The 144,179-nt window shown below is 36.7% G+C and overlaps 1 protein-coding gene, 1 long non-coding RNA gene and 1 pseudogene across 3 annotated transcripts; all 3 read right to left on the reverse strand.

The window, feature by feature from the left end:
- Positions 1-19,001: 19,001 nt before the first annotated feature.
- LOC101439711 (uncharacterized) lies at positions 19,002-80,649 on the reverse strand. 2 transcript variants are annotated; one of them, XR_002797142.2, is made up of 4 exons: positions 80,539-80,649; positions 56,695-57,447; positions 55,132-55,210; positions 19,002-23,141 (listed from the first exon to the last, which is right to left on the reverse strand). It is a non-coding gene; the product is annotated as an uncharacterized lncRNA (long non-coding RNA). The 2 variants fall into 2 exon arrangements; XR_188261.3 differs by having other exon boundaries at positions 55,128-55,210.
- A 17,883-nt stretch (positions 80,650-98,532) lies between these two features.
- Positions 98,533-98,898, reverse strand: LOC101439990 (replication protein A 14 kDa subunit pseudogene; annotated as a pseudogene).
- An 11,983-nt stretch (positions 98,899-110,881) lies between these two features.
- LOC101442467 (olfactory receptor 2T11-like) lies at positions 110,882-111,787 on the reverse strand. Its single transcript, XM_004460174.2, has one exon. The coding sequence runs from the start codon at positions 111,785-111,787 to the stop codon at positions 110,882-110,884; it is 906 nt and encodes a 301-aa protein (XP_004460231.2).
- Between the last annotated feature and the right edge of the window lie 32,392 nt (positions 111,788-144,179).

Consider the following 144,179-nt stretch of genomic DNA (forward strand, 5'->3'; position numbering starts at 1 on the left):
TAATTACTTTATATTTATGGTACATTTGTTAAGACTGATGCACAAATATTGAACCCTAGCCACTAACCATGGTTAATAATTTACATAATAGTGTACATTCTGGCCATACACATAAATTTTCATGAAATTTAACATGGCCATATCCATCATAACAAAATCATGTAGAATACTTCCATCACTCCCAAAATGCCCCCTGTCCTGTCTCTTCCACTCCTCCCTCCCCACCCCACCCCCCAGGACCCACAGCAATCACCAGACTTCACTCCTTGAAGGACAAGATTCATAATTACCTGCAACAACATTGAGAGCTTGACACACAGGTCTGCCCTCCCCTACTAGGCACTATCCATGCATTTGAGAGACTCCTGCCCCTCTATTTGAGAACATTATAGGCCTCCCCAGGATGGGAGTCCACAACTTGCCTCTCATTATGTGGGTCTCCATCCACTGATACAACACACTATGACAAGAAGAACACACACACACTCCCTAGAAGCCTGCACCCTGTTTTGAATGCCCCCATATTTAATACCATAATCCAGTAACCCTCAGATGCCATATTGCCAAGAGTATTCCAAGCATTGTAGTTTCAACCATGTCCCTGCCAATCTCCTTTGTTCACATGCTCCCTTTGCCATCCCTCCCTCCAGTTCCATGGAAAGTCCAACCCTCACTCTCCACCCTATCCCTCTGACAAACCAACACCGCTCAACCCTATAGTATCACTGCACCACTGTCATGCTCCTCCTCTACACAATTACACATTTCCACCCTATAGATTTTGCTCATATGGGCATTGACTCATAACCTTCACTGCAATTTTGATCTGAACTCCCCTAATAACTAACTAATGATGTGGGATGGTTTTTCATATGCTATTTGGCCATTTGTATTTCCTTCTCAAAGAAATGTATATTCAAGCTGTTAGTCCATTTATTAATTGGGTAGCGTGTCTCTTTTCATTGCATCATACACTCTCTTTACATATTATGTATATCAAACCCTTGTCAAATATTTTGTCCTGTTGAAGAGGCTGCCACTTCACTTTCTTGAAAAAGTCATTTTAAGTAAAAAAGTTTTTAAGTTTGAGTAGGTCCAATTTATCTGTTGCTGTTTTTTTTTTTTTTTGTTGTTGTTGTTCATTGCATATGCTTTCTGTGTAAGATTTAGGAAAATACTGCCTTTCATAAGATGTTAAGTTGTTTCCCTATACTCTCTTCTGTGTTTTTTTAAAAAGAAGCTTTAGATTATATAAATTTTAAATAAAAATATTGGGGGTTCCTCTATGTCCCACCCCCTTTTCCTACCACATTCTTCCCATTGACTGTAGAAGACCGACCCGAGGGTATCGGGAATGAAAGACAAAGAAAGATTGGGTTCAGGGGATCTGCGAGCATTGAAGCCTCAAGCTCATCAGACAAGTTTATTAATTTCAGCGGCTTCTTTATATACCTCAAGCAATTGTGAGAACCAGCAACTATTATAGCTAACTATTCCCATTAACTCATTCTAAATAACACAGTGCACAGTGGATAAGAAAGTCACTAAAGCCTAAGATGTTCTATTGTGTTATTGAAACAAGTATACTCATAAATCTTGTTGCCTAGGTTACTTGAGATATCAAGTCTGGGTGCTGCTGGAATGTTGTGTTTCACAGAGAGATTAGCCATCTGCCCGTACATCTCCAGGGACAGCATGACCCAGTGGTCAGAAAGTAACTTGCTACCATGGAAACAGCATGCCTTTGTTTCCCACAATTGACAACATTCTTCATTGTGGTGGTACATTTATTACAATTGATGAACACATATCAAAGCATTGCTACTGTGTACTATAGTTTAAATTATAATTTGCAATCTATCTGACACAATTTTGTAGGTTGTAACAAAATATATAATGATCTGTATCTGGCATTGCAATGTCATAAAGGACAACTATAATGTCCTGAAAATGCCCCCATATTACGACTATTCTTCCATCACCCTCCCCTCAGAAATTTTGGTTGACACTGCATTTATATCAATGATGAGTTCTTCCATTGGCAGAATAATAAGTCTGTAATAGAATAATACTTCTTTTAGTTTTATGGTTGTAAATTTTATATTTACATCTTTGATTCATTTTGAGTTAATTTTTACATAGGGTGTGAGTTGTCCTCATTCTTTGTTTGGCTGTGGATATCCATTTCTCCCAATAAAATTTGCTGAACACACCATTCAGACCAATGATGTTCAAAAGACTATCTGATATAAATATTCTGTCGACAATTTCTTTCAGCACTTAAAATATTTCATCCAATTTCTTCTTGCCTCCATTGTTTCTTTTGAGAAATCAGTGGTTATTTTTACTGGGGCACCCTTAAATGTAACATTTTAATATACTCTTACGTTCATAGAATTCTTTCCTTGTCTTTGGTATTTGACAGTTTGACTACCATGTATCTGGGCATGGTTCTTTTTGAGTTTATCTTCTTTGGGTCTTGTTACACTTCTTTAATGGGTGCATTCATGCATTTCATTAAATTTTGGAAATTCTCTGCCTTTATTTCTTTTAATATTCCTTCTGCACCTTTCTCCCTTTATTCTCTTTCTGTGGGTTCCATAATACAAATATTATCTATTTGATGGTGTCCTACCAGTCTCTGTATTCACAGTTTATTTTTATGTTTTCTTTCTTCACAGCCTGAAATAAATTTTTATCTCATTTGTCTAAAGTCTAATCTTCTTTGTGAAGAATTTTCTTATGTCTTTGTAAAGGCCTGTTTCTTTATTTGTCTTGAAAATTTTTGTTTCATAGTGTACATTTTAATTTTTCAATGTTATAACTCTTATTTACTTCTTGTCATATGTGGTATTTATGTGTGTATTCTTTAACTGGTATGTCATTGTTTTACTTGTGTGGCAGGAACTAACAAATTAAACTAAAAAAAAAAAAAAAAACAACCACCATTCAATCCCTGTACAAATTGTCTCTCTGTTAGCTGGTCCACTTTATTCAGGGTTTAGCCCTCTTATAAATTATAATAGCCAGGGATGAAATATGAGATCTTATCCATCTTCTCTGAGACTGAACCATTTTCTAGTCTTGCATTACTGGCCTTAATAAATCTGCCAGTATCAGGAATATGAATGCTCAGTTTACTCCCAATGAAATAGCCTCACCATTGTTTTACTGAATTTCTTAAATCTGGTAATTCTTTTCACTGGACCTCTTTGATTTCATTGTTTCCTACAATACTTCAGCAGAGGAAGTTCTTTCTGCCTTCAGGGATACCTGAAAGTAATATCCTGGTTCATTCTTTCACACTAAAACTTGTTAGAAATGCAATAACGTGGCGGCACTGCAGTACATGCTCAGGGGATACTCTTCTCTGCACTCGACATAGTCAGGGATCCACAGTAGGAATGCAAGTCAGGACAATGTTGCCCCACTTATGGGGTGGGGATGAGCCAGAAATGACACCACAATTTTCTCCTACTGTCTTTAAGTTGCATTTTCACAATATATCATTCCTCCAGTTACCGTATCTCTTGAAAATTTACTAGCGTTTTTGGGAATATCGTTTTGCCAGTTTTTTTCTTCTATTTGTTAAAATAGACAAAGTTTCTGCAAAGGTAGGTGAGTCTTGACTGTCTTATACTCCCATTTTTATCAACCAGAAGTCCTCCTTGTAGCAAGTTTAGATTTAAGTCTAACTGATATTTGTATAGTCACCCCAACTCCCTTTTTGTTGCTATTTTTATGGAATATATTTTTCATTTCCTTCTCTTTCAACTTATTTGTATCTTATATATATATATATATATATATAATTTGATATTTTTAACCCATTCACTCAATCTTTGCCTTCAAGTTGGAGATCTTAATGAGTTTATATTAAATGTAATTACTGATAATGGAGAACTTTTTATGCCATTTGGCTATTCAAGTAGTGTGAGCCTTATACTTTTCTTTTCCCTTATTTATTCCCACATTTATGGTTAGGTGACCTTTTTTAGCAAACCATATCAAACCGTTTCTAATTATATTTCTTATATATAGGGTTTCTTCTTTTGTGTCCAATTTGCTTCACTCAACATAATGTCCTCCTAGTTCATCCATGTTGTCATATGTTTCACAGCTTCATATCTTCTTACCACTGCATAATATTCCAATGTGTCTATGCAAAAGAATTCATTTATCTATTATTGGTTTATGAACTCATGTTCATGTGCTGCTTACTAAATTTGGTGAGATTTAATAATACTGCTAAACATCAATGTGCAAATGTCTATTCCTGTCATTGCTCTTAGTTCTTCTGGGTATATACCTAGTAGTGGTATTGTCACATCCCATGTCAAGTCTATAATCAACTTCTTAGGAATGGCCAAACATTACTCTGTAGTTTCCATAACATTTTACTTCTCACTAAAAGTGAAATGCTCTCCTAATTCTCCACATCCTCTCTAGCAATTGTAATTTCCTGACTCTTTAGTAATGGCCAGTCTAACAGGTGTGAAATGATCTCATTGTAGTTTTGATTTTGCATTTCCCTAAAATCTAGTGATGTTGAACAGTTTTTCATGTGTAAATTTTTGCCATTTGTATTTTTTCTTTAGAAAATTGTCTTTTCAAATCTTTTGCCCTTGTTTTAATGGAGTAGTTTGTCTTTTTATTGTTTTGTTGCATGATCTCTTTATATATCATGGATATTAAACCCTTACCAGATATATGATTGCCAATTACTTTCTCCAATAGAGTTGGCTGCCACTGCTGGGTATATACCCAGCAGAACTGAAAACAAGAACACAAACCGATATATGTACACCAATGTTCATAGCAGCATTGTTCACTATTGCCAAAAGTTGGAATCAACCCAAATGCCCATCAACAGATGAGTGGATCCTTTTGATACTTTTGACAAAGTCCTTTGATATGTAAAAGTTTAATTTTGAGGAGGTGGTGTGTATCTTTTTTCTTCTTTTTATGATCTTGCTTTGGGTGCAAGGTTTAAGAAGCTACCACTTATCACAGATTTTGAAGATGTTTTCCTGCATTTTCTCTTAGGAGTTTCATGCTTTTTGCTTTTATATTTAGGTCCTTCTTATCTATTTTCAGTTAATTTGTGTATAAGCTGTGAGATAGGGGTCCTCTAACTTTCTTTTGGTTATGGCTATCCAGTTCTCTGAAAAATTTATCTCAGAAAGAAATTGATGCAGTAAGATTCTCACCACTATAATCATTTTCCAAAATGTAAACCCACTAAAGCATTCACAAGAAATAATGACGATTATATGCTGCTTCTACTGACCATACAAAAAGGTAAATAATATTGAAGTTCTAAAGAATTGAAAATTAAGGAAAATCCTTTATTGGTTTTCTGAGGATTGGTATTATATTTAATATTTATATTTCTGAGGATTGGTATTAAATTAGATCTTGTTTTCAGCATAAATATCTAATGATCTTGCTTGACCATAGCAGTTACAAATGGAAAACTAGATTACTGTACACAGAAATGCACACTCAATGGGGAGAGCATAATGAATAATCCCATGTTACGGTCTTCTTAAAATGTAAATCAAATTTTCTGTAGAATAACCAGCTTTTTCTAATGCAGATTAGTCTTTGAATGAACCAGAAGGAGGAAGCAGACACTACTCTTCTGCAAACCCATTACCTAGAAGAATGACTCCTACAACCCCCTCTCTAGAAGATCTTTGTCAATGATGTACTTCAATCTTCCAAGGTATAATGAATTTTCAAATGACCATTCTGTTCTGAGCGAGCCACTTTAAGAGAGGAATTCCACATTGAAGTCTGTAGAACTAGGCTCAAACAGGCTACAAATTCAGGTTGTCAGAAGGATCTAAGTGTCAAACTATCACACGCATATCCTCTGTTTGCTTTTCACTTGGATGTATTTTCATTCATGGAAAAAATCAGAGTGTATTTTGCTCTTCATTAATTACATCCTTCTAATTATGGCCATCTCAGTACCAACTTTCTAGAAACTTGTATAATCAGGGTGTTAGGCAAATCCTTAAACCTAGATTATTCCTCAAATACAATCTGTTTTTTTCTAAGCGTGCTGGTTCCTACACTCCAAGGCAGAGGAAATTACAGGTAGTGTTCTGAATTTGCATTTCAGTACATGTTTCCTCACTTACTCACAAAATTTATTTTCCAATAAGAAAATGTCTATGAATGTTTTGTGATGAAATGTGGTATAAAGTTGGCAAAGAAATGGAGGGACAAAAATAATCTGTTAGCAAGAGAACAGGAGAGGTAGAATTGTTTTCTATTCAGACACTGTTTACTTGGCCTCCCTGGAATGCTCTCTTTCTTGTTCCTACCTACATTTTTAAATAAAATTTTATTAAAGTTTAAAGTACATATATGAGCAATACGTGTTTAATAAAAGTTGTGAACTTACAAAAAACATGCACATCATCATACAGATTCCTAACTTCACTCTGCCACCACCTTGCATTGTTGTGAAATATTTGTCACAAACCATGAAAAACATTGTCAAAATAATACTACTAAATATAACCCATGTCATAAATCTGGTGTATTTTCCACAACCCACATGATTATTAACACCTCGTGTTTGTATTATATATTTGTTATAGTTCATGAGAGAACATGAACAAGTATAACTGGACTGCAATTCTGGTTACTGCAATTCATCTTCCACCACAATATTCCCTGTGTTACACAGTTCCATGCTTTGTACAACCCATTCAAATTGTATACTCAGTGATTCTCATTTTGGTCACAGAGTTGTCCTGTCATGACATTGGTCAATTTTAGAATGTTTTCAATATTCCAAAAGAAAAAATATCAAGCCTTCTGCTGTACCTTAGAATTGATATTAATATCTTACTTGACATTGCTGTAAAAATATTAAGATATTAATTTTAACTATCTTCTATAAGTGTGGAATTTTCCCATCTATCAATATATTCTTAACAATTTATAAAGAAGAGCCTTCTTATATTTATGCTATTAACAACAATCTTCATCCACTGAAATCACTGTTATGTAGACCTTATATTATTCTCTATCTTACTTTTAGTTGATATTTACATCCACAGACTGTCTTTTTTAGCCACATGATTTCAAATCTGCAGTGTTAATTATACTCACTAAAACGTGTTACCATCAACTCTATTTATTTCCTCACTTTTATGATAAAACATACAAAAATTCTATATACCTTAAGAATCAGTTTCCTTTCTCAACCCACATTCTATCTGTAAATAGCTTATACTCTAGATTAACTTCATGGGTTTACTCATTGTATTTAGTTCATATTAGTGAGACCATACAACATTTGCCATTTTGTGCCAGGCTTATTTCACCCAACATAATATCCTCAAGGGTCATCAATTTTGCACAGTTGCATCCCAATTTCATTTCTATTTACAGCTGAATAATTTCCTATTGTATGTATATAACAAATTTTGTTTTTCTAATCATCCATTGATGGACTCAAAGGAAACATTTTACTCAATGGTGAAAGACTGGAAACTTTTCCTCTGAGTTTGGGAACAAGACAAGAATGCTTACTGTCACCACTGTTATTCAATATTTTGTTAGGAATTCTAGCTACAGCAAGTAGGCAAAGCAAAGAAATGTGCTGCCGAAATCCACTCATCAGTGAGTCATGTAAATTCACTTGTAAAATATGTCCAGGATGACTTTTCTTCATCAATTAGCATATCAGGAAAATGCAATTAAGTTATACTTCTACAGGATATAAATGAATTCTTGTCATACATAAAAGTACATAAATATTTCAATAAATTTACTTAATTAGAAAAATAAAGGATACTGAATTCTGTAAAATACCTTTTCTTCATTGATAGCAATGATCATATATTTTCTCCTCTGTTTTGTTAATATGGTTTATTAAATTAACTGATTTCTCTATGTTGAGCTATCCTTTAGTCCCTGGCAGGAAACCTTGTTGATTAAGGTGTATAATTCACTTATTGTGTAGTTGGATTCAATTTTCAAATATTGCCTTGAGATTTTTGCATCTGAATTCATTGGAGGATTGGTAGTAATTTTCCATTCTTGTAGCATCTTTATGTTGCTCTCTATTAGGATGATATTGACTTCACAGAAACAGGTAAGATTCCCAACTTTTGAATTTTTTGGAAGAGTTTGAGTATGATTATTATTTATTTTCAGAATGATTTGTAGAATTCACCAGTGAAACCATCTGGTCCTGGGCTTTTCATTTTTGGGAGATTTTTGAGGATTGATTCAATCTCATTACAGCGATTAGTCTGGTGATTTCTTCTACTTCTTTTGTCAGTGGAGGTTGTTTGTGTCCAGAAATTCGTTCATTACATCAAAGTGGTCCAATTTATTCACTTACGATTTTTCACAGTAGTGTATTATGATCCTTTTTTATTTCTCTAAGTATAGTTGTGATGTCCCCTTTCTCGTTTGATTTTATTTATGAACTTTATCTCTCTTTTTTGCTAATCTAGCCATGGGTTTGTCAATTTTGTAAACCTTCTGAAAACCAGTTTTGGGGTTTGTGAATTTTTGCTCTTGTTTTTTTTTTTTAATTATTCTTAATTTCATTTAATTCAGCTCTATGTTTTTCCATTTATTTCCTGCTGCTTGCTTTGGAAATCATTTGCACTTGCTTTTCTTTTTCATCCTGATGTGAAATTAAGTCTTGGATTTTAGCTTTTACTTCTTTTTAAATGTAGGCATATAGTGACATTTCCTTCTCAGTACTCTTTTCATGGAATCCCATGTTAGGGTATGTAGTATTCTCATTTCCATTTGTCTTGAGATATATACTGATGTTTTTACTTTTTCTCCCATTATTGTCTTCCAGGTTTATTCATTTGTGGTCAGAGAAAGATCTTTGCATAATTTCAATTTTCCTGTATTCATTGAGACTTTACTAGGGCCTAAATTTGATTCTCCCTGGAGAATAGTCCATGGACTTCAACAAGAATATATGTCCTACTCTTTGGGCTGCATGCAATGTTCTGCATATGTCCATTAGTTCCCTTTAAGTATTATTTAAGATCTCTCTTTCTTTATTGATCCTATTTCTATATGTTTTGTCTATTGCTGAGAGTTGTTTATTGAAGTCCCCCATATGAGTGTGGAGGCATCTCTTTTTCCACTATTTTTTTAAGGTACTGAGGTTGGGTATTGAATCCCAGACCTTGTATGTGGGAAGCCAGTGCTCAACCACTGAGCCCCATCAGCTCCGCTGAGTTGGTTTACTCATTTGTTTTTTTATTTATTTTTGTATGTGTTATGTCACTGTCAGCACCTGTATCTATTTTTTTTTTGCATTTTTTAATTTTAAAGAAGCTTTAGATTACATAAATATCACATAAAATTATAGGGGATTTCCATATGCTCCACTACCTTCCTCTCACACTCTTTCTTACATATGTGGGAAGGAGACACTCAACTGCTTGAGCCACATCCACTCCCTCTCCACTAAGTTTTGCCAGTGTTTGCCTCAAGTATTTTAGGATAACTTGTTTAGGTGCAATTTTTTTTTGTTCTTTCTTCATATCTTGCCACTTTTCTTAATAAATATTGTTTTTGTCTATTACAACAGTTTTACATTTTAATCTATTTTGTCTGATATTAATAAATTTACCCTGGCTCCTTTTTGGTTACTTCTTTTTAAAACCATTTTTCACATTTTAACTTTCAATCTTTTTGGTTCATTGAGTTTAAGGTGATTCTCTTATAAACAGTTTATAGGGGAATTATATTTTTTATCCATTCTGCCAATCTATATCTCTTAAGTGTGGAGTTATTCCAGTAGCATTGCATGTTATAATGTAAATGAAGTACTTAATTCAAAGTTTATCTTTATGCTTATATATGTCATAGCTATTTTTCTTTCTTTTTAATCTTTCATTTATACTTATTAATAATTTTCCTTTCTACACTGTCCTTCAAAGCTCTTCTTTCTTTCCTTTCAACATGTAGAACTCACTTTAGTATTTCTTGAAAGATAGTACTCTCTTTGAATTCTCTCAACTTCTGTCAGTCTATGAATATTTTACTCCCCTGCTTTTTTTGAAGTTATATTTTGCTGAATACATAATTTTTGGCTTGCTGCTTTTCTCTTTTAACATCTTCATTATATCTGGCCACAGACTTATCATCTCTATGATTTCATTGAATAATCAGCTCTTAAGTATATTAAGCATGACTTACATCTCATTAATATGTGTCTCAAAGTAGACCCATTAAGATTTATTCTATTTGAATTACACTGTGCTTCCTGGAAATGCACAACTATGTCTCTCATAAGAGTTGGAAAATTTTTGGCAATTAATTCTTCAAACACTTATTATGCCATTTTTCTCCTTCTCTTTTTCCTCTGGTACATTACCAATATGTATGTTTGTGCATTTCATTCTGTTATTCAATTCCTTAAGTCCCAGCCAAATTTTCCCCCATTTTTCTATCTGTGTGATTTGAGATGTCCTATCTTCTAATTTGCTAATTCTTTCTTATACTTGCTCAAAACTTTGTTGTATGCATCCGATGTATTTTAAATTTATTCTATTGTGCATTTCATTTGCATAAGATCTCTCATTTTTATTTATGTTTACCTTTTGTTGTGTATGTTCACCTTCTGTCTTCTTAAAATTCTATATCTCTTTAGCCATACTTTCCTTCAATTCCTTGAATTGGTTTAGAAGTATTGTATACTTATTACTGATTAGTTTTCTTAAATCATGTGTCTCTTCAAGAATTTTGTTTTGTTAACTTTGGCTGTGCCATCTCTTCTTGTTTTTTAGTATAGCTAGTAATTATTGGCTGATATCTAGGCTTTGGATTATGTTGGGGAGTTACTCTGATAGTCTATCTCTCAATGGCCTAGTTGTTTTATTTCATGGATCTTCCTATATTTTTGACTCAAATTATTTTATTATTTAAAACTGCCCAGCCTAAGTTATCAAAATAAGGACAAGGACCCACTAATGGGATGCAGATCAGATCAAGTGTCCTGAGACTTGAGAGACACACGAATATTTTTTCCTTCCTCCATTTTCCCAGGCTGCCAACAGATTATTTTCTTCAAAGAACTTTTCCATAAAGGTGTCTCTTTCAAACTCTACGTGCCTATGATTCTGTTCTTGCCAGAACTGATATGGAAAGTAGCCTCTGATGACCAAACTCACTGAAGAGAAACCACTCTCTGCCCTTCACCACATTCTCCCTCCTCAAAGGGAGAAAGATATCTTTTCTTCTCTCTGTTGGTTGCAATTAGGCAGAGGGTTTACACAGTCTGTTTGTCTTGAGGTTAGACTATCAGCACTATTATTGGCTGCTGGGTCTGGTAACTCATAGCTTTTTTAAAGTTTCTTTGTCTCTTTTTCACTTCCCCTTCTGGAAGATGGACAGCAGTTTCCTTGTCTAAAAATTTGTGAAGGAGTTACATTGGATAACTCTTTCTTTTCTCTCCATTGTTTTGTAAAGAAGTTGAGCCATGTCTACATATTCCAATATAAATTTCCTGGAACATGCTCACATTGTGATCAATGATCAAATTAATTGTGATTCCAATTCTTTCAAATTTCTTGATATTATATTTATAGCCCAAGGTATATTCCATGTTGATCATAATAACAAGACTGCAAGCAAAATAATACTTTGCTTTTGTTTGAGGTAGATATCTATAGAAGTCAATTAGATCCTATTTGTTGATTGTGTTGCTGAGATTTTTACCTCCTTAATTGTTTTATATTCATTTGTTCTAAAATTGCTGAGAATGGCATGTTGAATCACCAACCTCTAATTGTGAATTGGTGTTTTATTAGTCAGCCAAAGGGGTGCTGATGCAAAATACCAGAAATTGGTTTTTATAAAGGGTATTTATTTGGGGTAGGAGCATAGAGATACCAGGCCATAAACCATAAGTTACTTCCTCACCAAAGTCTATTTTCATGTGTTTGAGCAAGATGGCTGCTAGTGCCTATGAGAGTTCAGACATCCTGTGTTCCTCTGCACTCAGCTCCTCTGCTTTCTCCATAAGCTCAGTTGTAGACTATGAGGCTCTCTAGACTTTGCCTCTCTCCACAAGGTCAGCTGTAGTCTATCAGGTGAATGGCTCTGTCTCTCTCCCTGGAGATTCTGCCATGTATAAGGAGCATGCCTATTCTTCTGTGCTCTTCTTCTGACTCAGGTCCTCTCTTCCCAGGGCTTGCTTATCTTTCCTCCATGTGCTTACTTCCTGGGGCTCTAGTTTAAGACTTCAGCATCAAACTCCAACATCAAAACTCCAACATCAGAAAATCCCCCAACTCTGTCCTTTGCTATCCTTTTATCTCTGAGTCCTGTCACCATTATATGATATTAATTTTTCCTCTAGAAATTTTCTTTGTTCCACAGTCCATAAGATATTTATATACAATATTGCTTTTATTAATATTTTCCTGTTAAATATTTCCATTATTTTCATACTGCATATTTCATTGCAATTGAAATGTCATGTAAACTTCATGATGCTGTGATATTTTTGATCTACTCTCCTAATCTCTGCACTTTAATTGATGCACTTACATCACTTAAATTGAAATTTATTAACACTGTAGAGTTTAAGCCTGTTATTTTATTACACTGTGTTTGTTTCTTCTTTTATCATTCATACATTTCTCTTTTCTTAACATTTTCTGTGTTCTTTGAAATATTTTTTTTTCAGTATTTTATCTTGATTTAATCATAGAGTTGGAAATACCATGCCTTGAAATGTTGCTTTTTTCTATGTATTACTATATATACACTTACATTATTGTCTATGGATATTTACTTTTCTGTATTGAATGACATTTAGAAAACTTACTTTCATTTAGGTTTCTGTATGCTTCCTATGTTCAATATAAAATTTTCTTTAATATTTCCTCTATATTCATTAATTACCACATCATATGGTGTTGTGATTATGACTCTAACCATCAAATATAATTTAAGGAACTCATGAGGAACAGCTAGCATATTATATTAACCCATATTTTCATCCATAATGATGCTCATTTTTTCTCTTTGAACATTTCAAGCCTTACTCTGTTAGCATCTCCTTTCTGTTTTAAAGTTTCCCTACTCCTATTTTTAGTCATGTTACTTAGCAATAAAATTTCATAGTTCTAATTTTTCTGAAAATTATTTTATTTTTCCTTTATTCCTGAGGTATATTTTCACTAGATAAAGAATCTAAATGTCAGCTGTCTTCCTTCAGTACTTGAAAAATGTTGTGCCATATCATATCCTCATGGTCCCCTCAGTTATAAATTAAAGAATTCTGTCATTTCAATCTGTATCCCTCTACAAGTATACATCATTTCTATGGCTTCTTTCAAGATTTTTAAAATTTGATTTTCAGAAGTTTAATTTTTATATGTCTTCTTAAAGAGTATTTTTGTGGTTTCCCTAATTAATGTCCACTAAGCATCTTGGAGCTCTTGAGGTTTATAGCAAACAGACATTTATCATTGAATCTTTCCAAATATAATTTCAGTCCTATACATTCTCATTCTCATTTCCTTTGTGACTTTGATGATATGTATATAAGATCTTTGTCTTGACCTCAGACTTATGAGGTGATAAAAATATTTCATTCTATTTTCCATGATATTTAGATTGAGTAAATTCTATTGATATCTCCTCCAGTATACTGATTCAGTCTTCCATAATCTTGATTTTACTACTAAGCCCATCTTGTTAAATTATTATTTCATTTGTTTTTGTCAGTTCCATATTTATATAGCTTATTTATAACTTCCATTTCTTTGATGAGGTTTTCCTTATCTTCATTTTTTTTTCCCCAGAGAATGCTTAAATGTCTTGTGAGATATTTTAAAGATGGCTGCTTCAAAATTCTCACCAGTTAATTGCAACATCTGATTCATGAAAACTGTCTTGTTATCTCCAGATTTTCTTATAAGTCCCTCGCTTAGCCCCACTGCTACCAGAGAGGAGACAGGGAATCAGAGTGTCATCTAACTCTCTCACCAATGGATTGCATTGTTTATGCTGGTTGATGTTGGACCTCAGCTGCACACTGTCTCTTTGGACTTATGTGTTAGAGTGATAGGAATGCTGACTAGCAAACACCTCCTGCTGTGTTGTTGCTGGGTGTGGTAAGAATTCAGCATCCCATTGAGAATCTCTGACTCCAGGAGGGAGAAGCGTGGGGAGAGTAGTGATTAATCATGTTTTACAGAAACTTTCCCAGTCTCCTCATCTTGAATGAGGGTGTGGGATCACACTTACCCACTGTGCCCAGCTAATATGGGGAGGAGGCAGTGTTTGAAACCTAAGTGGTGACTAGCTTCTTCTTGTATGGACTCATTACTTTCTTGTTGCTATGTGGTGGTGGTGGCTCCAGATGCCTTGATCTTCACTAAAATTACTCTGGAGAGAAAATCCAAGAGTGCTTCATGCACCCTAAGGGGGGAATGGCTTTCAAACCACTGATCAGTCCCACCGATACTACTGCCTGCTTCTGTCAGCGGGGAGAGGGGGAAAAAGTTACCTTCTCTGAAACCACAGAGAAGACTAGAACAATTTCACTTCACAGAGGGACCAAGTTTATAAGAATGCTCTTTATGGTTATTTCTCAAGTCCCAGAAGCACAGCATATGTGTGTGTATATATATATATATATATACTTAGCCACTCAGATACTTCACATTAGTAACGTTATGGAAAAGACTGAGCAAAAGCTGTTATGGGAGGAATCATCAAATGGATGCCTTTGAAATTTCATCCTATGATGCTGATGATAGAGAAGTAATACTGCAACTTATGTTAATTTTTCAATGATTGGACTGTAAATGATAAGAATCAGAGCTCGAACAAATCCCCAATGATTTTATCTTTCTCCCCCAAAATCAAATGAATTGTGGAATATAATTGTGGATGGTTAAATAGTTATCCCAGTGGAAGCCCATAATGTAGTAACTTTGCCAGATGTAATATATTTGCTGGAAGAAATCACACATATTTAAAAACGCAGTATATAATTTTATTTTGATGGATATGTTCCATTAATAATCATTAAAGATGAATAAATCTTTCATTAAATGTGGAAATAGAGAAACACAAAATTACTGAATTACCCCACAGATATTCTGTTCTCTCTCACAAAAATGTCTGCAGGTACTTTTATCATCTTGCCACTCCACATAAACCCACATTTTTCCTCTATAGGTGATAACATGTTAGTTGGATCTAATGATTAAGTAAAATAAACCCCCCAGGGACATCAAGTTAACATATATTTGTGCCAAAATGTGGGAAATAAACTCCACAGAACTTTAAAGTCCAGTAAATTCGGTGCAGGTTTTAGGTTACCAATAGGTCAGATTGTGCAGAAATAATCATTATAAGTTGTAAAAATTATTGTCCATTGTTTCATTTACTCATAGGAAAAAGGGAAAGTGCATGGTTGTGTGTTTTGGATTTTACAGGAAACATATACAATGCCTGGAAATACTGCTCAAGGACCATCTTGATTCATCACAAGGAAATCCCATAGATTTCAGTGAATTTCTGTTGTTGCGCATTCTATAAGGCAAACTGTCTTACCATTGACTAAAAGGTTTCACAAATCCAGTGGATCCAAAAGAGTCCATAATGATAAGAATGCTTGACAGAGCCTCTGGCAGAGTCACTGTGAAAATACCCAGGTTTCTAGAACAAAGAAAGGTCACCTTTGGCAGAGAGCTCCTTGCTCTTGAAATATCAGTACTATTCACTCCTAGTAGACCTGAGCACCTAATCATTGGAAATCAAGAGATCATATGCAATAACCATCCATCCTGCTGGATTCTCACATTCACATTCTCACATTCTCACATTCTCACATTCACAAAGTCATGTTTTCTGGCCAGCAGAATAGTAATGAATGGGAAAATGGAAGTGATCCATCTGAATTAAGCCCAGGAGACTTCCAGAATTAAATGTTCAGACTCCTATGTCATATGATGCTGCATAACTCACTCAGCCCCCACCATAAAACCTGGACTGGTATATATGATCAACTGATGAAGAAAGACAACTTGGACATGTTTCACAAATGAATTTACATGACTCACTGGTTTAAGTGAAAAAGTCAATTTCTGTAGCACTGCATCTTTACTCTTTTGTGGCTAAAAGTACCTGGAAATTGTCTTCTGATTCATGAAAGCTTCATGTTCTCCTAATACCATGCTAATTTATAATATGCCTAGCATAAAGCTTTCCTCAGAGCCTTTCCTACATCTTTTCTTGAGCTGTATAGGAAGGAATTCAACTCATGTATAAGAATGATTTACAATACAGAGTGCCTCATCTTGTTCTGAGGTGTGCAAAACACTGTGAATCATATAGTTGAACATGGTTGGACCAAAGCAGAAAAACACAGCCATCAGATGAGAAGAGCAGGTAGTGAGAGCTTTGTTCCTCCCATTGAAAGAATTTACATAGAGAATATTAAGAAACAAGAGAGCATATGAGAAGATAGGGTCGAAGAATATAAGGGAAATAAAATTTCCATTACTAAAAATATTTTCTCATTTAAAAAAGCATCCTCACCTGAGAACTGGATGATTACCTGTTTTTCACAGAGGAAAAGGTAGACTTCTTTTGAGTCACTGTTGAGAACATGAGTGATAGAAATTGTATTAACTTGTTTATTTATTTTCATTATCTTTTTTAAAAAGATTTATTTTTATTCATTTCTCTTCCTTCCTCCCCCCGCCCCGCCCCAGTTGTCTGTTCTCTGTGTCTATTTGCTGCATTTTCTTCTTTTTGTCTGCTTCTGTTGTTGTCAGCAGGATGGGAATCTGTGTTTCTTTTTTTGTTGTTGTTGCATCATCTTGCTGTGTCAGCTCTCCTTGTGTGCAGTGCCATTCCTGGGCAGGCTGCACTTTCTTTCGCTCTGGGCAGCTCTATTTACGGGGCACACTCCTTGCACATGGGGCTCCCCTATGTGGGGCATCCCTGTATGGCAGGGCACTCCTTGCATGCATCAGCACTGCACATGGACCAGCTCCACACGGGTCAAGTAGGCCCTGGGTTTGAACCGCGGACCTCCCATGTGGTATACGGATGCCCTATCCCCTGGGTCAAATCTTTTTAAAGATATATTGATCATGCAAATGCTATATTAAAAAATATAAGTGGTTGATGTATACCTCACCCCACACACACCCACTCCTCCCACATCAACAACTTCTTTCATTAGTGTGGAACATTTATTGCATTTGATGAGTACATTTTGGAGCATTGTTACACAGCATGGAGTATAGTTTACATTGTAGTTTATACTCTTTCCTAGGCCATTCAGTGGGTTATGGCAGGATGTATAATGTCCTGCATCTGTCCCTGAAATATCATGGAGGAAAACTCCAAGTCTTGAAAATGCCCCAAATGCCTCTTGTTCCCCCTCCTTGCCTTCAGCAACTCCCATGGTCACTATCTCCAGATAAATGATATAATTTCTTCCATTGCTAGAATCACAATAATTCTATAATAAAGTACCAATAAGTCTACTCTATTCCATACTTTATTCCTCAATATTGAGGACCCTGGGGTGATGATGTCCACTAAACCTCTAAATTAAGAGGCTGGCTTAGATCCCACATGGCTAATGAATGGAATTCTTCTGCTTGCAGCTGTATATTCTCTCAGTTCCCAGGTGTGGTGGTTGACCATCCACACCTCCCTCTTAGCTGACCTGGGTAAGTCCAATGAACCAGAGAGCAGGTGTTGCAACACTGCTGAGGCTCAGCAACCAGCTGGCACATAGAGAGTCCAGAGATTCAAATCTCCTGAGCATAAACCAACCCTATCACAGGTTCATTTACATATATTATGTATGATATATGATATATTATGCATGATACAGATGAGGCATGTGTAGAGCGGTCATATCTGAGTCCAACTCCATCAGACTCAGGAGTACAAATTTCAATGTAGGGCCCACTGACAAGGCACTAACTCCAGAGCCATCTGTCATGACTAATACTATGTGGGTTTCTCTGTGGACCTCAGGAGCACCACTACCTGGGGTTGTATCTTCTTTGACTGTCTCTGAGATCCTGCTGAGATGTGCAGAAGTGATACCCCTCTGATGACCTCCTGACACATTTTGAAGTCTCTTAGCCATATACTCATTTGTCTTTACCATTTCCCCCTTTTATTCAAGGTCTTTTTTAGTTGCATCTCCAGCTGATGACTGTTAGTAATCCCTCAGTGCCAGGGAAGTCCATCCCTGGGAGTCATGTCCTATACTAGGAGTAAGGTAATGCATTTGCATGCTGAGTTTGGCTTAGAGTGGCCACATTTTAGCAGCATGGAAACCTTCAGAAGGTAACTATTAGGCCACTTACTGCTCTAGCACTAGTTGAAATATCAAGTACACAGGCTCATAATCATAGTCATTGGTATCAAGGGGCATAATTGGACCTTTCTTCTTCACTTGTCTTTGCCCTTGTACTTGGGGAATGGTTGCTGTTCCATTGGGTAGTGTGAGAGTTTCCTGGAATGGGAACTCAGCACTTCCTCAGTTGTCATGTGAAACTCTACCCCCTATGTCAATACCCAATGAACATATGAATATATCTAAATATCCTATATACATTCCCTGCAGAACTCCCTCCCACCCATGCATCCCCCATAAATGATACTCCACATCACTTCTCCTCCTCAGCCATAGTTGAACCCTTCTGTGCTCCAAAATTTCTTCAAAAATGAAGACTAATATATTGTCCTATTCAATTAATAGGAAAATGAAATAGTAATGATAAGTTTAAAGATTAGAAATAGAATAAATAATAATTTAGAAAAGTTCAATTAAAGTAAAAAGTAAATTGAGTTATTAAAAATGAAAAATATCATATAAATTTTTTTTGGCATTTTGACTTTCATCACTGTAATAGGTGTTGCCCTGTATGTTCAGTGGCAAGGCAATCTCTTCCATTTCTTCCTCAGTGTCTACATCCTTTTTTATAAATTATGTCTTCAAAAAACTTTTATCTTTTTTTCCAGTTGCTCCACATGTTTTACATCATTTATTTTTGTCCTTTTTTAAATTCATTTTTTAAAAATATTACATTAAAAAAAATGAGGTCCCCACGTCCCCCCATGCCCCCCAAAAAACTTTTATATCACCATAAAGTCACATATATATATAGAATATAGGGAACTCCCATATACCCAACACCAAACCCTTTTCCCTCTTCCCCGGCAATGATCTTTTTACATAACCATCACTACCCTAGTCCAAGATACAATGAATCTCTACAGGCAAACTTCATCATTTATAAAGAACACATACTTCAAAGAGTTACAAAATTCCTCATATCAGTCCTAGGCCATTAGTATGAGCAGAATACACACACTGTCAACAAGGGTAAAATGGAAATAAATTTGCATCCCCCATCCAAATTATGAAATTTCTTATGTACCTGACAAAAATTTATTTAGGATCTTGGGTACAATCATGGAGAGGATGGAAATGTCCATGAAGGAAAGCTGGCTAAGCAGGAATTTCATGGAGCTATGAAGCCAGGTCTCCAGTGAGAGAGGGATGACCAGGATGATATTTTCTGTGATGACAACAGCATAGATAAGGAGGAAAGTACAGATGAGGAAACCAACATGCCTTTTAACTGAAAGCATTTAAAGCAGGTTAAATCCAATGATGGAAGTTTTATTTTCTTTCTCTACATTGTGTAAAGAACTAAAAGAAGTGAAAGTGAATAATATATTGGTTCACTGTAAGGGAATTTAATTTATCAGCAAAACTGAATTTTGGATATTAAACTTATGATACAATTAACTTCCACAATTCTATATAATTTTGACTCTTCCTTAGAAATATACTAAAAATAATATTGGAATATTTCAATAAGTACATTTACAAATGACAATATAATTTTTATTAATATAGGTTTCTAGCACATAAGATGAGAATTGAGAGGGGTCCTCATTCATAATATATGTAGAATTTCTATTAACTTGACCGTAAAATCATGGAAATGAATAGAGTTTATGGTAGCACGTTATAGTGAGTATAACTAACACACTTGCTGTATAAATGGGATTGTATCAGAAAGGGGTAGACTAAAGAAGTAAATACAAACTGAAAGAAAGATGGAGAAAAATTTAGGGACTGAATAACATAGTGAACTTGAAAGTGGATGAGGATTGTGGTTAATAATACAAATACAAGTGTGTTTTTCTATGACCTTGAACAAATGTATCTCACTATTACAAGGTGGGAAGAATATAATGATGCATGGGAAAATACAATTAATGTAACTTAAGAACTCTAGTTATGGTTATTGTAATATTCTTGCTTCGATGGCAAAGACGGTACTATGCCAGTGCTAAGTGTCAATAAGAGGGGGCATGGGATTTTTTTTCTTTTGGGCAAAGGAAAATATTCAAAGGTTTACTGTTTGATGACTGTACAGCTCTGTGGGGAAACTGAAGGTCACTGAGTGTACACTTTGATAGAATATAGAAGACAGGTCTATATAACGCAGGGAACCATGTGGTACAAGATAGACTGTGGTTAACTGTATATATATATATATATATAAGAGAGAGTTCTCTCAAAACGATAATAAATATACAATTTTAATATATTGTGTTAACAATGCAGGGTTTATGGAAACAATATACCAAGTGTATGTTATGGGTGGTCATATTCTTTCATAATCTGTAACAGATATTCCAAAATAATGTCTGGTGTACTGGAGGGGTGATGTGTGGGAATTCTGCACATCATGCATGATTGCTTTGTAAGCTTACAACTTCTCTAATAAAAAATTACTTTAATGAATGATTATATCCAAAGCCAGCTTTCTACATGTACAAATCAAGGCATAAAATTCATATGATGAATCATCAGGAATTTTGATATTTATGTATTTCAGGTTTTTAGGTTTAACTTAAAATCCAATGTGCTAACACAAAAACATTGTAATGCATCACAGTCATGTTTTGCAAAGTATAATCAGTCTGCCTCATTATCAACCAATTTAACAATACTTTCTCCTTGTCTAGAACAATTTGGAAGCATAATGATTGTTTGATTTTCCTTGTTCAATATCTGGGCTAGTAATCAGCAAAATTTAAATTCAGAGATTCTGGGATGGTTTTTTGTATGAGGCTAGTCCTCTGCACTTGGATAGATATGCCCAGATGGACAGCTCTCAGGATGCAATTGACCTGTGATGCTGATTGGTATGAAGATGTGACAAGAGCAATGCAGGGATTTGTCTTGAGTACTGAAAACCAAATCCACCCCAAATGATACCACCACGAAAACAATTCATTACAATCAATGGAATTGCCTTGCCTGGTAATTCGATGAAGATAATGAGGATTGAGAGGTTAACTGTGATATCCCCAACTGATCTTGAATTTATCTGTTTGCTCCTATATTGAAAAACAAATGTATTTTCTAATATGTTATTGGAGTTCCTGTTGAAAGGCACTTTGTCTTTTATCTGTTTACAAAAAGCACTAAGCAACTCTTCCAGCATTGTCAAAACAATTTTAGAATGCATTTTTTTAAAAACACAATGTAATCCTTTTATTATTTCATCATTCTGGCAACACTTCGGCCCCAAGTCCTGTCAAAATCAGAAACAAAAGGAAAGTCTATCTTATTTTTATTTTCCATTTTTACTTAGTATTGAGTGACCACATGTGATACTCAGAGCACTGATCAAGTTATTGTGAGATGGGAATTTTAGTAAGATAAGGTCTTTTTGTGACAACTTAGGTTTTGTGGCCAAAATTGAAACAAAGTCTGCTTACTTATTATTCTGACATAAAGCAGAAACAAATCAGTTTTCAGTATGCTTCTCTTTTTCTATATGCCCATGCCTATAATCTGAATATACCTTTATATCCATGCTTCCAATGCCTTTTGTGCATATGACCTATCAGAATCAAAGTCAGAGGTTATCCAAGAAAGAATCTCTGGCCCTTTTACCTAGAAAATAACATAAAGGTTTTTAAGTCCTCAAAGCTGATGCATTTTCAGAAGACCAAGTTGCCTGTGTTTCAGAGAGTCAACAGAAGAATAAATTGAGATACAGTTGTTCAGGATTAGAAAAATGATATTTTGAGGGCTTTGGACTTTACTTATTCAAGAATGGGAAGGGAGAGGTGATTGTAGAGTGGGGTCATGGGGTGAATCAATGTGATCTCATGCTATGGAGGACTATTCAGAAACCTGTGAAACCAGGCAAATTTTCTCATATACAGCAGATGTTTGACTGATTCATTTATAAAAAAGCAAAGATGAAAGTTATGCTGAAAGAATGTCATGAATTCTGTAGTGAGAAGAATCCCTGATAATTTTTTGGAACATTATATTTATTTTAGTTTCCTAAGCTCCTCAAGCAAATACCATGAAATGGGTCAGGTTATTAAGTGGGAATATATTTATTTGTCCATGGCTTGAGGCTGGGAACCACCCAAATCAAGGTATCATCAAAGTGAATCTTTGCTCCTGTATACTGTGGCATTCTAGGTCTGACTGCTGGCAATCTGGTTCTTAGATTGTTATGTGGTAAGGTAAGACAGATGGAAGCCTCTCCTGATTTCCCCATCATCTTCCAAGTTTCATTGAAATTCAGGTTTTTACTTCCCTGGGTTTATCCATCTGTCTGAATTTCACTCTGCTAATTTGGATTAAGAACTATCCAGATTGGACTGAACCACACCTTACGTGAAGTAACTTCATCAATAGTTCCTACTTACAGTGAGTTCACACCCAGAGTAGTGTATTAGATACATGCTTTTCTATACATATAATTGTAAAACACAAAAACATACATAAATAGTTCTTATAATGTAGTTATTAGTGGATCTCTTGAATCCTGTTTTGATAATGCAGGCTGTGATTCTTCATCATAGGAAGGAGTACAGTGCTCAAAGTTTTCATGTTATCTGCTGTACTATATCTCACATTCCATGGTCCTAGCATTCATTAATCAGTAGAGAACTTGGCTATTTAGAGGAGAAGTGAATAGAATTCCTTGAATGAAATCAGGGAATTGCTGTTCCAGAGGAGTGTCCTCTTGAAATTCTATACCATTTCTTCAATTGCCTTGAGTTTGTTTCATCAGATTTCACTTTTTCTGTAAAATATATAGAAAATAACTATCAGTCACTTTTAATGGATCTTTTAAGAATAGAATTCTCTTCCTCCAGTACAGCACCAGCATGTTAAAATAACTATGCTGTATTTGTAGTTGTGCATCTTATATTTTCTATCCAGTTTTCTCTTTCAGGATGGTAAATGTATTCCTTCATAAACAACTAATAAAAGGAAAAATTCCACTTACTGGGAAATCTGTAGGATGGTAAAAACTGAAGAAGTATTCCACAAACACTGATCAAAGAAAGAAAAATATACCAACAAATAAGTAGGAAATATACCTACTCAAAGTGCATGTCCAGACCTCTCTTTTCATTGTGTGCAGTGGAAGAGTCACAGAGAGGTAACAAGGGCTGAAGACATCATGCCATGGATTCAGACCATAGAAAACTTCACAGCAGCAATTTAGAACCTTTTGTATATTTAGGAACAGAAAAGCAAATCCTGGGGGAGGTGGGGCAAGATGGCATCTGAGTGAGTGCACCTCATAATCTCTCCTGCAAAGAAGTGGCTGAGTAGGGTCAGAGTCCTGTTGGACCAGGCTGTTTTGGGTGCTTGCAGGGCAGGAGGTGTCTGGATGTTGATTTGGTGAGACAGTGACAGAAAATATTCTTGCAAGAGGTAGAATTTTAGGTCTCTTACATGGAGGTTAAAAGTTATGGGCAGGACCCTTCCCCCTAAGGCTGGTGGCCTGGCTGCAGTGATCCCTGAAATCTTTGTTGTGTTGAGGTGTTCCCAAACACTGAGCAGATTGTTTTGGGGGCTTGCAGGGCAGGAGGTGTCTGGATGTCAATTTGGTGAGACAGTGACAGAAGAGATTCTTGTGAGAGGTGGAATTTTGAGTTTCTGACACAGAGGTCAGAAGCTGTGGGTGGGACCCCTCCCCCAAGGACTGGTGGCCCGGCCACAGCAATCCCTGAAAAATTTGTTGTGCTGCAGAGTTCCCAAACCCCGTGTAAACCAGATGTGTGGTTCCCAGGTCTGTATCCCCTAAACCCTGTTAGCCAATGCTCCACAGACTCACACACCTTGAGTCTGCAATATCACAGATTTCCCATTCTTGAATCCACCATGCCCTGAAGTCCATCTGAGGTCCTTGATTACCCTAGCCCTCCATGGTTATTATTATTATTTTTTTCTTTTGCTTTTCTTCTTGAGCTTAGAGGAGTGTACCAGCTGACTTGGGGAGAGTCTGGGAAGAAAGGAGAGGTGAATCTGCCAGGGAAGCCCAATTTACCTAAACGTCCTGGGATAGGAAATGTGGCCTGGTAGGAGGTGGAGTCAGAAAATCACTTAGACCTCCCCTAGCACATGTAAGGGGGAGGGACTGTAGGAGGTGCTATTCAAGTTTCCAATATCATATTTGGAGTTTCTGGTGAGGTGTAGGTGCTCTCATGCTGGAAATAAAGAGTCATTGTCTTCTGTGTTGAGTTGGTTAAACAAAGACCTACTTGAATCTCCTACCAGAACTCTCAGGCAGTTTTCCTGCTGCCCTGGGAGAGAGAGAAGTGAGGAAGGGAGAAAGGGGGATGGTCAGATCCCTAAGCATTTTATTTACTGCAAAGAGGATTCCTAGCTTGAAATGATGGTTTTTGTTTGGTTTTTTTTGTGTGTGTGTGTGTCGTGGTTGCTAATATTGCATTGTCTCCTGGTCTTTTCTCCCATTTTATCCGCAAAGGTCCTTTTTCATTTATTTAGTTTTTTTTTCTCTTTTTTTTCTTGCTTGTACCCCCCCCTTTTCTTTGCTTCCCTTTTTTCTCTTCTCTTTTTTTCCCCAATCTTTTTCTTCTTTTTCATTTTATTTTCTTTATATAATAGGTGCTGTAGGGAGCACTTCACACTTGCTGTGTTTCCTCATCCTCCATTTCCTCTTTTCTGTGTGTATTCATTTTGGCCACCTACACTATCCCCTTTCCCCCACATCTTTCTGTCCTCCATCATGTACTGTTTGTCTTACATTCCAACTCCCTTGCTTTGGCCCCCAAATTGTCTGACTTTTTATTTCTAATACCTTTGTTATGTTTTCTCTTTTTTATCCAGTCTTGATATTATTGTCTTTCTTTTCTCTTTCCCTCTCTCATGAAAACACTGGCCTTTTAATTCACACTATATTCCTCCCCATATTCAGTCGACTGTCTCATTATAGGTACTCTACTTACTGCTATAACACTACACAACTTACATGTGTCTAATATTCACTCTCCTAGATTTCACATTGTTGCTCTGTTAATATTTATTACCAATACTACTTTATACATTTTCTTTTCTTACTCATTTTTCTTTCCCTGGCCCTAATGTTTTCCTTCAAAGTGAACTTAGCCAGCAACAAGAAAATAGAGTAAGAAGACCAAAGTGACAAAGAGAAGACATAACACTTACACATGGAAAAAACTAATTAATCCCCAAGAGTAGACAAAGAAGCTAAGGAACTGATTAAACCTATCAAGATAAAATAATGACCAGACAGCAATAAAAAAACTACAAACCAAACCAATAATCAGGAAAACATGGCTGAATCCAATGAACAAACTAAAAACCAGGAAGAGAAGAAGAACATTGGGCAAGTAATTAAAGATCTCAAAACATATATTAGAGACCAACTTAATGAAGTAAAGGAAGAATTAAAAATATGAAGAAAACACTTGGAGAGGAAATTGCAGACATACACAAAAAGATAACAGATATGATGGTGATGAACACCACAACTCAAGAAATCAAAAATACACTCTCAGCAAATAGCAGATTAGAAGAGGCAGAGGAGAGAATTAGTGATGAGGAGGACAGTATATCTGAAATCAAACAGATAGTAGAACTCATTGATAAAAAGATAGAAAAAATCCAGCTGGGACTTAGGGACCTGAATGACAATACAAAACACACAAGCATATGTATTATAGGCATCCCAGAAGGAGAAGAGAAAGGAAAGGGGACAGAAGGGATGTTGGAGGAAATAATGGCTGAAAACTTCCCAAATCTATGGAGAGAGATGGATGTACATGTCCAAGAAGCACAATGCACCCCAAATACCATAAATCCCAAAAGGCCCACCCCAAGACATATACTTGTCAAATTATCCAATGCTCAAAACAAAGAGAAAATTCTAAAAGCAGCAAGAGAAAAGAGAACCATCACATACAAGGAAGGCTCCATAAGAGTAAGTGCTGATTTTTCATCTGAAACCATGGAGGCAAGAAGGTAGTGGTATAATATAGTCAAGGTCCTAAAAGAAAAAAATTTCCAATGAAGAATACTCTACCCAGCTAAGTTAGCATTCAAAAATGATGGAGAGTTCAAAATATTCACAGATAAACAGAAATTAAAAGAGTATGCCAACAAGAACCCTGCCTTTCAAGAAATACTAAAAGGAGTTCTGAAGGAAGAAAGGAAAAACAGGAGAGGCAGAGTTGGATGAGAGTGTAAAAGCAACAAAAGAGACAAAAAGGGAAGAAAAACAAACAAACAAAATATGACAAACACAAGTCCAAAGAAAATATGGCTAACATAAATAATTCCTTGAAAGTAATAACACTGAATGTCAACGGTTTAAACTCACATTTCAAAAGATTCAGACTGGAAGATTTGATAAGGAAATATGATCCATCTATATGCTATCTACAAGAAACACATCTTAGATCCAGGGATTCAAGGAGGTTGAAAGTGAATGGCTGGAAAACAATCTTACAAGCATACAATAACCAAAAAAAGGCAGGAGTAGCTATATTAATATCAGACAAAATAGACTTTAAATGTGAAACAATTGTGAGAGACAAAGATGGATACTATATATTAGTGAAAGGGATAATTTTTCAAGAAAAACGAACAATAATAAATATTTATGCTCCTAGCAAGGGTACCTCCAAATATGTGAGGCAAACACTGGAAAAACCAAGTGAAAGAATAAATGCCTAGACAATTATAGTAGGGGTCTTTAATACACCAACATCAATTTGAGACAGAACATCTGAAAAGAGAATCAATAAAGAAAAAATCTTTGAACAGTATATTAGAGGAGCTGGATCTAATAGACATATACAGATCGTTACACCCAAACACAGCAGGATATACATTTTTCTCAAGTGCACGTGGATCATTCTCCAAGATAGATCATATGATAGGCAACAAAGAAAGGCTCAATGAATTCAGAAAGATTGAAATCATACAAAATAATTTCTCTGACCACAGTGGAGTGAAGCTGAAAATCTGCAAAGGCCAGAGGCCCAGATTTCACACCAAGAAATAGAAATTAAACAGCACACTCTTAGAAAAACAGTGGGCCAAAGAGGAAATCTCAAAAGAAATTAATGACTACCTTGAAACAAATGAAAACGATAGCACAACATACCAAAACTTTTCAGATGCAGGAAAGCAGTAGTGAGAGGGAAATTTATAGCCATAAATTCATACATCAAAAAAGAAGAAAGAGCAAAAATTGAAGAACTAACTGCATATTTGGAGGAATTGGTAAAAAAACAACAAAGTAACCCCACAGGAAGACTAAAGAAAGAAACAACAAAGATAAGAGCAGAACTAAATGAAACAGGAAATAAGAAAGCACTTGAAAAGATAAACAAAACCAAGAGCTGGTTCTTTGAGAAGATCAATATAATTGACAAACCCTTAGGGAGACTAACAAAGAAAAAAAGTGAGAAGATGCAAATACACAAAATAAGGAATGAGAAAGGAGATATCACCACTGACCCCACAGAAATAAAGACTATCATAAGACGATACTTTGAAAAACTATATTCCAACAAAAATGACAATTCAGAGGAAATGGACAAATTCCTAGAAACACATAAGCAGCCTATATTGACAAAAGAAGAAATTGACGATTTCACCAAACCAATCACAAGTAAAGAGAGAGAATCGGTCATTAAAAATGTACCAGCTAAGAAGAGCCCAGGCCAGATGGCTACACAGGTGAATTCTAGAAAACATTCCAGAAAGAACTAACTCCAATCTTGCTGAAACTCTTCCAAAAAATCAAACCAGAAGGAACATTACTTAACTCATTCTATGATGCCAACATTACCCTAGTACCAAAGCCAAATGAAGATACCACAAGAAAGGAAAATTACAGACCTCTCTAAAGAACCTAGACGCAAAAATCCTGAACAAAATACTTGCTAACCGTATTCAACAACACATTAAATGAATTATACACCACGACCAAGGGGGATTCATTCTGGGTGTGCAAGGATGGTTCAACATAAAAAAAGCAATCAATGAAATACACCGTATAAACAGATTAAAGGGGAAAAATCACATGATTATATATATAGAAAAATCACATGATTATATATATAGATATATAATCACATGATTATATATATAGATGCAGAAAAAGCATGTCACAGACTACAATACTCTTTCTTGATAAAAACACTGCAAATGATAGGAATATGAGGAAATTTTCTGAACATGACAAAGGGTATATATGAAAAATCCACAGCCAACATCATTTACAATGGTGAAATCCTAAAATCTCTCCCTCTACGATAAGGAACAAGAAAAGGCTGCACACTATCACCTCTTCTATTTAACATAGAATTAGAAGTACTTGATCAAGAACTGAGGCAAGAACCAGATATAAAAAGCAATTGGAAAGGAAGAAGTCAAAATTTCATTATGTGCAGATGACATGATCCTATACATAGAAAACCCTGAGATATTTACAACAAAGTTTCTAGAACTCAGAAATGAGTTTAGTAAAGTTGCAGGTTATAAGATCAATGAACAAAAATCAGTAGCATTTCTATACACCAATAATGGGCAAGCTCAGGAGGAAATCAAGAAACAAATCCATTTACAATAGTCAATAAAAAAATCAAATACCTAGGAATAAATTTAACTAAAGATGTAAGAAACTTATACACAGAGAACTACACAACATTGTTCAAGGAACTCAAAGAAGACCTAAATAAAAGGAAGAATATTCCCTGTTCATGGATAGGAAGACTAAATATTATTAAGGTGTCTATCCTACCAACACTAATCTACACATTCAATGCAATTCCAATAAAAATCAACACAGCATTCTTTAATAAACTAGAAAAACTAGCTATGAAATTTATTTGGAAAGGAAAGAAGCCTTGAATAGCTAAAGACTTATTGAAAAAGAAAAACAAAATTGGAGGAATCACACTACCTGACTTCAAAACATACTACAAAGCTACTGTAGTGAAAAGAGCATGGTATTGGCACAAGGAGAGACACACAGACCATTGGAATGGAATTGAGAATTCTGATATAGATCCTCATATATACAGTCATATAATATTTGATAAAACCACCAAACCCTCTCAACCTGGAGAGAATGGCCTATTCAACAAATGTTGCCTGGAAGCTGGATATGCATATGTAAAAGAATGAAAGAAGATTACAAACTCACACCTTATCCAAAAATCAACTAAAGATGGATCAAAGACCTAAATATAAGAGCCAAGACCATAAAAACTTTGGAAAGCAGTGTAGGGAAGCATCTACAGGACCTTGTAATAGGAAATGGCTTCGTGAACTTCACACCAAAAGCACGAGGAACAAAAGAATAAATAAATAAATGGGACTTCCTCAAAATTAAAGCCTTCTTCACCTCAAAGGAGTTTGTCAAGAAAGTGAAAAGAGAACCGACACTGGAAGAAAATATTTGGTAACCATATGTCGGATAGGACACTTATAATCTGCATACATAAAAAACTCCTATATCTTGAAAATAAAACGACAAATAACCCATTAAAAAAATGGGAAAAAGATTTAAACAGACACTTCTCCAAAGAAGAAATACAAATGACTAAGAAGCACATGAAAAAATGCTCCAATTCTCTAGCTATTAGGGAAATGCAAATCAAAACTACATTGAGATACCTTCTTACTCCCATAAGATTGGCAGCTATGAGTAAAACAGAAGACTACAATTGCTGGAGAGGAAGTGGAGAAATGGGAACACTCATCCACTGCTTATGCGAATGCAGAAGAATCCAGCCATTCTGGAGGACAGCTTGGCAGTTCCTCAGAAAAAATAGATATATATTTGCCATATGACCCAGCAATTCCACTGCTGGATATATACCCAGAAGGACTGAGAACAAGGACACAAACCAATATATGCACACCAATGTGCATAGTGGCATTAATCACTATTGCCAAATGTTGGAATCAACCCAAATGCCCATCAGCAGAAGAATGGATAAACAAAATGTGGTATATACATACAATGGAATACTACTCAGCTTTAAGAATGAATACACTACAAACACACGTAATAACAGATGAATCTTGAGAACCTTATGTTGAGTGAAGCAAACCAGGCATTGAAGGACAAATAGTATATGGTCTCAGTGTTATGAAATAAGTAAACCAAGCTGCCTCAGAGAGCTATAGACTGGGTGATAGGCTTAAAAGAAATTGGGGGGTAGAGGAAGGATGTAAGCTGACACCTACATGGGTGAAATCTATGATAAGCTGGAGGTAAGTATTTGTACAAGGAAGGGATAAAATGGGGGCATAGAGTTACCTTTGGGTGGGGCTTGGCAGGCTTGAGGGGGGCTAGGGTTGGGAGGTTGGGTAATATTGCCCACGAACTTGTGGGGAGTGTGGGGGAACATACAAACATAGGAGATTGTCAGGTATTTGGTTGAGAGTATAATGTTGAGAAAACTTTCAAAAATACAATAAGGAAGGTTACTTGTTTAAGATGCTTAAAGGGGATAATCTGATGCAGGATAGGCTCCTAGGGAGTCTGTGAGTGCTCTTTTTTTCATTGTGGGTTATATCATTGGATAGAGACCCATAAAATGAGAATGAAGGTAAACCCACATCCTGGTGAGGACTGATGTTCTCAAATAGAAGGAATTGTATCTCCTGAGAGAAATGGTGGTTCCCAATGCATTAGGGCATTTGAGCATGTCAAGCCCTCAACACTGTTGCAAATATCTCTGAACATGGCACTTCAAGCAATGAAGATTGACTGTCACTGTGGGCCATAAGGGGCGGGGGAAAGTGGTATTGAATAGATGGAATCAAGTTAACTGTGTTGGCATTGGAAGTGTTCCACAAGATTATGCAAGGATGGATATAAGATATATTAAATTACACCAAAAATAAATAGGGGTTGATAGGCTAAAATATAAATTATTATATAAAATATAAAATAACTAAAAATTTAGAAAATTGTATAGTCAACAATATAAACCACAATGTAAACCCAAATTTTACCTTGTTTGAAAGGTATTGTCTCAATATCTGTACCTCAGTTTCAGTAAATACAGAATGAATATGTAAAAAGTTTATTGTTGTGGAAGGGAAAAGGTTTTATGTTGGATATGTAGGAGTACTGTATATTGTATATATGAATTACTGAGATCTAAAACTTTTGTGAAGATAAGCTTAATAATTAGGGAAAAAAGAAAAAGATAGGACATTGACACTGAGGAAAAGACATAAGTAGTTGCCTTGCCAATTTGCATACAGGGCAACACTTAGTGCAGTGATGGAAGGCAAAACATCAAAAACAAAGCTTTTGCATATTTTAATTTTTTCATGCCCCTATTTATTTTTACCTTAATTTTTAAAAATTAATATGTATTCTGTATCTAACCTTTAAACTCATCACTATATTCCATTTTCCTATTAATGGAACCTGGCAATATATTGGGCTTCATTTTTGAAGAAGTTTTTTTTCACAGAGAGGTTCAACAATAGCAGGGGAGGAAAACTGGTGTGGGATGTTATTGACAGGGGACACATGGTTGGCAGGGAATTCTCCAGGGCATATATCCAGAGTATATAAAAATGTTTGGATATTTTCATAGTGGTTACAATTGAGAACAACAACTGAGGGAGTGCTGAGTTCCTAGCCAGGGGAGATCTATCACAGCCCCTAAAAGAACAGCAACAATCCCCCAAGTGCAATGGCAAAGACCAAAAAAGAAGGAAGGTCCAACAATGAGCCCTTGATACTAATGACTATGTTTGTAAGCCTGTGCACCTGAAATAAGAACAAGGCCTAGAGCTGCAGTGTGCCTAAGAATTACCTCCTGAGAGCCTCCATGTTGCTTAAATATGGCCAGTCTCGAAGCCAAACTCAGCATGTTGATGCATTGCCTTCCCCCCGCATGGGACATGACTCCTGGGGATGAGCCTCCCTGTTGCCGAGGGATTACTACAAAGTACCAGCTGATGATGTAACTAGAAAATGACCTTGAATGAAAGGATCAACTCAGACCAGCAGAATATCTCAGTCTACATAAACTACCAGGAGTTAAAAATGCTTTTTGACCTGAATAAAAGGGGCAAATGGAAAAGGCAAATAAGTTTATATGGCTATGAGTCTCCAAAAAGAGCCGGGATGTTATCAGAGGGCTTGCCCTTATGCACACCTGAGCAGAGTCCTAGAGACAGATAAAAGTAGATGCGACCACAGGTATTGGTTCTTCTCAGGGCTACAGAGACCCACAGGTTCTATGGTCATGGCAGAAGTAGTTCAGTGCCATGTCAGTTGGTCCTATTTTGGAGTTGGTGTTTCTGTGTGATGGAGCTGGGCTCAGATGTGATCTTTGTTCACAAGCCTCTCCTGTTCCTTTTACCGGAATTGTAGTTGGTGGTGGGGTTTAGTGTATACCCAGGGGATCTGAATTTCTGGACTCACCGTGTGATAGCCAGGCCCTGGGCCTCAACACACTTGCAACTCCTCACTCTGGTTTATTGGACTTACCCCACTCAGCTAACATGGAGGTGAAAAAGGTCAACCACCACACCAGGGAGCCAAGAGTGCTTACAATTGAAAGCAGGAGGATTGCATCCAGCCTGTGGAATCTAAGCCCCCTCTTAATATAGATGTGGAGTGGACACAAGCATTCTGAGTTCCATAGGATGGAAGAATAGAGTATGGATTAGAGTGGACTTACTGATAATCTATTCATGATCTATTGTGATTAATAATCGAATAAAATGTGGCATTTGTGTGGAGAAAGTGGCATGGTGGCTGCTGGGGGTAAAGAGTGTGAGGGAGAGATGTGATGTGGGGGCATTTTCTGGGGTTGGAGTTGGCCTGGGTGGTGCTGCAGTGACAGATACCAGACATTTTATGTCCTCCCATGGCCCACTGGGTGGACTGTGGGAGAGTGCGGGCTATGGTGTGGACCATTGACCAAGAGGTGCAGCAGTGCTCAGAGATGTATTCACCAATTGCAATGAAAGTCTTATGATGATGGAGGAGGTTGTCATTAAGGGGGTGGAGTGGGGTGAGTGGGTTGTGGGATATATGGGAACCTCATATTTTTTAACGTAACATTAAAAAAAGAAAGAAAGAAAGAAAGAAAGAAAGAAAGAAAGAAAGAAAGAAAGAAAGAAAGAAAGAAAGAAAGAAAGAAAGAAACCAAGTCCTCAAATTTCCATGTAATGAAACAATCAGATGGAGAAGATGTGCATGCAGAAGGACCAAAAGGAAATTAAAGTGAATGCTTTAGAAATATTTCAAAGAGTTGCACACACAGAAACAGGTAACAAATTGCTGCATTACCCAAATAAAAAAAAATGACCATTTTGAAATTGGGATACCCTAACATGAAAGTAACCAAATGTAGAAAGCTTCATGGAAAAAATAAAATTTTGAAAATTGAACTGCTGTAAGGAAAGTATAATGAAAAACAACACAACGAGTGAAGAAAAAAGTCAAATAAATAAAATTAGATGAAAGAAATTGTTTCACTGATGTGAAGACAGTCGCCAAGGTAGTTGCTGATGACAGGGAAAGGGAAGCAGAGATGTGATGTGGGGAACTTTTGGGAATTGAAGTTGTCCTAAATGGTATTGCAGGCACAGATGATGGACATTGTATTTCCTGCCATAAACCACTGAATGAAACGGGGAGAGTGTAAACTACAGTGCAAACTACAATCCTTGTGGTGCAGCAGTTTATCCAAAATGTATTAACCAGATGCAATGAATGTGCCACAATGTTGAAAGAGGTTGTTGCTGTGGGAGGAGTGGGGGATTGGGATGTGGGGTATATGGGAAGCTCTTATATTTTTTAATGTAACATTTTGTGATCTGTGTATCTCTATAAAAAAGAAAGTTTAAAAACTTAAGTAGATGGGAAAATTCACACAAAACTAAACAGAATAGGTCAGGATTTCAAGAGAAGGAAAAGCAAAAAAGAAAATTTCTCCAGGAGTTGAAACAATTGCACTAAGAGGGAAATCTTAAAGATGTACCACATGTACAGATAAAGAATCAGGTGCAGAAGACATGAGAAAATAAAAGTTAAACAAAGTTAAACTGCATTGGAAGTGATTAGAAACTATATAAAAATCAAAAGAGCTAGACATCAGTATTGTCAAACTCTCTTATGCTTTCAAAGGAGGCCCAAATATCTTGTATGGTGCCTCTACATTTGAGTTATTGGCTAAGTTGGTCACTGACCCCTAAAATAATAAAGGTATATATTATGTCTCTGGTTATGCTTCTGAATTGGACGGAGAGGCTGATTCAGTTTCAGACTTCTGCAGCAGCTGGGCATGGCTCAATATGGCCAGATATATAATGGACTTTGCTTCTGGACTAACTCTTTTTCATAGTGCTGAACAGCACTATGCACCAGGCCAGTGAAACATTTGAGCCTTCCTAGTCTCTCTCTATGACCAAATATCTTGCAGTATGATGGCTGTGTGAAGGACCTACCAAGTGGAGCAATAATTACTGGAGTACATACCAAGTGGAGCAATAATTACTGGAGTACAATGAGTAGAACTTTAATGCAATTGGCATTATGGCTCGTTCTCATGGAGAGATAGCATGTATACTATTGCAAACCTGGAGCTTAGATATATTAATTGCAGCCCAAAGAGGAACATGTGCATTTATTAATATAAAGTACTGTACCTACATGCCTGATGATTATGGTGATGTCTTTTCTATTGTAGATTATATGCAGAGAGATATTGAACATGTTTAAAGTATTGGCAAACTTAACTCATTTTTTACATGATTAAAGTGCCTAATATGACTATAAGATTTTTTTAAAAAGGAATAAAAGAATCAAAGGAGAGACTTAACACGTAATCTACAATAAACTTTAGGCAAAAGGGAGAAACTGAACTTCAGAATTAACACCTCAAAGTAATCAAATGCTGTTGCAAAATTTGAAAGCCATAATAATAAACAGGAAGTTATTGCTCAATCAAAGGTACAAATGAAAAGTTTAGAGGAAATGCAGAATTTGGGTCAAGTAGTCAAAGAATTTCAAACAAATGTCCTAAATCAATACATAGAAGTGAAGGAAAATATGGATAGTAATAAAGTAATGGCCAGTATAGAGCTAAGTGTTAGAGGTTTGCAATGATTACCAGGTCATAAGGCTTTGGCTTCCTTCCAATTTAGTGAGCAAGCTGCCTGCATGTGGAAGACAGCATCTCTCCCCCCAAGAATGAGCCATACCACTGTAGGAATGGAACAGATAAGGATCCTCACCCTTCTGGGCCATCAAACTCTCCTGCATTCCAAGAAAACCCTACTTCTTAGCCCACCACCCCCAAGCCATATACAAAGAGAATTCACTTTTACAGCCCTTTATTGACCCAAGGCTGTACTCTGGACCTTAACTCCCTTCCCATGCACTCTAACATTTCCCCAACTATTGATGTACTGTATAATTCACATCTGCACCTTCCATGAATGGGCTGAAGTCTCTCTTCAGACCTCCACCATGCTTGTGGGGGGACGGAAATCTGTTCTTCAGATCCATTCTGTTGGTAGAGTTTCTCAATAAATACATTTTATGCCTGTGATCAATCAGTCTCCATATCCCAGTGAACACCATTTTTCTCCAACAATAAGGATATTAAGAAGACAATGTGTGAGCAAAAAGATGAATTAGGTATTTTAAAAGAAATCATGACAGACCATGGCTTGGAGTAGTGTGAAGAATTGAGAATCTTAAGTAAAAGTAACCAAATAGAAAAATAAAAAATCAAATAGTACTTTGTTCTCAATACATAACTCTTTTCTTTAATTCCTACAAGACTGTAGGGTCTGGATAAGAAGAATCATTTCCATGACCTGAAGATATAGAAGCAGTTGGGGAAGGCCAAACTGACCAGTGGCCCATCCGCCTACTTGAGAGGAAAATCTGAAGCCAAGATAAGAATCAGAGCCTGTATAATGTAAATATGTAAATTGCTTAAAACTATGTTCACATTGTTCTGAACAGTAGCCTGGTTCCCCCCTTAGAAGCTCATAATATCATATGACCTGCTAATCATTTACTGAGCGGTGTGTATTGCTTTTTTGTTCTATGGATCAGTTGAGACTCCCACTTTCTTCTATTGAACCCTATATAATCTTTGTTTCCCTGTTGATTGGTATGGTAACTATTCAGCTAGTCATCATCAGTATCTGTGAGTAATAAATAGAATGACTACTTATGGCCTCCTCATGTGGTTTCTTTGGAATGTCAAAGTATCCAGTAGACCTCCTGATGTCTTGACCTCTTGTGTCACAAAGAGTCAGAATGTAATTGAATAAGAAATGGTATTATTTCATGATAATGGATATGAAAAATATAAATAGGAAATGGTAATGTGGGATAAAAAATAACAGAAACTTAGAGATATGTGAGCAGAGAAGGTGCATGCTCTCCCTTAGAATTAGCTCTCTGTCAGTGATCCTTACCTTGAACTATACGACAATTAATTTCCCCAACGTAACAGAGTTACTCATTAAAATTTAAAATTTCCCTACCCATGATTCTTCTGCCCTTTTTATTGAAGACTATAATTAGCACTCTACCCATTTAAGTTTATGTCTCAGAGAATTAAGTCTTCTGGCTGTTCATATGCCAATTGAGCCCTGAATCTCAGAAGAGTTGCAGCCAACACCTACTCTCCTGTTCATCAGATTAATCCAGGAAAACATGAAAATATGATGATGGACAATCCTCATCCCCCCCAAAAAGAGATTATCTACAACTGCAAGCAAAACAGTTCCTTCCATCTACTCTGTAAGATCTAAGCCTCTTCTCAATCTGAGGAAGAGTGGGCATCGCCATTCCAAATACTCAAGGTTTAGGAATGAACAAACATAAGGGGGAATACAAACATGGATAAATTAAACTTATTAATATTGTAGTGGTGGAGGAAGATGTGACATTGCTATAAATATAGTGGTTACCAGAGTTTTAGAGGGGAGGGAAAGGGAATAATAGGTGGGATGTAGGGCATTTTTAGGACATTGCAATTAAGTATAAATGACAATGTAAATTACAGAACTTAATCAAAAATATTAATAACCCAATATGTGTCAAGATTTTTAGTTATATAAAAATTTTAATACTGAGTATAACCTTATGTCAAAAATACCATTATTATAGACTTTTTAAAATAAAAAGACATGCCCTAGGAGGAAAATCTCTTTTGCAAAATCATGAACTTCTACGTAATAGAGCTAGAATTTAAACACAGACAATCTGACCCAATTGTCTACTCTTCTAAAATATTTATCTAGTAATCACTTTTCTCACCTATGAGATAACCCAAAATGATTGAGAGAATGAATGAGTGAAAGAAAGAAGGAAAGAAAGAAAGAGTAAATTTTTAAAAGAAAGAGAGAACCCTAAGATGGAGGACAGGTGACCCAGATACCACAGAGCACATAGAAGGAATTATCCTGTTTGCAGCTAAAAACACTCCCCATTTTTGGGAATGGGAACTGTCCATCATCTTTATTTTGTTTGTTGTCTATGGGAAACTCAAAGAACTGAACAGTAGGAGCTGTCACCTGAACTAAATATACCACCCTATTCAAAGAGATCACTAGTAAGGGTAAATGAGTGTGCATGTAAGAGAGGGGGCTTTTGTGGGAATTCCCTATACTTTTTGTGTACTTTTAAAAATATAAATCAAAAATTTCTCCAAAAATATAGTTTAAAAATTAAGCAAAAAATAAGTAAAGAAATTAATGAATGTTACATGGGAGTGTTCTCTTCACTGGAAGATTTTTCATTAAATAGATAAGACACTAAGGGATTTACATAGTGACTAAAAAACAGAAACAAGTGGTGACTTTGAAGAACATATATTGAAACTAAATAAATAGTTATATATTAATATAAATTGATTTTTTTGTACCTTTTTTATTTTTTGAGTGTGTCTCCCAAGGGGATTCCATTTAACTTTTCTCTCTGCAACAATTTAACTGTAATCATGTAATCCATTCTTTACACTTAATAAAAATGACATTTAAAATATAAATCTATTCACGATGCTCCTTTTCCAGCGAAGTTCAAAACTCTTAGCATGCCCAATCTCTTAGTATCTCCTTGTCTTTGTATACATACCTTGTTGTCTTGACTGGGTTTTTGGCACCAGAATCCCAGGATCATTATATGTCAACAATGTTTGAATCATGCATTTGGTCAAACAAGAGTGTTGTGTGCTCTCTGCCCCCTTCCCTGTACACACTGGGCTCTCACTGACTTATCTATTTCATTCATTACCACTGATTTAATCTCCATTAGCACTTCTTCAGGGAATCTAATGACCTCATATATATGACATACCCTGCAGTATATATTCTTATTGAATGAAGTTCCCTCTTCACGGCATTCATTAAAATATTAATTTGGCACTTATTCTGTACATATAATTAAACTTCTATTCCATAATAGAAACCTCACTGCAAGTTGGGATTTATTTTCTTTTTTTCTTTTTCCATTATTGTTTTTCAAGCACCAATCACATGCTAGTTGATTTCCATAATCACAAGTAATGACTGAATTTATCTGAATGAAGTAGATGAAAAAACTCACAGTCCCAATCCTCACATAACACAAGCTGTTACATCATAACCTATATTTAACAGTAGTTAAAAATTGAGAACCTTACATTTGGAATTTTACACATAGAAAAAAAGATATTTTAGTTGTCTCTCAACCCTGTTTTAGAACATCAAGAAGCATTTCATTAACTGTGAGTTTTGATTTTGCTACAGTAATTTTGGAAGTCAATTTTGGAATATTATTGGATTTTGAAGGTTCAAATGCTGTCTAAGACAAAAATTCATTTTACTTACCATTCATTATCATTATTTCCTCTGAAGAAAGAAAATAAAATATATAATCAAAATTATGTTAGAAAGTATCCCAATATACTACCAGCAGATAATCCAAAATGAATATTATGTATTTTTATAAATATAAGAAAATCAGCTATAAATACATGTTCAAAAAATAAAAGTTGACAATTTCATTTCACATACATACTAAGCACTTGGCAATTTCCTGAGGAATTGTAAGAAAAATTTCTGCTTACAATATGAATGTAATAATTTGGGTTCCCCAGGTCTCCCTAATTTCTCAGCACTTAAGTGCCAGCATGATGTAGATATAAGTTAAATGTAAATACCCTACCCACGAAGGAAAGAATGCAGAGATGGTATCATGAACTATAATCTTCCCAAAGCTATTAATGTTCATTTGTAAACATCCTTCTTAGGAGAGCAGAAAAGCATCTCCACATCCCATGTGTAAGCATCATGTGACCCTGTCAGGAACTCTGTTCTCCAACCCAATAGAATGCACTTGTTCTGAAACCACTTATAATCACCTCTCAGTTTCTTATCTCTTTGTGGAGCACTAACTTCAATTATTCTTGGCCTGCTACTGTTAAAGATTCTTCCCTGTTAGCAAGTTCTAATAAAACTTATGACTGACTAAATGTCTGGTGTGTTCTTTGGTTCCATGACCTCACAGTTTCATGCCCTTCAGGAGTTGGGTTGTAACAACTGGTGAGCCATGAGTCAGCTTATAGAATGACCATGGGCAGTTGTGGGCATGTGCTCAGGCAAGGGGGAATCCATAGGGGAAATCCTTGGTTTGGCTTGTAATTTCCATGTGGGGAGGGGTGGCTGCCTTCTTGGGCAGGTGGTGACCACTGAGAGAATATGTTTGACTGTTGTGGAACTCCACATGAGTATTGAGATGCCCCCAAAAACGTGATGGGATTAGCAGTTAACTAAGGGAGGGAAAACAATCTTGATTCAACTCTGCAAACCCATTTCTGACTCCCTTCATGGTGTATGGCATGTTAGGAGTGATATTGTGTGCAATAGGGCAGTTTTCCAGTGTTATTTCAGAGCCAATAAAGAGAAACTTCTGCTTCCTCATATTTTGGGAAAACAAAATTGTATGTGTTTCTGTCTCTAAGCCCTGTCCAGTTTCATTTTATGATGGAGTGTGAACTTTGAAGGTCAAAATATTTTTGTTCCAGTACCGTTAGTGTGTGGAGCCTGGACCAAGTAAAACCGATCCATCAGGGTAGTATATATGTGTTCCTAACCATGTCCCAGACAGAAGCTGAATTGTATTCATTTTTTTCTATGGAATTGACATCCTTAAAGGGAATTGCTAGGTAAATATAAAATATTAATAAAAATATAACACATTTGTTTGAGAGTATAGCTGATAAAAATAAATGAAAATTTGGGGGTAATAATGAAAATAGAATTATAAGGAATATCCAAAACTATTTCATAGTTCTTTAAGAACAAGTTACTTATTTTGGTGTTATGAAAATCATCATTTTATGATTAGGGAGGAACAGGCTGCATCGAGATCAATATAGTTACAAAAACATGTAGAGTAGAATAATTTAGTCTGATGATAAACTGATAAATTATATTTCCTACATTGAACTTATGTCAAGTTAATAAGTTCACAAAAAGGACTGTGGGAAATACAAATAGATACAATTGATCCTTTCCTTTTCATGGTTTTTTGAATATTGCCTTAAAACATCCAGCAACACTCGTTCCCATCATCATGACACATCCATTGCATTTGGTAAGTACACCTTTGGGCACCTTTATTATTACTACTACTATTAAACAGGTAATAGAATCTTTTAAAAAATAACTGGCCTTAGGAAATGGCTTCATGAACATCACACCAAAAGCATGAACAGTAAAAGAACAAATAGATAAATAGGACTTCCTCAAAATTAAAGCCTTCTGCACCCAGAGGAGTTTGTCAAGAAAGTAAAACGGGAACCTACACAATGGGTGAAAACATTTGGCAACCATATATCTGATAGGAGACTTATAACTTGCATATATAAAGAACTCTTATATCTTGAAAATAAAAAGATAAACAACCCATTTAAAAAATGGGAAAAAGATTTAAACAGACACTTCTCCAAAGAAGAAATACAAGTGGCTAAAAAGCACATGAAAAAATGCTCCAAATCTCTGGCTATCAGGGATATGCAAATCAAACTACAATGAGATACCATCTTACTCCCATAAGATTGGCAGCTATGAAAAAAAAATGGAAGAATACAAATGCTGGAGAGGATGTGAAGAAATGGGAACACTCATCCACTGCTGGTAAGAATGCAGAAGGATCCAACCATTCTGGAGAACAATTTGGCAGTTTCTCAAAGAACTAACCATAGATTTGCCATATGACCCAGCAATTCCACTGCTGGGTATATACCCAGCAGAACTGAAGGCAGGGACACAAACTGATATATGCACACCAATGTTCATAGCAGCATTGTTCACTATAGCCAAAAGTTGGAATCAACCCAAATGCCCATCAACAGATGAGTGGATCAATAAAATGAGGTAGAGAAGGGGGCAAGATGGCGGCTGAGTGAACATCCCTGTTAGGGTCTTCTGCAGGGAATCGGCTGTGCGGCGTTGGAGACTCTTTGGGACCGGATTGTTTCAGGATTTTTGCTGGTCCAGAGGTGTCTGGACATCGATTTGGAGGGAAGGTAACAGAGAGGATCCGTCTGTGAAATATACACGGAGATCCCAGCTACCTGTAGAGGATTCCCTCCTTGGGTAGGCAGAACTGAGGCATCTAGCGCCGCGCGGTGGGGCTGAGCCAGGCCGGGCCACAGCGGCGGGCAGAGCCGGGCTGGGCCGCGGCGGCGGGCGGAGCCGGGCGGGGCCGGTTCAGGCCGCAGCAGCGAGAGGCAGACGCCGGAGCCGGGCCGGGCCGCTGAAGCGAGCGGAGCCGGGCGGAGCCGGTCCAGACCGCGGCGGCCCAGCATACGGAGCCGGGTGGAGCCGGTCCAGGCCTCGGTGGCGGGCGACAGCAGGCGGAGCCGGGCCGGGCCACGGGGGGCTTATGGAGCCGGGCCTCGGCGGGCAGCGGCGGGCGGAGCCAGGCCTGCGGAGGGGTTTCTGTTCTTTGTTTCTTTTTTTTTGTTTTTTTTTTTTTAATTTATTTTAATTTTTTTTTTTTTTGGAGCCTCTGCAGTACTGGGGAGTTCGTGGGCCCTGGGCGGCCTATTGGGGGTTTGTGGGAAGGGAGGTGCTTGCAGACCCATTAGGGCAGACAGACGGGGGTTTTAGGGCAAAGCGGGGGGAAGTTGTGATTGCAGACACAAACAATAGCGTTTCCGCCTAGAGCCACGCCCCCACCCCCACCCCTGCTGCGGAACTACAGCAGTCTCAAAGTGATAGCAACAAAGAGACGCTACCAGGGTCTCATGGGGTGCCAGACATTTGGAACCTGATTAGGGGAATATTTTGCGAAGCGTGGGAATTTCGGGTTTGGACTCTGCTATTAGTGTTTCTGGCTGGAGCCCCTCCCCCGGACCTGGATATTTCATCTGAGTCATTAAATTGGCTGCAGCCTAGAGGAGCCCCCAGGTGGACGTTCCTGGGGACCACAGGGTGGGAGGGTTCCTGAACTCAATTGGTGATATATCCACACAATAGACCCTAGTGAGTGAATTGTAGGACACAGAACACAGGATAGAGCTTGTGGATGAGACCTCACCCATAGGGCTGGCACCCAGCTGCGGGGATCCCTGAAGGCTGTGATGCACTGTGGTGCTCCAAGGATTCCCGTTAACTGGACTTGAGGTTGCCAGGTCTGAGTTCCCTGGACTCTGGTGGCCCACATGCCAGAGACTCACACCTCTTGAGGCCTTAATACCTCAGACTGTCCATCCCTGAATCCACCACGCCCTGAGGTTCATCTGAGGCCCTTGAATATCCTAGCCCTCAAAGTTTGCGTTTTTTCTTCTTTATTTTATTTTGTTTTGCTTTTATTTTTATTCTATTTATATTTTTTTTATTCAAGTTTTTTAATGTTCTGATTCCTGGCATTGCATTATCCCCTAGTATTTTCTCCCAGCGTATCCCCCAAAGTCTCTTTTTCCTTTTTATTTTTTTAAATCCTCTCTTTCTTGTCCCCGATCTTCTTCTTATTCTATTTTATCTTAACAATACAATAGGTCCTGCAGGAAACACCTCACATTTACTGGGTTTCCTCATCTTCCACTGCCTCATTTCTCTGTGAATAGATTTAGGCTATCTACACTAACCCCTTTCCCCTACAACTTGATATCCTCCACCATCTGCTATCTCTCCTACATTCCAACTCCCTTTCTTTGATCCACTAAGCGTCTAACTCTTAATTTCTAATCTGGACTGATAATAAGACACCCAGGCCCAGAGCCTCAACAGACTTCAGCTCCTACACTCTGATTTATTGGACTGACCCCACTCAGCTAACATGGAGTTGAAGAAGGTCAACCACCACACCATGGAGCCTAGAGTGTCTACAACTGAAAGCAGGAGGAGTGCATCCAGTATCCATGTGGAATCTAAGCCCCCACTTGACATAGATGTGCAATGGACACAACCACTCCAATGTCCACAGAGAAAATGTGAAATGGGTGTGGGAAGGGTAGCCATGGTGGCTGCTGGGTTTGGGGAATGGGAGGAAGAGATGAGATGTGGAGGCGTTTTCGGGACTTGGAGTTGTCCTGGGTGGTGCTTCATGGACAATTACAGGACATTGTAGACCCCCCCAGGGCCCACTGGATGGAACGGGGGAGAGTGTGGGATATGATGTGGACCATTGACTACGGGGTGCAGTGATGTTCAGAGATGTACTTACTGGGTGCAATGGATGTCTCACGATGATGGGAGAGAGTGTTGCTGTGGGGGGAGTGGGGGGTGGGGGCGGTAGGGTTGATTAGGACCTCGTGTTTTTTGAATGTAATTCGTAAAAATAAATAATTTTAATTAAAAAAAATAAAGTGAATGTAAAAAGATGAAAAAAAATAAAATGTGGTATATACATACAATGGAATACTACTCAGTTTTAAGAAAAAATACACTACAAACACACGTGATAACATGGATGAATCTTGAGAACCTTATGCTGAGTGAAGCAACCCAGGCATTGAAGGACAAATACTATATGACCTCAATGATATGAAATAAGTAAACCAAGCTTCCTCAGAGAGCTAGAGACTGGATGATAGGCTTAAAGGAAATTAGGAGGTAGAGGAAGGATGCTAACCTGCACCTACATGGGTGAAATCTATGATAAGCTGAAGGTAAGTATTTGTACAAGGAAGGGATAAAATGGGGACATAGGGTTACCTTTGGGTGGGGGTTTGTGGGCTTGAGGGGGCTAAGGATGGGAGGATGGGTAATATTGCCCACGAACTTGTGGGGAGTGTGGGGCAACATACGAACATAGGAGATTGTCAGTTATTTGGTTGAGAATATAATGCTGAGAAAACTTTTTCAAAAATATATTAAGGAAGGTTATGTGTTTAAGATGCTTAAAGGGGATAATCTGATGCAGGACAGGCTCCTAGGGAATATGTGAATGCTCATTTTGCCATAGTGGGTTATATCATTGGATAGAGACCCATATAATGAGAGTGAACGTATACCCACATCCTGGGGAGGACTGATACCCTCAAATAGAGGGAATTGTATCTCTCAAGAGAAATGGTGGCTCCCAGTGAATCAGGGCAGTTGCGCATGTCAAGCCCTCAACACTGTTGCAAGTATCTCTGAACATAGCCCTTCAAGCAATGAAGTTTGACTATTATTGTGGGCCCTAAGGGAAGGGGAAAAGAGGTAATGAATAGATGGAACCAATGTAACTGTGTGGGCAATGGAAGTGTTCCACAAGTATATGCAAGGATGGATATAAGACATGTAAAATTACACCAAAAATGTATAGTGGCCTATGGGCTAGAATGCAAATCATAAGGTAAAACATAAGATACCTAAGGGTTTGGAGAATTGTGTAGTTTAGAATATGGACCATGATGTGGATCCAAGTGTAGCCTTGTTTGAAAGCTATTTTCTCAGTATCTGTGCATCAGTTGCAGTGGGTGCAGTATGAATGTGTAAGAGGATTATTGCTGGGGAGGGTACAAGGGGTCTAATATTGAATATGTGGGAGTACCATATATTGTATATATGAATTACTGTGATCTAAAACTTTTATGAAGACAAGCTTAATAATTAGAAAAAAAGAAAATGAAAGGACGAAGACACTGAGGAAGACATGGAAGTATTTGCCTTGCCAATGTGCATACATGGCAACACTTATTGCAGTGATGGAAGGCAAAGCATCAAAAACAAAGCTTTTTCATTTTTAAATTTTTTGATACCCCAATTTATTTTTACTTTAATTTTTCTAAATTAGTATGTCTTCTATATCTTACCTTTAAAACCATCACTATATCCCATTTTACTATTAATGGAATCTGGCAATATATTAGGCTTCATTTTGGGGGAGATTTTGGACCACAAAGGGGTTCTATGGTGGTGGGGGAGGAATACTGGTGTGGGGTGTTATTAGTGGGTGGTACATGGTTGGAAAGTAGTTCTCCAGGGCATGTGTGCAGGGTGCATAAAAATGTTTGGATATTTTCATAGTGGTTAGAGTTGGGAATGACGACTGGGAGAGTGCTGAGTTCCTGGCTGAGGGAGCTTGGTCACATTCCCTAATGGAACAGCAACAATCCCTTGAGTGCAATGGCTAAGACCAACAAGGAAGGATGGTCCAACAATGAGCCCTTGATGCTAATGACTATGCTTGTGAGCCTGTGCTCCTGAGAAAAGAACTATGTCTAGAGCTGCAGGGTGCCTAAGAGTTACCTCCTGGGAGCCTACATGTTGCTCAGATGTGGCCAGTCTCAAAGTCAAACTCAGTATGTTGATGCATTGCCTTCCCCCCAGTGAGGGACATGACTACTGGGAGTGAGCCTCCCTGGTGCCAAGGGATTACTACCAAGTACTAGCTGATTATGTGGCTGGAGAACGACCTTGAATAAAAGGGTCAATTCAGACCACAGAATATCTCAGTCTACATGTAATATAAGGAGTTAAAAATGCTTTTTTGACCTTGAATAAAAGGGAGAAATGGAAAGGACAAATGAGTTTATATGGCTATGAGTCTCAATAAAAGAGTCAGGAGGTCATCAGAGGGGTCGCCCTTACACACAACTCAGCAGAGTCGCAGAGTCAGCTAGAGTAGATACAAGCCCAGGTATTGGTTCTTCTGAGGGCTACAGAGACCCACAGGTTCTATGGTCATGGCAGATGGAGTTCTGTGCCATGTCAGTTGGCTCTACTTTGGAGTTTGTGTTCCTGAGTGTGATGGAGTTGAACTCAGATGTGATCTTTGTTCACAAGCTGAGGTTTAGTGCATACTCAGGGGACCTGAATCTCTGGACCATCCATGTGATAGCCAGACCCTGAGCCTCAACAGACTTGCAACTCCTACCCTCTGGTTTCTTGGACTTACCCCAACCAGCTAACAGGGAGTTGAAGAAGGTCAACCACCACACCAGGGAGCCAAGAGTGCCTACAACTGCAAGCAGGAGAATTGCAGCCGTCATCCAAGTGGAATCTAAGCACCCTCTTGATATAGAGGTGGAGTGGATATAACCATTGAAGGGTCCACAGAATGTAGGAATAGAGTATGGATTAGAGTTGACTTACTGATATTCTATTCTGGAACTATTATGATTAGTAATGTAAGTAAATATAGCACTGATGTGGAAAAAGTGGCAATGGTACCTGCTAAGGGTGGGGAGTAGGAAGAAGAGATGTGATGTGGGGGCATTTTCAGGACCTGGAGTTGTCCTGGGTGGTACTACAGGGATAGTTACTGGACATTTTATGTCCTCCCATGGCCCACTGGGTGAACTTGTGGAGAGTGTAAACTCTAATGTGGACCACTGACCATGTCGTGCAGCAGTGCTCAGAGATGTATTCACCAAGTGCAGTAAATGTCCCATGATGATGGAGGATACTGTTATGGAAGGAGTGGGGTCAGGGGGGTAGGGGATATATGGGGGACCTCATAATTTTTTAATGTGGTCCACTGGATAGAACGTGGGAGAGTGTGGGCTATGGTGTGGACCACAGGTCATGGGGTGCAGCGATGCCCAGAGATGTACTCACCAGATACAATGGATGTGTCATGATGATGGGGGAGAGTGTTACTGTGGGGGGAGTGGTGGGGTAGGGGCGGTGGGGTGAACAGGGACCTCATTTTTTTAAATGTAATAGTTTTTTAAAAATGAATAAATTGAGTAGAATTTGGGAAAAAAAGGGGGGGGGGGGGAAGCTGATAATAACATCACCTGCCTCAAAAGGTGGTGTTGAGGATTAAATAAGGTGATTGTAAAAATAAATAAATAAATAAATTTTTAAAAAATTAAAAAAATTAAAAAGATACTACAATAAAAGAAAACTACAGGAAACTTTCTCTAATGAATATAGATGCAAAAATCCTTAACAAAATACTTTTAAACAGAATCTGAAAGCACATTGAAAGGATTACACACCATGATTAAGTGGGTTTTATCTCAGGTATGCAAGGGTGATTCAACACAAGAAAATCAGTTAACATTATAAACCATATTAATAATTTGAAGAAGAAATCACATAATCATCTCAATTAATGCAGAAAAATTACTGTACCCATTCTTGTTAAAATCACACCAAAAGCTAGGAATAGAGAGAAGCTTTTAGAATAGGGTAAAGTACATATATGAAAAACTTACAGCTAGCATTGTAATCTATGTTGAAAGACTAAAAGCTTCTCTGCTGAGTTCAATAATAAAACAGGTATGAACTCTGTCACCATTATTATTCAATATTGTGATAGCATTTCTAATGAGAGAAATTCGGTCAGACAAAGAAATAAATGCTTCCAAATAGGACAGGAAAGTAAAACATTCACTATTCACTGATAACATGGTTGTATGTTTAGAATATCCCAAAAAGTACACAGTAAATCTACTAGAATTAATAAATGATTTCAGCAACTTGGGAGGATACAAGGTAAATATGCAAAAATCACAACATTTCTATATATTACTTATGTGCAATCTGAAGAGGAAATAAGAAAAAAATCCATTTATAATAGTGAAAAGAAATCAAATATTTAGAAATAAACTTAACCAAGGACATAAATGATATGTATTATGAAAACTACAAAACATATCTGAAAGAAACTAAAGAATACTTAAATCAATGGAAGGGCATTCTGTTTTCATGGATTGAAAGACTAAATATTGTTAAGATGTCAATTCTACCAAAAGTTATATACGATTCAATGTAATCCCAACAGCCTTTTTTTTTTCAGAAACCAAAAAAGCCAATAATCAAATTTATTTGGAAGGGTACAGGAAACTGAATAGCAGATTAAAAGTCTCAAAAAATAAGTACAAAGATGGAAGACTCTCACTTCTGACTTTAAAGCATATTATGTAGTGGTAAGAAGCAATGAACACGAGGCACATGACATCATGGATGATCCTAGATGACATTATGTTGAATGAAGTGAGACACAAAAGAAAAAATAGTGTATGGTTGCCCTACAATGAACTAAATATATTAAGTGAAATATAAATATGGAAATATGAATATGGAAAATGGAAAAATGTATATATAATACCATTTGTCCTTGAAGCTGAACAAATGTAAGTTAATACTACACAAAGTTAATATCAGACTAAAAAAACACATTATACTAAATGGAGACCAGATACAGAGTACTACATATTGTATGATTCCATTCATATGAATTGTAAATATAAATCAATTTATAGAGATGTTTTCTAAGTCTGAGGAAGGAATGCTAATGGGTATGGAGTCTTTCTTTTTAGAGTATGAAATCACTCTAGAATTTTTAAGATGATGAATGTGTAACATTGTGATTATACTAAAAGCCTTTGATTATACACTTTGGATACACTATCTAGAAAGAAGAGCTATGTACAGTCAGGGAAGCATAGAAATAATGATAGGGGAGGAATTTTCTTGTTTCTTTGGTTTTTGTTGCTGTTGTTGTTGTTTATTTACATCGAAATGTCTTTAGAACCCACAGGAGTCCCACTGTTTGAGACATTGTCTACTGTGGAAGTCAATGAAATCCTCCTGAGATGTGCATTTAGTCTTTTTCCAAATGGATCACTAGTTACTGCTTGGTAATTTGCAAGGCTCCTGGAGTCCTGCAAAGCAGGCTCCAAAGTTCACAGAACGAATGTAGATTTAGAAGAAAGTGCACGGGGAGAGACTGGAGATAAAGAAGGAAGTGCCCCTGGGCAACGTTATGTGTCGATCAAAGCTGTGTTGATAATGAATAATGAAGTCTAAGAAAACTGTGTTATCAGAGGACTACATAACTTGTGCAAAGAATAACTTGTACAGCTGTAATGACCTAGTAACGAGCTTCCTGTGAGAATAGCTGTGAGCACTGTTTGTACTAAAGGTATGAAATAAACTGCCTAATTAGGCTGGGCGTGTGTGGTAACTGTTGAACTCCAGCAGCTACTTTAAGCCCACCTGATCCCCTCTATTTTGTGTCTTTCATTTCTCCATCCCCTCACCTCTCCCTCCTCGGCTCTGTGCAGACACCTTATGACTACAACTACAAAGCATGGGTCACAACAGGTAATACTCCCTCAGTGCCAGGGTGGTTGTTCCCCTGGAAGTCATGTCCCATACCCAAGAAATCATTGGGCCAAAGAGAAAATCAGATGAGAATTTAGGAAATATCTTGATAGAATGTGAAATTGGAAACAACAACATACCGAAACTTATGGGACACCATGAAGGAAGTTCTGAGAGGGAAAATTGTAGTTCCTATGTTTTCATTAAAAACAAGAAAGAGCCCAAATAAAAGACCTAAACTCAGAACTAGAAGAGCCATAAAAAGAAGAGGTAAGTATGCCCAAATCAAGCAAATGCATGGAAATAACAAATATAAGAGCAGAGAAAAATGAATTAGAACCTTGTGACACTGGAATGATAAATGAGTTTACAATCATCTGGAAATGCTTAAGCTTTCATTTTGTCCAGGAGATTACAAAGAAGAAAAAGAGGTTAACTAAAGCAGACTAACACACTAATGATCCTTTTCAGTGATGACAAAGACTCCTTCTCCTACCATGAAGGACAAAGTAACAAAGAGAACAGGCTGACAACAGCAATGTGTGCTGACCTTCACCAGAAGGCCACAGTCTTATGCCACATCTGGCTTGTTAATTATATCTGGAACTCAAGGACATCATGACTGTAAAGTCCACAATTCTTGTAGTCTATGTAGTTCACATCACCTTTGTAGCACTTGGAGCTCATATACTAACCCTCATCCCTCTTATACTTCCCTATTCCTTCACACCTTCCCTTTGTTTCAAGAGGACATGTAAGCTGCTCCCCTTTGAGCAGAAGGCACTGCTCTTGCTTTATTGCAACTTTTGCTAAATAAATTTCCTCTGTATTCCCTTTTTAAGTCTGTTTATTTCTTCTTAAATGAAACTGTAGTTGTTCAGAAGTGGGATTCAATGGTGAATGCCGGGATCATGACTCCAATGCCTTGGTGATGAGAATGATGCGTGCAGGAATCTTTTACATTCCTCTCTGGTTTCATAGCCTGGATCACTTATCTAACTCATATCAGAACTTTGAGCTACTGCCATATTGCACTTGAGGTTAAAATCTGTTTGCTGAGCTAAATTCTGGACAGGCCTGCTGTCATGCCCTCTGTTTTTGGCTGTCAGGTCACAGCCTCTGGTTTTTGGACCTCAGGTAAGAGAATTCTATCTATTCTGTTTCTGTTCCTTCACTGTTACTCTACAGTTACTGTAGGAGGCAGTCAGTCAGGGAGTTTTATATTTCTGTGCTTCTGCATTTCTGTGGGTTATGCCTGTTTGTTTAATATATATTTCCCTCCTCTGAATGGCAATATTAAATTAATAAATAAAAATTCTTAAGAGAGCCCTATTCAAATTGCTTAAAGACAAATTAATATTCCTAGATTCTCATAAATTGAAGAAGCTGATCTTCTGGTGCCGTTTTTTATTTTTATTTTATTTTCTATTTTAAAGAAATTTAGATTACACAAATATCACATAAACATGTAGGGGGTTCTCATATGCCCCCCTCCCCATACCTCCCATATTTTCCCACATTAAGAACATCCTTCATTAGTAAGATACATTCATTGCAATTGGTGAACACATTTTGAAGCATTGCCCCTAAGCATGGATTAAAGCTTATAGTGGGTTTGCACTTCCTCCCTCCCAGTTCTGTAGGTTATTGCAAGATATATAAAGGCCTGCATCAATCATTGCAATGTCATTCAGGACAATTCTCAAGTCCTGAAAATGCCCCCATATTACACTTATTTTTCCCTCTCTTTGCCCTCAGAACCTCCAGTTGCCATTGCCTCTACAACAATGATATGATTCTTCCATTGCTAGAATCACAATAAGTCTATAGTATAATATCAATATGTCTACTTTAGTCCATTGTTCATTCCCCAAACCTGGTGATTCTGGGATGATGATGTCCACTCCACCTCTAGTTATAGGGGTCTTCAGTCTCATGGGGCTGATGGATGGGACTCTCTTGCTAGCATTTATAGACTCTCTCAGTTCCTTGGTATTGTAGTTGCCCATCATCACCTCCATGTTACTTGTCCTTGGTGAGACCAAAGAACTAGAGTGCAGGTGTTGGAACTCCATTGAGATTCAGGGCCCAGCTTTCACATGAACAGCCCAAAGATTTATGTCTCTTGCACCTACGCATATCAACTCCAGTACTAATTATAGTTTCAAATAGGACAGAAGAGGCATGTGTTGGGAAACCATAACTGAGTCCAACTTTATCACATTGGGCAGCATAAATTCCAAAGTAGGTCCCACTGACAAGGTACCAAAGTGCTGAGTTATTCGCACTGCCAATGGTGTCTGAATGTCTCCAGGTCCACAGTGGAGCCTGTTATTTTGGGTAGTATCTATTTTGGCAGTCAATGACGTCCTGCTGAGATATGCATAAGCACAGCCTCTGGTATGATTTCCCAACTCACTTTGAAGTCTCTTAGCCATACAAACTCCTTCGTCTTTACCTTTTCCCCCCTTTGGTCAAAGTTTTTTTCCAGTTGCATTGCTAGTTGGTGTTTGACAGTAATCCCTTGGTGCCAGGGATGCTCATTCCTGGAAGTCACGTTCCATGCTTGGGGAAAGGTAATGTATTTACATGCTTAGTTCAGCTTAGTGAAAGGTCATGTTTGAGTAAAAGGAGGCTCTCAGGTGGCAACTCTTAGACACCCTATAATACTAGTCTAAGTTTCATTTCCAAGAGTAAATTTTCATATGCACAGTCATTAGTATTTTTCTTCTCCCTCTTGGTTCTTTCTTAGTTTAACTCCACTTCTATAATTAAAAGATTTCACAAATACTAATGATGATTCAGTTGGCCCTGTAAGGAATTTGATCTTATTGTTTATATTTATAAGCCTGGACATGAAACCTTTGCAAATTAATTTATAGAATGCTGGTGAAAGTCATGCAAACTTTTAGATAAACAAAACTATTTAATAAACAAGAACAGAGATGCTTTTCATGACACTGGAGTCTGAGAATCTTATAGTAAAAATACAGTAAATTCTAAAATAAATATTTAAATACTTATTATATATGGCCTCATAAATAAAAGTTATTCATTTAAGGAAAAAACCTCTCTAAGTGATGTCTAAGTTAATTTTTTGCATGCATGTATGTGTGTATATATATATAAATGTATATGTATATACATTTATACAATTTCTTATGGATACATAATTTCAAGGAATTTCACAACATTTTTTATACAAAATTATTTTGGTAGTTTCAAAAATGTATATAGAATTAAATTGTATATATTGCATTATTTCCTTATAACATTGTTCTATGTGCCATTAATCCTTGTGAATAATTAAATATTACTGTTTTGAAATATATTAAGTTGTTTTAAGGTGAATTAAGGCCTTTTAAATATTTCAACAAATCTGTTAGTACAAAATGTATTTCAATAGATTCATGTGTATAGTTTCCCAAGATTATTTAGGGAAAAAATACAAGTAATAATAGTAAAAAAAAAACCTAAACAACATTAATGTGCCATGATAATTGTAATTAATCATGGATAGTCACATTAATAGATTTTGTGCTGCTAAAGTGTAGTAACTTTTATTTTTCTTTTAAGATTAATTTTATTTATTTCTCTCCCCTTCCCTCCCTCACCCCTCCCCAGTTTTTTGTTCTCTGTGTCCATTTGCTGTGTGTTCTTCTTTGTCTGCTTTTGTTGCTGTCAGTGACACAGGAATCTGTGTTTCTTTTCGTTGCGTCATCTTGCTGTGCCAGTTGTCCATGTGTGTGGTGCCATTCCTGGTCAGGCTGCACTTTCTTACACCCTAGGTGGCTCTCCTTACAGGGCGTGCTCCTTGCATGTGGGGCTCCCCTACTTGGGGCACACCCCTGTGTTGCATGGCACTCTTTGTGCGCATCAGCCCTGCACATGGGCCAGCTCCACATGGGTCAACGAGGCCCGGGGTTTGAACCACGAACCTCCCGTGTAGTAGACAGACACCCTATCCACTGGGCCAAGTACACTTCCCAAGAGTAATAACTTTTGAACTGAATAACTTTATAGAAAGGAAAAAAGAAAAATGCTGACTGCTTTTGTACAGATGTAATTAAGCCATGGCTTAGCCTAAATAACAACCAGAAACCCTACCTTACTTCCAAAAAGTTGTTTCAAAAATTTGTCCTTATAAATGTTTCATAAAATTTTTTCACTGAAATACTTTTTTTGGACATTTTTGACAATTTTGCTTTATTTATGCATGTTCTCCCTAAATATATAGATTTACTGCTCAAATAAGCTAATATCACATCTACTAGGTGTTTAGTAGGAAAAATGAAATTATGTTTGCTTTTAAATAAATTATGACATTATTCTGATAAGCTTAATTTGCATAGTGATTGTATATTGTAAAATGTTTAGAGTTAGTTTACAAAATCATTTTAGTAACTTATACATGTAAAGTGTATAAAATGCTTATTTTTATTAATAAGGAAAAGAACTTCAGTATGGATCTGTAAAGAAAAATTCCTCAGCTTTCCTCAAAGGCCAAATTTAGAAAAATCTGTGCTTCAAAGAGCAAATGCATAAATCTATGTACAAACTTCAGTTTGCTCAACAAGCTCCTTGCTCATATTGCTTCCTCTCAAGAACTCTCACTAGACCAATCTTCCCTCAAGGTGATCCTTAACTTCCTAGAACCCAGATGAAATGACAACCCCCTGCCTTTCTTGGATTCCCTTGATATTGCTATTTGTGGGTCCATTTCTTCTCTTCTATTACCTAGGTCCTTTCCAATCTCCTCAAAACTCCTAACCTGTGACTTTCCCACTCTTGGACCCTGTCCTTTCAACATTGAATTCTCTGCAGCAAAACTGTTAAAAACCTCTTATCTAGGGCTTTGTAATTACTCCTCCCCTTCCAGCTGTTTGTAAAAGACAACAAGTGCATGTGGGGCACTTACCCAAAGATGTGCTGATCATTATCACCCCATTTGTTATTACATCCAGACCTTGGGTACGAAAACTCAGAGTTTTACCTCCTGTTTATGCACAGTCATTGTCACCGGACTTTAGTTCGGGCAGTCACTGAAATAATCCTAGATTTGGTTTTCACAATTTTGTGCCTCATACTGTTGAGACTCTATATTAAACAGCCATCATATCCAGCATTTCTCTACAAGCTAAAGGGCAGATGGAGAAACCTCCCTGTTAAACCCTAACATTTCAATCAAGTACATTAACACACTCAACCTTGTCACTTTCTTCCCCAAACTCACCTACCAATGAGGAGCCTGAGGCCCAAAACAGCATATCTCTTCTTGACTCGGTTCTGAACCAAGACCAGATCTTACTGAAATCCCTGTGGGGGAAAAAACAAAACAAAACAACTGACAATATCTTGTTTATAGACATATGCTATCATAATGAAAAGGGACATTTAATTATAGGATATGGAATAAGATACTCTACTGAAATTTAGGATATGGTCTCCTCCTTGCGGCTTCCTAAGCTCAACAGGCAGAACTCAGAGTATTTATATTCATTTGTTGCTTGGCAAAAGTATAAACAATTACCATTTACAGAGACAATCACTATGCCTTTGGAGTAACCCCAGACTTTGGCATGCTCTGGAAATACTGATCTTTCCTTATGTCCTCAGATCAGCTCATCAAAAACAAGAATTGGGAAAGTGAATTTCTTTAAAGTCTTTTGCTCCACAAGGCAATAGCAATAGTGAAAACTGAAGGACATAGCAGAGCTGACTCAGAAAAAGCCCAAGGAAATGTGCTAGTGGACACTGGCCCTGAAAGAGGTACAAGTATAAAATACCAAGTGAGCTGTTAGAATTTATCAAGCCAGGCTGCCTTCTCCCTCTGCACTGTTGCAATTGATCTCAAGAAATGTTCTTATGGCAGCGGACTTGGCCCAGTGGTTAGGGTGTCCGTCTGCCACATGGGAGGTCCGTGGTTCAAACCCTGGGCCTCCTTGACCCTTGTGGAGCTGGCCCATGCACAGTGTTGATGCGCACAAGGAGTGCCATGCCACACAGGGGTGTTCCCCGTGTAGGGGAGCTCCATGCGCAATAAGTGCACCCTGTAAGGAGAGCCAGCCAGCACAAAAGGAAGTGCAGCCTGCCCAGGAATGGTGCCGCACACATGGAGAGCTGACACAACAAGATGAAACAACAAAAAGAAACATAGATTCCCATGCCGCTGGCAACAAGAGAAGCAGACAAAGAAGACCCAGCAAATAGACACAGAGAGCAGACAACTGGGGTGGGGAGGGGGAAGGGGAGATAAATAAATAAATAAATAAATCTTAAAAAAAAAAGAAATGTTCTTAAATGACATTGTACAAGCTCATTTAAGGACTTGTATATTTGCCCAAGTTTCTTAAAAATGTGAAGGGCCAAGGAGGCCATAAAAATCCTGAGTGGACTGTTTGTCAGCCCCTATATTCTACTCATCCTTCCAGATATAATCCCTCACCCAATGATAACTCACTTTCGCACTCATACCCACAAGACTCTGAGTAAGATTGAAAATCTTTCAAGAAAGTATTGGTGGGGAAATTTTAAATCTGAAAATTCAAGAAGCAGCTGCAAGCTAAAGCTTCTGTCCTCAGTGCAACCTAGCTCAACACTTTTAGCCTGCCCCTGGAAAGTTCACGACACTACAAGGGCATTTTGGGATCTTACAAATCAGCTTGATCCAAATCCCTCCTTGTCTGTAAATAAGGATTGACTGTTACAGTGTGCATGTTCTCTCAGTGGATAGAGATTTTTCCTGTAATATAGGCAACTGCCACATTCAAGGCCAAAATTCTTTTACAAAAGATCATTACCTGTGGGAGGGGCCAAGATGGTGGCTGAGTGAACTTGCTTTGCGGTCTCTCCTGGGAAAAGGAGGCTGGGCGCCGCTGGAGATTCTCCGAGGCCGGGCTTTTTCAGGATTTTTGCAGGGCAGGAAGTGTCTGGACATCGATTTGGTGGAAAGGTAATGGAGAGGATTGGTCTATAAGATATAATTCGGCTTCTATTGCCCGGAGGTGAGATCGGCAGAGGGGTTGCTCACTCCTTGGGGGGGTGGGGGAACCGCGGTATCGGTGCTCCAGCTGCGCTTTTGGCGGTTCTGTGGTGCTAGGGAATTCGCGAATCCTGGGCGGGCTGTTGAGAGGCTGAGGAAACAGACGCCTTTGCGAATCGATTTGGGGAGATAGACGGTGCTTTGTGAAGCGGGGGAATTTTTGATTGCGGGCACAAATAATAGAGCTTCCGCCTGGAGCCCCGCCCCTCAGGCCCGGCTGCCGATATGCAACGAAATTAGATTCTTAGTAATAAAGGGACGTAATTGGGAGGTAGTTTCAGGGTGCGGTGAGGGAGGGGGACACGTCAGGAAGCCGATTGGGGAATATTTCGTGAAGCTTGGGAATTCCGGTTTTGGAATCCGTTTTCGGTATTTCCAACCGGAACCCAACCCACGGCGGACTTCGGATCTGCTTCAGTAAATTGACTGCGGTGTAGAGGCGCCCTCAGCTGGCCGTTTTTTGGAATCACAGGGTGGGAGCTGTCCAAAAGCTGAATTGTCGATTTACCTACTAAAAAAAAAAAACCCTACTGAGTAAGTGAATTGCAGGGTTCAGACATAATATAGAGTTTGCGGATCTGACTTCCCCTATAGGGCTGACACCCAGCTGCGGGGCTCCCTGAGGGCTGTGTTACACTGCAGGGCTCCTAAGCTTCCTGTTGACCAGATTTGACGTTGCCAGGTCTGAATCCCCTAAATTCTGGTGGCCCATAGCCGAGACTCACACCTCTTGAGTCTTCAATAACTCAGAATTTCCACCCCTGAATCCAACACGCCCTGAGATCCATCTGAGATCCTTGAATGCCCTAGCCTTCAACGTTTGCGTTTTTTCTTTATCGTTTCATTTTGTTTTGTTTTTATTTTCATTTTACCTTATTTTTTTATTTTTTTTAATGTCCTGATTACTACTATTGCATTATCCCCTAGTCTTTTCTCCCAACGTATCCCCTAAAGTCTTTTTTTTATTCAGTTATTTAGGGGTTTTAAAAAATTTTTTTTTCTACTTATTTCATTTTAACTCCATTATACAAAAAGTGCTGCAGGGAGCACCTCACATTTGCTGGGTTTTTGCATCCTCCACTGCCTCATTTCTGTGTGAACTGACTTAGGCTATGAACACTATCCCCTTTCCCCTACATCTTGATATCCGCCATCATCTACTGTCTCTCCTATATTCCACCTCCCACCACCCTTTCTTTGATCCACAAAGTGTCTAACTCTTAATTTCTAATACCTCTGTTTTGTGTTCTGTCTGTTATCCACTCTTGAAACTATTACCTTTCTTTTCTCTTTCCCTCTCTCATGAAAACAATAGCTTTTTAGCTCATACCATATTCCTCCCATATTCAGTCATCTACCTCATAATAGGTACTGTACCTACTGCTATAACTCTACACAATTTACACGAATCTAACCTCCACCCTCCCAGATCTCATATTCTTGCTTTCTTAACATATATCACCAAAACTACTTTACACGTTTTCCTTGCTTACACAATTGCCTTTCCCCGGCACTAACACTTTCCTCTAAAGTGAACTTAACCAGCAACAAGAAATTAGAATAAGAAGAACAAAGTGACAAAGAGAAGATATAACACTTATGCAAAAACAACAGCTAACTAATCTCCAAGAGTAGACAAAGAACCTAAGGAACTGAATAAACCCATCAAGATAAAATGATGACGAGAAAAAACAAAAAACTACAAATAAAACCAGTAATCAGGAAAACATGGCTGAATCCAATCAACAAACTAAAAATCAGGAAGGGGAGCAGAACTTCGCACAAGCAATGAAAGATCTCAGAACATATATGACCGAAAAAATTTGATGAAGTAATGAAAGAGGTTAACAACATGAAGACAACATTTGGAGGGGAAATTGCAGACATACGCAAAAAGATAACAGATATGATGGGAATGAACACCACAGTTCAAGAAATCAAAAATACACTTGCAGCCAATATCAGCAGACTAGAAGAGGCAGAGCAGAGAATTAGTGACGTGGAAGACAGTACATCAGAAATCAAACAGATAGTGGAAGGGGTCGATAAACAGATAGAAAAAATCCAGCTAGGACTCAGGGACCTGAATGACAATGCAAAACGCTCAAACATACATATTATAGGCATTCCAGAAGGAGAAGAGAAGGGAAAGGGGTCAGAAGGAGTGTTGCAGGAAATAATGGCTGAAAACTTCCCAAATCTACTGAAAGAGACAGATGTACATATCCAAGAAGCACAGTGCACTCCACTAGTCATAAACCCCAACAGGCCCACCTCAAGACATATACTTCTCAAATTATCAAATGCTCAAGACAAAGAGAAAATCCTAAGAGCAGCAAGAGAAAAGAAAACCATCACATACAAGGGAAGCTCCATAAGATTAAGTGCTGATTTCTCATCTGATACCATGGAGGCAAGAAGGCAGTGGTATGATATAGTCAAGGTACTAAAGGAAAAAAATTTCCAACCAAGAATACTCTATCCAGCTAAACTAGCATTCAAACATGATGGAGAGTTCAAAATATTCACAGATAAACAAAAACTGAAAGAGTATACCAACAAGAAACCTCCCTTCAAGAAATTCTTAAGGGAGTTCTGCAGGAAGAAAGGAAAAAACAGGACAGGCAGAGCTGGAGGAGAGTATAAGAGCAACAAAAAAAAAGACAGAAATAGAAGGGGAAAAAATACAAAATATGACAAACACAAATACAATCAAAATATGGCTAACACAAACAATTCCTTGAAAGTAATAACACTGAATGTCAACGGATTAAACTCACCTATCAAAAGATTCAGACTGGGACATTGGATAAGGAAATATGACCCATCCGTATGCTGTCTACAAGAGACATATCTTAGACCCAGAGACGCATGGAGGTTGAAAGCGAATGGCTGGAATACAATCATACAAGCAAACAATAACCAAAAAAAGGCAGGAGTCACTATATTAATATCAGACAAAATAGACTTTAAATGTGAAACAATTGTGAGAGACAAAGAAGAATACTACATTTTAGTGAAAGGGAAAATCTGTCAAGGAGATCGAACATTCATAAATATTTATGCTCCTAACAAGGGTGCCTCCAAATATGTGAGGCAAACACTGGAAAAACTAAATGAAAGAATAGATGCATCTACAATTATAGTGGGGGATTTAATACACCACTATCAACTCTGGACAGAACATCTTAAAAGAGAATCACTAAAGAAACAAAACATTTGAACAATATATTAGAGGAGCTGGATCTAATAGACATATATAGATCATTACACCCAAACACAGCAGGATATACATTTTTCTCTAGCGCACATGGATCATTCTCCAAGGTAGACCATATGCTAGGCCACAAAGAAAGGCTTAATGAATTCAGAAAGATTGAAATCATACAAAACAATATCTCTGACCACAGTGGAGTCAAGCTGGAAATTTGCAAGGGACAGAAGCCCAGATTTCACACCATGATTTGGAAATTAAACAGCACACTCTTAGAAAAACAGTGGGTAAAAGAGGAAATCTCAAAAGAAATCAATGACTACCTTGAAACAAATGAAAATGATAACACAACATACCAAAATTTATGGGATGCAGCAAAAGCAGTACTGAGAGGGAAATTTATAGCCATAAACTCATATATCAAAAAAGAAGAAAGAGCAAAAATTGAAGAACTAACTGCACATTTGAAGGAATTAGAAAAACAACAACAAAGTAACCCAACAGGAAGAAGAAGGAGGGAAATAACAAAGATAAGAGCAGAACTAAATGAAATAGAAAAGAAGAAAGCACTTGAAAAGATAAACAAGACCAAGAGCTGGTTTTTTGAGAAGATCAACAAAATTGACAAACCTTTAGCGAGACTAACAAAGAAAAAAAGAGAGAAGATGCAAATACAGTAAATAAGAAATGAGAAAGGCAATATCACCACTGACCCCACAGAAATAAAGACTATCATAAGAGGATACTTTGAAAAACTATATTGCAACAAAAATGACAATCTAGAGGAAATGGACAAATTCCTAGAAACACATAAGCAACCCATATTGACGAAAGAAGAAACTGATGATCTTAACAAACCAATCACAAGCAGAGAGATAGAATCAGTCATTAAAAATCTCCCAACTAAGAAGAGCCCAGGGCCAGATGGCTTCACAGGTGAATTCTACAAAACATTCCGGAAAGAACTAACACCAATACTGCTGAAACTATTCCAAAAAATCGAAACAGGAGGAACATTGCCGAACTCCTTCTATGATGCCAACATTACCTTAGTACCAAAGCCAAACAAAGACACCACAAGAAAGGAAAATTACAGACCGATTTCTCTAATGAATCTAGATGCAAAAATACTTAACAAAATACTTGCTAATTGTATTCAACAACACATTAAACGAATTATACACCACGACCAAGTGGGATATATTCCAGGTATGCAAGGATGGTTCAACATAAGAAAATCAATCAATGTAATACACCATATAAACAGACTAAAGGAAAAAAAATCACATGATTATATCTATAGATGCAGAAAAAGCATTTGACAAAATACAGCACCCTTTCTTGATAAAAACACTTCAAAAGATCAGAATACAAGGAAATTTTTTGAACATGATAAAGAGTATATATGAAAAACCTAAAGTCAACATTGTTTACAATGGAGAAATCCTAAAATCCTTCCTTCTAAACTCAGGAACAAGACAAGGATGCTCATTGTCTCCGCTCCTATTTAACATTGTCTTAGAAGTACTTGCTCGAGCACTGAGGCAAGAACCAGATATAAAAGGCATTCAAATTGGAAAGGAAGAAGTCAAAATTTCATTATTTGCAGATGACATGATCCTATACATAGAAAACCCTGAGAGATCTACAACAAAGCTTCTAGAACTCATAAATGAGTTTAGTAAAGTCGCAGGTTATAAGATCAATGCGCAAAAATCAGTAGCATTTCTGTACACCAATAATGAACAAGATCAGGAGGAAATCAAGAAACAAATACCATTCACAATAGTAAGTAAAAAAATCAAATACTTAGGAATAAATTTAACTAAAGAGGTAAAAAACTTATACACCAAGAACTATACAAGACTGTTCAAGGAAATCAAAAAAGACTTAAATAAATGGAAGAATATTCCTTGTTCATGGATAGGAAGACTGAATATTATTAAGATATCTATCCTACCAAAACTTATCTACACATTCAATGCAATCCCGATAAAAATCAACACAGCTTTCTTTAAGGAACTAGAAAAACTAACTATGAAATTTATTTGGAAAGGAAAGAGGCCCCGAATAGCCAAAGACATACTGAAAAAGAAAAACGAAATTGGAGTAATCACACTACCTGACTTCAAAACATACTACAAAGCTACAGTGGTGAAAACAGCGTGGTATTGGCATAAGGACAGACACACAGACCAATGGAATCGAATTGAAAGCGCTGATATAGAACCTCACATATATAACCACATAATATTCGATAAAGCCACCAAACTTTCTCAACTGGGAGAGAGTAGCCTATTCAACAAATGGTGTCTGGAGAACTGGATAGCCATATGTAGAAGAATGAAAGAGGATTACCATCTCACACCTTATACAAAGATCAACTCAAGATGGATCAAAGACCTAAATATAAGAGCCAAGACCATAAAAACCTTAGAAAGCAGTGTAGGGAAACATCTACAGGACCTTGTAATAGGAAATGGCTTCATGAATATCACACCAAAAGCACGAGCAGCAAAAGAACTAATAGATAAATGGGACTTCCTAAAATTAAAGCCTTCTGTACCTCAAAGGAGTTTGTCAAGAAAGCAAAAAGGGAGCCCACACAGTGGGAGAAAATATTTGGCAACCATATATCTGATAAGAAACTTATAACTTGCATATATAAAGAACTCCTATATCTTGAAAATAAAAAGATAAACAACCCATTTAAAAAATGGGAAAAAGATTTAAACAGACACTTCTCCAAAGAAGAAATACAAATGGTTAAAAAGCACATGAAAAAATGCTCCAAATCTCTAGCTATCAGGGAAATGCAAATCAAAACTAAAATGAGATACCATCCTACACCCATGAGATTGGCAGCTATGAAAAAAACAGAAGAATACAAATGCTGGAGAGGATGTGAAGAAAGGGGAACACTCATCCACTGCTGGTGGGAATGCAGAAGGATCCAACCATTCTGGAGGACAGTATGGCGGTTTCTCAAAAAACTAGCCATAGCTTTGCCATATGACTCAGCAATACCACTGCTGGGTATATACCCAGCAGATCTGAAAACAAGGACACAAACCGATATATGTACACCAATGTTCATAACAGCATTGTTCACTATTGCCAAAAGTTGGAATCAACCCATATGCCCATCAACAGATGAGTGGATCAATAAAATGTGGTATATACACACAATGGAATAATACTTGGCTATAAGAACAAATACACTACAAACACACGTGGTTACATGGATGAATCTTGAGAACCTTATGTTGAGTGAAGCAACCCAGGCATTGAAGGACAAATACTACATGACCTCAATGATATGAAATAAGCAAGCTGCCTCAGAGAGCAAGAGACTGAACGATAGGCTTACAGGAAATCGGGGGGTGGAGGAAGGAAGTGAGCCGACATCTGCAGGGGTGGAATTTCTGACGAGCTGGTGGTAAGTATGAACACAAAGAAGAGATAAAATGGGGGCAAGGGGTTGCCTTTGGGAGGGGCTTTGCGGGTTTGAGGGTGGCTGGGGATGGGCAGATGGGTAATATTGCCCAAAAGTGGGGGGAAGGAGGGGTAGCATGCGAACATAGGAGAGTGTCAGGTGTTGGTGGAGAGTAAAATGCCGAGAAAATCAATACCGAAATATAATTAAGAGGGTTACATGTTTAGAATGCTCGGAGGGGATGGTCCAATGCGGGACGGGCTCCTGGGGAATGTCTGAATGCTCATTTTGCCAGAGTGGGTGGCACCATTGGGTAGAGACCCAAGTAGTGAGAGTGGGGGTGGACCCACATCCTGGGGAGGACTAATGCCATCTCTCTCGAGAGAGAAAGGTTGGCTCCCAGGGCATTGGGGCAGTTGAGCAAGTTAGGCTCTGAACACTATTCCAACTATCTCTGGACGTGTCTCCTCGGGAAACGGAGGTTGGCTGTCACCGTGGGCACCAAGATGGATGGGAAAATGGATGTTAAATGTGTGGAACCAAGGTAAATGAGGGGTAAGAGAGGAGTTTCGCAAGAGTACACAAGGATGGATATAAAACATGTAATATTACACCATAACATATAGGAGACAACAGACTGATAATGTAAACCATAATGTAAAACATAGGATAACTAAACAATTAGAAAACTGTGTATCCTAAAGTATGCACCACAATGTAAGCACAGATGTCACCTTGTTTGAAAGCTATTGTCTCAGACTCTGTACATCAATTTAAGTAAATATGATGTGAATAGGGTGTAAGAGTATCGCTGTGGAAGGGAAAAGGTTTTGTGATGGATGTGTGGGAGTGCTGTATATTATATATATGAATTGCTGTGGTCTAGGGCTCTTGTTAAGAGAAGTTCAATAATTAGGGGGGGAAAAAAAAAAGAAAAAGATAGGATGTAGAATTTTTTCCAAGTCAACACGTATTCTATATCTAACCTTTAAACCCATCGCTATATGCCATTTAGCTAGTAAGGGATCCTGACATTATATTGGGCTTCAATTTTCAGGAAGTTCTGGATCACAGAGTGGTTCAACAATGGCAATGGAGGAATACTGGTATAGGATACTATTGACAGGTGATATATGGCTGACAGGGAGCTATACAGGACATATGTCCAGGGTGCATGGTAATGTTTGGATATCCTCATAGTGGCAACAATTAAAAACTACAGCTGGGGGGGTACTGGGATCCTGGCTGGTGGTGCTCTGTCGTGGACCCTAGGGGAGCAGTGACAGTCTCCCAGATGCAGCAGCAAGGACCAGGAAGGAATGAGGGTCCAACAGTGAGCCCCTGACACTAATGACTATGTTTGTGAGCTGATATGCCTGAAATAAGAACAAGGCCTAGAGCAGCATTGTGCCTGGGAATTTCCTCCTGACAGCCTTCATGTTACTCAAATGTGGCCAGTCTCGAAGCCAAACTCAGCATGTAAATGCAATGCCTTCCCCCCAGTGTGGGACATGACACCCAGGGATGAGCCTCCCTGGCACCGAGGGATCACTGTCAACTACCAACTGATGATGCAACTGGAAAATGACCTGGAAAGGAAGGTTCAAATGTGGATCAGCAGAATATCCCTGTCTACATAAAATAACATGACTTTAAAATGCTGTTTGACCTAATGCAAGGGGGAAATGGAAAGGAGAAATGAGTTTATATGGCTATGAGTCTCTAAAAAAAAAGAGTCTGGAGGCTGTCAGAAGGATTGCCCTTATGCAGAACTGAGCAGAGTCTAAGAGACAGATAAAGTAGATACAACCCCCAGGTATTGGTTCCTTTGAGGGCTAAAGAGATCCATGGGTGTTATGGTCATGGCAGATGGGGTTAACTGCCATGTCAGATGGCCCTTCTTTGGAGCTGGTGTTTATGCGTGATGAATCTGGACTCAGATGGGATCTCTCTTCATAAGACTTTCATGCTACTGTGCTGGAGTTGTAGTTGGTGTTGGGGTTTAAGATATATTTAGGGGATCTGAATCTCTGGACTGACAATGTGATAGCCAGGCCCTGAGCCTCAACAGACTCCAGCACCTACAATCTGATTTATTGGACTCATCTCACTCAGCTAAGATAGAATTGAAGAAGGACAATCACCACACCATGGAGCCTAGAGTGCCTACAACTGAAAGCGGGAGGATTGCATCCAGTATCCATGTGGAATCTGAGCCTCCTCTTGACATAGAGGTGCAATGGACACAACCAATCCAATGTCCACAGAGAAAAGGTGGCATTGGAGTGGGAAAAGTGGACATGGTGGCTAATGGGTATGGGGAATGGCAGGAAGAGACGAGATGTGGAGGCATCTTTGGGACTTGGAGCTGCCCTGGATGATGCTTCAGGGGCGATCACCGGACATTGTAAATCCTCACAGGGCCCACTGGATGGAATGGGGGAGAGTATGGGCCATGATGTGGACCATTGACCATGAGGTGCAGAGGTGCCCAGAGATGTACTTACCAAATGCAATGGATGTGTCACAATGATGGGAATGAGTGTTGCTGGGGGGGGAGTGGTGGGGTGGGGGTGGTGGGGTTGAATGGGTCCTCATATATTTTTTTAATGTAATATTTTTACAGAATCAATAATAAAAAAAAATTAAAAAAAAAAAAGTTCATTACCTGGTAAGGAAATCCTTGAGAAATCTATAGTGAGTGTGCACTCACTTTACAGGACAACTATTTCTAAACTTCTAACAACTTCACTCCTCCTACAGCACTTCCACTGTTCATATTACTCCCAATCAGCAGGGCTTGTTGAAAACATCTATTGTCTAATCAAACACAGGTAAGGAAAGTTCCTGAATGATTTTCCTTCTCATAGGTTAAAATTCTCCCCTAGACCTCCTGAACTTACAAAAATGTCCTTTTGGTCTTCATCTAATTTCCCCTTATGGAATAGTTACTGGCAGACCCTGACACATATTTCACTGATCACAAACTGCTAAAGTTAGCTACTAACTGGCTGCTTTCTGAAAAAAAAAAAAAAGAAAATCTAAAAGATGCTTTCTGAAGTCTACAAATTTGTTTCTGAGTCTTTCTCTCCAGATCTCCCTAATTCTCTACCACTTGTGCAAACAGGTGTTTGGGTGTATTGGAAATGGCATCTACAGAAGCATGGACTTGATCCCCAGTGCAAAAGTTCTCCTTACCATCCTCACTGCCACAAAGCTTTAAGGAATCAACTTCTGGATTCACTTATCATACCTAAAGCCAGCACCACCACCTAGTGGACCACTGAAAGCATCGAAGACCTGACACTGTCTCCCAAGCGGGTCCAGAAGCAGCCAGCATTTGACACAAACAACTCTCCCAAGACTCACAAATTGGGCTGCTCTACTTTAAATATTCTTTTTGCTTATTTCCTTCACTAATGTAGAGTTTTCCCCAAGAGGAAGAACACCCTAATTGCCCCCGTAGGAACCTTTGTTAACTGTTATCTTCTCTTTGCCGTAGTTACCTCCGCTACTTGTATCTGAATTGTAGCAAATATAGATTTCTCTAGCCCTGTTTTAAAAATAATCCCTCTACTATACTTTTACTTCCCTGTCTCCCCCAACCCAACTAAAACTGGAAAAACAACCTTATCCTTAACATGTATAATTTGTTACCTCTGTGCTTAATCTCTCAAACTATGAGTTTTATCATAAAAACCCACAAGCAGCCCAAATCTTCATTCATGGCATATCCTTCTCTAATCTTTCCAGCACTACCAATCATGCTAATCATCATTCTTCTCCTCTGGACTGTATCCATCTGCATCTTCACCAATTTCATCACACAGTGCCTCGAAGGCACCAAACTCTTTCTCCTATCCCCTGTAGCTTTAGCATATCAGTCTATAGAGTCCCAAACTATTCATACTTGGTCTTCAGGGAGTTAAACAACTCCCACAATGAAAAAAAGGGAATGTGAACTTGGAATGATAAATGATTTTATGATACACTTTGATTTGCTTGGGTATCTATTTTATTCAGGGGGCTACAATGAAGAAATGGAGTTTAACTGAAGTAGGCTAACATACCAATGATCCTTTGCAGTGCTGATAAAAACCCCTGCTCCTACATGGAAAGGAAAACTAACAACAACAACAAAAAAACGAACAAGGTGACAATAGGCAAAATCTGCTCATCTTCACCAGATAACTACATTCTTACACCAAAATCATGCTTGCTAATTGATGAACTGGGTCTCAAGGACACCTGGATTTGACAGTCCACAGCTGCAATAGTCAATGTAGTTCACATCGTTTCATTGCACATGAAGCTCATGTACTAACCATAATTCATATCCCACTTCTTCCTCTGCATTTCCCCACACCATCCATTTCTTAAAGCAGCCATATAAGTTGCTCTCCCAGCTCAGCCCTAAAACAGAATCCTTTTTTGGTGCTGCTCCCCCATTAAATCAACCTGAACTCAATAAACTTAGTCTGCACCCCCTTTTTACATCTGTTTATTTTATTTAAACACAAAACAAAAACAATACATTGAATCAACAAAACCAAAATTGGTTTTTTGAGTATTTCTTTAATGTTCATAAATCTTTGGTAGACAGAAAAAGAAATAAAGAGATAAGATAAAAATAACCAAAATCAGAAATGAGAAGGGGGACTTTACTACTGATACTGCTGAAATAAAAAGGACTATGTACAACTGTATTCCAATACATGATATAATCTAGATGAAATGGACAAATTCTTAGAAACACCCGAACTGCATACATTGACTCAAGAAAAAATAGAAGACCTGAATAAAACAATTCTTAGTAAAGAGATTGATTCATTAATCAACCACCTTTCAACAAAGAAAACCTCAGGATCAGATGGCTTCTTAGGGAAATTATAACATTTCAGAAAGAATTACTTGCAATTCAGCTCAAACTTTTCCAAAAATTGAAAAGGATGGAAACTCCCTACTTAATTTTTTTTAGCCTATAATCACCCTCGTACTAAAGCCAGATAAAGATACCACAAGAAAATAAAACTACAAAATAATATCTCTTATGGATATAGATGAAGCAATTCTCAACAAAATACTAACAAACGAAACCCAACTGCATATTAAAACTACTTTACACCATGATCAAGTGGGATTTATTCCTGGTTTGCAAGGTTGGTTCAAATAATGTGATAATCAAATAATGTGCAACACCACATTAATAGGATGAAGCAGAAAAATTACATGATCATTTCAATTAACACAATAAAAACATTTGACAAAATGAAGCATGCTTTTCTGATAAGAACATTTGGAACAATTGGAATAGAAAGAAACTTCAACATGATAAAGGGGATATATGTAAAGGCCACAGCTAATATCCTCCTTAACTGTGAAAGATGAAAGCTTTCCCCAAGACAAATTATTTCATTACCACCATTGTTATTCAACATTTTACTGGAAGATTTTGTCAGAGCAATTAGACAAGAAAAAGAAATTTTAAAAAATCCAAAGTAGTAAGTAAAGAGTTAAAACTTCCTTATTTGTAAATGATATGGTCCCATATACAGAAAATCCTGAAAAATCCACAGCCAATCTGCTAGTGTTAATAAATGAATACAAAAAAAAATGGTGGGGTACAATAGCAACACCCTAAATTCAATAGCAATTCTACACAAAAGCAATGAAGAATCAGAAGAAGAAATCCAGAAAAAATATATATTTCCTGTAGCAACTAAAAGAATCACATATCTAGGAATAATTCTAACTGTCGATGTAGAGGAATTGTACACAGGAAACTAGAAGACACCGCTCAAGTAAGACAAAGAAGATGTGAATAAATGGAAGGATATTCTATATTCATGTATTGGAATACTAAATATTGTTAAGCTGTTAATCCTACCTAAAGCAATTTATAGATCCAATGCAGTCCCAATTGAAATTCCAACTTTCAGAAATGGAAAAATCCAATCATCAAAATTTATGGAAGAGTAAAGAATCCAAAATTGCAGAAGTCATCTTGAAATAGAAGATTGAAATTGGATCACTTACCCTTTGTGATCTTAAAAATTCTTAAAAACTCACACACAGTGGTCAAAACAGTATAGTACTGGCAGAAGAGCAGACATATAGATCAATAGAATGGAATTGAGTATTCAGAAATCAATCCTTACTTTTAAGGCAAACTGATTTTTGACAAGATGACAAAGATGACTCAATTTCAAAAGATTAGTCACTTCAGCAAATGGTGCTGGTCAACTGTATCTCCATTTGCAAAAAGAAATAGAGGAAGGACCCTTATCTCACAGCATATACATAATAAAAAATGGATCAAATACCTAAATATGTAGAATTTTCTAATTCTTAGAAGTAAACATAGGAAGGCATATTCTGGGCACTATGTTAGGCAATGTTTTATTAGACTTTACACTCAATGTCTAAGCAACAAAAGAAAAAATAGTTAAATGAGACCTCATCAAAATTAAAATCTTTTGCACATCAAAGGGGTTTATCCTGATATTAAAACTACAACTTACAAAATGGGAGAAAATATATGCAAACCACATATCTAATAAAGATTTCATATCCAGAATTTATAAAGAAATACTTCAAATTAACAAAAGACAAACTACCCAATTTAAAAATGGACAAAAGACTTGAATAGACAAGTGCCCAAGGAATATATACAAATGGCAAGAGCAAACATGAAAATATGTCTAACATCATTAACCATCTGGGAAATTCAAATCAGAATCACAATAAGATACAATCCCACACTCATTACAATGGTAGATGTTAAGTAAAATGGGAAACAACAACTGTTTGAGATGTTGCAGAGAGTAGGAATACTCATTTCTGTAGTTGACGATGTAAATTGGTGCAGACTCTGTGAAAGTTTGGCACTTAATCAGAAATTGAAATATATCACCATCCAATGACTATCTTACTATGAGGTTTATACCCAAAATAATTAAAAGCAAGGACTTGACCAGATATTTGTACACTAATGTTCTAAGCGCAATATTCACAATTGCCAAGAGATGGAAGCAACCCTAGTGTCCTCCAACTGATGAATGGATAAATAAAATATGGCATATACAATCAACAGAGTATCATTAAGCTGAAAAGACATGAAGTTTTGATTCATGAACAGCATAGATGAAACTTGAAGACATTATGTATTGTGAAATAAATCAGAAACAAAAGGAGAAATAATGTGTGATCTCACAGATTTGAAACAATTAAGAATAAGCAAACTCATTGAGTCAGAATGTAGATTATAGGATATCAGGGGACTGGGAAGGGGTAGGAATTAGGAAATTAAGGCAAAAAATGTACAGGGTCCCTATTTGGATTGATGGAGCTGTTTTGATATTGGTGATTGTAGCACAATATTATGAATGCAATTAACAGCACTGAAATAAATACATGCATTTATTAAAAGGGGAAAGGTTGAATTGCATATATAATAACAGAATAAGAATTTCAAAAGTAATCCATGAAACTGCACTACACAGTGAACTTTAATTTAAACCATGAACTTTATTTTTAATTGTGAAAACACAATTATAATGTGCTACCATCAATTGTAACAAACGTTCCACAATAATGCAAGGTATAATGTTGTGGTAGTGTATGGAAGTCCTGTATTTTATGTATGATTTTTCTGTAAACACACCTTTTCTAATAAAGAAGAAAAAATTTTAAAAAGTGGAAGATAAGTTTACACCGTAACAAGACAAATGGAATGTAGAAACTTCACACATTTAATTGCTGTGCTTCTCCCGGGAACACAAACAATAGAGAAACTCTTGTTTAAGAAAAGAGTATTTTACGGTTTAGTGTAGCATTATATACCCTTAACTCAACTAAAACAATCTATAACAAAAAGTAGCAGAACAATTTCTGGAATTGAACCATCCCTTATAATGGTGATGAAGGAAAATTATCCATTGTTGTCTTGTAGAAACACCATGATGGCACCAATGAATGGTGCTGCATTCCCATGATGGTCTAGATGGTGCAATGGTGCATTCCAGCATTGAGGTTGAGAAATTATACTCTCAGAAGCTAGTAGCTCACAGAAGCAATGTAATTTTGTGATTTTGAGGATATTCTATAGGATAAAATATATTCCATAATAGCAAATGAGTGCAACAAAAGCTCATGTCCTTGAAATTCTTTTCTGCAATATTAGGATAATAAGAGAAATTACTCGTAAGATTGGGGATAAAAGTAATTGAACTGGTCCATATAAAGTGGTCAGTGGATTGTATTATATAAATTTTCCTAATTTTGAGGAGTTAGTAGTTTACAAGTACAAAGGAAAGATGGTTATTTGTCCCTTGGGCTTTCTCAATTTGAAATTATGCTCCGAAGTATCCTGTACAATTTGATTATATTGTGAGAGCGGAAGGAAAAAAGCAATTGTGGGAAGACTTTTTTTTTTTTACTATATTTAATGACCTATGAAGCCAATTTTACCTATCTGAAAGTTGTAACTGGAACATTAACCATATAAAAAAAATAAATAATTTGGGGTAATCTACCCATTTACTTTTTTTTAAGCAAATCAATTTTATTTTTACATATTAATAGAGCATAAAACCATCCAAAGTGTACAATTAATGGTATTCAGTGTAATTGCATAGCTATGCATTCATCACTTCAAACACTCCTAGAACACTTTCATTATTCCAAAAATAATAATAAGCAACAAATAAAATAACCAACTCTCAATCTCTCTATGATTAGCTTTGATCCTTTTTCCTTCTATCTAGTATATTTGTAGGTATATTTAAAAAAACACAGTCTTATATATGGAATATCATCCATATTTTCATTATACAAGTGGTTTAACTAGCTTATACATTCCCATATTACAGTTAGGTTTCCATCTGGTAATATATATGATCCAAAATTTTCCCTTTCCATGACAGTCATACCCGTATAATAGCTCTGCTAGGACAAACAATATGCTGTGCTTCCACCATTTCTACTCATTTCCAAATATTTAGAATTACTTTACCAACTCTGTACAGATAAACACTCAGCCTTCCATTATCTGCCCTCCTAATTTCTGGTGACCTATATTGTGATTATAAATTTAATGAGTTTACATTTTATATTTAGTTCATAAAAGTGTAATCATACAATATCATACAATATTTGTCCTTCACTCAACTTATTGCTTTCCAGGTTCATCCATGCTGTCATATGCTTCATGGCTTCATTTCCTCTTACCACTATATGATTGTCCATCTTGTGTAAAAATCAAAATTTTTTCACCCATTCATCAGTTGATGGACACCTGGATTGATTCCAACTTTTGGAAATCATGTATAATGCCGCTAAAAACATCAGAGCACAGATGTTGTTCATGTCACTGCTGTCAATTCTTCTGGGTATATACCTAATTAAGGTATCACCATGTCACATGGTAAGTCTAAATTCAGCTTTTGTAAGAACTAGTAAAGAGTCCTCTGTAGTGATTGTATCATTCTACATTCCTACCAAGAGTAAATAAGTGTTCCTATATCTTCCACATCCTCTCCAACATTTACAATTTTCTGACTATTTGAAAGTGGCCAGACTAAGAGGTGTGAAATGGTATCTCATTGTAGCTTTGAATTGAATTTCCCTAATCACTAATGATACTGAACATATTTTCATGTCTTTCTTTGCCATTTGTATTTCTTCTGTGGACAATTATGGGTAGAAAGTACTTTTATAATTGAGATGTATGATCACTTTATATATCATGGATATAAAACCCTTATCACATATGTTATTGTCAAATGTATTATTTCACTGAGTCAGCTGCTTTTTTCCCATTTTGACAAAATCCTTTGAGATATAAAAGTGTTTAAATTTGAGGAAATGTCATTTATCTATTTTCTCTTTTCTTGTTCATGCTTTGAGTGTAAGGTTTAAGAAACAACTGCCTACCATAAGATCTTGAGGATGTTTTGTTATATTTTCTTCCAGGAATTTTACAGTTGTTGCTTTTATATTTAGGTCCTGGATCCAATTTGAGTTAATTTTTGTATAGAGTGTGAGATAGTGTCCTCTTTCCTTCTTTTGGATAACACTGTCCAGTTCTCCCAGGACTATTTGCTGAATAGACAGTTCTGGCCTAGCTGGGATGGGTTGATAGCATTGTCAAAAATTATGTGGCAATAGAAGTGAGTGTTTATTTCTGAGTTCTTGATTTTTGTTCCATTTGTCAACTTTCTCTCTTTATGTCAGTACCATGCTGTTTTTACCACTGTAGTTACCTAATATGCTTTAATGTCCCAGAAGTGAGAGACCTCCATCTTTGTTCTTGTTTTTAAAGGTATTTTTGGTTATTTGGGGCCCTTTAATTCCCAAGTATATTTGATAATTGTTTATTCCATTTCTTAAAAACAGGCACTTGAGATGTTTTTTAATATTTTAAAACATTATCTTTTTTTTAAAGATACAGGGATCACACAAAATGTTACATTAAGAATATGAGGTTCCCCTATACCCTACTCCCTACACAGCCCACACCTCCCACATTGACAACGTCTTTCATTAGAGTGGTATATTCATTGCATTTGATGAGTATATTTTGGAGTATTTCTATACAGCATGGATTATCCTTATGTTGTAGTTTACACTCTCTCCCAGTTTTCAGTGGGTTATGGCAGGATATATAGTGTCCTGAATCCGTTCCTGCAATTTCATTGAGGACAACAGCAAGTCCCAAAAATGCCCCAATATTACACCTCTTTTTCCCTCTTCCTCCCTTCAGCAAATTTCATGGCCACTGTCTCCAAATTGATAATATAATTTCTTCCATTGCTGGACTCACAATAGTTCTATAATAGAATACCAGTAAATCCACTCTAATCCATATTTTATTTCTCCATCCTGAAGTCAATGGGATAGTGGTGTCCATTCTACTTCCAAATTGAGAGGGCTTAGATCCCACATGGCTGATGGATGGAATGCTCCTGCTTGCAGCTATAGACTCTCTTAGTTCCCTGGTGTGGTGGTTGACCATACTCATACCTCTGTTAGCTGACCTGAATAAGCTAATGAACTAGAGAGTAGGTGTTGCAACTCTGCTGAGGCTCAGGACCCAGATGGCACATAGACAGTCCAAAGATTCAAGTCTCCTGACCATACATGAATCCTAGCACCAACCACGGGTTCAGTAAAAGCAACAGAAGAGGCAAGCATAGAAAGGTTATATCTGAGTCCAACTCCATCATACTCTGGAGCACAAATTCCAAAATATGGCCCACTGGCAAAGCACTGAACTCCAGAGCCATCTGTCATGACCATAGGACCTGGGTGTCTCTTTAGCCCTCAGGAGCACCACTTTGGGGATAACTGACATCTCAATGACATTTATTCTTCCAATCCATGAACCCAAGTGTCCTTTCATCTATTTAAGACTTCTTCAGGTTCTTTAAACAATGTTTTTTAGTTATCTGAACACAGATCTTTTATGTCCTTGGCTAATTTAATTCCTAAATATTAGATTTTTTATTTTCTATTAAACTGAATTTTTTCCTGATTTCCTCCTCAGATTGCACAGCAGTAATGTATAGAAATTCTTTTGGTTTTTGAATATTTCACCACTTTGCTGAATTTGTCTATTAGTCTCACAGCTTCATTGTGAAGTTTTCAAGAGATTCTACATATATAATCGTATCATCAGTGAATAGTGGAAGTTTTGCTTGTTCCCTTCTTATTTGGGTGTCTTATATTTCTTTATCTACCCTAATTGCACTAGGTAAAACATCTATCACAATAATGAATACCATGGTGATAGTGGTGATCCTTGTATTGTTCCTGATTTCAGTGGAAAGCTTTCAGTCTTTCACCATTTAATACAATGCTAGCTGTAGGTTTTTTATACATGGACTTTACAATATTGAGAAAATTTCCTTCTATTACTATCTTTTTGAGTATTTTTATCTAGAAAGGGTGCTGAATTTTTTCGAATGCCTATTCTGCATTAATTGAAAGAATTCTGTGACTTTTCTTCTTCAGTTTATCTCTGTGATTTATTACACTAGTGATTTAGTTGTATTGAACTTCCCTTGCATAACTGGGGTGAAATCCACTTGGTCATGGTGCTTAATTCTTTTAATGAGCTTTTGGATTCAGTTTGCAAGCATTTTGTTGAGGATTTTTGCATCTATATTCAGTGAAGCAGAAATAAATGAAATTGAGAATAACAACAAAAATTCTCTCTGAATTAACAAAACCAAGAGTAGATCTGAGGGAAGATAAACAAAATTAGCAAACCCTGAACTAGACTGACAAAGAAAAAAAATGGAAAATATTCAAATAAAAAATCAGGTATGAAAATGTGGATATCAGTACTGACCCCACAAAATAAATGCTTGTGGCCCCTATCTGGGGTGAGGCTGCAGATGAAGCTGCCATTGACTTTGCAGAATGTTTCTCCAGTAGGAACTAATTTCTGACTGTGAGTCGATGTCACTTATTCAGGAGGAAAGACGTGTCAGAAACTGATAAACCAAGATAATTTCAGAGAGGAAAAGGAACTTTGCCTGGGGAGCAGCCATTTGTCCTGAGACTGTCACAAATAAGAATACCTGGGATGCATTCACCTGGAAGGGGAAATAAACATTGAATCAGCATAGCAACTATTTCTGACATAAAATGATGAAAGAATGCAGGAACCAAAATAAGATTGTGCCCGCTCAAACAACAAATCATGGCACAACAGAATAGCCTGCATGTATAATGGTTTTTCCAAAGGACCTCAAGAGAAACCAACAAAACACATCAAACGATTCCAATATCACTTTACAAAGGCTGAAAAATATTTTCCTCTGACCTGTGTGTAAATATCTCTACCTCCCATAAAGTGCCAATCTATAAAAGATAATGAAGGAATTAGTCTGAGTCAGTCACAAACATTCAGTTGGATCCTTATTTCCATCTTGATTTAAATTTACATAATAAGCGTATCTCCTGAACTCAGTAGTAGACTCTATTATGTTTGTAGGGAGAGGACTGAGGCAGAGTTTATGGCTGAACCTAGAAGCCTCCCTTACCCACGCACTCTGCTAAGATAAGCACTTTTCTAAGAGAAATTGATGAGCAAGAGTGAGAAGTAGTGTAAATATGTGTAGTAATTCCTGGGTAAGAAGGGATATCATAACAAGAATGGGTAAGAACAAATTTCATTACGTGAATACATTCAGTGTGAACAAGAGTATTGGTTCAGAAAATGTGGGCATGATGGAGGGCTAGTCAGATTCTGATTTCCTGCATCTACCTTGCTGCATCTGGTTATTGAATATTGGACCTAATTCTCTCTAGATGAGTTGAGTTTCTGTGACACTTCAGATATAAGAGATATCAGATTCCCAGCTCTCTCCTTGCTTTAAGCAAAATGTTGACAAGGAAAAAAATATTCCTATTACAACCTGAAGAAGGTGATGGCTGTTTTTTAATACTCAGTTATCCCGTCTATGTGCATGAATACATATTCCAACATTCCCAAGAGATTTCATTCCAGAGACTCTCCTGTGACCAACACTTGAAAGTTTGATTCATTGAAGTATGTGGAGCTTTCAAAGGAACAACTGTATTCCCCTCCATCTGAAAGGTGGATATGATGGATCCTCAGGGCTACATGCCCTTTGGTGATATTGTCTTTTAAGAACTCAGTCCTCCCTCAGTACTCTGGCCTCTACTGCTCAATGTGATCCTGTAAGTCTTTATAATGATGCACCAGGACAAAAGGATGAACCTGGAACCATATCACCTCCATGTTTTGAGCATCCATCAATGGGCTGAGATGACAGGGCAACACAGTGTCTTCTCCTACCAAAGCAGTGACAGGTGCTTTTGGTCCTATCACATGGAATTGCTCCAGTGGATAGCTAAGAAAAAGATGAGATCAACACCTTGACTGTGGCAGGAATGATTGTGAACACCTAATGAAAGAAGTCTTAGAATAGCTTAACTAAAATAATTATCTGTGGGCTGTAAGTAAATAGATCTAAAACAAAGGTACTCAATTATAGTGTTAAAATGTCTTAATAATAAAACACAATTCCAATAAGCAACAATAATATAATCATAAGTGAATTTGTATTTCACTACTTACCTAGGATTTGAATTCAAATTCTTATAAATTACTCTATTTAAGTCTCATAAATACGCTATTATTACAGATTATTTTCCTGATTTTAAAGATGATGAATTTGAATCAGAGAGAAATTTAATAAGTTGCTCAAAATTACATAAAAAAGAAAGGCACAAAATGAAAATGAAAATATTGGAAATGAAATATTTCCTTGTCTTAAAGAAATACAGTATGCTATATTGCATTACAAATAAAGAATAACATTTACTGAAATAGAATATAAAATTATTGAAAATATTATTGATATTAAGGAAAACATAGAACTCTAGTTATAACATTTTCCCAATTTAGAAAAGGAATGTAAGTTCATATATGTAACATAGATATGCTTAAACAAACCTATAGGTTATTAATGAGTATAGGCTTTATGAATGAATATAGTGTTGCCTTACAATGCTTTCATAGACAAGCAACCTCCATATGTAGACTTTTTTTAATGTGCAATACCCAAGCTTCATATTTTATTCTTTCTTCTTATAAATATGGCAGGCAAGAAAGTTACTATGTGATAAGCATTTTCCCACTTGTGCTAACTGAATTTCTTTGTATCTGATTCCGTGATTCCAACACCTTCTATATAGATAGAAGGCATCCACTGCTTTGAAAGGGGATGCACTATAGCTCCAGAGGAATAATGACACAAACAAAAGCATCTGATCAAAGAGTAAGACACAAATATACAATTTTCTCTTTGCACATCCTGCTTTTCCCATCCATTGATCATAAATTCAAATAACTATCTCATCATTAGCCTATGTCAGGCTCTACTCTAGGAGTAAAGCAATGTCCTTCCTTTTTTGGCACAAGGTTCTAGTTTAATTTGTGAATATATAGATGAATATTTTGATGAGTATTTTATGAAGAAAAATAAAGTTGCATAAAATAGACTGGCAGGCAAGGATTTCATTGGTTAAAAACAAAACATAAATCTTATGATTTTCAGTGCTGGGCCACATTTAATGTGTATTGTCTTGGCACAGTCTGGGGAAGACGATGAAAGGGATCTGGTAGCTGGAAGAGAAGAAGCTTCCAGAGAAAGCTGAGACATTACAGAACAAGCTGCATGAACTGTGAGTATCAGAAATTGCTGTGGGACTGAATTCATACTTATAGATCATATTAACTTAAGGTTTTCTGGCCCCTCATCACTCCCAAGCCAGGGAATATTCTGTTATTTTTCTACAGGTTATTCCCTCTGTTGAAGATCAATACTCCATCAGTAATAATTTCTCCAGTGAGAGATGCTTATTTTTGTCAATCCTACACAGCTTTTCATATGAAAATCCTTTCTTATGATTCCCTTTAAAAATTGATGCCTGGAGAGTTAATACCCCATGACCTGGACAAGATGGGTCTGTTTAGAAATAGTGGGAGAGTGGAGGAATACATCTTATCTGTTAGATAAGAGGTGGTTTGTGGTGTAATTAACCTGGAATCTGTGTAAAACATGTAGTATATCAGCGATATTGCCACAGACTCGAGGAAGAAGGGATAGACAGAGTAGAAGTTTAGGTATCAGTGATCCTCTTCACTGGTGGAGACTTCCAAAAGTCCATGTTAAAGAACACCTTACCATGCACAGTCCTGTAAACTGGGGGGATAGGTAAGAGTTTTCTCACTATATGATAGAATGACATATACTTGAATCATGAAATTTTCTTGCTTTTATCCTCTCTGAAGAACCCTAGATACATAAAGGGCTTATGGAGCTATGGAACTATTTGGCTAAATCCCACAGAAATAATTGAGTTGTATAAAAATCCTCTCAACTAAAAAAAAATTTCATTACTTGAAACTACCTAAGAAATCTGACAGATATTAAGCCAACAGGTATCAGGAAAATGAAAAATGAATGGCAGATAAAAATGGGCAGGTCACATAATTTTGAAAATAATTATGCAACGAAAGCGTAAACATGAGTTGATATTAGTTTTAAAAGGTTAGTTTTATTTTTATGTTTTTAATGGAGATACTGGAGATAGAATCTGGGACCGTGTCCTTGTGAAGCAGGTGCTCAACACTAAGCCATGCCCTCTCCACAAAAGGTTAGTTTTAAAACATATCAATCACTTAAAAATTAACGCACAGAAATAGATATCCCAGGAACTAATGTTCACTTGGAGGAAAAAAATAGTCTTATTATTTCAGAAAAAGAAGTGGATGGCATAATAGCAAGTATTAATGCAGGCAGTCAAAGATATAGTATGTATAACTCCTTGTGTTAAGTCAGGAGTATTCTGAATTCTAAACATTCTCCCACCAATATTTGCATTAATTTTGTAATTCCTAAAGACAATAACATTTAAAATAAAAACTCATGGCAACAATGCTTTGCAAAAACATTAATTAAAAGTCATCAATGTAAAAATATTAAGACACTGAAATAAACATTTTATCCAACTAATCAAATGATACCATGGTTTCTATCACTTAAATGTAAGTGTTCCGAAAATTGGGATTCAGACTTACTCCTCTCTAACCTGATGGTACTCGGTGCATCCCACACCCCAGACGATGTTATTAAAAAAACAACTTGGAAATTTACTAAAGGTATAAAAGTAGCCAGGTTGGTCAATACTTATCTCCAATAAATTGGGAGATGCCAAATTTGCCATAGGATTAATGTAATTTACTTGTCTTCAACATGTTTTAGCAACCAGCTTAAAAATACAGAAATAATCACTTCAATTATTATGACTTGAAGAGTCTGATTAATTGTGGAATTGAACAGCAGCTGTTTAACGGATTATCATGGAAAGCAGAAGAAGTAAAAGGATAGCAAAGGAGACAGAAAAATGCTTACTTAGCACAAGTCACCATATGAGGAACCCCACTTTGTAGCTTCTTAAATGTACCTCCTTCCATCCTGCTGCCAACTCACTCCTTTAAAACTGAAACCAGGAAGCAGCTGTACTTTGCCCAAGCTATCACCATTAGACTGATCATTTAGTGTGCATATAATACCCATGGGTGTATAAGTAAATGATTTACAGGTTCTACTGTCTGTGGAGCCTGAGGACTCAAAGTGAAATGGTTAGGTTAAAGAATAAAGAAATAAAAGAAACAATGATTAACTTTAATAATACCCACCCACTAAATTTATGGTTTGAACCGTTACTAACTGAGGTGTTGGTGATAGGATATGCCAGACATCAAAAGACATTGGTCCTATGCTCAAAATTTTCATATACTCTTTCCTTTAAATCCCCTTGAGATGAAGAAAGAAGTAGTCGCTCTCCAATGAAATCAAACATGAGGTCCCTCCACTTGTCTCACTCTTCTCAAGGCTGAATCCAGCTTTCATATTTGGTAATCACAGAAACTAGTGACTAATACACCATAGTTGAATGTCACTTTCACTAGATCTCTGAACCTCTAGAAATGCCCTCAAGGACCAGAATAGTTAAGAGCTAAGTATATTCAGAGATTTTCCAGGCATGATCAGGGGAAATTTGGGCAGAGTTCTGAACCTTGGATCCCATATTTGAGCATTGAATTTCCCCAGAAGATTTTAATAGACATCTGAATTTCAGTCTCATAGAATCTAGTCTTCACAGAAATGTCACACAATAGATAAACAACAAAATAAATGTCCAGATTCAAGGATGAGTATTATATACTTGCTATAGTTCATGAGAGAATGCTCTTTATTTGTTTTGTTAACCAAAGTCCATCTTCCGACACAGGAGACAGTGTGTACAGTTCCATGCTTTGTACATTGCATTCAGTGTATACTCAGTGGGTCTCATTTTCATCATAGAGCTCTGCTGTGATGAATTTTAGAGCATTTTCATTATTACAATCGGAAAAATTCCACAACCTATTATATCCACCACTTTTGTCCCTTAGAATTTATATATTATCTTCTTTTCCTTTGCTGCAAAAATATTAAATTATTACTGTTAACTATAATCAATAAGTTATACTAGTTGTAATTTTCCTATTTGTTACCATACTTCCAATTGAAATATTAATTAAACAAACTACTCCTTTCAGCCACAGTCACATTTATAAATCAGCAGTGTTAGGTATATTCAGTATAATGTATTCATCAATTGTAACAAATGTACTACACTGATGAAAGACATTGCTAATGGGGGAAAGTGAGGAAGGTGGGTATATGGGAATCCCCTGTTTTTGAAGTTACTTTTTTTGTAATCTAAAGCTTATTTAAAAATGAAAAATATATTAAAAAACACCACTAACAATGTCTCTCCCTGGGAATTTTCCTTCTTTCATGGGAAATAATTATGCCTAAATTTTGATGTAAAATACACATAAAGGAATATAATTACCAAAATTGAATTTTAACTTTTGCTGATTCTCAGCTTTCCTTTCTGTTATGGCTGAGATCCCTACAATATGGATATTGTCTTATTTATCTTTATGTAGTCAAGTTCCTATTATCAATGAATACAAACCAGACAGTTCATGATCTATATGTTATCTTTTTATTGATTTAATTAATGTTAACTTTCCAAAGATCAGCAAACAATTATATCTGGAGATGCAAGAATGAGTGGAGCAGGGCTGGAGTCTTGTATGAGTTTTCATTTCATGAGAGAAACAGACCACAGCAATATCTGAGGTACCACATCATAAGTACTGTTATAGATGTGAGTGAAAATTACTGCTGGAGGAAAGAGGATGGTGGCGAGGTTTACCTGGATATACTGTAAGGATTCCATAGGTTTGATGATGCTTCAGATGTGCTCACTGGAGTAGCAATATGCAGAAATGAGACTAGCAGTATCAAAGCCTGATTTACTGGGAAGATCATCACTTGAATTTCTCAAGGGCTCATACTTCTAATAACAGGCAGAGGCATCTGTACCTGGGCTAACTGCCCTTCTGGAAATCAGGAACATACAAACATGAGCACAGCAGATGTTCAAAATTAATCACAGAGACAAGCATCAAAGTCTTTGGACTAGCTACATTATTAATTATTAATTCCTCGGGTCATGTGTCGGCTCCTAAATCTTTCATCCCTTTTTATCAAGATTTATAGTCATTCTGCCCAGTTCTAAGCACTCTTCTAAGAACTTATTTTTCTTGATTTCCTTTCCAACCAGAGGTAATTCCTTCACCCAATTCTTTCCTCCAGATTCAATGTCTTTCTCCATATTCGGACCAATCATCCTAAACCAAACCTTCCACTGCTAAGTACACAGTCAAAATTAGTTTTTGTTACCTTATAACTTATTCTTGATTCCCAGACAAAATTCTCTGGAATAAGAAAAAAATGCTAGTTTAAAATTTGAAATGTTACTTTGTGAAGAGTAATTCATTTCAGTTTATGGACACAAGGAAGACTGAGGCCAGAGTTTTTAAAATGCAGACAAGCTGGTTATTAAACTGGTATAATGACATCAATGGAAAATTTAAATTTTAGGATGACTCATTCTCTGTTACATCATTTATTTATTCTAGAGCAGGAAAGTGGATAGCATTTTTCCTCCACATAACTTAAAAATATTTCTCGTCTATAGGAACAGCTAAATGGTCAAAGATGTAATGCTAGATTGGTGGTCTCTGTGTTAACATTTAGGTTAAAAGCAGATTTAAGTGAAATGGCCTTGACTATCATCTGTGCCAGCTCCTTGTGCTTTGGAGAAGGAAGCTCTGGCTTAGAAATGCTGAATATCAGAGAAAATTGAATCAGGATGCAGGTTTGTTGGCTCTATTCTAGCAATTTGTCAAATACTCAGATGAAGGGTTTATGATCTAGATTAGCTTCTGTTTCTGCAAGTATTTGCATCTGCTTCCATACTATCCACATCTGAACCTGGGTGGCATGCCATCCTCCCTTTTTTGTGCTAAATACAACCCCAAGAGCCTGTTAAAATAAAGTTATTTTCCCCAGATTCTAACTTTTTAAGGTACGTGAGAATGTTTTCTATTGTGCATTGGAAGTTTTATCTGATATGTTCTGAGGCAAATACCTGTACACACCCACACACAATCTCCCTTTGTGTTTTCAGTTTTCATCTCTGTTCATGAAGGGGAATTTTCATTTGGACTCCTAAATTAAGCCTTCAATTACTTCCTTTTTCTGACACTTCTTTTCAGGACAGGATATCTTTGGTATTCACAAGTATAGTTTTCCTGATTAGCTGCAATGAGTAGAAAACATATCTACTGATGACTATCAGGGATAGCGTTTCTGATTTATCATACAATACCTGTGCCTGAGCCATTATTTGCTGTTTGAACTCTTTAAACATGACTATATCTTAACTGGTGTTTTGTTTTTTAATTGTATTGATAAGAAAACATGTTCATAAACAATACAATCCATCTAAATTGTACAATCGGTGACATTTAGTATAACCTCAGACTTGTGCATGCATCACTTTTACCCTGATTAGAGCATTTACATTACAGCACAAATAAACAGAAAGAAGAAAAATAACAAAACAAAAACAAATGAAAAACCTAAATCCATACACCTGAGTAGTCATCTCTCAATCTCTCTATCCTTCTCCTGCCATATGTCACTTCTAATCTATTCCTGTCTATATATTTCTTTGGTTTTACATTTTATAGAAATAGAGGCAAATAGCATGTAGTATTTTTAATCAGTATCTTTCACATAGCATAATGCCTTTTCTGTCTGTCTTGCTTCACTCAACATAATGTCTTCAAGTTCATGCATGGAGTCATATGATTGACTTCATTTCTATTAATAGAAGAATAATATTCCCTCTTGGGTATACAACACAATTTGTTCATCCCTTCATGTATTGATGGACACCTGAGTTGTTTCCATCTTTTGGAAATTATGCATATGGTTGCTATGAACATTGGTGTGGAGATGTCTGTGTCCTTCTTTCAATTATTCTGGATATATATCTAGCAGTGGTGATGTTGGGTCAAATTGCAGATCTAAATTTATCTTCCTTTGGAACCACCAAACAGCTTTCTACTGTATATGTGCAATTCTCCATTCTCAACATTGACTAAAAATTCCTCTCTCTATATCCTCTGCAACACTTATAGTTTTTTGGGGGGTTTTGTTTGTTTGTTTGCTTGTAATAGTGGTCATTCTAGTAGGTGTGAAAATATTTTTTACTGTAGCTTTGATTTTCCTTTCTCTAATACCTAGTGATGTTGAACGTCTTTTAATGTGTTTTTTCACCACTTGTATTTCTTCTTTAGAATAACGTCTATTGAAATCTTTTGTCCAGATTTTAATAAGGAAATTTGTCTTTCTGTACTTGAGTTTTAGGATCTTTTTAAATAACATGGATATTAAACCCTTGTCAAATGAGTGATTTCCAAATATTTTCTCACAGTGATTAGACTGCCTTTTGAACTTCTTCACAAAACACTTTGTGGTACAAAAGTGCTTAAATTTGAAGTGGCCTTTATCTATCTATCTATCTATCTATCTATCTATCTATCTATCTATCTATCTATCTATCTACCTACCTACCATCTATCTATCTACCTACCTATCTACCTATTTATTTATTTAAATTTTGTTCCTCATGCTTTGAGTGTAAGGTTTAAGAGACAGCTACTTAACACAAGATCTTAATGATGTTTCCTTAAATTATATTATAAGAAATTTATGGTCTTGGTTTTTATATTTAGGTCTTGGAAACAACTTGGGTTGATTCTTGTACAGGGAATTAAAAGGGATCCTCTTTCTTTCCTTTGATTATGGATATTCAGTTCAACCAGAATAATTTCTTAAATAGTCTTTTTTTTAAAGATACATAGATCACAAAAAAATTTCAGAGGTTCCCGTATATCCCACACTCCACTGCCCCCAACTCCTCCTACATCAACAACTTCTTTCATCATTGTGGCACATTCATTGCATTTGGTGAATACATTTTGGAGCACTACTGCACTGCATGGATTATAGTTTTCCTTGTAGTTTACATGCTCCACCAGTACATTCAGTGGTTTGTGGTAGGATATATAATGTCCAGCATGCGTCCTGGCAATATCACTTAAGACAACTCCAAGTCCTGAAAGTGCCCACACATCACATCTCTTCTATCCTCTCCCTGCGGTCAGCAACTACTGTAGTCAATGTCTTCACATCAAAGATACAATTTCTTCCATTGCTAGAGACACAATAATTCTATAGTAGAATGCCAGTAAGTCCACTCTAATGAATATTTTATTCCTTCATCCCATGGACCCAGGGTTGGTGATGACCACTCCAACTCTAAACTTAGAGGGGGCTTAGATCCCACATAGTTGATGGATGCAATTCACCTGCTTGCAGTTGTAGGCTCTCTCATTTCCCTGGTGTGGTGCTTGACCATCTTCATACCCTGTTAGCTGACCTGGGTAAGTCCAAGAAACCACAGAGTAGGAATTGCAACACTGCTGAGGCCCAGAGCTCAGCTGACACATAGCCAGTCCAGAGAAACATGACTCCTGAGTATTCACCAACCCCAGTGCCAACCACAATTTCAGTAAAAGTGACAGAAGAGTCATGTATAGAAAGGTTACATCTGAGTCCAACTCAGATACAACTGGGGTTGTATCTATTTTGGTTGCCTCTGGGATTCTGCTGAGACATGCATAAATGCATCCACTCTGATGACATCCCAACTCTTTTGAAGTCTCTTAGCCATGTAAACTCATTTGTCTTTACCATTTCCCCCTTTTATTCAAGTTCTTTTTCTAGTTGCTTATCAGCTGGTGATCAGTAGTAATCCCTTGGCACCAGGAAGGTGCCAAGTCATGTCCCATGCTAGGAGGGAAGGTAATGAATTTATGTGCTGAGTATGGCCACATTTGAGCAGCATGGATGTTCTCAGGAGGTAACTCTTAGACTCCCTGGAGCTCTAGGCCAGGTTGAACTTACAGGCACACAGATTCATAAGCATAGTCATCAGTATCAAGGGCTCATCATTGGACCATTCTTCCTCACTGGTCTTTGCCCTTGCTCTTGGGGGAAAGTTACTGTTCCATTGGGTAATGTCACAGAGCTCACCTGGATAGGAACTCAGCAATCCCTCCGTGGTCATTTGTAACTCTAACTCCATGCAAATACCAACAAATACTTGAAAATGTTTATATTCCCTCCCTGGATATTCCATGCCCTGGATAACTCCCTACCAACCATGTGTCCCCCATCAATAACACCTCACACAAGTGCTCCTCCCCTGGCACAGTGGAAACAGTCTGTGGTCCAAAACGTCTTCAAAAATGAAGCCTAATATGTTGCCAAATTTGATTAGTAGAAAAATGAAATAGTAATAACAGGTTTGAAGATTAGAAAGAAAAACATACTAATTTAGAAAACATAAAATAAAATAAAAAATATATTGGGTTATTAAAAATGAAAAATATCATAAAACTTTGTTTTTGGTGTTTTGTCTTTCATCACTTTGTTTTTGGTGTTTTGTCTTTCAACAGTGTTGCACTGTGTGTATAGTGGCAAGGCAATTTCTCCCATTACTTCCTCAGTGTCTACATCTTTTTTCTTAATTTTTAATATCTCCACAAATATTTAGATCACAGTAAATTCACATATACAGTATATGGGACTCCCATATATCCAACATCAAACCTATTTCCCTCTTCCCCAGCAATAATCTTTTTACATGTTCATATTATATTTGTTCACATATTGAAACATAGGTAACAAACACAGTCCAACTTTTGTTTACATTATGATTTATAGTTTTGATTGTACACTTTTCTAAATTTTTATTTATATTATGGTTTACATTATGGTTTACATTTAGACTGTACACTTTTATAAATTTTCAGTGAAGTTTTAACATGTCATATATCCATCATTGCATGATCTTTTGGGACACTTCCATTGCCCCCCAGTTACCCTGCTTCCATCTATTCTATTCCTCTCTCCCTCTCCCCCAGGGCCACAGTGACAACAAAGCTTCACTGCTTGAAGGACCAGATTCACAGATACTTGCCTCAAAGCTGAGAGCTTGACACACTAGACTCTCCTCCAACATTGGAAGCCAACAATTCTCTTGAAACAATTCCCTCTGTTTCAGAGCATCAGGTCTCCTGAGGATGGGTGTACACCTTCCCACTTATTTTATGGGACTCCACCCAATGATATAACACACTATGACAAGATGACCACTCATACACTCCCTAGAAGTCTACCCCTTTGCCATATGTCCCCCATTAAGCACCTTAAACAAATAACCCTTCCTTATTATATTTTCTAAAGTGTTTTCTCAACATTATAGTTTCAATTACATACTGACAGTGTCCCATGTTCATCCACTCCCCCAACTCTCCCCTCATTCCTTGGACCACCTGACCCATCCTCCCAACCCTAGCCCCCCTCAAGCCTGCAAAACCCTACCCGATAATAATTATCCCTGTGCCCCCATCTTATCCTTTCCCTTTACAAGTACTTACCTCCATGTATGAAGATATTTTTTTTTGTCCCAATAAATTAGACTTGGTAGGCTTATCAATATTAAGTTGAGCACAGAAGATAGGGTCTATATTTTTGAATTATCAATTAGATTGCATTGTTTAATGTATTTATCTTTGTGACAGCATCTTGCTCTTTGACAAATTTGTAATACTTTGCAAGGTCAGGAAGCATGAGTTCTCCAACGTTGCTCTTCTTTTAAGGTTGTGTTTGGCTATTTGGGGCCCCTTTACTTTCCAAATAAATTTGATATTTGACTTTCCTAGTTTTGTTAAGTTGGCTGTTGGAATATTGGTTGGAATTACATTGAACCTTTAAAACAGTTTGAGTATAATTTACATCTTCATGATCCTTAGACTTCCAATGCATAGGTGTGGAATATCCTTCCATTTATGTAAGCCTTCTTTTTGCAGTGTATTGTAATTTTCTGAATATAGCTCCTTTACATCCTTGGTAAAATTTGATTCCTAGATTATTGAGTCATTTATTTCTACAGTAAATGGCATGTTTTTTGATATCCTCCTCAGATCATTCATTATTATTCTATAGAAACACTATGGCTTTTTGCATGTTGATCTTGTATTCTGCCAATTTTCCTGAACTCACTCATTAAAGTTGCAGATATTTCATAATTGTCTAAATATAAGGTGCACCATCTGCTAGTAGTGAGGTTTAATTTCCTCTTTTCCAATATGGATGTCTTTTATTTCTTTTTCTTGTCCTTTTGCTCAAGTTAGATCTCCTAGCACAATGGCAGTCATGACAGTAGGCATCCTTGTACAATTCTCAATCTTACATTGAAAGCTTTCAACATTTCCCTCTTGAGTATCATATTAATTGTGGAGGTTTTTTTTTGTTTTTGTTTTAAAGATTTATTTTTTTATTTACTTCTCTCCCCATCCCCCCAGTTGGCTGCTCTCTGTGTCCACTCTCTTTGTGTTTCTCTTTGCCACTTGCATTGTTGTCAGTGGCACCGGCATTCTGTGTCTCTCTTTGTTGCATCATTTTGCTGCATAAGCTCTCCATGTGTATGTGTTGCCACTCCTGGGCAGGTTGCACCCTTCTCACATGGGGCAGCTCTCCTCGAGGGGTGCACTCCTTGTGTGTGTGGCTTCCCCATGTGGGGGACACCCCTGCATGGCACAGCACTCCTTGTGCACATCAGCACTGCATGTGATCCAGCCCACCACATGGGCCAAGAGGCCCTGGGTTTGAACCCTGGACCTCCCATATGATAGGTGGAAACTCCATCAGTTGAGCCAAATCCACTTCCCTGTTGTGGGTTTTTAATATATGCCATTTATCCAGTTAAAGAATGAACTTCTATTCCTATATTTCATAGCATTTTAATCAAGGGAGAACTTATGAATTTTGCAAAATGCTTTTCTGCATCAATCAAGGTGATTATGTTTTTTCATTCTTTTCTTTAATGTAGTGTATTACATTGAATGTTTTTCTTATGCAGAAAAATACTTGAATATCAAGAATAAAATCTAATCAATCATGGTGTATAATACTGGTAATATGCTTTATGATTGACAGTTGTATTTTGATTGAACATTTAAAAAATTAATTTATTGAAATCTATCACCCACACACAAATATACATAAACAATAAGTGTATAGTAATAGTTGTGAACTTACAAAACAAACATATATGGCATCATACAGGACTCTCATGACTCAACCTACCACCAACACCTTACATTGTTGTTAAACCTTTTTAACTAATAATTAAAGAGCATTGTCAAAATATTACTACCAACCCAAGTATTTTCCCGAACCCCATTATTATCATCTTCATGCATTTATACATGAACATACATAAACAATTAAGTGTATGGTAAAAATTGTGAACTTACAAAGCAAGCATGCATAACATCATACAGGGCTCCCATACATCAACCCTCCACCAACACCTTGCATTGTTGTGAGATATTTGTTATAAATTGCAAAAGAATATTGTTAAAATCTTACTACTAATTATAGTCCTTATCTTACATTTGGTGAATTTTCCCCCAACATACCTTATTATTATTTTTTAAATAAAATTTTTTATGACACAAGTTGTAAACTTATAAAACAATCATGCACATATGCAGAATTTCCAAGCAACACCCCTCTATCAACACACCACACTGTGGTGGAACACTTGTTACAGATAAAACAATATCATCTGATTGTTATCATGTCCATAGTATACATTTGGCTCACAATTTCCATAGTGTCCCATTATCATCACAGTACATCTTTGGCATAGATGCAAGAACATTATATTATTACTGCTGAACACAATCCATAGATCACTCCAGCTGTATTTTTCCCATGTGATCCCAACACCCTGCAGTAGTGATATACATTTGCTCTAGCTCACAAAGGACACTGTTGCATCTGTACCATCAAACCCAATTCTCATCCACCTCTTGGTTTACTGTGCTTTTCAGTTCCTAGATTATTCTCTAGAATTCTGTCTATTGGCATTTAAATCTCTAGACTACCATTTCAGCCACATCCCTATCTATAAACTAGCTATTACTATTTTTACCATCCATTCTATACTTTTCCATACTTTTACAGAAAGCTAATTAAAACTTGTACATACATTAACCATCAACAGTCCACCTCAGTCCTTCTCTTATCTCCATTAAGAATCCACCACCTACCACCAGGTCTTGAAGATATATTTTCCTACAATTTCATCTAGAAGTTTTATGGTTCTTGCTTTTATTTTTAAGGTTTTTGATCAATTTTGAGTTAATTTTTGGATTGTTAGATAGAGGTCCTCATTCCTTCATTTGGCTATAGATGTCCAGTTCTTTCAGCAACATTTTGCTGCATGGACTGTTCTGCCTGAGCTGTGTGGGTTTGACATGCTAGTTAAAAATCTCTTAATCATACATGTAAGGGTCCATTTCTGAGCTATCAGTTTTGTTCCATTAGTCTAGGTATCTGTCTTTATGTCAGTACAATGCTGTTTTTACCACTATAGCATTGTAGTATGATTTAAAGTCCGGAAATGAGGGCTCACTTTTCCTTTTATGATGTTTCTGGCTATTCAGAACCCCTTACCTTTCTAAATAAATTTGCTAATTGTGTTTTCAATTTTTTTAAATGATGGTGGAATTTTTATCAGGGTTGATATCTGTATATCATATATATCTATATATGCATTGAATCTGTATATCAATTTGATTAGAGTTGCTATCTTAATGATATTTAGATTCCAATCCATGAGCATGGAATGTTCCTCCAGTTATTTAGGACTTTTTGAAATTTCTTTTAACATTGGGTTGCAGTTTTCTGAATACAAGTGATTTACATCATTGGTTAAGTTTATTCCTGACAACTTGAACTTTATCTGTCATATTTTATTTTCACCACTCTGACACTTTTAGTTACTTTTATTGATACACTCTTCATTTCTAGATGCTCTTCTATGCCTCTGTCTCCTCTCTTTTCTTTTCAGGCTCCAGCACACCCTTTAGCATTTCCTGAAAATCTGGTCTCTTGCTTAGAAATTCTCTCAGCTTCTGTTTATCTGTGAACATTCTAATCTTGCCCTCATTTTTGAAAGACAGCCTTGATGGATACAAAATTCTTGACTGGAAGTTTTTCTCTTGAAGTATCTTAAATATATCAGACCACTGTCTTCTTACCTCCATGGTTTCTGGTGAGAATTCAACACTTAATCTTATTGGGCATCCCTTATGTGTTATAGATTGCTTTTCCCTTGCTGTTCTTAGAATTCTGTCTGTCTTTGGCATTTGACATTTTGATGAGTATGTGTATCAGAGTTGGTCTATTCATATTTTTTCAGATGGTAGTACATCGTGCTTCTTGGACATGCATATCTTTGTCCTTCAATAGGTTGGGAAATTTCTTTAAAGATTTCTTCTGCCCCTTTTTCTCTTCTCCTTCTTCTTAGACACCCATGACACGTATGTTTGCACATCATTGGCTGTTGTTTAGTTCCCTGAGACCTTGTTCAATTTTTTCCATTCTTTTCTTCATCTGTTCTTTTGAATGTTCACTTTCAGAAGCCATTTTTCCAAGCTCACCAATCCTTTCTTCACACTTGTTATTATATGATGCCAATAGTTTTAAAATTTCATTTATTGCACTTTTCATTCCCATAAGATCTGCTATTTTTCTGTGCATGCTTTCGAATTCTTCTTTGTGCTCATCCAGTGTCTTCATATTGTCCTTAATCTCTTTCACCATCTCGTTGAATTTATTAAGGAGATTTGTTTGAAAATCTACGATTAGTTGTCTAAACTCCTTTATGTCATCTGGAAGCTTATCTTGTTCCTTTACATGGCCCACAACTCCCTTTTTCTTGGTGTGGATTGTAATTTTTGGATGGTTTCTTGGTATCAGGATTATGAGAATATTTATTCTGGGTACAGTTTTTCTCTTTAGTTTAGGGCTTCCTGCCCTTTCTCCCTTGCTGGTTGTGCAGTAGGAGCAAAGGATGTAATTGTTTCTGTGAGCTGTGGAGGCTCAAGCTGCCCTCACTGCCCCAGGGATGGATGAAATTTCTCCTAACTTTCTCCTTTCCCAGGGGTAGGGACAGAGTCACAGTTTTGTGGGATAATCCAGGTCATGCAGGCCTAGGCTGTAGTTGCTCAGAGAGGCTGATGAGGTTTTATCCACCTTTCTCCCTTGCATTGGTTATGGATGGAGCTGTAGGTGTGGGTAGCAATCTATGCAGTGCAGGTCCAAGATGACTGCAGTTGCCCCAGTAGACATTTAATATTCAGTTTGTGCCAGTCAAATGTACCCTCAGTTACCTGGACAGACTTGTGCTGAGCTAGCAAGCCTCCTCCCTGCCAGAGATGGGACTGAAGCCTAGACTAGGACTGCAGGCTGATCCTGGTGAAAGACACTGGTTCCTATTGTCACTGTGATATATGGTCAGCCCAGCTTCCCCGCAGGCTGGAGGCAGAGTCAAAATGGCAGGACTGGCTTTTATCCAACTTGGACAAATTCACACTCCAGCTGTTCCTAGGGTTATTCCTTAGCCAGCTGAGCCTACCAATCAGTAGCTGAAATTGACAGCCAACCATCTCCTTCTCCCATTTTTGGGAAGTGGAGCTTCCAATTCTGGTCACAGAACAACTCCTGTGGCAGCTTGCACTGCCAGAGTAGGGCAATGACAGGCCTCAGAAGCTTGGCTGGCAATTTTCTGGAGAGGCTGGGGCAGGTCTCTGCATCTTCCTCCCTATTGGAGGTGGCACTGGCTCTTAGGCTAGACCTGCAATCTGACCTGGACGGAAAAAAGCTGGTCCCCATCAGCACTGGGATTCTCATTCTGTCCCACTTCCCCTCATGCAAGGTGTGGAGTTATGGTGGCAGCTCCCAGGCTCTTTCTGACTTGGACAGTCTCAGACTTCAGTTGCTCTCAGGATTATACTTTAGCCGGCTGAATTTTACTCATCAGTAGCTGAAGTTGGTGCTCAACTGTCTCTTTCTCCTCTGTTTATTGGAAGTGGAGCTTTCAGTTCCAGCCACAGAACAGTTCCCAAGGATGCTTGTGCCTCCAGTGGAGGATGGGCACCTGTTTCCAGGGTGTGGAGCACTCTACTTACAAGTCTTCTCTGCACATGGTCATTCTCCTCCTTCCACTCCCTCAAGGATGTTGCAGGATGCCTTTCTGGCCTCCTGAAGTCCCAAACAGATGCTTCAGCTTATTCCAGAGAACTGTGCATATTTACTAACTGCCCTGTAGCAGGAGCTGAGTCTAGGAGCTCCTTATTCCAATGCCATCTTGCTGTAACTCCCTTGATTGACCATTTTTGCATCTATGTTCAATTAAGAGCTTGATCTGTACTTTTCTTGTAATATCTTTATGTGGCTTTGTTATTGAGGCAATGTTGGCTCCAAAAAATATGTTTGGCAATTTTCCCTCCTCTTCAATTCTTTGGAAGAGACAACAGGGTTTGTATTATTTCCTCTTGAAATACTTGGTAGAGTTCACCTCTGAAGTCATCTAAACCACAACTTTACTATATTGGAAGTTTTTCTATGACTGATTAAATCTCTATTTGTGACAGTTTTGTTTGAATTCTTGAATTTCTTGTACAGTCAATGTAGAATTTTCTTGCATTTCTAGGAACTTGTCCATTTCATCTTTATTGTTCATTAGCTTTGTAATTTTCAAAGTGGTGGAGTCACTTGAAATATCTTTAGACAACAATGTAATTAAATTAGAAATTACAACAGAAAGAGATTTGGGAAACCCACAAAAATTTGAAAGTTAAAGAACACATATATGAATATCTCATTGAACAGAAAATAAATCAAATTAATCTCAAAAATATTTTCAAACCAAACCCTATCTATCTATCTAGAGCTAAACCAGTTGTTCATAGGAGTAAATTTATAGCATTAAACACCTATATTAGGAAAGCAATAAATAAATAAATAACTTATGATTCTACCTTAAATATAAGTAAATATATAATAAAACAGAGAGAAGATCAATATAATATAAAAGAGAAAATCAATAAAGGAAATCCATGAAACTTAAATTGGTTATTTGCAAAAAAGAAAATAAAAAAAAAAGAAAGTTTAGCCAAATTCACAACACCACATTATCAAAATCAAGAATTAAATAAAATATAACATCACTGATCTTGCAAATATAAAGATTAAAAGGAGGTTTTTAGTATAGGTTTATGGCAGTGAATTAGACAATTTAGGCTAAAGGATAAATTGCTAAAAGGACAGAAATTACCCACACTCAATCAATGAAAAATGGAAAATCTAAATGGGCCTATAGTAAGCAGAGAAAGTGATTTACTAATGAAGAAGTCCAGAACTGGATGGTTTCACTGGTAAATTCTATGAAACATTTTCAACAGAAATGTTAAGAATCATAAATTCTCTTCCACAAAATAGATGAGCATGGATATTTCTAAAACTTTCATTCAGGCCAGGTTTATGCAATGAGATAAAGGTAAAGGGAGACAAAGATAAAGATAAAGTTAGTATTCTCTCATGAATTTAGATGCATAAATAGCAAAATATGACAACCAAAGCTTGAAATGTTTAACATGAATTTTGCACCTTGAACAAGTGGGATTTATCTCAGGAATTGGAGTGGTTGGTTTTAACAATTAATTACTATACTATATTCTATTAATAATAACAGAGATAAAAATTACATAGTAATCTCAACAGACACAGTAAAAGGTTTTGACATAATTGAAATCACATTAATATTAACAAACTTTCAGAAAACTAGAAAAAGAATGGATGAAAGACCAACAACAGAATGGAAAAAGTAATTGTTAACTATGTATTTGATGGACGCTTAATATCCAAAATATATAAAGAACTGCTATAATTCAACAAAAAGAGAAATAACCTAATTATAAAAGGGACAAATGACTTGAATATACATTTCTCCAAAGAAGATACAGAAATAGCCAATAATCATATGAAAACATGTTCAACATCATTTGTCACCTGGGTATGCAATTCCAAACAACAATGAGGTACCACTTCACAACCACTAGGAAAACTATTTTTAAAAAGCGATAATAGAAAATAATTATTAGTAAGTATATGCAAAAATTGGAGCATATACACTTTTGGTAGCATTGTTAAATGGTATAGCTGTTGTAGAAATTACCTTTGTGCTTCTTCAGAAAGTTAAACATTGATTTATCATATGACCTGGCAATCCCACTTCTTAGTAAATACCCAAAAATATGAACATAGACAAATATGCAAAAATAATTGTATGTCAATGTTTGTAACATCACTATTTACAATAACCAAAATGTAAAGCTAACCCTCATGCCCACCAATGGAGAACAAATAAACAATATGTGATAAATAAATAGACAGTGGAATATTAATCAGATGTAAAAAGGAATATTCTGATGCATAATAGGACATGGCTAAAAGTGAAGGTGTAATGCTGAGTGCAATCAGCAAGATGCAAAGAGTAAAATATTTTTTGAATATGTTTATATGAAACATTGAGGATAAGCAAATTTCACAGAGACTGATAGTAGATTACAGGTTATCATGGGCCCTGAGGAAAAGAAGGAGGATTTATTGTTTAATGGGTAAGGAGTTTCTGTTTGATGTGAGGAAAAAATTGGGGGAATGGATGATAGAAATGGTAGAATAGTATTTTTAATGTAACTACATCACTGAATTGTACACCTAAGAATGGTTAAAATGGAGAATTTTGAGGTTAAATATACACAACTCAAAATTTTCCCTATATAATCAAAAGCTTAAACAACAACAACAACAAAAGTAAAGGAATGATCACAGCCTTATAAAGGACAACTACGAAAGCCTTATAAAAACTCTCAAAAATTTTCATTTTCTCTCATCATCTATCTTACTTTCTTTCCATTTTTTAAAGCCTCCACCAAAGAAGAGAAATTAATCATCAGTTATACCAATAAAAATGCATAATTCATGCCCAAAAAAACTCCTATTCCTAAAATCATGTTAATAAAATATAATAAGGGGCAGGAGTAATTACTTTGCTCTGACTGGCTAACATACCGCCTCCAAAATCTTAAAAAATGGTCTTTTAAAAAACAGATTAGTACTCTCCCTATGTAGCAGACATCAGATTAAAAGGGAAATCTAAAGATGGAGCCCCAGAGGACCTAACCACACTCACACATCACTTACAGAACCGAGCCTGGGCAATATCTTTATGAAAAATAAAAAGTCCATCAAGCTCTGTCAAAGTCCTGGCATCATCTAGTCCTTTAATTACAGTCAGATTACCACCATCATTAAACAAAAGCCTACCTCAGAAATGCATAACACCCATTTAGATGATTCATGTTCTGGGGGGAACACATCACAAAACTCACTCTCATTACAGCAAATATACAAAATCACATGTGCATCTTCTACTTTACATTGAGGAGAGCCTAGACAATGGACCTTAAAATTGGCACAATCGCCCTGTCCTTTTCCCCACCAGGATTGGACTTTTGATTAGACACTTTGAATAATTCTAAATATGCATCTTGAAGACCTTTTACTGGGCATGGCTAGTCCTGGCTACTTATTGTAATCTCCTTAAAATGGAGGTGTTTATAAGGCCACACTTCATCCATCAGTGCACACAGTTTCCCATAATACCACAATTCCCAGCAAGAGTTCAGCACAACCACTGCAGCCTCACTGGTAGCATGTAAATTGTACTTATAAGAAAGGGCTAAACATGACAAATGAGGACTTTCCAAATTGCAAGAGGATATCAATGTCCACCTTATGTCTGTATTGTAATATTTTTGTAGGCTGTGGGTCATAGATGTTCTTACTGACACACATACCCTCACTATTAGGGGTAGATCAAAATCAACTTAATGCTCAAATAATACTTAGATACTCCTAAAATTATACCCAAGGAAGTGACAGAGGAGATTGCTGGCTATTGGTTCTCAATCACCTGCATCTAGCATGCCACTGAGCATGTCGAATGACTCAAGATATCCATACCATATACAACATGGGTCTGCTTGCACTAATACATAAGCATTTCTCAAGCAAAGTATAACCTAAAAAATTGTCATATAGCACCAGTGGCCAAAATAATATAATCAAATAGGAAACTGCATCAGATTAGTCAGATAAGGCTCAGCTCTAATAATAACAATGGAGAAGAAGCCAAAGCCTGCCCAAGGGACCTGCTTTCAGGGTCAGCAGGCCAGGACAGTGCTTCACAATTCCCAGAAAGGTGAGGGACTGAGAGATGAAGAAGTGAAAATAACAAATTGTGATTACTAAACCAACTAGCTTATGGGAAGGGCTTACCTCACACCCCCCCAAAATATTTAGTGGAGGGAAAATCCCTTGCTCATTTCAGCTGACTGATAGGAGACCAGATGTCTTCCTGCCTTCCAGCTGTTACAAAGGAAAAGGATGGGGACTCAGTATACTTTTCATTAGTGAATTCAGCCAGCTGAGGCTGCTTTGAATCTCAGCTCTGGTCAGGAAAAACAAAGGAAAACAGAAAGATACACCTCTGCAGAAAATTGTGCCACCAAGCACCATCTGCTGGCCCATCTCGAAATTATAAGAGAAGAAACTGCTTTTATTTTATTTTTTAAATGTTTTTACATTGTTTTAATTTTTATTATTATCATAGAAAACTAAACCCAGACAATTGGTCTGTTCTTGATCAAATCTGACTCTACAAAAGAGAAACAATTCTTATAAGAGAACTGTTACTCCTTAGGTGAGAAATGCCAATCTACCTAGTTCCATCAAAAATTGGACTGGAATATAAAGTTAGATAAATGGATTTTTAAAAAGAACAAATATTAGAAATAACAGGGATCTCTCCTTCAAACATTAGAGGCCTCCTCTTTTAACAGTCTTTAATGTATTTCATTCACAATCATAACAAATTCTTCAAGGTCAAGCATTCTGCACAACCCCCAAAGGAAAAAACTGAGGGAACTCATGGGTAATTTTCACTGCTTCATTGTAGAGTCCAAGATCAAAAGGATGGTTATCTTCTTTAAACTGGATGTAAGATGCACACATGATAGTTGCCTTGTTCGTCACTCTTCCAACTACTTTCACAATTCCAGAGATTTCTTCATCAAGTGGCTCCATCAACACAAAGATTCCGTTTTTTCCTTCTCCATCTGAAAGAATAAACATTTTCCCAGGGGCATGAATCTTTTCCAGTCTCCCTACGAAACATATAGGCCGGTCAATGAACTGAGCTAGCATACTGGCATTGATGCACCACTTCAGCAGCTCCATCACGTCCACCATGATTACGGTGCAAGACTCACCAAGAAACTGCTTTTAGAGCTCTCTTTACCCTACCCATTGGAGAAAGTTTACACCCTATTAGTGAGTCTCTGGCCTGATCTTGGTAACTTAAGATGGGTAATTTTAAAGACTTTGAATAAGTGGGACCAAATATCAAAGAACTGTGAAAAAATAATGAGTCAAAAGAGAGTACATCAGAATAAATTCACCAACTTATCACATCATAGTCATCAACAATATATTACAAGTCATACTTGGAAGCAAGAAGAGATAGTCCATCCAAAGGAACAAACCAATTATCTTTAAGAGATTCAGGATTTAAGACAATTAACCATTGGAAATCACACAAAACTCCTAAATCATTTTAAAGAATTAAAATAAAATATGACTAAAGCAATAAAGGACATTAAGAAGACACTGGATGAACATAAAGAACAATTTTGGAAAATCTGCAAAAAAAAGTAACTTTTGGGAAGGAAAGACATGATGTATGAGATTAAAAATATATTAGATGTACATAAGAGCAGATTTGAAGTGCTTGAAGACAGTATTAATGATTTTTGAAGACAGAAGAGCTGAACTGGAATAGACAGGAGAACAGAAAGAGAAGATGATGTGAAAAAATGGAACAGGGTCTCAGGGAATTAAATGACAACAAGAAACATACACATACACATTTTTGGCATCCCAGTATTAGAAAATGGAAAAGAGGCAAAAAGAATATTTCAGTAATTAATAGCTGAAAGCTTCCATATACTTATGAAAGACATAAATATCAATATCCATGAAGAACAATGATCCCTAAACAGAACAAACATCCATAGACTTACCCTAAGACAACTACAATTCAGAATAGTGAAAATCAGAAATAAAGAGATTTTTAAAGCTGTAAGATTAAGTACAGACCCCTTATAAGAAACCATGGAGGAGATAAGAAAGTGGTATGATGTATTTAAGGCATTGAAAGAGAAAAACTGCCAGTTGAGGTTTCTGTATCCAGCAAAGCCGTTGTTCAAAAATGAAGAGGAATTCAAAGTCTTCACAGACAAACAAAAACTGATAGGACATATTGTCAAAAGACCAGAATTACAAGATATATTTAATGGAGTGCTGCAGCCTGAAAGTAGTAAACAAGAGCAAAAGACTTGGAAAAGAATATTAGAAATGGTAAAAGACTATAGCATGATATGACAACAGAAAGCCAAAGGTCAAACTGGATAAAGTAAGTAATGCCTTCGTAGTTAAAACATTGATTGATAATGACTTGAATTCCCCAATTAAAAGACACAGGTTGATAGAATGGATTAAAAAATATAACCCATGATGTGAACCAATGTATATGAGGTGCAGAGGTGCCCAAAGATATACTTACAAAATCCAATGGATGTGTCATGATGATGGGAACGAGTGTTGTTGGGGGGGGGAGAGGGGGGGTGGGGGAATGGGGTTGAATGGGACCTCACATATATATTTTTAATGTAATATTATTACAAAGTCAATAAAAAATAAAAAATTTTAAAAAATAAAAAAATAAAAAAAAAAATGTAGTTGATAAAAAAAAAAAAAAAAAATATATATAACCCATCTACATGGTATCTAAAAGAGATTCACATCGGACATAGGGACATGACCAGATTAAAAGTGAAGAGTTGGAAAAAGATATTCCATGCAAATAGTAACCAAAAATGAACCAGATTAGTGATACTAATATTGGACAAAGTAGATTTTAAATGAAAAACTGTTTTAAGGATTGAAGAACATAATTATATATTAGTAAAAGGGTTAATTCAACAACATGAAACAAATATTCAAAATATTTATGCACCTAACCCCAGTATGGCCCAAGATATATGAGGTACACATTGATAAAGCTGAAGTGAGAAGTAGATATCTCTACAGTAAAAGTCGGAGACTCTCAGTATAGGATTGAACATCTGTACAGAAGATAAATAAAGAAAGAGAGAAGTTTAATAATATGATAAATGAACTAGACCTAATAAACATCTCTAGAGCACAACACCCCAAACAGCAGTATATACATTCTTTTCAGGATCTCATGGATCCTTCTCCAAGGTAGACCATGTGTTGGGTCACAGGACAAGTCTCAATAATATTTAAAAGATTGAAATTATACAGAACATATTCTCTGATCTTAGTGGAATGAAACTGGAAATCAAGATGGACGGAAAAAGGGAAAATTCATAAAGATATGGAGATTAAACAAAACAATCAGAAGGTCAAAAAATAAATTGCAAGATAATTCAGCAAATACCTTGAGATGAATGAAAACGAGAACACAATATAACAAAACCTATGGCACACCACAAAGGCAGTGCTTAGAGGGAAATTTGTAGCCCTGAATGTTTATTCTAAAAAGGAAAGAAGTAAAATTGATGATCTAACTACACACCTGTAAGCACTAGGAAAAAAAACAACAAACTAAGCCCAAACAAAGCTGAAGGAAAGAAATAGTAAAGATCAGAGCATAAATGAAATTGAGAAAAAAACAACAATAGAATCAACAAAACCAAAAGTTGGTTCTTCGAGAAGATTAACAAAACTGACAAAACCTTAGCTGGTTTGATAAAAATAAAAGAAAAAGAGAAGACATAAATGAAATCAGAAATGGGGGGGGGGTATTACCACTGACCCTGTCGAAATATGACAGATCATAAGAGGATATTTTGAACGACTGTATGCCAAAATCTAGAAAATGTAGATGAAATGGACAAATTCCTGGAAACTCATGAACCTCCTACAATTACTTTAGAAGAAATAGAATACCTCAACAAACTAGTCACAAATTAAGAGATTGAAACAATCTTCAAAATCCTCCCAATGATGAAAAGACAGGGACTAGATAGCTACAGAGGTAAATTCTGCAAATCATTTAAAGAGGAACCACTACTGATCTTACTCAAGCTCTTCTAAAAACTGAACAGGAAAGACCACTACCAAACTCATTCTATGAAGCCAACGTCACACTAATACCAAAACAAAAAAGGTTACTAAAAAAAAACAGAGAAAGTTACAGACCAATATCTCTAATATAGATGCAAAAATCCTCAACAAAATACTTACAAACAGAATCCAAAGCACATTCAGTGAATTATACATGAGGATCAATTGTTTTTTACCTCAGGTATGCAAGGTTGGTTCAAGACAAGAAATTCAATTAGTGTAAAAAGAAAACCCAATACATTGATAAATTGAAGAAGAGAAATCACATGATCATCTCAATGCAGAAGAGTCATTTGACAAAATGCAGTACCCTTTCTTGGTAAAAGCACTCCAAAAGATCTAAGTCCCTCTTGATATAGAGGGGGACTGGACTTAACCATCCCAGAGTCCACAGGATGGAGGGATAGAGTATGCATTAGAGCAAACTTACTAATATTCTACTATGGAATTATTGTGATTAGCAATGGAATAAGTGGTAGTACTGATGTGGAGAAAGTGGCCATGGTAGCTGCTGAAGGTAGGGAAAGGGAAGAAGAGATATGATGTGGGGGCATTTTCAGGACTTGGAGATGTCCTGGGTGGTACTGCAGGGACATATACTGGACATTGTATGTCCTGCCATGGCCCACTGTGTGGACTGGGGGAGAGTGTTAACTATAATGTAAACCACTATCCGTGTGGTGTAGCAGTGCTGCAAAATGTATTAAAAAATGTATTCCAAAAGGCAATGAATGTGCCACTCATGATGAAAGAGGTGGGAGATGTGAGGTGAAGGGGGTGGGTGGTATATGGGAACCTCATATTTTTTAAATGTAACATTTAAAAAAAATAAAGAAGAAAAAAATGACACATGTACTTAAAAAAAGATGGAAACTAACTCTGTCCATCTAGCAATTAATGGGTAAATAAAATGTGGTATATATACACTATAGGTTACTAATAAGAAGAAATGAAGTTGGGATGCATATGACAACATGGATGAAGCTTGAGGACATTATTTTGATTGAAATAAATTAGACACAAAAGGACAAATGTATGGTCTCCAAAATATGAACTACATATGATAAGTAAACTCATGGAGTTAAATTATAGAATACAGGTTTCCAGGAGATAGAACATGGATTGAAAAGGTGGGGCTGTTTCTTAATGTTTGTAGAATTTTGAGAAGATTTATTTTGGAAGTTTGGAAATAAATTTGATGGTAATACATTTTTTAAAAAATCACTCCAAAAGATGAGAATAGGAGGACGCTTTCTCAATATGGTAAAGAGCATATATGAAAAAACTACAGCTAGCATTGTACACAATGAGGAAAGACCGAAACCTTTCCGCTGAGATCAGGAACAAGATAAGTATACCCACTTTCACTATTTTTATTCACTATTGTATTAGAAGTTCTAGCTAGAGCAATTGGATTAGTAAAAGAAATAAAAGGCACCCTAATAGGAAAGTAAGAAGTTAAACTTTCACAATTCACTGATGACATGATCCTATATCTAGAAAATCTTGAAAAATCCACCACAAAACTGCGATAATTAATAGACTATTTCAGCAAAGAGGTGGAATGCACGACTAATGTACTAAAATCCATAGCATTCCTATACACTACTGATGTGCAATCTGAGGAGGAAATGAGAAAAAAAATTCAATTTATAAAAAATAACTATACAATTAAATAATTAGGAATTAACTTAACCAAAGACATAAAGGACCTGTATACAGAAAACTGCAAAAATTGTTAAAAGAAACTAAAGAAGACTTAAATAAATTGAAGGATATTCCATGTTCATGGATTGGAAGATTAAATATCATTAAGATGTCAATTCTACCCAAACTGGTTTACAGATTCAATGCAATCCCAATAAAAATCCCAACAGCCATTTCGCAGAAATTGAAAAGCCAGTAATTGCATTTATTTGGTAGCATAAGAGGCCCAAATTAGCAACAACAACAAAAAAAACAAAACCCACAAACTTTAAAAAGGAAGAACCAAGTTGGATGACTCTCACTTCCTAACTTTAAAACATATTACCTAGCTTCAGTGGTAAAAACACCTTGGTATCAGCATAAGAACAGGCAGATTGACCAATGGAAACAAATTGAGAACTCTGAAATTGACCTTCACATCTATAGTCAAACACTTATTGGTGAGACTGTTAAGGCCACCCAGCTGGGCCAGAACAGTCTATTCAATAAGTGATACTGTGAGAACTGGAAGCCATATCCAAAAGAAATAAAGAAGACCCCTATTTCACATCTTACATAAAAATTAACTCAAAAATGGGTGAAGAATTTAAATATAAAAGCAGCAACCTTATGATTCCTAGAAGAAAATGTAAGAAAACATCCTCAAGGTCTTGTGGTATGAGGTAGTTCTTTAAAACTTACACTCCAAGTATGAGAAACAAAAGAAAATATAGATGAATGGGACCTCCTCAAAATTCAACACTTTTGCACCTCAAAGGACTTTGTCAAAAGGGAGAAAAGGCACTGGAATCAAGGAAAAAACCTTTGGCAGTCACATATCTGGTAAGGGTATAATATCATGATCTATAAGGAGTTAATTCAACTCAACAATAAAACGACAAAGTGTCCAATTAAAAAGTGGGCAAAAGTGAAAAAAAAAAACAACAATTGTCCAAAGAAGAAAAACAAATGGAAATGAAAAATATGAAAAATATCTAATATCACTAGCCATTAGGGAATGCAAATCAAAACTACAATAAGGTGAACTTAGGGAGGACAGAAACCTCCCATGGAGCAGAAGGGCAAAATTTTGCTTGATCTTGATTTTCAGTATGAATACAGACCATGAAACCTGGGCCTCACGATCCCTCCGACCTTTTAGATTTTAAGCAGGAAGTGTCAGAAAAGTTACCACAGGGATAATTGGCTTGTGGGGAAAAAAAACTGTTAGGATATCATTTCACATTCAACTGGCTGCTATTAAAAGATGGAGAGCTGTAAATATTGGAGTGGATGTGGAGAGATAGGAAAACTTATTCACTGTTTCTGGGAATGTAAAATGGTACAGCCAGTGGAGCTCCTAAGGAAGTTCAAGGTAGACTTGCCATGAGATCCAACTCTACCATTGTTAGGTACATGCCAAGAAAACTGAGAACAATGACATGAATAGATACCTGCAAACTTATGTTCAAAGCAGCATTATTAATGACAGCTAAATTTTGGAAACAACCCAGTGTCCATCAACTGATGAATGGATAAACAAACTGTGGAGTATACACAAGATGGAATATTATGTAACAGTAAGAACAAATGAAGTCGTGAAACATATTACAACATGGATGAATCTGGAGGATATTTTGTTTAGTGAATGAAGCCAGACAAAAAAGGACAAATAGTACAGTATGATTACCCTGTTATTAACTAAATATGTTATGTGTAATAGAAATATATTTTGTGAAATATGAATATGGGTATAATTGCACATATAAGACCATTTTTCTTTGAAGTTGGGAGACTGGAAATTAATAGTCCAAAATGTCAATATCAGACAAAGAACACAAAACATAAAGTGAAGGAGATGAGACATTTCATATTGTATCATTTCATTTATATAAAATATAAATAGAAATCAAATTGAGATGAATGAAGATTAGTGGTAATGTAGGTCTGAGGGAGGAATGCTAAGGATGTGAAGTCTTTCTTTTTGAAGTAATGAAATTGTTCTAAAATTTTTGAGATGGTGAACACACAACATTGTAATTTTACTAAAAGAAATTGATTATGCACTTTGGATAGAATAGCAAGAAACAGCTGCTTTGAACAGTGTGGGAAGCATAGAGAGATTGAGGGGTGAGGAATTTTCTTGTTTGTTTTTATTAGTAGTATTATTGAAATAATGAAAATGCTTTATTAATGATTGAAGCAATGAATGCACAACTGTATTATTTAGCAAATACCATTGTTTGTCCACATTTACATATCAATGAAATTGATTTGTTTAAAAAAATTCAACCTGTATGGCTAATTTTTCTCTACTCCTACCTGTTGTAAATAATGCTTTAAGGCAAGAGCATAGATTGCAAAAAGGGCCTACATAGAATTAAGATCCAACTGACATGTAAGTGTGGAAACAACATATTATCCTTGTAGAAGAAAATAGAGTGGGGTCTCATGGAAACACACAGCCAAACTCTTGTCCTAAGTGCACCTCAATATGTCTTGGAGTTCCATTTTATAGATACCTACAGAGATAACATGACTACTGCTCTCATGTTATTTAAGCATCCATGAAAAAATTTCCCTCCTGGGAGGGATACCCACCTCTATGTCTGCCCCTGACAACCATCACCTTGTGCCAGATGGTGTCACCTCTTCCTTATGGTGACATTGTTGCCAATGTCATGCACACTCAAGATGCCTTGCATTGTTTTAGCCCTCAATGGTAAGTTAAACTTTTTATCTTTAATTCCACAAAACTGAGACAATATTTGTAGGGTTTATATTTGCCTATGCACCAGTCCCTATACATGGTAATAAGGGTAATGTAGCAAAAAAATAGATTTGCTAGCCCAGGTAGACTTGTATAATTGCTTAGCCATAGACAACTTCTTCATCGAGTAAGGGAGTATCCAAGCAAAAGGATCACCTCCTACTAAGTGTATATTAATAAATTGGGGAAGATCAAAACCAACTTAAAAAAGATGGTTCAAGAGATCAAGATATTTCATAATACAGCCAAGGTTTTCAATAAATACTGTAGATGAGAAAAAAATATCTCCCGTATTTCCTCCTATTTGCACTCTTAAGGGAAAGGGAAATGGCTTCACAGAGGATTCTACCTCTTGGTTTTACGACTTATTACCATTTTTGTAATCACCAATAAACTCAAGTACCTTATACACTGGCTCAACAATTATATCACCACCCAAACTTCCCAAATCATCCAAATGAAATATACTGAGACATAAAGGGATGGGTTGTCATATCCATCAAAAAATTTTGCACTATCTCAAAGTCTGTCTTACATTGGATAAGTCACTTGCCTCAGCACTGAGGTTTAGCCTAATTAATAGGCAACTCCCCAGTCCTGGGGCATAAACTTCCCCAGAATCAGAACCCAAACCTGCACCTGCAGCCAAAACCCACACATCACACCCAAAACTGACAACTGGTCACAAATGATGAGTTTTAAACCACTGCTGTCAACCACCAGTCTCTTCATCTTTTTGTGCACATCTGCCTTAAACTAACCAATCCCTCACACCCAAGGGAAATCTTCCAATCTTCTCCCCTAGACCATAATAAGGCACAAGTCCTTGGTAAAATCTTGCTCTGCTTATATGCTCCCCACCTGACGCTTAAGCCACCAAAGTCAGTCACACTTCCCATTGGCCAGTCATGGCACCCCCCTCTCTCTCTGCGGCCTGTGCACAACAAACTGTCTTTTCTTATCTCTTATGGTCTTGGCTTCCCATTGTGCCACACTTGACATTCATCTGGACCCAAATTTAAATTTCAACTTCTGTAATTTGAAACAGTGTGAAAGGGCAACACAAGGTTACTCAGGTATTTGAACTGTTCAGTGTCTTCACTCTGGGAGTGGGTATACAAGACTACATTTGTGATAAAAATTATATAGAATTTAATGCACAAATACCTAAATGAGTCCAAGAAAAAGTAAGGAAATCTGAATAAGATCAGTAGATTTTATCAATGTCAGTATCTTAGTTGTTATACTATAATTTAATAAAATGTAAGCATTGCGGGAAACTGGGCAAAGACTACTATACATCTCTTATCTCTTACATGTGCATTTATCTGAAGAAAATTTTCAATTAAAAGTATATGATTGCTAAAATAGTCTGCTGTGCTAAACATTTAAGTAATGGCTATCTATGTGAAGAAGGAATGGATTGTGATCAAGATAAGACACAGGGAGGACTCTTAATTTGGCAGGGGATCTTAAAAGATGACACTAATTTTTGAAATTTATCAAACTCTTTCTATATATATGTGTATGTAAATATCCTGTACGTCAATAAATGCTATTTTAAAATGATCTAGGGAAGGAAAAAATGATAGGATTTAATTTATCCAGGTTTGTCAAAGCCAGTATGATCAGGGAATACAAATGTAGCTTCTAGAGGCTTCCATTAAGGATTTGTTCAGAGAGTTCATTTGGGAGACATTAGTTGAGAACACCTCCAGACATGTTTGCTATAATCCAGGTAAATGAGTTTGATGGTCTCATACATAGCAGTCACTTGTAATTGTTTCCCAAAACTACCTCAGTTTATCGCAAATGGGAAGTTGGTAAAGGATCATTCACTCAAGTTGCCCAATAAAAGAGACTTCCTCATGTACACCCCCCTTCTGTCATATTTAATCAGTGACATCTAAAATTGCGGGTGTTTCAAGCAGTCAGTTGAAGACCTTCAGACAAAAATGGGTTTCCCAAAAAAGAAATTCTTGACCAGCAGTTTCCAATGTGTCAGTCTGCGTTAGTAGATTTTGGTCTTGTCAGCCTCCACAATCTAATGAGCAAATTTCTTAAACTAATTTTCTATATATCTGTATCTACATATATATATCTACACACATATATCTCTCTCTACCTACCTAGATACCTACCTACCTACCTACCTACATTCTATCTATATCATCTACCTATCTACATGTCCCTACCTACCACTGTTTTTGTTTTTTCGAAAAAGTCTGACTGTTATAATTACCTAATTCCATCCACTTCAAAATGCTGATAAAGTCCCTAACCCTAATCTTAACCTTGGGTTGAGACGATTAGTCACAGATCCCCAGATCTTACTGTTTTCTTGGTAATAGTCCTTAGTTTAATTCTGGTCCTCTGAGAAGCAGACAACAAGTGGAATAAGATTTGCAAGAGATTTAAACATGGGCCTCCCTATAAGGGAAAAATAGAGGGATAGAGAAGAGGCAAAAGAGAGTCATCAGACTATGGATGCAAGTCTGACCCAAATTAATGAAATAAGGAAGGATGAGAGACAGAGCCCCAAATTGTCAGAGTTTTGATTCTTAGTCAAAAAGGATAATTTCTTTGAATGTTCGTTCATCTAGAATTGTGTGTAGGATTCAGTATATCTTCATTTGAGGATGCATATGGCTTTTTTTTTCCCCCAGAGAGGATTTCAATTCTCCCAATCAGGGGCTGCTTCCATGTGAAATCACTTTTTCCGTATTGCTTGAGGTTTTGTTTGGTCTATTTAGCCACGAAAAAATGTATGGTATTATAAACATTATTTTCCTTTGCTTAATCACACAATAAATCTCATGGAAATCTTGCATAATGGCAGAGCTCTAATGTGTTATTTTTAATTTCTAAATAATGGAACAAGGAATTGTTGTGGACATCATTTTTCTGATAGGTATTCAATTTATTTCCAATTTTTCTCTGCTATAATCAATACAACCATAAACTTCACTTTGAAGACAGATTTAATGGAGTTAATGTGTAGGCTTAGAGTGCAATGCATGTTTTCTTTTTCTCATTATAATTTGAACAGGATCTGCCATTCAGTTAACAAACATTTATTGACTGCTTGTATGACCAAGGTAATTTTTTTGGTTCTGAGCTAGGGCAGTTAAACTCAGCACTGCTCTCATGGGATTTAGGCTCATGGTTTCCATACCTGATTTAGATGCAATTGTTTGAGTGAGAGGTTGTACAGTGTTTTTGATTGCTAAACTAGTGCCACATAGACATGGGAAGGAATTCCCTGAAGGAAAGGGTGTTACATTCCCAGAAAGAAGGGCTCTGTGACAGCAAGCAGTGCAGGCAAATAGGAAGCGCTGAGAAAAGTAAAGGAACAGTAAAATGAACTTCCATAATGTAGGATCATCTCATGCAAATAGTTCATGCTGTCAATCAAAATTAGTGGTCTGATTAATCTGCTTATTTCTTCCAACATAATAACATTAGCATTCTGATATCTGCCTAAATAAGTTTTATGTTTTAGTAATCATAATCTATTTAACAATACATTACTGGTCCCTTAGTTTCCATTTTTTAATTTGACTGTTAGTTCCTGATATTAATGCATGCTGAAATTAAACATTTATTTAATATTTTTTATATTGTACAGTTTCTAAAGCAAAAATTAATGGGCAGAAGCTTTTATTTTACATAACATATTTACAGTCTAATTGACAAGTTAGGATGTTTATTAATCTTTTGTAAAGTAATTTTTTCATGCCCATTTGAAATTTACATACACTGGGCAGATAAAACAACTGAAAATACATTCCACCAGCACAGATGTGTTTTTAATTCAGGGAACATATATTTGATGAATGTTTAAAAACAATTAAACGAGGTACATATTTTAAAACTCAGTTCTTACAAAAGATTTTGAGAATTAATTTCACTTACTAAATCTTCTGTGAAATTTGTATAGACCACAAACCAAACCAAATCAAATAAATGACTACAAATATTTATGCACATATAACAGAAAGATGACAAATATTTATTTTTTTGTCTCTTTATTTTTTTAAATGTTACATTAAAAAAATATGGGGCCCCATATCCCCCCAACCCCTCCACCCCACTCCTCCCACATCAATAACCTCTTTCATCATTATGGGACATTCATTGCATTTGGTGAATACATTTTGGAGCACTGCTACACCACATGGATAATGGTTTACATTGTAGTTTACACTCTCCCCCAGTCTACCCAGTGGGCCATGGCAGAACATACAATGTCCAGCATCTGTCCCTGCAGTTCCACCTGGGACACCTCCAAGTCCTGAAAATTCCCCCACATCATATATCTTCTTCCCTCCCCCTACCCTCAGCAGCTACTGTAGCCACTTTCTCCACGTTAATGCTACAATTTCTTCCATTGCTAATCACAATAGTTCCATAGTAGAATATCAGTAAGTCCTCTCTAATCCATACTCTACTATCCCAGGGTCCACAGGATGGAGGAGTCAAGTATAGACAAGTATTTATTGACTTTTCAAACATTACCCAATATTCATTAGATGTTGTGAAACAAAAATATTGGGAGTTTTACATTTAAAAGAAACACCTTTCCATTATCTTTTTAAATGCCCCCAAAACATCCTTGTTTCTCAGGCTATAAATAAAGGGATTCAATGCAGGTGTGATGATTGAAACTAACACTGATACAGTCTTTTCCTGAGCAGGGCTGTGTGAGGAACCAGGAGTCATGTAGGTGAAGATGGATGAGCCATAAAAGAGCACCACAACCATTAGGTGTGAGGAGCATGTGGTCAGTGCTTTGTTCCTCCCCTTAGGGGAATTCATGCGAAAGACAGTGATAAAGATGATAGTGTAGGAGGAAAAGATGATGACCAAAGGAATAAGGAGCAACACAATGCCTGTCACAAGAATTGTCAATTTATATGTAGAGGTATCCTGACAGGAGAAACTCAAGACAGCCATAACTTTGCAGATAAAATGATCTATCTCCTTGTGGCCACATTTAGGTAAGTGCATGGTGTAGATAGTCTGTACTACAGCATCTAGTGTATCCCCAAGCCAGGGTGCCATGACCACCTTCTGGCAGACCTTCTGATGCATGATGACTGCATATCTCAGGGGATGACAGATGGCCACATAGCGATCACAGGCCATTAGAGTCAGAAGGATGCACTCAGCTCCCCCCAGCATCAGAGAGAAAAACATCTGCACCCCACAGGCTATGTTTGAGATGTTTTTCTTCCCTGAGAAAAAGTCCAGGATCATCTTGGGGACTGTGGTGGAGATGAAGAGCAAGTCAATGAGGGACAGCTGGCTGAGAAGGAAGTACATGGGTGTGTGGAGCTGGGAATTCACCAGAATGAGGAAAATAAGGGTGGAATTCCCAGTGAGAGCAGCAAGGTAGATGAGGATGAACACACCAATGAAGATGTCAGCATGCTTCATGGTGGCAAAGAGTCCCAGGAGGATAAAATCCATGCCTGCTGTCTCATTCTTTCCCATCATTAATTTAAGCCTGTGGTTTGAACTGAAAGGAATTAGGTAAAAATAAACATCCATAATGATTTATTGCTTCATTTAATTTCTTTTTCTTTAAATAAGAATCAAAACTTTCATTAGGCACGTCATTTCAGTGTATTATTAGGAATTCTCAAATTTAGTGATAATCAGTTACCTTCATAACTTTACTGCAGAGTGAAAGCACAAAAGATCATATAAACTGTAAGGGTCATCATTTTTGTTTGCCAAAGGGATGCCGTTTACTGTAAACTCTCTATTAATCTTATATGATTTATTCTAGTGTTCTAAATCCCTTCGTTATTGATGATTGCACATTGAATAGAGACTAATGCTTTCTTTTTAAACTCTCAAACTGATTCTTTCTTCAGCTACCGGGCAAAGACATGTTATTTAACTTAACACTATTGAAAGCAATGTAAGGGGAGGTGTGTTTTGTCACTCCAATCACTACTAAGTTTGATAGACAAATGCTGAACGTGGTGAAATCTCATTGTAGAAAAAGTATAGATATCTAGCTCACATTAGGTTGTTATTTGAGCAGAAATTAAATTTTATGTGATTAAGCCACTGAATTTTGGTGTTTTTTCTTTTTAATTATAGCATCTACTGTGATCTAATATACAGTATATGTAGGTGAGCATATTTTACCCAGAAAATGCATGTGTGTGAATGGTTGTATATATTGTTTTACCTTAAAACCTGATATGAGCTCCCTCACTAATGCTAACTTTTATTCACAATTCATCACTGAAACAGACTTTAATTAGAGTTCAATATTAATATTTTGTTCACCTTTCACATTCCAGGCTTTGCTGGTGTGTCTGGAATGAGTTTCCTTGAAACTCTTCTCAAATCCTTCACTGGTTTAAATTGTTCATCGATGCTGTACCTATCAAATTCTTAAGCTGATTGATCACTAACCAATGACTCTACATCTGCATATGCAGGGTTTGCTGCTCAAATCCACACTGGTTAATGTGCAGAACATTCACCCACATTAAAGTACATAAGAGATGAGATTGTCCCTGATATTTCACCTGTAGGTACTTGGCTCTGATTTATACACACAGACATATTAGTATGACCTTTAGCCTGGCATTCTAGATGATAAAGGAGAAGTCTTAAGAATCAGACAGTTATATGGATTGATCTCTTACATATATCTCAGTCCATTTATTGAATAATCTTAATTAATTTATATTCATCTGATTAATATATAATATCTTTTTCATATCTATTTTATACTGTATTCTTACACCCATTATTTTTCTTAATTTGCAAATTTTTAAGTATATTTTTATAAAAGTACAATACTATGAGAACACATAAAAACACCAAAGAAAATATGATGAAAAAGTTCTGGAAATGGATAGAGTGATGGTTGCACAACACTGTGAGTTTACACTACTGAATTATGCACTTCAAAATCAGAAAATTTGGGTTAAGTATAATTTAGTACAATAAAATCATATAATTACCTAGGGTAGCACCGAGATACAGCCATTTCTCTTGTGTGCATTATTATTTGTATCATATTTTAAAATATATGTACATGTATATATAACATGCTATCATTAAAATGAAACTTCCTTAATCTATCCCTTTACATGTCATTAAAAATGTGCAAGGTCATTTTCAAATGGCAGAAACTAACTTAAGTCTTTTTAATATGTAATCTTATTATTGTTAGACTTTAATATTGTTTGCCCTATGAAATTAAACCAAACTGAAGATCATTAATTCATTTCCTTCTTCAGTATGTTTTTCTGAAGTAGAATTAAATTATTTTTACTAATTGAATTTCCATATTACTATAGGGTCCTTAAGAGGACTTTATTTCTTGCAGAGAAGCCCTATGAATATGAGTCAGGGGGTTCCAAATATGTGAAAATACAAGATGTCTTACAGAAGGCTAGTATGGATGCTCCAGACTTTTGAAAATGTCTGATTATGTTTATTCTTGTTTTCTATGGAAGTGATGCCAGGTGAATCTGTGTGCTTAGCAGAGAAGAAAGAGGCTGGTTTACATTCTCCATTAGGCAGCCTTGTTTCACAACACAGTTCCTCCATTCAGCATCTCAGGTGCTTGGTGATCTTAATGCCTATTGATGCTATAATCAGCCTCACGACCAATGTTGGGCACTTTCTCAAATAAGCCAATTGAAATAGAATGCTTTCCCATCTATTTTCTGTGTGGTAATAATTATATCACTCAAAATAAACTCAATGCTCCCTCACTCTACTATGCTACCCTCTTCTCCATTTAGAAAATATTTGAATTAATATATATGGGCCAAGGGTCAAAGAATCTCACAACTAATAATAATGTGGTGATTTGTACATAGTTAGTTTTGTAATCATAATGCAAGATAACATTAGTCTATTTACATAAATTGTTTCAATTATATAACTGCAAGAATCTTAATCTTCATAGATAAAGGAGCAGAGTATAGAGCTATCATTTAGAATACTGTGTTTATCCTTGAATATAGCACAGATTTAAGAGTCAATTACTTTTTCGAAAGAGAAAGAGTTATAACAATTTTGTGCCCTTTTTTCAAAATACAAGAAGCAATATACAAGAAATTCACTACATTTTAGCTGTTTGGTATTTTTGGTTAATTTTCATTGTAAAATTTTTGGTTAATTTTCATTGTAAACTCACATTTGTTTCTTTTTATTGATGAGGTCATCTGAACTATCTGCAACATTTCCTAGTGCTTCACACGATGCAGCATCATATTTTCATGATCCCTATTAAAAAATGCAAAGTTCAGTGATTATTAACTTCACAATGCCAGCAATGCAGTCTGTCTCAAAGGTCTAAAGAGCACATTCTGGTTTGGTCAGTGTGGTATTCTAATAGTCCCAGGCTTAATGCAGCCTATTGACCTTACCTGCTATGATGCTACAAAATGAGAATTCATTGCAATATTTATATTATGACTAGAAACAAATGAACAATATCCATGAGATATGTGATAGCAAAATTACCCATGGGAAAGTTTTGTCTCTGAGCCTTGAAATTCTTATGGGAGAGTTTTCTCCCATAGGAGAAATTAAACTGATTACCAGAAACTTCTTTAAACATAATTTTTAGAAGGAAAAATAATAATTTGCACAGTCTCATCAGCAGGTATTTCAATATTTGGTGAGGTTCGGGTTGTCTACTCTGAAAATTTTCTCTCCTATTTAATATGCTTTATTTTATTCAATTAACTTGTATCCTTTGGGTCCAGTAGCTCTTAATATAACTTATCCTGTGTTTATTTCTCTAAGATTTATTACAGTAAGCTAAAGTGATGTTGCCTCACATTAAACTAAGAAATTAATACTTATCATTCATTAGTTTCTCTTCCCTCAAAACTTTGAATTTTGAAAGAACACACAACCATTGCCATATTTTGCTTCCTGCTTGCCCAATAGAAGCTAGTGTTCTACCCTAAGCAGGGGATTCCTTACTTAGCCTCAGTGTATCTTAATGCTTTCTTCTTAGTATTTACCCTTAACTATCATAGAGCACACTTGCCTTACACCATTCACCAAATGTGTACCTGCACCTTTATATCAAAATACATAATCCAGTAATCCCCTATTTCCCATATTCATACCTTTATTTTTTTCTTTTGCTTTTAAATTTTCATTTTTTTTATTTTTAAGAAAATACTTAAATTACATAAATATTACAGAGAATATATAGGGGATTCCCATATGCCCTGCTTCTCACACCTTCCAAATTTTCCCACATTACCAACATCTGTCATTAATGTGGAACATTCATTGCAATTGATAAACACATTCTAGATCATTGCCACTAAGTCTCGATTACATTCAATTCAGTAAGTTATGGCGATATATATACTGGCCTGTATCTGTCGTTGTAATGTCATTCGGGATGATTCCCAAGTCTCAAAAATGCCTCTGTAATCACATTGTTTTTTCCTCTCTCTACACTCAGAACCTCCAGTGGCCACTGCCTCCAAAATCAGTGAAATCTCTTCCATTGCTGGAATCAAAATAAGTCAATAGTAGAATACTAGTAAGTCTACTTTAGTCAATAGTTCATTCCCCAATCCTGAGGTTCTTGGGTGGTGATACCCACTCCACCTTTAATTGAGGAGGGCTTCAATCCCATACAGCCTATGAATTGGACTCTTGCTCACAGGTGTAGACACTCTCAGTTCTTTGTGTGTTGATTATCCATCATCTCCTCCTTGTTAGTTGTCCTGTTTGAGACCAATGGACTGGATTGTAGGTTTTGGAACTCTGTATACATTCAGGGCCCAGTCAGCAAATTGACAGCCCAAATATTTAAAACTCTTGGGCATACATCTACCAAATTTGTACTAAATATAAGTTCAAATACAAGGATAGAAAAGCCATGTGTAGAGACACTGCAAATGAGTCCAACTCTGTCTCATTGGGGAGCATAAACTTTAAAGTAGGGTCAGTGGCAAGAGACCAAATTCCTGCACTATCTCCCTTTAGCATAATGTCTGGATGTTTCCAGAACCCTCAGGTGGCCACTATTTTTGGTAGAATCTACTTTGGCAGTCAATGAGAACCCACTGAGGGTACATAAGTGTTACCTTTGGAATGACCTTCCAACTCACTTAGAAGTTCCTTAGCCATGTAAACTTCATCGTCTTAACCCTTTCCCCCTTTGGGTCAAGGTCTTTTTTTTTTAGCTGCATTTTTGTTGGCACTTGGTAGCAATGCCTAAGTGCCAGGGAGACTCATCCCTTGGTAACATGTCCTACACTGGAGGGAAGTTATTGCATTTCTATGCTGAGTTTGTCTTAGGGAAAGGCCAATTTTGAACCAAAAGGTGGCTCCCAGTAGGTAACTCTTAGGCATCCTGCAACACTAGGCTAGTTTCAATTTCAAGAACAAAGCCTCATAAGCATAGTCATCAGTTTCAAGGGCCCTTCAAATGACCATCCTCCTGCACTAGTCATTGTCTCCTTACTTGGGGAATTGTTGCTGTTCCATTAGAGAATGTGGCAGAGCTCCCCAGGATGGGGATTTGATATTCTTTTGGTTATTACATGAATCGCCACTTACTGTGGCAATGTTCCTTGAATATTTGAACATGTTTATATGCCTTATATGCATGCCCAGGTGAACTACCTTACATGGGTACCATCACTGGGAACACACTTGCATGGTCTTCCCATGCCACCATTGTAAACCTTCTGTGATTCAAAACTTCTTCAAAAATGAAGTGAATAAAATAGCCAAATACAATTAAGAGAAAATGAAATAATAATGGTAGTTTTAAATGTAAGAAATAAAATACAAAAAAATTTAAATAAACAAAAAATAAAATTTAGAATTTAGGACATTAAAATATAATTAATATTTTTAATTTTTTGACATTTTGTCATTTGTCACCATAAGACCTCTTGTTTTGTATGTAGAATGAAATTCCTTCCATCTATTTCCCCAGTGTCTTACTTTGCTTCATTTTTTCTTCAAAGAAGTTTTAAGTTACTGTAAAGTTACATATAGAATAGAGGGTAATCTCATTTACTCAACATTCTTCCCCTTTTCCCCCTTCCTAAGTTAATAATATTTTTTTATATTTGGTTGATACATTCGTTACAGCTGATATACAAATATTGGAGCATATTTACTAACCATGGTCAATGGTTTACATTATGGCTTACATTTTGGATGCTACATGTAGCAGTTTGACATTATTGAGGAATTTCAAAAAGAAATATGGGCTTATATTTGTAAAACAGTCTTTTCCTCTGGGCATATTAAATTGTATTAGATTATATTAGATTACTATTGTGCCAGTAAGGTATTGAGTCTCTGACCCTTGGTGAGTGGGGACTCATTGATAAAAGCATGGCAAAGGACAGAGTTGGAGGGGTTCTTCACTTTGGAGTTTTGATGTTGGACTTTGATGCTGAACTCTTAACATGGAGCTCTGGGAAGTAAGTACACAGAGGAAAGTGAAACAATTTCTAGGAAGAGAGGAATGCTGAGCCTGGAAAGAAGCAAGCCCTGGGAAGAGAGGAATCCAGGAAGCCAGAGCCCTTGCAGATGTTGGCAGCCATCTTGTTCCAACACGTGGAAATACACTCTGGTGAGGGAAGTAAATTATGTTTTATGAACTGGTATCTGTAAGCTCCTACCCCAAGTAAATACCCTTTATAAAAAACAATCAGTTTCTGGTATTTTGCATCAGCACATCTTTTACTGACTAATACAATACACTTTTATAAACTTTTGATGAAATTTAACATAGCCTGTATCCATAATTGTAAGATCATGTAGAACACTTCCATCACCCCCAAAATAACCCCTGTTCCATCTATTCTAGTCCTCCCTCCCTCTCTCCTTGGGGCCCATGGTGACCACCAGGCTTCACTCCTTGAAGATCGACATTCATAGTTACTTACAACAACACTGTGGGCTTGACACACTAGTCAGTCCTCCCCTATTAGGCACCACCCATGCTCAGGAGAGATTCCTGCTTCTCCATTTGAGAACATAGCTGTCCTCCCCAGGAAGGGAGTCCAACTCCTTCCCAATCATTATGTAGATCTCCACCCACTTATACATCACATTATGACAAAATGATCACTCACACACTCCTTAGAATACTGCTTCATGGGTGCACTGTCCCAAATGCCCCTCTTTTAAGCCTAAACCAGTAACCCTTCCTTATCATACTGTCAAAAGAGCTTTCCCAGCATTGTATGTTCAACCATGTACCTGCCAATACCCAGTGTTCACATGCTCCCTCCCCCACCCCTTCCCTAGTTCCATGGACAGCCCAATCCACCCTCCTCACCCTAAACCCCTATCAAACCTGAACTGCCTAACCCAATATTATTACTACACCCAGATCATGTCACTTCACTCCACAAAGATTCCAGTTTAGCATAGATTTCATCTGTATGAGCATTGACTCACAACTTTCTCTTCCCTTTAAATTTCCTGTAAACCTATCTTCCAGACTCTAGCTCTGTTAGTTTACTTAATCTGCTTAATTCATATCAATGAGGTTATGTAATACTTGTACTTCAATGCCTGGCTTTCTTCATTCTACGTAAGGTCCTCAAGAGTCATCCATGTTATCCCATCTTGTTACACCATCTATTACATTGTATTCCTTCTTACAGCTGAGTAATATTCCTTTGTATGTATATACCGTATTTTGTTTATCCATTCATGTGATTAAGGGCATTTTGATTGTTTCCAACTTTTGTGGTTAGTGAATAATGTCACTACAAGCTTTGGTGTCCATATACCTGTTCATGTCAATACTTTTGGGTTTATAGCCAGCTGTGGAATTGCTGGATAACATGGCAGATCTATAACTGTTTTTCTTTTTGCAGATTTATTTTCTCCATCTGCCCTCTGTCATTGTCTGATCTCTGTGTCCATTCTGTGTGTTCTTCTGTGTCTGCTTGCATTCTGTCAGTGGCACTGGGTATCTGTGTCTCCTTATTTGTGTCATTTTGCTGCATCAGCTCTCGATGTGTGTGACAGCATTCCTGGGCACGCTGCACTTTTTTCACACTGCGCAGCTCTCCTTGCAGGGCTCACTCCTTTGTGTCCTTTTTGAACACTGAACCTCTAATGTGTAGTCAGAGGCTCTATCAGTTGAGCAAAATCTGCTTCTCTATACTCAGTTTTTGAGGAACCACCAAACTGTCCTCAACAAAGCATACACCATTCTATATTCCCACCAGGTGTGCATGAATATTCCTTTTCTTTCATATCCTCTCCGACACTTGTAGTTCTCTGTTTTTATTTAATAGCTACCAGTCTAATGCATGTAATATGATATCTCATTGCAGTTTTAATTCGCATTTCCCTAATAGCTAGTGATGTTGAATATCTTTTCATGTGATTTTTAGTCATTTATATTTCTTCTTTGGAGAAGTGTCTATACAGATCACCTGACCATTTATTAAGAAGTGGATTGTCTTTTTAATTTCAAGGTGCAGGATTTCTTCATATATCCTGGATATTAGACTCCTATCAGATATTTGGTTACCAAATATTTTCTCCCATTGGGTAGACTTCCATTTTACTTTCTTGATAAACTCTTTGAGGTGCAAAATCATTTAACTTTGAGGAGGTCCCATTTATTTATTTTTTCTTTCATTATTCATGGTTTGATGTGAAGTTCATGAAACCATATCCTATTACAAGATGCTGGAGATGCCTCCCTGAATTAACCTCCAAGATCTTTATGGTTTTGGCTCCTATATTTAGATCTTTGATCCATTCTAAGTTAATTTTTTAAAAGGTGTAAGGTGGTGTTCCTCTATCATTCTTTTGGATAAGGATATCCAGTTCTCCAAGCACCATTTATTGAAGAGGCCATTCTCTTCCAGTTGAGCATGCGAGGTTGTCTTTTCAAATATCAGATGACAGTTTATGCGAGGATCTATATCATAACTCAGTTTGGTTCTTTTGGTCAGTATGACTATCCTTCTGCCAAAACCATGCAGTTTTGACCCCTGTATCTTTATAGTATGTTTTAATGGCATGGCTTCTTCCATTTTCATATTTCTTTTTCAATTTTTCTTTGGCTATTTAGGCCTCTTGCTCTTTCAAATAAATTTCGTAGTTAATTTTTCCAAGTCAGTAACAAATGTTACCGGGATTGCAATAAATCTGTAGATCAGTTTGGGTAAGGTAAACATCTAAATGATGTTTAGTCTTCTTATCCATGAACAGGGAATATTCTTCCATTTATTTAAGTCCTTTTTCATTTTCTTTAAAGGTGTAATGTATTTTTCTGCATATAAGCCATTTACATCTTTAGTTAAATTTATTCCTAGTTATTTCATTCTTTCTAGTTATTATGAATGTAATTCTTTTCTTGATTTCTTCCATAGATTGTTCAATATTGGTGTACAGAAATTCCACTGAATTTTTTGTATGTGGATCTTCTATCTAGTAACTCACTTATAAGCATTAGAAACTTTGTTGTCGATTTCTCAGTGCTTTTTATGTTTAGGATCATGTCATCTGCAAATAGTGAAATTTTTACTTCCTCCTTTCCAATTTGGATGCCTTTAATAACTGTTTCTTGCCTGAGTGCCTGAGCAAGTACTTCTAACACTATGTTAAATAGAAGCAGTGAAAGTGTGCATACATTTCTTGCTTCCAGACTTAGAAGTAAAGTTTTTAGTATTTCACCATGAATGTGATGTTAGCTATGGGTTTTTTCATATATATCCTTTTTTTATGTGGAGGAAGTTTCCTTCTGTCCCTAGCTTTTGTAGTGTTTTTATCATAATTTGTTTGAAGTGTTTTTCAATATGTTTAGGAAGAATTTTGTTGAGGATTTTTGCATCTAGGTTCATTAGGGAGATTGATCTATTGTTGTCCCTTTTTTTGGCATCTTTGGTTAGCTTTGGTATTAGCATGATATTAACATCATAGAATGAGTTCTGCAATATTCCCTCTACTTCTATTTTTTTTGACGAGTTTAAGCAGGATTTGCATTGTGTCTTTCTAAGTCCTCCCGGGATGCTGTTAGATTTTTTTATTTTTTCTCTTTCTTTTTTTTAATAATTATATTTTTAGCTATGAATTTTCCTCTCAGTACCAGTTTTTCTGCATCCCATTGCATTGTCATCAATTCCATTCATTTCAAGATAGTTACTTTATCAGCAGGATAAACCAGAAGCAATGTGGTTTACTACAATGTAAACTATCATCCATGGAGTGTAGCAGTGTTCCAAAATGTATTCACCAAATGCAATGAATGTGCCACAATGATGAAAGAAGTTGTTGTGGGATGAGTAGAGTGTTGAGTGTGGGGTATATGGGAACCTCTTACATTTTTTAATTTAACAATTTTTGTGATCTATTATCTTCAAAAAACTATTAAAAAAGTAAAAAATAGGTAAAGTTAAAAATGGGGAGTTTTTTTGAAAAATAAGAGAACCAATAAAAATGCTAAGAAAATGTCTATATATATTCTCTGTCATAAAGTTATAGGTAGATGCCTGGTAACTTGGTGGATCACTCTCATGGAAGAGTCAGAAATAGTTACAGTGACCTCATATATAGTAGGCAGGAATTCTTTCACTGAGCTATTCTACTTCCCTAGGTGAATAAGCCTTTCAGCAGTCTATCAGTCCTTTTTCCCTCATGGAGGTTAGAGTTCCTGCAGTCTGTTGGAGTGGTGATGATCAGATGAGTGTCTCTGCCTCCTCTCTGATGTAATTTCTCTTTGCCTAGGTGACTGGGGATGACCTCCTGTCTGAAGAGATCCCTCTCTATCCCTGTAGATTCACCATCCCTTCCTACAGTCAAGGGAGACACAGCTGGCTAAACTCACTGCAGATAAATCACTCTCCACCCTCCCAGACCCAGCTTCCTCACAGGGAATCTGGCTTCACACTCCAGTTTGGAGCAGGGGGTCAGAGACTCCACCTAGTCTATCGTCCCTGAGAGCTGGGTTTATGTGCTGCTTCCAGTCACAAAGGTAAGCAACCCATGATTTTCCTGCTTCCTTATCTGTCCAGTACCCTCCTACATGACACAGAGCACCTTCCCTTGGAGGTAGATCTCTACTCTGTTCTGGTATATGCAATTCACTAGGTGTTTTATCGTCACTTAGTATCTCAGGAGTGGGGAAGAGAAGCACGTACCCACAGCCGAGAAGTTTAATAACACATGTTTATTTGTTGTGTCTTCTCGTCTCTGATCTTCACTCCTATGGGAGTTGTGGAACAGTTTTCTGGTTTGCTGTACCCCAGAGCAGGTCCCCAAGGCAGCCTGTGGCTTTTTCTCTCTTGTTTTCATAAGAGCTAAGCCCTACTTCTCAAACCTCTCTGCCACGTTCACACTATCCCCATTTTAATTTTTTAAATATTTTTTATATTTATACTTTTTAAAGATACTTAGATTACATAAATGTCAAAGAAAAATATAGGGGATTCTCACAATTCCCCTCTCCCCACACTTCCAACATTTTCCAAAATTAGCAACAACATTCATTAGTGCAGTCTACTCATGGCAATTCATGAACATATTTAGGACTATTATTACTAACCATGGATTATAGTTTACATTGTAGTTGACACTCTCTCCCACCCAATTCTGTAGGTTATGTCAGGATGTATAATGGGACATCTCTAAAAGCAGGGTCATTCGGGACAATGCCCAAGTCCTGAAAATGCCCCATATTATACCTGTTTTTCCCTTCCCTGCCCACAGAACCCCCACTGGTCACAGCTTCTTCATCAATAAAATAATTTCTTCCATTGCTAGAAAGAGAAGTATATAGTAGAATACCAGTAAATTTACTTTAGTCCATAGTTCATTCCACAATCCTGAGGATTCTGGAAGGGTGATATCCACTTCATCTCTAATTGAGAAGGAGCTTTGATCCCATAGGACTGATGGATGAAGCTATCTTGCTTGAAGTTTTAGGCACTTTCAGTTTCTTGGTATGGTCATTTTCCATCATCATCTCATTATTTGTCCTGGGTGAAAACAATGAACTGGAGAGTAGATATTGCAACTCCATTGAGATTCAGGGCCCAGCTGGCACATGGGCAGCACAAATATTTAAATCCCTTGAGCATACACCTACCAACTCTAGTACCAATAAAAGGTTCAAAAAGAAGGACAGAAAGTGCCATGTGTAAGGAAGCCACTAATAAGACCAAGTCCATCACACTGGGGAGCAAAAATTCCAATATAGGGCCCACTGGCAGTTAATCAAACTCCTGAACTGTCGACCCTTACTATAGAGTCTGGGTGTTTCCAGAACCCTCAGGAGACACATTATTTGGGCTGTTTGGAGTAGTACCTACTTTGACAATCAATGAGATTCTGCTGAGTAGTGCATAAGTACAACCTCTGGAATGACCTCCTGACACACTTTGATTATGTGTAGAAATGCTTCTGATTTTTGCACATTGGTCTTATAACCTGTGAAGTTTTTGGACTCATTTATATGGTCTAGAATCTTTGTTGTAGATTTCCAAGTACTCTGTATAAGATCATATCATCTGTAATAGTGAAATTTTACTTATTCCTTTCTAATTTGGATGGATTTTACATCTTTTTCCTGCATAAGTAGTCAAGCAATTGCTTCTAACACAATGTTAAATAGAAGCAGTGAAAGTGCACATACTTGTCATATTCCAAATCTTAGAGGGAAACTCTTAGTTATTTCAAAATTCAATATGATGTTAACTGTGGGTTTTTCAGCCTTTATCATGTTGAGCAAGTTTCCTTCTATTCCTATTTTTTGTGGTGTTTTCATCAGGAAATGTTGCTGTATTTTGTCAAATGCTTTTTCTGCTTCTATAGAGATGATCATGTGGGTTTTTTTTCTTTCTATTTGTAATAATGGTGTGTTACATTGATTACTTATATTGCACTTTCCTTGCATACCAGGGATCAAACATCATGTTGAGGATTTAGCATCTATGTTCTTTAGATATTGTTCCATAGTTTTCCTTTCGTGTGGCATCTTTCTTGGCTTTGTTATTAGAGTGACATAGGCAGTATAGAACACGTTAAGCAATGTTCCCTCCACTTCTTTTTTTTTTTTTTTTTTCAGATTTTTAAAAATCCACTTCTAATGTTTATAAGAGTTTAAGCAAGACTGGTGTTAGTGCTTTCTAAAATGTTTGGTAGAAATAACCTGTGAAGTCATCTGTTGCTGAGCTCTTCTAACTTGGGAAGTTTTTGATGACTAATTCTATCTCATGCCATTGATTTGCTGAGTTCATCAATTTCTTCTTTTGACAATGTAGGCTGCTTGTGTGTTTCTATGAATTTGTGCATTTCCTTGAAATTATCCATCTTGTTGGCATATAATTTTTCAAAGTATCCTATTTTTATACTCTTTATTTCTGTGGGGTCAGTGGTGACAGCCCTTCCTCCTTTCTTATTTTATGCACTTGCATCTTTCATATTTTGTTAGATAGTCTACCTAATGGTTTAATTTTATTAATCTTCTTAAAGAACCAGCATTTGTTTTTTAATTTTTCTAGTTCCTTCTTACTTTCAATTTCATTTACTTCTGTCTAACCCTTGTAATTTCTCTTTCTTTCTTTCTTTCTTTCTTTCTTTCTCTTTCTTTCTTTCTTTCTCTTTCTTTCTTTCTTTCTTTCTTTCTTTCCTCTCTCTCTCTCTCTCTCTCTCTCTCTCTCTCTCTCTCTCTCTCTCTCTCTCTCTCTCTCTCTCTCTCTCTCTCTCTCTCTCTCTCTCTTTCTCTCTCTCTTTCTCTCTCTTTCTCTCTCTTTCTTTCTTTCTTTCTTTCTTTCTTTCTTTCTTTCTTTCTTTCTTTCTGGTTATTTGTTGTTCTTTTTCTTATTCCCCAAGGTGTGTAATTACGGCTTTAAATTTAACTCTTTCTTATTCTTTAAATATAGACATTTTGACAATGAATTTTCCTCTCAGTACACCTTTTGCAGCATCCAATTGATTTTGATACTTTGTGTTGTCATTTTCATTCATTTCAAGGTAGTTACTGATTTATTTGGTTTTCCCTCTTTGACCCAATGTTTATCTAGGCAAGTGTTGTTTTTTTTTTCTAACTTTCATATCTTTGTGCCTAATCTGATTCCCTGCACCTTACTGATTTCCAGCTTCTTTCCATCATGGGCAGATAAATTACTTTGTATAAATACAGTCTTTATGACTTCGTCCAGTGTTGTTCTGTGCTCAAGCATGTGGTATATCCTGGAGAATGATCCATGTGTACTTGAGAAGAATGTATATCCCACTGTATTCAGGTGTAATGTTTCATATATGACTATCATACCCAGAGCCTCTAATGTGTTATTTAGCAACTTTCTTTATTGAGCCTCTTTAAAGATGTCCTGTATAATGTTCATCTTGGTGTATTAAAGTCCCTCAATATAGTTTGAGAGGCATTTATTTCTCCACTTATTTTTTCCAGTATACACCTCATGTATTTTGAGGTGCACTTGTTGGGTGCATACATGTTTCTGATTGTTGTTTCTTCATGATGGATTGCCCCTTTTATTAGTATATAGTGTCCTTTCTCTCTTTCAATAGTTTTGCTTTTAAAATATATTTTGCCTTATATTGTTATACCTACTCCCTCCCTTTTTTGGTTGTATTTGCTTGTAAAATTTTTTTCTAATCATTTCTCTTTCAGCCTCCTTGCATCACTGTGTTTAAGGTAGATTATTGGAGACAGCATATAGATGGATCATATTTCCTTATCCATTCCACCAATTCATTAACATTCATCATTATTACTGTCAAAGAAGTACTTCCATAGCCATATTTTGTTTACATTCATGTACTACACATACTTTTTACTTATCTTTTTGTCTTTTTAGTTGTTCTTAAAGTCTCCTCCAATTCTCTCTCTCCTGTTATTTCCTTCCCATCTACATAATTCCTTTTAGTATTTCTTGTAGGTCAGGTTTCTTACTGATACACTCTCTTAATTTCTAGTTATCTGTGAATATTTTGAACACTCCTTCAGTTTTGAATGTCAGGTTAGCTGGATAGAGAAAACTTGAATGGAATTTTTTTCTTTTACCACTTTAACTATGTCATACCACTGCCTTCTTGCCTCCATGGTTTCAGATGGGAAATCAGTGCTTAATCTTATTGAGCTTTCCTTTCATGTGATGATTTTCTTTTCTCTTGCTGCTTTCAGTGTTCTCTCTTTGTCTTCAACATTGGGCCATTAGACAAATATATGCCTTGGATTATGTCTGTTAGGATTTATACTGTTTGGGATGTGCTGCACTTCCAGGACATGTATGTCCATTTCCCTCATTAGGGTATGAAACTTTTCAGTCATTATTACCTCCAATACCCTTTTTCTCTTCTTTCCATATTCTTCCCCCTCTAGGATGCCTATAATGTATAAGTTTTTGAGTTTCATGTTTTTATACAAATCCCTAAGTGGTGGATTTTCTGTCACTTGATCTATCTGTTCTACTATGATTTTGATTTCAGATGTACTGTTTTGCACATTGCTGATTCTTTCCTCTGCCTGTTCAAACCTGCTGTCATGTGTCTCCAGGGTATTTTGATTTCTTGGAATGTGCCACTCATCACCATCATATCCATCATTGTTTTATGTGTATTCATAATCTTTTCAATATGTTCTCCCCATGTCTTCTTTTTTTTTTTTATTGACTTTGTAATAATATTACATCAAAAATATATATGTGAGGTCCCATTCAACCCCACTCCCCCACCCCCTCTCTCCCCCCCCAACAACACTCGTTCCCATCATCATGACACATCCATTGGATTTGGTAAGTACATCTTTGGGCACCTCTGCACCTCATAGTCAATGGTCCACATCATGGCCCATACTCTCCTCCATTCCATCCAGTGGGCCCTGTGAGGATTTACAATGTCCGGTGATTGCCTCTGAAGCACCATCCAGGGCAGCTCCATGTCCCAAAGACACCTCCACCTCTCATCTCTTCCTGCCTTTCCCAATACCCATCGTCCACCATGTCCACTTTTCTCAATCCAATACCACCTCTTCTATGTGGACATTGGATTGGTTGTGTCCATTGCACCTCTATGTCAAGAGGAGGCTCAAATTCCACATGGATGCTGGATGCAATCCTCCCATTTTCAGTTGTAATCACTCTAGGCTCCATGGTGTGGTGATTGTCCTTCTTCAACTCCATCTTAGCTGAGTGTGGTAAGTCCAATAAATCAGATTGTAGGTGCTGGAGTCTGTTGAGGCTCAGGACCTGGCTATCACATTGTCAGTCCAGAGATTCAAATCCCCTAAATATATCTTAAATCCCAACGTTAACTGCACCTCCAGCACATTAGCATGAAAGTCTTATGAAGGGAGATCCCATCTGAGTCCAGATTCGTCACACATAAACACCATTTCCAAAGAGGGGCCATCTGCCCTGGTAGTTAACCCCATCGGCCATGGCCATAACTCTCATGGGTCTCTTTAGCCTTCAAAGGAACCAATATCTGGGGGTTGTATCTGCTTTATCTGTCTCTCTGACTCTGCTCAGTTGTGCATGAGGGCAATCCTTCTGCCAGCCTCCAGACTCTTTTTTAGAAACTCGTAGCCATATAAACTCATTTCTCCTTTCCATTTCCCCCTTACTTTAGGTCAAACAGCATTTTAAAGTCATGTTATTTTATGTAGACATGGATATTCTGCTAATCCGCATTGAACCTTCCGTATAAGGTCCTTTTCCAGTTGCATCATCAGTTGGTATTTGATAGTGGTCCCTCGTTGCCAGGGAGGCTCGTCCCCGGATGTCATGTCCCACACTGGAGGGAGGCATTGCATTTACATGCTGAGTTTGGCTTCGAGACTGGCCACATTTGAGTAACATGAAGTGTTTCAACAATGGCAATGGAGGGATAGTGGTATGGGATACCAATGACAGGTGATATATGGCTGACAGGGAGCTGTACAGAACATATGTCCAGGGGGCATCGTAATGATTGGATATATTCATAGTGGCAACAATTAAAAACCACAGCAGGGGGGGTACTGGGTTCCTGGCCAGTGGTGCTCTGTCGCGGTCCCTAGGGGAGCAGCGACAGTCTCCCAGGTACAGCGGCGGGGACCTGGAGGGAGTGAGGGTTCAACAGTGAGCCCCTGATGCTAATGACTATGCTTGTGAGCTGATAAACCTAAAATAAGAACAAGGCCTAGAGCAACATTGTCCTGAGAATTTCCTCCTGTCAGCCTTCATGTTACCCATGTCTTCTTAATATACTTTATCTCTTCCCTCACTACATTATGTTGATTCATGATATTTGTTTGAACATCTCTGATTAATTGTTCCATGTTCTGCATCTTCTTCTTTTTAGTTTGTTCATTGCACTGGGTCATGTCTTCCTTTCTTAGTATGGCTTAGAATTTTGTGTTATTTAAGCATCTATTTATCTTGATGCATTAATTCAGCTGATTATCTTCTCCAACTTCTCTTTGGTTTAATTTTGTTTGTGTGTGTGTGTGTGTGTGTATGCAATAAGGTTTCACATTAACACTTTTTTCCTTTTATTCTATTTTTTTATTATTGTCTATTTTTCTTGAGTAAAAATTATGACCAGATAAGAAGAAAGACATAGGAAGAGTAAATGAATAATAATAGTAATAAGAGTAAAATATAGGAGAGGAACTGTAAAAGATCTAGGATATGGAAAAATTAACATGAATTATAAATATAGAGGAATGAGATTAGAAAATTGGAATGCAAACAATGAAACAATAAACAGAATTGAGGAAAACATATAGAATCAATTAAAAGGCCAGAATCATGAGAAGGATAAAGAAAAGTGAAAAAAAAATAAAAAAGAAAAGAATCAGAGAAAAAGAAGAGAGAAATAAAAGCAAGAAAAGTTTAAGGTCTAACAAAAAATGTGTAAGGAAGAACAGGGAAAAAAGAAGATATAAAGATGAAGAAAAGAAAGGAAATATCATAGTTAAAATCAGTAAATGATAGAAAAACCATACAATCAGAAAAGCAAAGGAAGTAGAAACGTAAAAACAAGAAACAATTCATCAGCGACTCATTTTTAAAAAGGAGAAAAAAGATCAAAAATAAAAAATAAACATAGAAAAACTGTCTTCCCTCTTATAACCCTGAGGATCTTCTCAGGTTGCCGGTGTTCATCAATCAATCGCCCAGCAGCCTACCCTCAGCATGTTTGGAACCTGTTTCATTTAAGAAAAATAAGGAAATTTTTAAAAAGAAACTTTTTTTAAGAAAAAAATACATGATCCAAGAAAAGCTAATATAAAGAAAATGTCTATATACTTCCAGTCAGAAAGTTTCAGCTGGAGGCCTGATAGCACAGTGGATCAATTCTCATAGTAAAGGTAGGAATCCAACCAGGGACCTCATATATACTAGGCAGGAATTTTTTCACTGAGCTAATCTGCCTCTTTAGGTTAGTTAGCCTTTCAGAAGTCTGTCTGCCACCTTTCTCTCAGGCACTTTTGATTCCCTGCAATCTTCTGGAGTACTGCTGATAAGTTGCCTGGCTCTGACTCCACACTGATGTAATTCCTCTTATTAGTTATGTGGCTGGGCCTGATAGCCTGCTTGGGGAGATCCCTTCCTGTTGATTCTGGATCCCTTCCAATATTCAAGGGCAGCACAGATTGCTAATCTCATTGCAAGTAAACCACTCCCCACCTTCTGAGATCCTTCCACCCAGGCAATCTGTTGTCACACACCAGTTGGAGCAGGGAGACAGTGGTTCTAACTATTCTATCTGCCCTGAGTGTGGGGTATATGTACCACTTCCAGCCACAGGGGCAAGCAATCCATGATTTCCCTTGGCTTCCCTATCTGTCCAGTATCCTCCTCAATGACTCAGAACACCTTCCCATTTTCTATATGCATCATTAGAAGTTGTCCAAGAGGAAGAAGACTGCTTGCCTCTCACATACAATTCACCAGGAGTTTTACCCTTCTTATTATCTCAGAATGGGGGAGGGGAGCCCTTCCCATTGAGCAGGAATTTTAATAACACAACTTTTTGTTTTGTTTTCTTCAACTTTTGTTTCTCAATCACCTTTGAGTTGTGCAGCAGTGTCCTGGTCTGCTGTACACCAAAGTAGGTCCCCATAGCAACCTCTGATCTTTCTCATTTGTTTTAGTGGAAGCTGAGCCTTATCTGCCTAACCTACCAGAATGTTCACACAACTCTTAATACGTTTTTATTACAGAAGTCGTGAACTTACAAATCTCATGCACATGTGAAGAATATCAATACAACATCATTTCACCAACATACCACATCATTGTTGAATATTTGTTAAATTTTATGAGATAAAATAATTAGAATACTACCTTTAATGATTGTCCATAGCTTATATTTGGCATAATTTACATAACCCCTATTATTAACACCTCTTTGGCATTGATACAAGAAAATTACAGGACTGCTGTTAACTATAGTCCATAGGTTGCACTAATTGTATTTTTATCTTGCTTCTTAACATTATCACCACTCTGCAACAGTGACATACATCCATACTACTTCACAGAACTTATCTGCATTTGTACTATTAACCACACTTCTTGTCCACCTCTGGGTTCACTGTGTATTTCACTGCATAGATTATTCTCTAGCTTTTATTCAGTTAGCATTTACATTGCTAAACTACCCCTTTCAGCCACGATCCTATTTATAAATCAGCTGCTACTCTCTATAATACGATAACTTCAACTCTATCCATTTCCACCCCTATAAAGTAAAGTTAATTAAAACTTCTACATACATAATGCACCAGTACCCCTCACAGCTCTCCTCTTATGTCCTAATTATCTATAGTTTAGGTTTTAACTCCATGTCTTTATTCTTTGTATTTTGTTCATATTAATGAGACCAGGCAATATTTGCTTTTTGTGTCTGGCTTCCATCACTTAGCATAATGTCTTCAAGATTCATCCATGTTATCATGTGTCACAATTTCATGTTTTCTCACTGCAGCATAATATTACATCATATGTATATACCACATGTTGCTTATCCATTTATTAGTTGATGGGCACTGGTGTTATTTCCATCTTTTGGCAATTGTGAACATTGCCACTGCAAATATCAGTGTGGAGATATTTCTTTGCATCATATTTTGAGTTATTATGGTTATATTCCTAGTAGAGGAATTGCTGGATCATATGGTACTTCTATATTTAGTTTCCTGAGGGACTGACAAACTGTCTTCCAAAGAGGCTTCACCATTTTACAATTCCAATAACAGTGGAGTGTTATTTCTCCACATCCTTTCCAGCACTTATTTTTTCTGTTCTTCTAATAATGGCCATTTGTGTGGTGTGACATGATATCTCATTGTTGTTTTGACTTGCATTTCTCTAATCGCTAGTAATAGCGAACATTATGTCATGTGTTTTTTGGCTATTTTTATTTCATCTTTGGATAAATGTCCATTTTAGACTTTTGCCCATTTAAAAATATTTTATTGAAGTGTATCATTTATATAAACAATAAGTGTATTGTAATAGTTGTGAACTTACAGAACAATCATACATGGCATCATACAGAGGTCCCATTCATCACCCCAACAACATCTTCCATTGTTGTGAAACACTTGTTACATATTATGAAAGAATATTGTCAAAATATTGCTACTAAATATAGCCCATTCTTACATTTGGTGTATTTTTTCCCAGCCCACCCCTTTATTTTTACTTTTTAAATGTATTTTTATTACAGAAGTTGTGAATTTACATAGCAATTATGCACATGTGTTGAATTCCCATACACAATCCTTTCACCACTGCAACACACCCAGGTAGAAGATTTGTTATAGAGTATAAGATAATGTCATCAGACGATCAGCAACAACCATTTAAATTGGATTGATTGCTCCTTTATTGTAAATTTCTATGATCTCTTCTAAAGAGAGAAAAAAGGAAAATAGAAGGAAAATCAAACCCTTATTAGATAAGTGGTTTGCAAATATTTCCTTCAGTTGAGTGGGCTGCCTTTTAATCTTCTTGACAAAGTACTTTGAATCTCAAGTGTTTAAGTTTAAGAAGGACAATTTTATCCATATGTTCTTTCATTGCTCACCCTTTGGTGTAAAGTTTAAGATGCACCATCTATCACCCTGTCTTGAAGATGTTTCATATATTTTATTCTCGGAACTTTATGGTTCTAGCTTTTATATTTAGGTATTTGGTCCATTTCAAGTTAATTTTGGAATAAGGTGTGAAATAGGGGTCCTCTTTCTTCCTTTTGGCTATGGATATACCATTCTCCAAGCATTGTTTTTTTTTTTGTTTTGTTTTGTTTTTTTCACATTACTAGACCTTTTTTTTTTACTTTTATGATCATTTTCTGTTTTTACTTTCTTTTTTTGTCTTTACTTATTTTTTAATGTTACATTAAAAAAATATGAGGTCCCCACATACTCCCCACCCCTCTCACTCCACTCCTCCCCCCATAACAACAACCTCCTCAATCATCATGAGACATCCACTGCACTTGGCGAACACATCTCTGAGCACCGCTGTACCTCATGGTCAACAGTCCACATCATAGTCCACACTCTCCCACAATCCACCCAGTGGGCCATGGGAGGACACGCAATGTCTGTAACTGTCCCTGCAGCACCATCCAGGACAACTCCAAGTCCCGAAAGTGCCCCCACATCACATCCCCTCCTCCTACTCCCTACCCCCAGCAACCACCATGGCCACTTTCTCCACACCAATGCCATACCCTCCTCGACTACTAATCACAATAGTTCATGAATAGAATATCAGTAAGTCCACTCCAATTCATACTCCATTCCTCCATCCTGTGGACCTTAAATGGTTGTGTCCACTCCACATCTATATCAAGAGGGGGCCTAGACTCCACATGGATGCTGGATGCAATTCTCCTGCTTTCAGTCGCATGCACTCTCAGCTCCCTGCTGCAGTGGATGACCCTCCTCACCTCCATGTCAGATGAATGGGGTAAGTCCAATAAATCAGAATGTAGGAGTTGCAAGTCTATTGAGGCTCAGGGCCTGACCAAACACTGTTTTTTGAAGAGACTATTTTTATCCAACCGGGTGGATTAGACACTCCTGTGACAAATCCCTTGACCATGGAGATGAGGGTCTGTTTCTGAACCATCAAGTTAGTTCATTTGGTCTATGTGTAAATCACTATGCCATGCTGTGGGGTTTTTTTGGGGTTTTTTTTTTTTTTAACCACTGTAGCTATGTAATATGATGTAAAGCCTGAAAGTGAAAAGTGAAAATACCCCAACTTTGCTTTTCTTTTTTAAGATATTTCTGCATATTGTATGATCTTTTTCATTACAAATAAATGTGATAATTTTGTTCTCCATTTGTTTAAAAATTACTTTTAACATTTTGATGAGATTGCATTGAATTTGTTTATCAATTTCAGTAGAATTAACAAGGTAAATTTTCATATTCTAAACCATGAACATGGAATGGTCTTCCAAGCATTTAGGTCTTTTTAAATTTTTTTCTAGCAATGCAGTGTGCATTTCTGAATAAAAGTGCTTCACATTCTTAGTTAAATTTATTCCTAAATATTTGATTCTGGCATTTGTTATTGCAAAAGATATTTTTCCTTACCTTCTTCTCAGATTGTGCATTACTAGTGTATAGAAATAACATATTTTTGCATATTGCTCTTGTATCCTAACACTCTACTGAAAAAGTTTATTTGCTTTTGAAATTTTGTTGTAGAATTTTCAGGATTTTCTAGGCATAGAATCATATCATCTGCAAAGAGTGATGTTTTCCTGCTTTTCTGATTTGGATGCCTTTTTTGTTCTTGCCTTATTTCTCTAAATAAAACCTCTAGAAATATATTGAACAAGAGAGGTGAGAGTGGACAAATATAACTTGTCCCTGAACTCAACGGAAAAGTTTTCAGTCTTTCACCATTGAGGACAATGTTACCCGTGTGTTTTTCATATATGGCCTTTATCATATTTATAAAGTTTCCTTTGACTTCTACCTTTTGTAATATTTTTTATCAAAAAAAGGTTGCTGTATTTTATCAAATGCATTTTCTGCATCAATGGATAGAATCATGTGCTTTTTCTTGTTTTATTTATTAATGTTATGCAATATGTTGACTGATTTTTTTTCATTTAAGCATTCTTGTATGCCTGGATCAATATTCACTTGATCATGAATATTGTTTTTATGAGTTGGATTATATTAGCAAGTATGTTTTTGAGGATAGTGAATCAAGTATTCTTTTGTGAAATTGATCAGTAATTTTCTTTTCTTGTAATATCTTTATCTGGTTTAGGCATTAGGGTGATATTGACCTCATAGAATGAGTTTGGTAGCATTCTTTGTGTTCAATTTTTGGAAAATGCTTGAGTAAGACTGATATTAAATCTTTCTTGAATGTCTGGTAGACTTCACCCCTGAAATCATCTAGTGCTAGACTTTTCATCCTGAGGAGTTGCTTGATAACTGTTTCAATCTCTTTACTTGTGAGTAGTGTTTCGTGGTGTTCTATTTCTTCTATAGTCATTGCTGTTTGTTCATACATTCTTAGGAATTATTCCATTTTTTCTACTTTGTCTAGATTTTATGCATAATTGTTCATAGTATCCTCTTATGATCTTGTTTTATTTATGTGGAGTCAGAAGTAATGCCCCTGTTTTCATTTTTTATTTTATTTATTTACATTTTATCTCTCATGTCTTTGTCAGTCTAGCTAAGGGTTTGTCAATTTTGTTAATCTTCTCAAGGAACAAAATTTTGCTTTTGTTTCATACCTCTGCTTACTTTTCTTTGAAATTCCATTTCAGTTCTGATCTTTGTTATTTCATTCCTGCTACTTGTTTTGGGAATAGCTTGCTGTTCTTTCCTACTTCCTTCAGCTGTGTAGTTAAGTCATTGTTTTTAGATCTTCTTTTGTTTGTAATATAAGCATTGAGGGCTATAAATTTCCTTCTAAGCACTTCCTTCATTGTATCCCATAAGTTACTATATGTTGTGTTCTCATTTTCACTCATGTCAAGTTTTTTATTGATTTCTCTCAGAATGTCTTCTTTGATCCACTGATATTTAAGTACATGTTGTTCAATTTCCATGTATTTGTGAATTTTCCCTTTTTCTGCTTCTTACTGATTTCCAACTTTATTCCATTGTGCTCAGAGAAATTGAAAACAAAATTGCTCAACTGTCCAGTCAATGTAGGCTGAAAGTGTCTGCCATTGCCCAGAGAAGCTGAGAAAGCACCAGCCTCCTCCTATCCTATTAGGGTGTGGGGATGGATCTACACATACACCTACTCCATGCATGATGGAAGTACCTGCCACTCCCCAGAAGGATTGAGGAAACACAGCTCTCATATATCTTACTTGGCAGGGGGATGGAAATATGGTGTCTGATTATTTAGTCTATTTGGGCCAATAGCACCTGCAGTTATCCAAAGAGGCTGGGGAATCACTACCCTTTCTTGTCCTTTAGGGGTGGGGTGGAGTCACAGGTGCCCAATATTTGAGTTAATGCAGGCACAAAGCACCTGCAGTTGCCCAGATAGGATAAGGAAATACCAGCCCCCTCCTATACTATGGATTGGAGGGCAGGGGAGGAGATGCAATTGAAGGTGCTCAACAATGCACTTAGCATGGGACTGAATTGCCTGCTATTGCCCAGAGAGGCTGAGAAAATGCAGTTCCCCTCTTATCCCATTGATGGGTTGAGTGGGAGGTACAGCTGTATGAGTATCCAGTCGGTGCAAGCTGAAATCACTTGCAATTGCCTAGAAAGGCTGAGAAAACACCAGCCACCTCCTATCCTATGGGGGTGGAGTGGTAGAGATGGAATTGAAGGCAATTAACAAACTAGTTTGTGTGGACCAAAAGTGTCTGCAGTCACCCAGAGAGGCTAAGGAAATACAACTCTTCTCCTATCCTGTTGAGTTGTGAGGCTAGAGTTCCAGGTGTCCAATTATTCAGTCTGTGCCTACCAAAATTGCCTGCAATAATCCAGAAAGGCTGGTGCATGTCTAGTCAGCATCCCCCTGCCAGAGATGGGGCTGGAGCCTCGGCTAAGACAGCATTCTATTCTCGGTGGAAATAAGTCAGCCCCTACCATCACTGTGATTTTCAGTCAGCTCTGCCTCACCTTTTGCCTGGGGCAGAATTAAAATGGTGGCTAAAGGCCTCTTTTTGACTTGGGCAGGCTCAAACTTCATCTGTTCTTATGATTACACTTTAGCCATCCCAATTTACTAATCAGTAGCTGAAATCAGTGACCAACCGTCTCTTTCTTCTTCCTTTTTTGGAACTGGAGCTTCCAACTTCTGCCATGGAATAGGCCCCAAGGCAGCTTGTGCCATGAGTGGAGGATGGACACCAACTTCCATGGGAAGAAGTGCTTTACTCATGAGACTTCACTGCAGATGGACGGTCTCCTTCCATTCTTTCAAGGATGTTATAGGATGCTCTTCTCATGTCCTGGCCCATGAAACAGGTACTTTAGGTAGCTCTATGTGACTACTATCTGCCCTGTAGGATAAGCTGACTTTTGGAGTACATTTCTCTTCTACCATCTCGACCCTCTCCCCTGAATTTATTTTATCATGTTTAATTACCTAAGGAATAATACCTAATAGATAAATACTTACTGTTTGGATAACTGCATTCCCTTTCTCTTACTCATGAATACTATTTCTCTGAATTGTCCTGTGACCATAGATGAAGAATTCTCAGGTTATCTTCTAACTTATACCATCTGTTCTCTCCCCTAATGTCAGTATTCAAGATTAGGCATGCCTATATGGGGGCATAGTGCATGAGATATTAAACTTATCTCTATAATCAAGTTGAAAGTTGAAGAATCTCCCTGGTGAATCCATTTGGAGAACAATCTTTATGAAAAGAATCATGTGAAAATGATTGTCTGAAGGTCAATTTCTTTAAATTGATCCTTTCTCCCTTTTTTTTTCAGGTTTATAATTGTTTTTGGTAGTTGGGTTTAGTTGAATGCATGTTAATGTGTTATGAGAGTACTGTAAATCAGTTAAAACACATAGTGAGTATTAAATCCACAGAGAAATATTGATTTTGTTATATTCAATGGTACATTTATAAAACTTTAGAGAAACTTCATAGTTAAGCTATAAATTTATTAAACTTTCAAAAGTCTTAAAGTAATATTTTAAATCATGTTCAAATAATGAATAATAAATATACATAAATGTGAAGGTTTTCAACAGCTTTCTAATATCTAAAACAATTAATAATGATCAAATAGCTTATAAAATAAATAAACATGTTAATACTTCGGAAATTTCAAACGCTAAACATTTTGTAACTCCTGTTGGAAAATTAGAAAATAAGAAAATATCATTACAAATAACCTATAATCCTGGGTAAAGGAAGTCATTTGAGAAAACTAAGAAAACTAAATTTTTAAACATGAAATCTGTGTTGAGAATATGTGAGTGAAGTAATTGAAGAACTTGGGACTTTGTGAAAGTGAACAGTGATAGAATAAATAATAGGGCAACCTTGTTTTATTCTGTGTGAAATTTATACATTATGAGTAACTAACCATCATACTGGCAAGCCAATGAATGCAAATAATAAACACTCAGAAAAATGATCACTTATTTTAAGACTTATTACTCAACCTATATTTCCTAATACATTCTGTTGTAGCATATTTCATTAAGCTGTTTTAATTTTTTCTGGATTGCAATAATTGCCAACATTTATTCCTAATCAATGATGCTGGAATAAGCACAGTCATAAACATTGATATCATGCTGTCCTTTCAGATTTATGAAGTTACTGGTAGTTGAAAGCCAAGCAAAGAATGGCATTTTCCTCTTGAAGTCTGGAATTATTTCAGTCATCTAAAGGATGCAGAGGGTACAAGGGAAAATTTTCAAGCTTAAAACACAATATACCTCAAATCATGATGAAGGCTTCTTGCAGCAAAAGAATAACTTGTTGAATTAGCCATAGCTGAAAGTGGTTGGGGATAATTCTACAAACATTAAAAATGAGATAATTTCAAGTTTCTTTAGTAAGAAGGAGATTATATTGTGAGCACCCAAATGGTAAATCAGGAGATTTTATCCTCTTTCTATGCCTATGTTAGTTCACACCCATCTAGTTCATTGCTTGAAGGCTAGCTAGGTTTCCTTGTAGAAATAATCTATAATGCAAAAACGAGAACACAAAATATATAGGCCCAGTAATTTCAAAAGGTTATGCAAGTTATCAAAATAACAATACATTGGGAAAGGAAATACAGAGATATGACATCTACTGTATATAGAAGTCAAAGTTGATTTAACACTGAAATTTGAAAAGTGATCGTGATTTCTTTACTAATGCAGGGGTTATGGAAATCAGATAATAGGTGGAGTCCTGCCCTAGCCCCACTGTTCAGTAGAGTTAAAGTTTTAGAAAGGAACTTAAGTCAGGATAGATTCATTTAGCCACTGTCCTAGATCTACCAATGACTAGTGGAATGTGTCTCATTGTGTTGGTAAAAGCAAAGTTGCAGCTGTTGGAATTAATCACTATGAATAGGGCATGAAAAAGCTCTCCTGTCTTCTGGGGAGAATTGCAATGATTAAAACCATCACTGAAAACTTATGGATGAAGAAAGTTTATTTTCCACCATTACCTCATTTACCGCACCTGTTTGGCCTGTAATGAGGAAGAGAGATTGTGGTTAATATTGGTGGACTTCCATCAATGTAACAGCTAGTTTTCTCACAACTGCTATGTTGTGAGAAACATAGCAGTAATATACATGATCATTTGGATAAATTAGTTAGCATGGTGAATGATTTCCTTATAATCATTAACAATAAAGTTGATCAAAACCAGTTTTTCTTTGTGTCAAATGTTAGAAGTACTTTTTATGAAACAAAATATATTAAGTATTTAGGGCTTTTTAAAACAATATAATCTGTAGGGACATGAATCATCTTGCCTTTCCACAAAGCCTCGTGATATTTGCACAAGTGATGAGACAACCCTTATTGGACCTGATCAACAAGTTAAATCAAGCCCTCTGCATGCCTTGGTAAGACATATTGTTTCAAAAATAGGGTTATGATCAAATACCTCGAAGACTCAGCCATACTGGTAAAGTTTTTATGGTTCTAAGAGCATAGGGCATCCTGGGTAAACCCTCTAAGTTAAATGACACCTTGTGTCCCTTGAACACCTTACACATGGGAATATGAGACACAGCTAAGGGGCTCCCTTTGTGTTTATTGGTGCAATTAGCTTGCCTGCTTCTCGGTTATTCCCATGCTGTGTAACTTATCAAATTTATTGGTGTGCTATTGAACATACTGTCCTTTTATAGCACTTTATTATTTGTGAGGTGCGGCTATTAAGGTTTGCCTTTCTTTCTAATTTTAGATATTTATGTCTTTCTCTTTTATTCATGTCATTCTAGAGGAAGGTCTTTCAATTGATATTTTCCAAAAACCTTTGGTTTGAAGATTCTCTCTACTTTTTTATTCTCTATTTCATTTACCTCCAGTTCTTTTCTTCTTTTTCTCACTTTTAGGTTTTATTTCCCCCCCTTAGGACACCCTGTTGTGTTGTTTGGTTTCTGATTTGAGAAATTTCTTTATTTTTAATGTAAATATTCATAGCTATATATTTAACTATCAGCCCTGTGTTTGCTGGATCCACATGAATGTGGAGTTTTCATTTTCATTTATTTGAAGATATTGCTCATTTTTTAGTGTGATTTCTTCTCTGACCCATTATGATTATAAATGTTTCTTTTTTATTTCCATGTAATTGTGAATTTTAAAGTAATTTATCTTTTATTGATTTCTAGCTTTATTCCATTAGGGTTGGTGAATATACATGGTACAATCAATTATTAAAATTTTTTGATATGCATCAATATCAAGGACCTGGCTTATTTATATTGGTGCTGTACTTATGCACCTTATTCTTTTGTAATTGAAACTAAGCCTAGTAATATATATTGCTTTAGAATTAACTCCTGAAAACATCCTTATTACTCAAACGTGGCCTCTCTCTAAACCAAACAGAGCATGTAAACTCACTACCTTCCTCTCTCCACCCTGGCATGGGACAGGATTCCCAGGAATGAGCCTCTCTCAGGTGCCAAAGGATTATTCTCAAATGTCAACCATCATCTAGTGATGCATTTATAAAAAAGACAGCACAAAAAGAAGAAATATTAAATATAAATGAGTATTTATTACTAATAGATTTCAAAGGGAGTTGTGAGGTCATTCCAGAGATTTAGCTTTTGAATGTTTCAAGATGATTCTCCTGACTGTCACAATATACAGTGCCTCAAATAGAGATGCTCCAGATGATTATGGAGATATCTAGACACTAGAGTCTGAACAAGACAAGCCCAGGAAGTTGGCACTATTATCTGTGAGCCTTATCTTGAATATTTGATAACCTATCACTCTAATGTATCCAATTTAGAATAATTCACAATTTTCCCACATATGGTTCTTTTGCCCCATATGTTTAAACCTACAATTAGCTTTATATTCATTAAATATATGTGCCAGAAACTTAAATCTTCTGGCTGTTCATATGCTGGTTAAGCCCTGACTCTCAACAGAGTTTTGGCCGACACCTATTGTCCAGTGCACTGGACTCACTCAGGACAACTAACAAAGAATAAGGGTGGAAAATGCCCAACCCCAAAACAGAGACTGTCTAAAACTGCAAGCATAACAGTTCCCTCTCTTTGTCCCATGGTATCTAAGCTACTTCTTAATCAGAAGCTGAGTTGGCATCAACATTCTCAAATCCTCAAATTTGAGGAACTTAGAAACATAAGAGTTAACACAACCCTTCCCCTGCCCCCCAGTTACCCCCTCTTCCATCTATTTCTATTCATCTCTCCCCCTCACCTCAGGACCAACAGTGACAACCAAACTTCACTACTTGAAGGAGCAGATTCATAGATACTAGCAACAATGCTGATGGTTTGACATACTAGTCTGTCCTCCCCAACTGGGAGACACCCATGTTCTTGAGAGATGCACTTCCATTTTTTGAAAACATCAGGCCTCCCCAGGATGAGAGTGCAATACATTTCCACTCATTGTATGGGTCTCCACCCAATGATGTAACACACTATGACAAGATGAGCACTCACACACTCTCTAAAAGCCAGCCTCAGGTTCACTCTCTGCCAGATGTCCCCATCAAACACCTGAAACAAGGAATCCTGTCTTAAATATTTACTAAAGAGTTCTCTTAACACTGTAGCTTCAGCCATGTACCTGACAATTGCCTGTATTCACCTGCTCACCCCAAACCTGCCCCCCAATTCCATGAACCATCTGACCCATTCTCTCAATATATATATATATAGGCTATGTTATATTTCATCAAAAATTTATAAATGTGCATAGCCTAAAATGTAAACCATGATGTAAACTGTAATAAAACTAAAAATTTAGAAAAGAATACAGTCTAAAATATAAACCATAATGTAAACCGAAATGGAACCGTGGTTGGTAGTTAGGTTTCAATATCTGTACATCTGCTGTAGCAAATATAACATCCACATGTAAAAAGATCACTGTTGGGGAAGGGGTAAAAGGATTCGATGTTGGGTATATGGGAGACTCCTATATTGTATATGTGACTTTACTGTGATCTAAAAGTTTTTTGGAAGACACAGTTAAAATTTTAAAAAAGGATGTAGACACTGAGGAAGGAATGGAAGTGATTGCCTTGCCACTGTACTTAAAGTGCAACACCTATAACAGTGGTGAAAAGCAAAAGGTCAAAACAAAGTTTTAAGATATTTTTCAATTTTTAATACCCAAATTTACTTTATATTTTAGTTTTTCTAAATTAGTATGTATTCTATTTCTAATTTTTAATCCTATCATTACTATTTCATTTTCCTATGAATTGAATTTGGCTACATATTAGGCTTCATTTTTTAAGAAGTTTTGGATCACAGAGGGGTTCACCTATGGCAAGGGAGGAGCATGGGTGTGAGGTGTCACTGATGGGGGACACATGGTTGGGAGGAAGTTCTCCCAGGCATGTATATAGGGTATATAAATTGTTCAGATGTGTTGTTTTGGGGTATTGCCATATTAGGTAGAGTTACACATGACAACTGAGAGTGTGCTGAGTTCTTAACCAGTGGATCACTGTCACATTCCCCAATGAAATAGCAACAGTCCTCCAAGTGCAAGGGCAAATGAGTATGCTTAATGAGCCTGTGTTCTTGAAATTTCAACTAGGCCTAGAGCTGCAATGTGCCTAAGAGTCCATGTTGTTCAAATGTGACCAATCTCTAAGCCAAACTCAGCATGTATACGCATTACCCTTAACTCACCATGGGACATGACTCCTGGGGATAAGCCTCCCTGGCACCAAGGGATTAATACCAAAAACCAGCTTATGATGCAACTAGATAAAGGGGAAATGATAAAGATAAATAAGTTTATATGGCTAAGAGTCTGCAAAATGTGTCAGGAGGTTATCAGAGGTTTCGCATTTACCCACAGCTCAGCAGGATCCCAGAAACAGCCAAAGTAGATACATCTTCAGGTACTGGTTCTCCTGAGGACTACAAAGACACACAGATTCTTTGGTCATGGCATATGGCTCTGGAGTTCAGTGCCTTGCCAGTGGGTCCAACTTTGCTGTTTGTACTCCTGAGTGTGATGGTGTTGGACTCAAAATATGACCTCTACACATGCCTCTTCTGTCACTTTTACTGAACCCCTGGTTAGTGATGGGGTTGTTGTTTCCTCAGGAGAGTTGAAATCTGTAATGTCGATTTGCCAGCTGGGCCCTGAGTCTCAGCAGATTTGCAATCTACTCTCCAGTTTGGTGGACTTACCCAGGTAAAGTAGGAGGGAGATGAGGAGTGTCAACCACCACATCAGGGAACTGAGAGTGCCTACAACTGCAAGAAGGAGAATCACATCCATCAGCCATGTGGAATCTAAGCCCCCTCTCAATTTAGAGGTGGAGTGGACATCATCATCCCAGGGTTCACAGAATGGAGGAATAAAATATGGATTAGAGTGGGCTTACTGGTTTTCTATTACAGAAATATTGTGACTATAGCAATGAAAGAAATTGTATAATCGATTTGGAGACAGTGGCCATGGATGTTGCTGAGGGCAGGAAGAGGGAAGAAGGGATGTGATGTGGGGGCAATTTCAGGAATTGGAGTTTTCTTGAATGCTATTTCAGGGACAGATGCTGGACATTATATATCCTGCCATAATCCACTGAATATACAAGTATAAACTACAATGCAAACTGTAGTCCATTCAGAGTAACATTGCTCCAAAATGCATTCACCAAATACAATAAATGTATCACAATGATGAAAGAGATTGTTGATGTGGGAGGGATGTGGGGGTGGGGTGTGGGGTACATGGGAACATTTTATATTTTTAATGTAACATTTTTGTTATCTATGTAACTTTAAAAAAAGACAAAAAAATTCCTTTAAAAAAGCAATGATTGAAAAGAAAAAGAGAAAAGAAACCAAGACCTGGGTACTTGGGAGCTAATTGCTATTGGTTAGTCAATGCTTACATTTCTTTTCAGTGGACAGATCTAAGGAATATATGAATATTTATACTTTGTGTGTATATATCTATATATGCATGTATAAGTATGTACATAAAGACAATTACATTTATCTATCTATCTATCTATCTATCTATCTATCTATCTATCTATCTATCTATCTATCGAAAACAACAAGTCTATCCCAAGGCCAACTATGTGATTTAAAGGACCAAGGACAAAATTAAAAGTGAGTCCATTATTCTAAGAGCAGGAAAAAATGTGCCATTAGTGTAACTAAAATATAAAGCTTTTTCCTTTCTCCCACAATATTTTTACTTTTCATGGTATT

Source organism: Dasypus novemcinctus, chromosome 30 (genome assembly GCF_030445035.2).
Source record: "Dasypus novemcinctus isolate mDasNov1 chromosome 30, mDasNov1.1.hap2, whole genome shotgun sequence".
Lineage (NCBI taxonomy): Eukaryota > Metazoa > Chordata > Mammalia > Cingulata > Dasypodidae > Dasypus > Dasypus novemcinctus.

Excerpts from the sequence above, each read along its gene's own strand:
- LOC101442467 (XM_004460174.2), bottom strand. The coding sequence starts at position 111,787 with ATGGATTTTATCCTCCTGGGACTCTTTGCCACCATGAAGCATGCTGAC.